The 144,179-nt window shown below is 36.5% G+C and overlaps 1 protein-coding gene across 2 annotated transcripts; it reads right to left on the bottom strand.

The window, feature by feature from the left end:
• Nucleotides 1-25,324: 25,324 nt before the first annotated feature.
• Nucleotides 25,325-138,051, bottom strand: CNOT6L (CCR4-NOT transcription complex subunit 6 like). Of its 2 annotated transcripts, none has more exons than XM_082653169.1 (12): nt 137,988-138,051; nt 90,025-90,146; nt 87,412-87,598; nt 85,990-86,075; nt 64,165-64,254; nt 53,362-53,430; nt 50,540-50,697; nt 49,044-49,198; nt 38,582-38,733; nt 35,542-35,769; nt 33,145-33,347; nt 25,325-28,389 (listed from the first exon to the last, which is right to left on the bottom strand). In XM_082653169.1, the coding sequence occupies exons 1-12, from the start codon at nt 137,990-137,992 to the stop codon at nt 28,177-28,179; spliced, it is 1,668 nt and encodes a 555-aa protein (XP_082509295.1). In that variant the 5' UTR covers nt 137,993-138,051; the 3' UTR covers nt 25,325-28,176. The 2 variants fall into 2 exon arrangements, with proteins under 2 accessions (XP_082509295.1, XP_082509294.1); XM_082653168.1 differs by having other exon boundaries at nt 137,917-138,042.
• Nucleotides 138,052-144,179: the final 6,128 nt, after the last annotated feature.

Here is a 144,179-nt window from a genome sequence, read left to right as displayed (position 1 = left end):
AATATACAGAATCTGTTGCTTTTCTATACAGTAATAATGAACCATCAGAAAGAGAATTCAAGAAAACAATGCCATGTATAATTGCATCAAAGAAAATAATATACCTAGGAATAAACTTAACCAAGGAGGTGAAAGACTTATACTCTGAAAACTATGAGACTGATAAATGGAACTGAAAATGGCAGAAATAAATGTAAAGATATGCCATGTTCATGGATTGGAAGGATTAATATTGTTAAAATGTCCATACTATCCAAATGCAAACCCACATAAAAATACCCATGATATTTTTCACAGAACTAGAATAACCCTAAAATTTATATGGAACCACAAAAGACCCCAAATTGCCAAAGCAATCTTGAGAAAAAAAGGACAAAGCTGAAGGTATCACACTCCCTGACTTCAGACTATACTCCAAAGCTCCAGTTATCAGAGCAATATGGTACTGGCACAAAAAACAGACGTAGAGATCAATGGAACAGGATAGAAAGCCCAGCAATAAACCTACACACCTACGATCAACTAACCTACAACAAAGGAGGCAAGGATATACAATGGAGAAAAGACAGTCTCTTCAATAAGTGGTGCTGGGAAAACTGGACAGCTACATGTAAAAGAATGAAATTAGAACCTTTGCTCACACCATATACAAAAATAAAATCAAAATGGTTTAAAGACCAAGTGTAAGACCAGAAACTGCAAAACTCCTAGAAGAAAATATAGGCAGAACACTCTTTGATGTAAATAATAGCAATATTTTTTGCACCTGTTTCTTAAGGCAAAGGAAACAAAAGCAAAAATAAACAAATGGGACCTAACTTAATGTAAATGCTTTTGCACAGGAAAGGAAACCATCAACAAAACAAAAAGTCAACCTACTCAATGAGAGGAAAAAGTTTGCAAATGATATGATTAATAAGGGTTTAATATCCAAAATATATAAACAGCTCATATAACTCAACATCAAAAACACAAACAATCTGATTTTTTTTAATGGGCAGAAGACCTGAATAGACATTTTTTCCAAAGAAGACACACAGCTGGCCAACAGGCACATGAAAAGATGCTCAACATCACTAATCATCAGAGAAATGCAAATCAAAGCCACAGTGAGATTATCACCTCACACTTGTCAGAATGGCTATCATCAAAAAGTCTACAAATAACAAATGTTGGTGAGGGTGTGGAGAAAAGGGAACACTTGTACACTGCTGGTGGGAATGTGAATTGGTACAGTCACCATGGAAAACAGCATGGGGTTTCCTCAAAATAATGAAAATAGAACTACCATATGACCCAGCAACTCCACCCTTGGGTATATATTCAAAGAAAACAACAACACTAATTCGAAAAGATACATGCACCCCAATGTTCATAGCAGTGTTATTTACAATAGCCAAGGTATGGTAGCAACGTAAGTGCCCATCACCAGGTGAATGAATAAAGAAGACGTGGTATATATATACAATGAAATATTACCCAGTCTTAAAAAATAATGAAATTCTGCCATTTGCAACAATGTGGATGGACCTAGAGGGTATTATGCTTTGTGAAATAAGTCAGAGAAGACAAATACTGTGTGTTATCTTATATGTGGAATCTAAAAAATAACATGAATGAATATAACAAAACAGAAACAGACTCACAGATACAGAGAACAAACTTGTGGTTACCAGTGGGGAGAGGAAAGGGGGAAGGGGCTAGATAGCGGTAAGGGATTTAGAGGTACAAACTACTATGTACAGAATAAATAAGTTACAAGAACATATTGTACATTACAGGGAATATAGTATTTTAATTTTAAATATAATGTATAAAAATTTTGAATCACTATGTTGTACACCTGAAACTAATATAATATTATAAATCAACTATATTTCAATTTAAAAAATAGATTGTTATACTATAAAATGTTTCAGATAATCTCCATGGTAGGAAAATACCTAGGGAATGAGAACAGAATCACAGTCTGCACTGTAAAAAACCAACCAAACACAAAGGAAGACACTGAGAGAGAAATAAGACATAAAGAAAAAATTGACAAAATGGCAATAGTAAGTCCTTCCCTATCAGTACTTTACATATAAATGGATTAAACGCCCCAAATCAAAAGACATCAAATGACTAAAATGGATTTTAAAAAAAGATCCAACTATATGCTGTCTACAAGAGACTCACTTTAGATGTAAGGACACACATACGCTGAAAGTGAAAAAAGAGAAAAAGATAGTCCATGCAAATGGTAACCAGAAGAGAGCCGGGGTGGTAATAATTATGTCAGCAGAGACTTTAAGTCAAAAACTGTCACAAGAGATAAAGAAGGACATTATGTAATTATAAAAGGTCAATTCATGAGGAAGATTTAATAATTATAAATATATATGCACTAACATCAGAGCACTCCAATATGTGAAGCAAACATTGACAGAAACGAAGGAAGAAATAGGCAGTAACACAATAATAATAGTAGATTCCACACCCCACTTTCAATAATGGATAGACCAACCAGACAGAAGATCAGTAAGGGGAAACAGAGGACTTACACAATACTAGAGACCAATTGGACCTAACAGATATACACAAAATTCTGTTCAATAGCAGAACACAAATTCTTCTCAAGGATACATGGAACATTCTACAGGATGGAGCACATGTTAGGCCACAAAAAAGTCTTAACAAATTTAAGAAGATTGAAATCATACTAAGTATCTTTTCCTTTCACGATGGAATAATATTAGAATTCAATAGCAAAATAAAAACTGGAAAATTCGCAAATATTTGGTAATTAAACAACACACTCTTGAACAACAAATGGGTTAAAGAAGAAGTCTCGAGGGAAATTAGAAAATATCATGTGATGAATGGAAATGATAATACAACATATCAAAACTTCCAGGATGCAGCAATAGCAGCACTAAGTTTATCGTTAGTAAATGCCTACATTAAAGAAGAAAGATCTCCACTCAATACCCTTACTTTATATTTCAAGGAAATAGAAAAAGTAGAACAAACTAAGCCCACACTTAGCAAAAGGAAGGAAATAATCAAGATTAGAGCCAAAATAAATGAAATAAAGAATAGAAAAAAATTCAATAAAACTAAGAGCTGGTTTTTGAAAATATAAACAAAATTGACAGATTCTTAGCTAGATTAAGAAAAAAGAGAGACGGCAACACAAATCAGAAATGGGAGAGGAGATGTTTCAACTGATGCCACAAAAATAAAAAGGATTATAAAAGACTACTATGAACAATTATATGTCAGCAAATTGAATAATCTAGGAAAAAATGAATAAATTCCTAGAAATATACAACCTACTGAGACTGAATCAGGAAGAAATAAAAAATATGAACAGACTTATAACTAGTAGGGAGACTGAATCATTAATCAAAAACCTCCCAACAAAGAAAAGCCCTGGACTTGACAGCTTTACTGGAGAAGTCTACCAAACATTTAAAGAAGAATTAAACTAATCCTTCTCAAATTCTTCTAAATATTAAAAAGAAGGGAGCACTTCTAAACACATTTTATGAGGCCAACATACCAAGGCCAGACAAAGATACTATAAGAAAAGACAAATTCAGACCAATACCCCTGATGAATATTGATGTGAAAATCCTCAACAAAATACTAGCAAACTGAACTCAACAGCACATTAAAAGGATTATACACTACAACAGAATGAGATTTATTACGATCCTGGAATGAGATGAGATTTATTACTACAATCCTGGAATGCAAGGATGCTTCAATATACAAAAGTCAATCAATGTAATATACCACATTAATAGAATGAAGAGGGAAAGGCCACATGATCATCTCAATTGAAGCAAAAAAGCACTTACGAAATGTAACACCCTTTCATGATAAAAACACTCAACAAAGTAGAAGGAAACTACCTCAACAGAATAAAAGCCATATATGAAAAACCCACAGCAAACCTCTTATTTTTCTTATTTTGTGAAATAAGCCAGTCATATGAAGACAGATATTACATAATTCCCTACGAGGTATGTAAAATAGTTGAACTTTTAGAAACAAAACAATAGAATTGTGGTTGCCAGGGACTAGGGGGAGGAAGAAAAGGGGAGTTTCTGTTCAGTGAGTACAGAGTTTTTGGTTTTGCATACAGTTTATACTATTGTACCGTACACTTAAAAATGGTTAAGAGAGTAAATTTTGTTATATATTTTTTTACCACAATTTAAAAAAAAAGTGTCCCAGTTAAGTTGTATGTTATACATAGGTTAAGTTATGTTATATGGTCTCCCTACCAATGACATATAGCTGAGTCATTCAAGTAATCTGAAGCAAGCCATCTCCAACACTCCTCCCCAACTTACTCCAGAGAATGAATCACTCAGATCTGTGTTTTATGATAAATCTGCCTGAGGTGGGGGAAATATTCAAACTTCCATGACTTTCCATGCTCTTTGCGTGTGCTCTTCCCCAGTTTGAAAAGGGCATGGCTTATCTGGGGAACTAGTCCATCTGCTGTGGCAGGGAAATAAGGGCTGAAGGGGTAGGAAGAAGGTGAGGTTGGAAAGGTCCAACATTGTGCAAGTCCTTTCAAAATCTGACCCCATCCAAAAAGTGGGAAGTTTATCCTCTAGTCAATGGAAAAATCTCTAAAAAGTTTCCACAGCAGTGAGTGACAAGATCCCATTTGTGTTTTTAGAAAAATAATTCTGACAACTGCAAAGGATGGATTGGCAAGGGCAGAGTTGGTATGACTCAGCTGGTGTCATCTATACTTTTGCAAAAACTTCTTAGAGAAATTGTGGAAGGGATGAATTTAGGAGATGTTTTTGAGGTAGGATTAAGAGGATATGGTGACTGACAGTAATGGAATGAACTGAAAAGCATTTGAAGGAATAAATGTAATTCACCTGGCATAGGGCCTGACACATAGTAGGCAACTAATACATATTAATTTCCCCATTACTTAGAAGTACATATGCTTTACAAGTAGCGTAATTGTTCTGTTACTTGGTTGCTGGAATAACTAGGATTCTTCTTTTAAAAATAAATACATGCATACCACTTTGCTTTATTGTACTTGGCAGATATTGCATTTTTTAGAAATGGAAGGTTTGTGGCAACCTTGTGTTGTCAGATGACGGTTAGCATTTTTTATCAATAAACTATTTTTTAATTAAGGTATGTACATTGTTTCTTTTTTTTAGCTACAATGCTATTGCACACTTAATAGACTATAGTATAGTGTAAATATCACTTTTTATATGCACTGGGAAACCAAAAAACTTGGGTGCCTTGCATTATTGTGATATTTGTGGTATGGAATCAAACCTGAATTACCGCCGAGGTATGCCTGTAATATATTTTCATCTGGGAAAAAAATTTTAATACAATGGAAATAGAAACAACCAGTCAGGAAAACTTTTGTAATCTTTGGCAAAATTGAGTCAAATTGAATATACTCATATCCTAAGACCATGCAACTCCACTTCTGTTTATAATCCCTGTAGAAAGTCTCATGTATGTGAAAACTGAGAACCAAGAACCAACCAAAATGTCCATAAAGAGGAAAATGGATAATGAATTGTAGACTATTCATATAATGGTATGCTATATAGTACTTATGAGCATGGATAAATCCCAAAAGTACATTAGGCAAAACAAAAAAGTTGCAACGGGATATGTATGATACCACTTAAGGTTTAAAACCTGTTAAATAATACTATGTAATAAATAAGAGAAGAGGCTTGTATAAAGGAGGAGTGCATAGAAGGTCTTAATTACAATTATGACATTTAACGTCTTTGAAAGAAGGGCTTGCACAGATAGAGCATAATGTTAAGATTTGATAGAGGTACATACACTGGTGTTCATTACCAGATTCTCTATACTTTTTTTTTAACATCTTTATTGGAGTATAATTGCTTTACAATGTTGTGTTAGTTTCTGCTGTATAACAAAGTGAATCAGCTTCACTGATGTATACATGTATCCCTATATCCCCTCCCTCTTGCATCTCCCTCCCATCCTGCCTATTTCACCCCTCTAGGTGATCAAAAAGCACCGAGCTGATCTGCCCGTGCAATGCAACTGTTTCCCACTAGCTATCTATTTTACATTTGGTAGTGTATACATGTCAATGCTACTCTCTCACTTCGTCCCAGCTTACCCTTCCTCCTCCCCGTGTCCTCAAGTCCATCCTCTACGTCTGCGTCTTTATTCCTGTCCTGCCCTTAGGTTCATCAGAACCATTTCTTTTTTTTTTTTTAATTCTATATATATATGTTAGCATACGGTATTTGTTTTTCTCTGACTTACTTCACTCTGTGTGACAGACTCTAGGTCCATTCACCTCACTACAAATAACTCAATTTCATTTCTTTATATGGCTGAGTAATATTCCATTGTATATATGTGCCACATCTTCTTTATCCATTCATCTGTCAATGGACACTTAGGTTGCTTCCATGTCCTGGCTATTATAAATAGAGCTGCAATGAACATGGTGATACATGACTCTTTTTGAATTATGGTTTTCTCAGGGTATATGCCCAGAAGTGGGATTGCTGGGTCGTATGGTAGTTCTATTTTTAGTTTTTTATGGAACCTCCATACTGTTCTCCATAGTGGCTGTATCAATTTACATTCCCACCAACAGGGCAAGAGGGTTCCCTTTTCTCCACACCCTCTCCAGCATTTATTGTTTGTGGATTTTTTGATGATGGCCATTCTGACCAGTATGAGGTGATACCTCATTGTAGTTCTGATTTGCATTTCTCTAATGATTAGTGATATTGAGCATCCTTTCATGTGTTTGTTGGCAATCTATATATCTTCTTTGGAGAAATGTCTATTTAGGTCTTTTGCCCATTTTTGGATTGGGTTGTTTGTTTTTTTGATGTTGAGCTGCATGAGCTGCTTGTAAATTTTGGAGATTAATCCTTTGTCAGTTGCAAATATTTTCTCCCATTCTGAGGTTTGTCTTTTCGTCTTGTTTATGTTTTCCTTTGCTGTACAAAAGCTTTTAAGTTTTGTTAGGTCCCATTTGTTTATTTTTGTTTTTATTTCTATTTCTCTAAGAGGTGGGTCAAAAAGGATCTTGCTGTGATTTATGTCAAAGAGTTTATGTTTTCCTCTAAGAGTGTTTTATAGTGTCTGGCCTTATATTTAGGTCTTTAATCCATTCTGAGTTTATTTTTGTGTATGGTGTTGGGAAGTGTTCTAATTTAATTCTTTTACATGTAGCTGTCCAGTTTTCCCAGCACCACTTATTGAAGAGGCTGTCTTTTCTCCATTGTATATTCTTGCTTCCTTTATCAAATATAAGGTGACCATATGTGCGTGGGTTTATCTCTGGGCTTTCTATCCTATTCCATTGATCTATCTTTCTGTTTTTGTGCCAGTACCATACTGTCTTGATGACTGTAGCTTTGTAGTATAGTCTGAAGTCAGGGAGCCTGATTCCTCCAGCTCCGTTTTTCTTTCTCAAGATTGCTTTGGCTATTCGGGGTCTTTTGTGTTTCCATACACATTGTGAAATTTTTTGTTCTAGTTCTGTGAAAAATGCCATTGGTAGTTTGATAGGGATTGCACTGAATCTGTAGATTGCTTTGGGTAGTATAGTCATTTTCACAATGTTGATTCTTCCAATCCAAGAACGTGGTATATCTGTGTTTGGATCATCTTTCTTTCATCAGTGTCTTATAGTTTTCTGCATACAGGTCTTTTGTCTCTCTAGGTAGGTTTTTTCCTAGGTAGTTCATTCTTTTTGTTGCAATGGTAAATGGAAGTGTTACCTTAATTTCTCTTTCAGATTTTTCATCATTAGTGTATAGGAATGCAAGAGATTTCTGTGCCTTAATTTTGTATCCTGCTACTTACCAAATTCATTGATTAGCTCTAGTAGTTTTCTGGTAGCATCTTTAGGATTCTCTATGAATAGTATCATATAGTGACAACTTAATGTCTTTTCTGATTTCTATTCATTTTATTTTTTTTTCTTCTCTGATTGCTGTGGCTAAAACTTCCAAAACTATGTTGAATAATAGTGGTGAGAGTGGGCATCCTTGTCTTGTTCCTGATTTTAGAGGAAATGGTTTCAGTTTTTCACCATTGAGAATGATGTTGGCTGTGGGTTTGTCATATATGGCCTTTATTATGTTGAGGTAAGTTCCCTCAATGCCTACTTTCTGGAGAGTTTTTATAGATTCTCTATTCTTATTCATATGTTTGAGACATTTGCAGTAAAAATTTTAAAATGAAGTACAGTAGTCAAATGTCTACTGTCCTCTAAGCTGCAGAAAATATTGTGTCCAGTATTTGCTAAAGCTGCAGGACAGAAACTAGGTCACATTTTTAACCTTGAACGGTCTCTGTAGAAACAGCAACCACCTTGGTGCACCGGACATGGAGTTCTGAGAAACTAGTGCTCATCTGGCTCTGATCTTGGGCAACTCAATAATTCTCTTGTGACCTTGAGCAATTCATTTAACTCTGGTCATCAATTTCCTCCTCTTCTTCAACCAGTACAGCTTAAATCCCCTTGAATTCAGAAGAGAGCCTGAATGTTACAGTGAATCTTAAAAATAATAACAAGGATAGCTTACCATTATTGCTACATGCCAGAGATTCTGGTAAGCACTTTAATTAGGAGGATTAAAAGGTACAATGCATTTGTGTCCTGTTATTATCTCTAATCTATACATCAGAAAACTGAGGCTTAGAAAGGTTAAATAACTTGCCAGTGACACACAGACAAAGCAGGAATTTTAACCCAGATATATCTGTCACTTTCTCACTCTAATGCCCATGCATGGCCTTAACCAGACCCGAGGATCTTTGCTTGGTCAGACCCACACTATTAGTAAGTACCCCCCTAATATTCGGAGTAGGGTGGCCACGTAACTTATTTGCCAAACTGCGACACTGAGAGTAAAAGGGGCACTATTAATAATTATGCCAGGCATAAACCAGGACTGTCCCAAGCAAACTAGAACACATGGTCAACACAGTTCTTACTCTCCAGCAAACAAGTTCCAGCAGGCTTTTTAGAGCTTTCATACAAGCACAGTGGTTTTCTAGTAGCAATCAAACAGGTCATTTAGATGCCCAGTCTAAGCGTCTGCTGCTCTAGTAAGCACCAGAAGTCCTCCCAACCCAGCTGACAGAAATAGATGCTGGAATGGTGCCTTCTGATGATGTCTTCATACACAGGTGTTGCCCACAGAGGGACCCAGCAGCTGTCCTTCCACAGTTTCTCTCTTACTGCCCTATTCATATTCTAGAACACAGTTTCTGCTTCCTCATTTGCTGAGGCATTTAGAAAAATCCTGTCTGCTGAGAAGGCTCTCACTCCTGGAAGCCTTGGATGGGATAATGTCGCCCTCTAGTGCAATCAAGGAGGCAGGGAGCACAGACCTGGTCAGGAGGAGGGTGCCTTACAGAAGTGAAGGCGAGGAAAGCAGTTCTTTTCAAGCAAGTATATTAACAAGTTTTCCTATTTAATTCTTACAACAACTTTGCAAAGTCCATTCTTATGATATCCATTTTTAGAGATAATAGCAGTGCTCAGGGAGACTGAGTAACTTATTCCAGCTCACACTACTAGAAAATGGATAGAAATTTAAACCCCAGTCTCTCTAGTATTAAAGCCCATAGTCTTTCCTTGTAACATTCTGTAGGCCATATAAAAACTGGGTCTTCAAATATTCAAAATATATTTTGGAACACTATTTAATGCCAGAAATTGAAGTTGAGAGTAGATTTATTTATTCCATAAAGAGACCTCAGAGTACTTTAAGATGAAGTATGTGTACCCATCCGTGTGTGTGTGGGGGGGAGGACCGGGGTGGGGGAGGAAGTGGAAACAGTCCCTAGGTGCCTTTCTTTATGTGATTCTTTCACTTATAATGGCCTTCCACATCTTTGTTAACATTTTCCTATATCATTCATAAAAATTCAGCGTTCCTTGCCAATCCTTGTCTCTCACTTCTGAAGCACCTACCACTTTCTCTGTACCAGTTTTCTTAGTGAACTCAGTATTACAATCATCATCACATCGAATTCCTCCATCCACCATCCCTGTATAACTTAGTAGACTACCTGAGAGCCGAGACTGTCTTACTTCTTTTCCACTTCAAACCCTTAAACTTCTATCACAGTGCTCCGCAAAGAACAGACCCTGAAGGCATTTGCAGAATTTGGACTGCAGTAGATGTTAGTCACTGTCCTTGATAAGATCTTAATACCAAGACATTAATAGCTTCTTCCAACTTGATAACATCCCACTGTGTCCTCTTACAGAGCAAATTAGCCAAGTTAAATGTCTAACAGCCTGGCAAGATCAAAGCTCTGCTAACTCACATCCACATACTGGTGAAAATATAGGTCAATGCAACTTGGAGTTGGGAAATGGGCTGGAGCATGGAGGATGTGGGCCAGTGTTCCGCCATGCCTGTCTCGGTCTTCTTTCATTTCCTCGTCCTCCTCCCTCGGTATATGGTGATTCTGTTCTACCCCAGCACCATCTACCCTCTCATTCAATTGCTCCCTTAAATAGAACCCCTCTGCTTTTTCCTTTCCCTAAATTGCTTTCACTGATCCTGACTGGTTTGTCCTCTATGTTTAGGGAAATGTGACTAACCTCCCGACCTCTAATTCTGCCACAGACCAGCTGTCTTCCATGTATTAACCCTGTTTAAGCAAGTATTTAAATTCCTGGGATGCTCAGTCAGCAGCATCAACATCAGCAGCACCATCTGCTGGGAGTTTTAACCCCTGCCTCCCTGGGTTGTAATGGTGGAGGTGGATTAGATACCCAAGTTTCACATGGGGCTAGGTCTGAGCCACATAATATCTTAATGCTCCTCTGCAAGTCCAATCATTCTAAATGTTGGCAAAGTAAGTTTTGATATTGAAAATGTAAAATTTTAGTACATTTATGTTAGTCTCAGCGATATATATTAGCAAAATATTAGAAGCAATTTATATGTTCATTAAATATAAAATTCAACCGTATGAAAGCACAACCAAAACATTTTGAATGGCTTTATAATATTCTGTGGTTTTGAAGTTATATTTATTAACCTGGAGAAATGCTTAAGTTATAATGTTAAGTGGAAAAGAAGTAGGATATAAAAATGAATTAAAATCTAGTAACCATTTTGATGTATTTTCATCCATTTTTTCCTGCACCAATATTCTTAAAAATATAAAAAGAGAACTTCTGTTAGTTTAAAAAGCACTTTTACATATTCATAGTAATAAATCAATGCAATACGATAGCTCTGCTATAGGTATAGCATGTTAACCAGCATAAACCCACAGCTAACAGGTGAGCTAAACCATTTTTATTGTTTCCTCCAGTTCCTAGAACTCTTTTTTCTACTACCAATTTTTCAACACTACCACCATAAAAAAAAAAAAAATCAACCCTTTCAATTCTCTTCTTTCTTCTTTTTCTTCCCAAAGTCATCCCAGGCCCTCTTTTTTGCACCTGAGTCTCAGATAAGGGGAATAGAAAAGCGGATCACAGCAAACATTTCTCCCATTTCATCTTTTCACCAAGACGCTCCTCCTTGCATCCCTGAAAATACACAGGGCACTGTCACTAGAGAAAAACTGGTGGCCCATGAGTTCACAATTCCACTAGAGATGACAGTCCCACCACTGCAGTTTCAGACAAGATCAGAATTTTGTATAGTAATTGTGTAACTGCCTAATTCTGGCAAAAAGACAAATATTATACATGCTTTTAACAACTGTACTATAATAAGGCACTCTCAGACCTTTGGCATGTATGCTGAAAGGATTTCTTATTCCTTTCTCCTGTGTTTGTTTTCAGGATAGGAAGAGACACTGAGAGCTCATATGACATAACACTTGTCCCTCCAGACAGCTGAGTATTTTCCACAGAGAGACAACGACATTTACTTGGAGAAGCTTCTTTAATATGCATTTAGACAGCAGATGTTTAAAACACAGTTCAGCCCTGTCAAACAAAGAGCCATTTCCAGTTGTTTCACTTGTATTCAGAATGTAATCAGGTCAGAGGAATACCCCTAGATAACATTAGAGTAAAAAAGACGTTCCATATAGGCCAGTAACAAAGCCCACCCAATGTGGCTTGGATTTGAGGAGGAAGTATGCAGAGAAGAGGGACAAGGAGGTATAGATTTAATCAATTCTTTGATAAGTTTTCCATTTTTATGAAACCCCACACTTGATTATTTTTTCATTGCTCATAATCTATTATAGCACGCACACATATACACCACCTCCCAACTGTGGAGATTAAGCTCCCAAATATCTACAAAATGGGAGCAGTTGAATTTGAGAAACTTAAAAGCCTAAAGCACTAAGAGTTGCCAGACCAAGTTTAGTATTGAACTTTTAGAAGTCCTTTACAAATAAAACTATAAAACAGCACAGTAAAAAAAGACTATCAATGACTTTTTGTACAATTTAAATTAGTAATAATAGATTTGTACTTAATAAAATAGAGAAGAGAAAGATAGTACTTATCAAGTCCTACTGGTCTTACATCTGTAATGTTTCTGACTGACCTCTTGCTTTCCATGGCTCCCCAAACCTTGGCCTACTCCTGACTGGAATCTTTTACTCACCCTACCTAAGAAACCAAGAGGAGGAACAGGACAAGTGATGGAAAGATTCATTTAATTTGGAATACAGTGAAATTCGTGTGCCCAAGAATTTCACAGAGGCAGTCAGAAATAGAGGACTAAAAAGAAAGAAAGAGGGCTTCCCTGGTGGCGCAGTGGTTGGGAGTCTGCCTGCCGATGCAGGGGACACAGGTTCGTGCCCCGGTCTGGGAGGTTCCCACGTGCCGCGGGGCGGCTGGGCCCGTGAGCCATGGCTGCTGGGTCTGCGCGTCCGGAGCCTGTGCTCCGCAACAGGAGAGGCCACAGCAGTGAGAGGTCCGCGTACCGCAAAAAAAAAAAAAAAAAAAAAAAAAAAAAAAAAAAAAAAAAAGAAAGAAAGAGATTGGGGTAGAGTTAGACGTTAGGGAGTCATCTATGGATGGAATAATGAAAAGGAAAGGAAGCACTAGGGCTGATGCTTGGAATAAGTCGAAGGTAGTGGAGAGAGAAAGAAAAGGAACAAACAGGGAAGAAATAAGTTTTCCTGAGTCTTTTTCAACTCTTCTGAAGGTTCACAAAGGCCAAGAGAATGGGATTTTTAAGAAGAAATGGATGCTTATCATGAGTGAATGTGACACAAAGGTTGAGGGAAATAAGGACCAGGGTCGGTCATTGATTTGATGTCTGGGAGTTGGCCGACCACCTCTGGGTTTCTGGACCCACTACTCCACTAAGCTGCTTCTCTCCAGGTCCAGAGGGTCTAAAGAGTGAGTGAGAGAGGAGGGAAACAACAAGAATTTTCCTTTCCTTCACTGTCAAATTTGTTATTTCCCTTTCTTTTGTCTTCTCTTTCAAGATGAGAAGGTAATGGAATCAAATGAACTTTCTACAGAATGAAAGAGGCTTAATTACGTCCAGTTAAGAGTTGAACTACTTATTCAATTACTCATATACATAAATAAATTGGCCATTACATTTCCTTCAGTCCCAGTTATATTTTAATTCTTTGCATACTTCAAAGACATTTTTATTAATGACTATGAACATAACTATCTGAATGATAATGAAAATTGAAGATTCTATGAGTCTTGCCAGAGTTGGGAGGCCAATTAGTGGTCATCTAGACTTACTGTCTACAGAAACCATATTTTCTTCTATGGTGTTTCCAGAAGTAGTAGCAAGGAAATCTCTATGTGGTCTGTTTTTAAATATTTCTAATAATTTTAAAACTCTCCCATTTATTGTTCTGTGTGTCTTTAAAGGGAGGAAAACTAAGAACAGAGGGTGGCTATTAAAGAGAGGCTCAATAATTCCTCTCCCATATGATAACAGTTTTCAAACATTTGAAGGGCTGTCATATTTCTAAGTCTTCTTGAATGAATTCATTCAATAAACATTTTATTGAGGGCACTGTGCAAAGATGATAAAAGCTGCTCCACCCTTTAAAAATGGGAAGTTGCAAAAGGAACCTAATTTTTTGTATCCTCTCACATCCCTCACTTAGCCTACACATTTCCTAATGGCTCCATGCCTTTTTTTTTTTTCCCCCCCGGAAGTATGCCTACAAGCTGGCCTGCATCAGGACAGGAGAAGAAACATTTGTCTTTTGCCATCTTCACATTGAATCCAGTGTTCAGTGTCATGTAGTTTGTACACGGTGAGTTTGTCAAGTCAGATGTTTGTGGTGATGGCCAAAGATATCCCCTTGATTCTAATGGAAGGCATTACTATATACAACTGAAAACCTGGTCATGTGGAGAGCATCCAAGACTGTTCAGAAACAACTGCTTGGCCAGTTGTGTTGAGGAGAAACCCAATCTGGAGGGTTAAAAGAAGTAGCACATTCTCATGCTGTCAGCCTCTCTAGCAAATCTTTCCTCCCTCCTATGGGGGACAAAAATGGAAGCTGTTACATGGATCATTGGGTCAGTGCCTGAATCTAACTTCCTGATCACAGCGTAGAGAATTCACATAGTCAAAACATAAAGTCTTTCTTTTTTAAACCTGGTATAGAATGTAAACTTTCCAAACTTATCTGATTTTTGGTAGATACAGTTGACAAACCATCAAGGGTATAAGCAAAAATTTGGCAAGAGTATTTTTGGCTTAGAATAAGACTCTTAAAACAAGAGTTCCCTTTTTTCCCCTCATAGAATATTTCATAGATATGGAAATAATAAAGATTAAAGTTTCCACAGAAATAAATATCTCACAGCAGGATTCTCCATACTATTACCTCTCCATATGTTTAGTACCTCATTTTGACACATCATTTGTGGTCTACTAGATTTAGACAAATCACCTTGGCTATGTAGTTGCAAATTACTAAACAAAGCCAAGCTCATGGAAGGGAAGGTGTGTGTTGTTCTTTGAGTTTTCTTAATTTTCTCTATTAACAGGTAAAATATTGAATAAAGTTGTCAAAATAAGGAAAGTACTTAGAATCGTATTTAAAAGCTTGCTACTTCAAGTAATTTCATGCCTCTCATAAGATGCTATTTATGGTGATTTCTTCTATATATAAAAAATATGTAGGTAGCCCTACCAGAAAATTAATGCTAGGACGACATAAGATTCATCTGGCATTCATGCTGTTACTACTAATGACATACAAATATAGCCATATGTTTGCAAGCTTTTCTGAAGCAAAGTCTGTACTGTATCGTCTCTATGACTCCACCTACAGCACCAAGCGTGTACATAATTACAAAAAAGGGATATACTTCTTGTGTTGGTCATTTGCCTGCTTGCTCTCAGATTCATTCCCATTCTTCCTTAGTTCTGCCTGTATCTCAGGATCTACATTTCCCAGAGTCCCTTCACAAGTGGTTTCTCGGTAGGTTTGGCAAATGGGAAGCCTTGCTGGATTACTTAGGGGTAGGAGAGAGAAGTAGTCAGGGTATTTTACCCTCTCCTTCTCTGCTTTGGTGGCATCTCTGGCATTGGCTATGTTCCCTCCATAACACCAGTTCTCATGGGATAATCATTCCAATGTATTTCAGATCTCACAAGATAGCCACTGAGAGGTTCCGGCTCTCAGTAGATGGCTCAGCTTCTGAGCCCTGGTAGCACTCTGTCCTCCCTACATTCCATCCACCCGAGTGGTGGTAGCAGTATCCTGCTTTTCCAAATTTTTTAGGATTGTCTCAATACCTTCTTATTTGGCTTCCCAGTTCTTCCATTTCCTGTAACCAATCCCCTGCACGAAATTTCTTCTGTTTGCAATGCCCAAAGTGGTTTCTGTTTTTCTGAATGGCTCCTTACTGATACAGCTCTTGGTATCAGGAATGGTTGCAGGAAACTGATATTCAACACGGAACCCTGAGATTGGGTTGTTATCTGTTTGACCAGGAATACAGTGAAGACCTCTTTATAGGCAATAAATGAACACCAGTAAGTTGTGGCGTGCAGTAGCATCATGATTACTTAATAAGCTGTGGTTTCTTGAGACTAGTACAGGGTTAAGACAACGCTTTGGCCAAGTAACTGATGCACTTGACCATTATGATAATAATCATGATTAACAAGAATTATTAGATGGTCTGGGTGCTTCTGGTTGCTCTGAAGAGTATACACAAAGAAAAAGATAAACCTAACACCTTAAAGTTTTAACATAAAACCTTAGGCTTCATAGCCACATTCCATTGCTCTGGAGTCACAGGGCAGACATGGCTGATAATATAGATTGAAAAAGTTGCAACAATACTTAAATGTATAGTCCTATTAGTTATTTTATGCTAAGATAAGGGCTCTGGATGCAAAGGAGCATTTCACTGAGACTTTGGATGGTAACATTTGCACAGAGATGAGGCTGCAAACTCTGAACTTTCCAACTTCCTGAATCTTCCTAGCTAGCAGAAATAGTTCTCCCCTTGTCAATTTGTCAACTTAACATCCCACCCAAGGCAACCAACCTTCACTTGCATTAAACCTTTGCATGACTTCACTTGTGGCATTTGCCGGAGAAGAGGTTGCTTATTCCCCACAGAACCCATTCTAATCACCCCTCATTGTCTCTAGCCTCATAACAAAAGTTCTATCCCAACATAGCCCAGATGGAAAAGCTGGTACAGGACCTGCTCCAGTGATAGACAGCAAATACACCAAAGGAGTTGCAGAATTTTGTCAGTTTGTATTGAAAGAAGTCTTGAAAACATGTATAGGAATATGTCTTAATCCATTCAGGCTGGTATAACAAAATACCACAGACTGGCAGCTTATAAACTACAGAAATTTCTGACAGTTCTAGAGACTGGAAATTCAAGATCAAGGCACCAGGAACTTTCCCTGGTCGTCCAGTGGTTGGGCCTCTGTGCTTCCACTGCAGGGAACACGAGTTCGACCCCTAGTCAGGGAACTAACATCCTGCAAGCCACGTGGCGTGGCCTAAAAAGACAAACAAACAAAACCAAGATCAAGGCGCCAGCGTGGTCACCCTCTGGTGAGGGCCCTCTTCCTAGTTCACAGATGGCACCTTCTTGCTGTGTTGTCACATGGTGAAGAGACAAAGGATCTCTCTGGAGCCTCTTTTATAACGCACTAATCCCATTCATGAGGCATCCAACCTCATGGCTTAAGCCCCTTCCAAAGGTGCCACCTCCTAATATCACGAACCTTGTGGGTTAAGATTCAAACGTATGAGTTCTAGGTGACACGATCATTCAGACCACAGCAGAATATATTCTAAGACTACTCAGAAGAATGAAATTCAGAAGACTGAATCAGTGTGAACGTATATGACATGGGTACACCTGCCTGGGATTCAGGATTAAATGTGTCGATTGAAGCACCAGGGGGTGGGACTAACCCTGTTAGGTTAGTAAAATAATGCCAAAAACATGTGAGGCAAAGATGGCAGAACGTGTTTGGCACATTGAAGAACTATCAGACAGAAATATGAGCCACATATGTAATTCCTAGCTTTCTAGGATCCATATTTTAATCTAATATATTTTTTAAACTATCATTTCAAGTGCTCAACAACCACATGAGGCTACCTCAGTGGGTAGCACAGGCATAGGCAAAGGCATCTGGAGAATCCTAGAGATGAGACTCTGGAACGGGTTCAAACTGCTTAGCCGCTCCCAACCATACCCTCACCTTGAAGGGCCCAGAAGACATTCTTTTGCCAAAATATTAAGAAATACATCTGTGACAGGAGCATATTCGTGTAAAGGACACTGGCGTCCTGTTACATAGCAGCATTAGGTTGTGGTTGTATTGACACTAAAAATGGTTAGACACGAAGGAGGGTTCTAGGAAGATGGCAGAGTAGAAAGCACCAGGAATCTGCCTCCCCACCTAGACAACAATTACACTGGCACAATCTATCTGAGAACTCTGGAGTCTACTGAAGACTTGAAACTTCCAGGGGAAGGCTTGGAAGGTAAATCGGGGTTAATTTTGGTCAGTGTCAGCTCTTAGCATAGTAGCAGCTACCCCACCCCCAGCCTCATGGCAGGCAGCTGTGCACCTGTTCCTGGAGCAGGCAGCACACAGCTTGCAGGAGGCAGGGTGAGCAAACAGAACCCAGTTCTCCAAATATTGGGGCTCTGTGCTCTGAATGCCAACTGCTGCCTCTGATCACAAAGGTGCAAACACAGGGAGATCAGCTGGGTGCTTTGTGACCACCTAGAAGGGTGGGATAGGGAGGGTGGGAGGGAGACGCAAGAGGGAGGAGACATGGGGATATATGTACACATATAGCTGATTCACTTTGTTATACAGCAGAAACACAACACTGTAAAGCAATTACACTCCAATAAGGATGTTAAAAAAAAACAAACAAAGGTGCAAACAAAGTAAGAGGCAGCCAGTGCTGTTGCACCTCCCCTCATTGTTGCAAGCCCCTCCCCCTCGGGCTGAAGTGACTTCTAGAAAATGTAAAGGGTTGGTGCCCTTCCCCCTGGAAACATCACAGCACAGCCTGTGCAGAGGAATACACCAGAAGAAAACCACTTTCCCAATGAATTATAAGACCTGGGCTAACATTATGACCAGGAACTGGAGAAACATGTGGAAGTGGATTTTGAAAGCGCTGGGCCAGAGAGACCTCAGTAAGAGTACATAAGAAACAATTTATTGACACAGTGGCACTCTCTAATGATTCAAAATTTAAAGTCTTAGCAGGGAGTCCTGGAGGCAGTCCTAATATGCTTCTGGAATGACTCCTTAAAACTTGGTGTGGCAGGTCCTGTCCCTTGGGAAGCATACTCTGAGACGGAGATTAGTGTTCAGGAAACTTATTACTTTAGGAAGTGCTCTCAGAATCACACCCCGTGAAAGGAATTAGAACTGAACCAAGGGAGAAGTTGGGTTACAGTGAAGTCTCAACAGAGGCACCATGGGGAACTCTGAACATCTGGTGGGTTGGCCCTTCAGGGTTGCTGAGGTGTGGACTGAGACCAGGCCCTCATGCCCACACTGCCCAGGGACTGGATGTAGGTTGCCCCCAGGAAGGGGCCATGTGGGGCTCACCATGCTAGTGTTAAACTGCCATGAGAAAATACGGGTGCTACTACTAGAAAATGGGAGGCAGGAAGCAGCATGTCTGGAATCCACGGGATTCACTGGGCAGCTCTTGGTAATTTCATGCCCAGGTATGGGTTAGCAGACTGTTTACCAATGGCCCAACAAGCAAAATACATCTTGTTGGGATGAAGGTCTGGGTCACCCAACGTTAGGGAAGCAACCTAGACTACTGATGTGGTGGTGCAAAGCTAGATGTGGAATGCATGATGGAAGAGGGAGGATGACATTAATCATATATTAATTGTAGCCTCAGCTCCACCAAATGTTTCTCGCTTTCTGCACCATCTCCCACCCCATTTCTCCACTATTATTGTATGGGATACCTGCAGGAACCTGCTTAGTGGATTTGATAGGTGTACAAACATGGATAGGAAAAGGAATGAACACCCACGGAGCAACCCTTGCCTCATGGGAGATGAGACTCCAAAACAAATCCTCTCCTCTCCTACCCCTCATGAAGACAATTTTGAGGTGCGTTCCATTCAGCTCTTCAGAAGGTCAGTGGCAGGTTTACGCCCCAGGTGCCCAGAGGATTAGCTCAACAGTGCATCCTTGACTTGGCTTTCCCTCCTTCCCTGTTTCATTCTTCCTAGTGCCCTGCTCTGTTTTCTTGGGATCACTTCTTCAAATAGACCCCCTGCCTGCAAGCCCTCGTCTTGGTGTCTGCTTTTTGAGAGAACCATTTCATGGGATTTAGTTTCTTATATTCATTTTACCAATGAGGATGTGTTTTGCCCAAGATCACATGGTGGAATGCAAGGTCACCTGGTGAATGTCTTGATTGCCCTGTATGTCTTCTTAGTAAGGCAGTATCCTGAAACCTGGTCCCTTCAAGATCCACGTCAGAGGTGAGTGATTCTACTTTTGGAGGACTTCCAAAATGCTGGCCAACATCAAGGCCTCTGTAAAGAGATGGTCCTCAGGGTCAGCGACAGGCTCACAATGGGTCCTTAGTAGAAAAAACAAATCAGTAGGCACTGAGCTTTCAGCCTAGAGATTTGATGTTTTTAGCAATCTGTTCCAAAATAATCTGTCAGTATCTTCCCTAAACACTTGTTAAACTGGGCAGTTCAGTTTTTTATTATGTTTCACTCAATAATAATATTGAATTATTCATTTAAAAATAATCTGGTCCCAATCACACCATGTGTTAATATTTTTCTACTGAATATCCTTAAACATAGTTTTCAGAATTCCTAATTATTTCACTGTGTGCCTTTCCCGCTCCTCTTCCAAGATTCTAAGATTTAAGATACCTTTAACAAAAACACTTCATTATTTTCTCCTTAGTCGTAAATAGAAGAGGATTCGGAAAGTGAATTCTTGGAGGATGGGGAACCTGTCCACCTTGTTCACAGCAGATACTTAAATGTCTGTTGAATGAATTTACTCTAAGTCTTGGCAGGTTCACCTGCTGAGATTGGTCAATACTGGTAACTCGGCAGATCTGTCTGATAGTTGTCTATCAGTCAGGACCGGCTAGATTATGCCGTAATAACAAACGTTTATTGAATTAAGACACTGAGATTTGGCGGTTGTTTTTCACTCACACTACATGTCCTATGTAGTTCAGCAGGGGAGCTCTGTTCATCATTACTCAAGGATCTAGGATGAGAGGTTTGATCTCAACATAGGTTTCTATGATCATCAAGGCAAGAAAAGGGAATATGACAAATTGCACACTGGCTCTTAGAGCCCCACTCAGAAGTGACACGTGGCCCTCTGCTCAGATTTCTTCAGCCAAAGCAAGTCTCATAACTACGATTATCTTCCAAATCTATTCTAAACGAAGTGTTACTTAAGTAGTAATGTAGTTTTCACCAGGAAAAAAAAAAATGTAGTATGAATTTGAAATTTTTGCCTGACCTTGACTCCCAACTTCACTTTAGAAGAGATATGCTGACCTTAAAGCAGACCCTTAAACTGCACACATAAAGAGTAAAAAACCAAGACAAAGGTATGCAGTTGCAAAATGGCCATTTATTGCCTACAGGGGAAGGAACGGGAGGGAGAGAAGGGGAAGTACACAGGTGCGAGGAAACAAGCATATATTTAGCCCTATACATCATGTGTGAGCAGTACCCAATCTCCAAAATGGAAAAAAGTATTTTGTCATCTGACATAGTAGTTAAGGTTCTTAAGCACCTCCCTCCTGAGCTGCCACAAGATTTAAAAGGCAGGACTGCTTTGTTTAGTCAATGTTCACATTAATGAAAAAATACTACCACCCAACTGTGTCCTTTTGCACGCATATTTTGTACAGTGTCTATTGTGAAAAACATCTCAGCTGAGCAGTTTGGTCAAGATACAGACCTCATCAACTGTTTAACCGTAATAAATAGAAAAATAAAGCAGCTGGTGATTTTGTCAGAGAGAATGTGTTCCGTAAGAGTAGACTTTCTCCGGGGATGACAGAGTGTTAAATGATTAGGACACCACAGAACCAGGCTATCAAACATTAAACACTAGTAACCCACGATTACATGGCACTTCATTAAATCTTCTGATTAAAAGAGAAGGAAGAAAATCTCAGATTTTAAACTGATTATTAGAACACGTTAACAAATTGATTTAGGGCTTGGCTTTTTCTTAGGACAAAAGCAAAGTAAATACACAACCTAAAACAGTAGAATCTGTCTTGGAATAGCATCAATAGAAACTACCAAGTTTGCAAGGAAACTTACCAAAACTTCTTGCTCAGTTTTAAACTCATGTGCTTTGCTTTCCAACCATGAAATTAGTTACAAAAACACTTTAGAGGCCACAGAATGACTCAAATGTATGCAAAACAATGGAGATTCATTTAATGCCAAGAAATTAAAATAAATGAGCCCTTCCCTATTCAAATGGTAAACTGAGTGGAAGAGTCAGTCATCTCACGGACAATTAGTTGGCACTTGTTTTATGGTTGAAAGAAATCACAATAGAAAAAAATATATAAATTAATCCACGGTGAATTTGACCAACACCCTGGCCCTTTCAGAGAGAAAAGGTACATACACACTCTCCAAAAAAACCCAAACAAAACCCACCTCCCTCCATGCTGCCCCACTCCACTCAGACAACAAAACCCAAAGGTGAAACATTCATCCCTCTCAAAATATACTAAGTACTCCAACGAATCCTACCCTTCAGCTTCTCCTAGATGAAAGAATTGCTTGCATGTGGACAACTGTACGAATGCCCATAGTGCACTTCTCAGTGCTGCTGGTGTTTAAGAAATTTGCCACTCACAACACTGAACAATTCCACACCCAGTGTGCAGCAACACAGCCATCCAAGCCACACCCCCAAAACCTGGCAGAGCACCGCTCAAGAATTTCAAAGGTAAGGAAATATATTTTAAGCAAATTAAGCACAGAGAAAGGACAGTACAGTTTCTGAATAAATACACACCCAGACTACTGCATCACTTACTGTGTCAAGATTTAAACAAGTAGCGGGAAACTAAGCCTGTTCGGTGAGAAGCAAAGCCATTGTTTGACACATCAATGCTGAGCCAATTGTGTGAGTTAACTAATTAAACAAATGTGGTACATATAACCATTGATAACTTGAAAGGAAATAGTCATATATCAGTAATTAGGAACTAACACAAAACTGAAATGAGCAAGAAAGGACCACTTCTGAGAGGGCTACCGTGATTCTTATGCTTTCGAGTTAAAAGTGACAGACATACAAATAGGGAAGTTATCTAAATTTGGGGAGACTGTTGTAACAAAAACAACAACTAGTAGGTACCAAACTATGCCTTCTGAAAGTTTCTGGAAGCTGAATACACCCAATGCTACTGTGCCAAAAGACTCATATCACTTGGCATTTGCAAACACTCTTCATGATGTGATTTATTTCTGATGACACAATTTCTCGTGTCAGTACAATGCTACTAAATTTTATACCACTGCCATAGAAAATTAACATTTAATATGCAGAAATGTCCTTATTTCACATGCTCTGAAAGTGAAAATTATTTTACTTAAAATTCCGTTACTTCGATGTCATAATGTTTGTTGAATAAAACCTCAACATGCTTGTTTTCCTTTGGTTCCAAGAATAACCAAGTCTAACCAAACAAACTTATGCCAAAAGAAATTACTAACTAGGCTAATAAAGCTTGCTTTTCCTGGTATTTCCCTATTTCTTATAGAACTTGTGATTTAACAGAAAACTTACACAAGGCATCTGGTTAAAAACAAGAAACATGCACGTTCTCCCTTACCACCTTCCTGAAAAGAACTACCTTTTTCTTTCTGTGGATCTTGTTCAGAACACCCTGCAGTATAGGTATAAGAACCTTCTTTTTTCTTTTAAGCTTTAAGGTGACACACAATGAAGATGTATCATGTTGTAAAACACAAGATGTTCTTGGCATCCTGTTCTTAAACAGATTACAACTTTGGTAAGTAAACCAGGTTAAGATGAACTAATTTACTTAGGTTTGAATTCAAATTTAGTAATCATGATGCTGTTAAAAAATTACAATCACTCAAAGCAACCATAAGTATAAAAGTTCTCATCTGTCTACAAATTCAAAACTTTAAAGCTCCTAGCTTAGAAAAATATTCTAATTTCCCTAGTTAATTTGTGTACCAATAATTCACAGAGTTCTACAAACAGGATACAGTTCAGAAGGAAAAGGTTAAACAAATCTTCTACACATTAGAAAGGTGTTCTTTTTTTTTAAGGGGGAGGACAGGTAGAAGAGAAAGACTACCTTACCAATGTGAGAACTCACATTTCTGTGAGTGCTATTTTGAAAATGTGCACTAAAGTCTTTGCTTGCTAGGAAACCATTATTCTCAGGGCCTGCCAAATTTATCAGAAACTGATGACGTTTTCCGTGACTGAAGCTACTGATCAGTCAGTGCATTTTACAAAGCTATTAAAATCCCTCAGAAACTTAGAATACAAGACCTTAGAAACAAAGAAGTAAAAGTACTGGGGACACAGTCCATTTTTATTGCTAGAAAATCTAGCCTTGGATTGGGAATGAAGAACCATATGCCTCTGGTTCCATCGAAGAACACATTTAACCTTTTTTTTTTTTTCTTGTGCTTTCTCTATTCTTTGCTATTTGATTTGAAATTATACATGGCACTAGTGATTTTTAGAAACTCTTGGAAATGCAAATACAAACTTAATCTTTCACCCATTTAATGGTAGATACTTAGGAGATACAATTTTAAAATGGAACACCATATGATTGCCCGTGTTCCAGTTTTAATGTGTCACATCCTCAATTCTAATACAACCCACCGTAGAATCAAGTGATATGAGCCTTCAGGATCTTTCAACTTTCTCCCTTGCTTCTCTGTGATTTAATAAGTAACTTTAAAACACCAAATAGGGACAAATAAGAAATGAAGCTTTATATTTCTGCAAACTACAACACTAAAACACAGTGGCTTCTGTAATACATTCACACAGGATGCTTATTAGTAAAATTAAATATTTGCCTATGAATAGCAGAAAAGTAATTTGAAAAGAAAGAGCTTGGAACAAGGCAAATGGGAGGGAGGAAAAGCTGGTCTCAGAACCCATTGTGCCATACCTGACTTTAACATGTGATATTCAAACGAACGTTCACACGCCTTACATCAAAGAAATGAAACAAAAATATTCAGCTACGTTGTACAAAAATTTTTTTACATAAAACATCATAAATCTTGAACAGATTTACTATATTTGAATTCTAAAAAGTTGCCTATAGAATGGTGCTGGGATTCTGTTCTCTGCTTGCTTTTAGGCAGTGCTGTTGCTTAAAAGTTGACACCAGGCACAATATTTTAAAACAAAGTCAACAAGCAAGGAGCAGTACGTGGATTTGAGCCTTTCCCAGATGTCAGTCCTGAGGATGCTGCAAGACTCCCCATCAAAATGTGTAAAGCTATGAGGCGGATACTGATGCCTGAGAGAGTGAGTGACGACATGCACTGTATGACTGCTGTAATGCCAAACAGTGCAGTTTTCCCCTCCTCAAACAGCACGGTTTCAATAAATTTAAAGAACACTCCAGTTCTTAGAAAAATACCAGAAATCATATTTAACAGTTAAAAAAAAACATTATCACAATCTAAAAATGCCCAAATTTTCTCTTATCTTCAGATAAAATATGCAGCAGCCCCATGGCATAAAGCTTATTAACTTATTCTGAGAACCAGAAAGTATATGAGCATAAATATTTTACTTTCACTGAATATATACCATATGTCATTCACCTCTTCCTTTTGGCTTTTCATGCCAAAGGTCCAAATGGCATGTGTTTTTAACAAGACAATACTGAGGAGAGCAGCATTTCTGATCATCTGAATTGGCAGCTCAAAACAGATACCACTCCTTTTACAAAGGGAACAAAGGGTGAAGGGTGTGTGAAATTTGGGCAGTGGGCTGAAGGGAAACCGTGCACATGAAATTTGGGTTACCATGCCCCAAGTGTGTTTGCCACCCAAAACAGAACACAATTACCTACTTTAACAGAGCTACTACCAACATTTACTAAAACCACATTAAAAATACACAGGATAATGAATGGTTTGAAAGAGTGCATTTGGAAGCAGAGAGAACCCAATTACACACCTTCCTGCAACAGAGTGCCTCAATCATACACAAAATAAACTTAAGCTGTTTACAATGTTTCCCAATTTTTTTTATTTTTCCCTCTACATTTAACTATTAAAAAAGTTTTTTTTATTAATAAATGGGCTCCTCTGTGGTTCATATACAATCATAAGTGAACTTTAAATTCCATTTTATACAAACATCTCAAAAAATATTGGGAGTGAAGTATGGTAAGAAATATTGCTCACATTGCTAATTAACATGCGTAGATGAAAGGAGGAAAATGTTTTGTTAGTGCATATACCTCCAGAGCAGAAAACCCACCCAAAACAAAAGATTTAAAATAAAACATACAGTAGCTGATTACAAAAAAAGGTAATGTCCACAAAATTAAGTTTTTCATGCTATTCTACTTTCCAGTACTATGTAATCAATTTGCATGGCTAGATGTTGAATGCTTGAGGTATATAAGAAGGGATACCTGCACATTGAGGAAAATCTGTCATCTTAAGGGTTGTTTCTTTGTTTATTTTGTTTATTCTGATATCTTGACATTTTTAAAAGAATATTTTATTTACATCAAACTTCACTCAACTACAATGACATTCCAATTATAATAGATGACAAACAACGCCTCTATCACTAGGCACTTTTAAAAGGGAGTTTAGGCTTTACAGAACCCTTCTGATGCAATCCCATATATGACATTACATCAACCCACCTCCCTCGTCGCACTAAAATTACCCTTCAGGGGAAATATCATATTATGTAGCCTGATTAATTTACTATGGAAGAAATTAGTATAAAATGACCACAGGAAATGCATCATTTAAGACTAATAAAACAGCCTAAGATGTCAGGTTTGAAAGAGGAGACAAATTGTATATATTTAAAACTAATTAAATAATTTAAATTTGACCTGTACTTTATATATTAGTGAAACACAAATATAGGCTATTTTCTTTTAAAATTTCATTCACATAATGGAAAGTTTCTTGTTTATTAAAAATATCACATTTTGAGACTAGAAACAGTAAAGTGCATGAAAAGTTTAAAATATAAATTTCAGAAAACTCTTATAGCAGCAAAAAAGCAGAATAAAGAAAAACTTAAAAACACAGACACAACCTTTTCCTGTTACTGTGCCATAATTAACATCAAGTAGCCAACCAATTTTTCCCCCATTAAATGGTATTTCAACCACTGCCTCTTGAGTCACAGATTTTCAACTGGCCCCTCCTGGGCGAAAAAAGGATTCTAACATATCTAAAGAGCATCAACAGTTGGGAATAAACCAGTAGCTTCTTAATTCAACCCTGACAGACAACGGAAACAAAGATTAAAAGCATATAATGGCCATTTGGCAACTAGAGTCAGGAAAAATGATCCAAGGTTTTCAACTACTCCCTGTTCTCTCTCCCAAATCCTTTCCACTGTCACCTCAAAAAGCCAAAACCAACAGCCACTTGACCTACTCTGGGAAACACATGGAATATTTGTAGCTTTCTTCTTCTAAAACTTTGATCAGGGCCTTTTCATTCGGTAGTTATTTTTTAAACATTTGACCATAACAGCAAAAATGATACAGATCATATAATATCTGTTTTTTCCAGCACAACCAGGCAGAAAAGGGTGGATGGAAACAATAAAAAATACTGGACACTAATTTTGTGGGCATCCTAAATAGACCAAATTCTATTTTCAAGATGTGTGGCAGTAGAAATTACCCGTTGTTTTCCTATAAAGAAACTGAACAGACAGGCTTAGAATTAACACTTCTAGTAAGGTTATAACTAATAGGGGAACAAAATACAGAACGATTCCTCAAAAAACAAAACAAACAAATAAAAAAAACCAACCAGCACTTCCCCAACAAATTGTTGTGTGCTGTTAAATGCTTGATTTTGAAACCATATTGTGCAATCACCTTTCATTTCTCAGTTTTTCTCATTATGGCTAGTTTATGTACAGATCTAGCAAATTTAAGTGCTTTGTTAATGTGCAAATGACTGGGGAGCCAAAAATCAGTTTGTTATCATGGAAAACAGAAATTCAAGGCAGTTTCCTGCAAGGCATGCCATCATTCAGTTTAAAATCTTTTATTTATAGTTTTTAAAAACTGCCTTTCACAAAAATGAAAAATGGTTGGCTCACTTGAAACCATTCAAAAGCAAGTATTTGTTCTGGAAAAACAAATACCCTGTTGTTGGGCCTTGGATTGGTGATTTATCAATTATGAATGCTGACTCCTAATATAATATGAAGAAGGTCCAACTTAAAAACATGTTAAATTAAAAATTTGGAAAGAGAGTGATAATACTTTGGTTCCAGCCCTAGTGCCAAATGATACCAATATGCACAAAATTGTACAAAATCTTATAGCAAACACATAATGAAAGGAACCTGAAGAAGCAGCTTAAGGATGGCCATACTTCACTCCTACATACTTTGATTTACAACTGTACAGGTCCATAGTAACAGATCCCCGTCTTTGCGGGGCAGTACTCCACTACCTCCGATTAGGCAAGTGAACACCATTGACAAGAGGCAGGAGTGGAGGGTGGAGTTCAAGTTGTGTTAACAGTGAGAAGTGGTCTGAAGGGATGTGAGGGTGTGGACACCCAGTGATGTTGTTCTCAACCAGCCATTGAGGATCTAAAGGCCCCAGGACACCAAGCACGTTCATATGAGTCTTGGAATAGAAAATGTAGTCAATCACGCCCTGAAAAGAGATTGGGAGTTGGGAAAAAAAGAAAAATATATGCTTAGATAAAAGAAAAACTTAAGATATATAAAAGAACAATTCATAATTTGTAAAAGCCAAATACCTGAGTAACCTGTATTTCTGGTACACCTGCTGTCTTCACAATGGGTCAAATAGAGCTCAAATCTTGAATGGGTATTACATGAAATAAAGGTGGCTGGACAGGGAAACACAGTACCCTAGTGGAATCTTAAAGCCTTGCACATGTGCATAAGTGGTAAGCAAATTGAGAAGCTAAATAAGCACACCAAATCATGTCTAGGCATCTTTAGAACTGGCTTGCTTGGGTCAGTGAAATCTAATTTATCAGTATAAACAATATGGAAACTGCACTGACTCTGTTACAATAAACAGAAAATCAGAATATTTATACAAACATATACAAAGTTAATGAAAAGTTATGACAAGAATAATTCTTGTAATAACTGGTATGATATTCAGTTATTTGTACATCAATCAAACACATCTGAATGAAGCCACTGTAAAGCATGTTTTCAGATTTGCTAATCCTAGTTCAGCTTTCCCAAATTTTATACATATATACAAAATACTGCACATATTTAATCATTCTAATCCGTTCTTAAGTTTAGAATATTCATTTTCACAAATCCTGGTGTACTATAAATTCTGGATTCCTTGCTGAACAACAGTACCTCAGGAAAAAACATTCAGTAAAGACCTATCTATGTATTCAGTTGTATCTCTCAGAGCTAGATGATTCGGTTTATCTGATCAGTAAGTTTCAAAACTAGTGTGCTTTTTTTTTGCCCCAGGCTATGTATGCAAGAGCGTGAAGTCAGATTTCTTCCTTCCCACATCAAGAGAGCCTGAGCCCAAGTATGAAGAAAGAGTTCCACACCTGGAAATACCTATTCATAAATACTATACACAGGGAGTTCTAGCTAATATTTTTAAATGGTATCACAGTGAAATGGGCTACTTTATTAAAAGAAAAAAAAAGAATTCAATGAAAAAAATTATACTGTGAAATTTCGGAAACAATTACCTTAGTCTGCTGATTTTGACATGACCAAGACCAAAACAACAAAACAGTTCTTTTGAGGGAGAGGGCCTTATTCAACATTAGATACTATAACCTTACTTTACCACAGATTAAGGAACCTACGTGAATCCAGGGGAGTACTTTCTGCCATTAATGCTCCAAATCCAAATAGTCAAGAAATATTAGCGCAATGTATTTTTATCCCTTCATTTTGGCTAATGCCTAGTTTTGCAGTGACATTTTAGGAAAAGGTTTGACAAGAGTTTCAGTGGTTTTACTTTCTTTTATGAGACCACCCTTTGCTTCAGCAAACACATTTAAAACATTTGTGTTTTAAACAAAACACAAACAAAACATTTTCAGTTAGTTATGTTGAATAAAACCTCTTATATCTTATCACTTTATTATAAAGTAGCATTATGCACATTAGCTACTAGAGTCAGAGAATTCTTTGCAAACATAGGCCCCAATAAAGATGTTAAACATTCCAGAAAGTAAGAACTGGAGATATCACTTGTAACTGTTTTCTTGGTTTGAAACATCCAGAGTAAAAGCTCTTATCCAAATCCTTAGCAAGTTCATGTCTGAACTCGCCCAAGTATTTATACATATATACACCTGGTACACTGTATCATATTCACAAAGAAGGTTATAGACTAACGATTCTTAACCTTTTCTGATTCAAACTGTTTCTTTTTTTAAAAGATCATAAAAAGGTGGGAAAAGTCTTTATATTAGTAAAGTCTATAGGTAAGTCTATAGAAGTGTATATGAGAAAAAAGTAAAAACAATGAAAATAGTTTGAGGTAACGTTATGCTAAGTTTTGTTTTGTAAAAGAATGCGAGAAAATTATACACTATAAATTTCACAATGTGTAACAGAAAGATTTACTACTTGACATAATAGGAAAACTGTCCTTCCTCTTTTCATTAAATGGTTCAGACACACCCTTAGATTGGCGCGGGGCAGGAGGGGGGGCAGGTGATGGTGAAAGCAGCGGCAAGTTTGAATTAGGCTGTTTATTCAACTTATCTGATGTTACGAACTGAATGTTTGTGTGCCCCCCAAATTTCTATGTTGAAATCCTAACCCCTAACCTGATGGTATAAGAGGGTGGGGCTTTTGGCAGGTGATTAGGTCATAAAGATGGAACCCTCATGAATGGGATTAGTGCTCTATAAAAAGAGACCCCAGAGAGCTCTCACTCCGCCATGTGAGGATGCAATGAGAAAACAGCTGTCTGCAACCCAGAAGAGGACCCTCATTAGAACGTGACCATGCTGGCACCTGATCTTACACTTCAAGCCTCCAGAACTGTGAGAAATAAATTTCTGTTGTTTTATAAGCCACACAGTTTATGGTATTCTGTTATGGCAACCTAAACTCACTAAGATACCTTGTGTACAAGTAATTCTCCTAACTGCTTACCCTTCAAGTCATTCCAAATCAGTTCTAGATTAAATGACTCTGAGTTCTAAATACCACGTTTCTACATTTCTAATTTATTTGAGAACCAAGTAAGTAAAAAATGCTAAGCCAAGTAAACAAAGTTTAACAGTACTCCATTGATGCAATGGCAGAATACTATACTTCGATCTGTATTTAATGCTAATCACATGACATTTTTACATTTGATGTTACCTATCCCTTTTTACCAACTGCCTTCAATATTGGCACAGCACTAATTACATAAAATGTTTTGTAAGAAATTGAAAAGTTTATTGTCTGCTACTTGGACCAAAAGCTTAATTCTCTCTAGTCAGGTATGCCCTTAGTTTGTTCTCTGATCATCCTTCTTTTCCATCCTATTCCACCCTCCCATCCATCTACCCAGCCAGCCAGCGTTATTTATCCTCCCCATTCATGCCTCTCTCGCACGGATTTACAGTTCTGCCATTTCTCATCCTATCCTACATATGCTAACATCAAACACTCTCTGAACCATGCACTTTTGGTTCTTTAACTGTACTTCTTTAGACAACATAAATGCTTCAATAAGATTCTTTTATTCACTTATTAATACATGTAAGTTCTTTTGAAGGAACATCAACAAAAGATTTGAAAACAACTCAGACGATGGAGGAAGATGGCTTAGATTAATATTCTAAACATTATTTCCCTAATTTTTACTTTGTGGATAAGGTAAAAGTAACCTTTATAAAAGCCTAGTTAAGGTAGAAATGATTTGGTCTTTTTACCTATACACAAACCAAAAGAACAATAAGAGTTGTAGAATTACTGAACACTTATTTTAAGGAACTTTATTTTAGGTTTTCTGGGTTGTGCTGTGCTGGCAGAGCTGTATTATATACCACTGTATAGGATTTAACCTACAGTAATCTGTGTATCATTAAGTCCCGAGGTTTTCCTTTAAGCTTACACAAGAAGCCGTGGTGTGATAGGGTCAGCTAGAACTTGCTTTCTTAGCACTTCATCCCAACTCTGTGTTCAATGGTATGACGTTGGGAGCTTGAAATCTACTACAATGGGAGTGCATGTACCGCAGAAATCAGCAAACACTACAAATTCGGGCTTCTTTTTTTTCTCAGAAAACTGATTATTAAATATTTACCAGCACATTACTGCATATGAGTGATCTGAACAAAATCAATTATCTCTGAATAGTATTTTCTACTCTAACAGCAAAAATACTAAAATTAGATTCAACTTCTAAACAATTCTTTTCCACTTCTTGATTACAAAAACTGACCAATAACATAAGCACACAAATTTCCTTTCTTCCTACTATCTGTTTCTTGGAAAGGGGCTAACAAGCACTGAAAATGGAAAAAGGTTATCGGAGATGTGTAAGAGCCCAATTCATAAATTTCCTTTGGTATTTTATTAAATTCCCCATCTAGGATTCTTACTCCTAACCACTTTCTAACATCTACATTTTTTCAGGATAGTATAAGACTTTAGGATAGATGCCTGAAATGCCAGAAAGTCAAACAAAGGTACAATAGAAGAGCTACAGGCAGAGTGATTAGAAAACTGGCAAAGGGAAAGGGACTGATAACAGAAAATCACTACCAATCAATGTTTCAAAAGAACAACTGGTTTTGTACAACTGGCCCTCTAATTTTTTTTTTTCTTATTTTGCAAAAAAAAAAAAAAATCTTTCTTGTCCTTTTACTAAGCTGGAATGGTCTACTGCCTGGGCATTGATTAGTATGACAACATGGATATAAAATAGATCCTAAGCACAACTTTCTCTAACCCATCTCACCAAGAAACCTGGAAAATTTAAAGATAAATAAGATATCAATGGAAAGTACTAAGAAAATTTTGAGGGAATACTCCACAAATTCATTCAAGATGAATGTAGCTATATCAGGTTGCTTATTATTTGGATCCTTACTGAAAGTTAGGGATGGTATGGACAAGTGAAGATTGACTATATTCATAAATATAAAGTGCTTTTGAACAGTGCCTGGCATACACAAAGTAAAGTATTTCGGAATTTTTTTCCATTATCATGGTTATTTGAAATTCGAACAAATAAGGGTTCAAAGAGAATTCTCAAGTCAACAATAACCACCACAAAACCTAAGAAACCTTCTTACGTTACGTGCACACGTAGCCAAGACATTTTGAGAATGTAAAAAATCCTGAAGATTACACTGTTAAGCATAAATAACACATATCTTTCTTGTCACGTGTTTGCATTTGACATAATTTCTGTGCCAACCCAGAGGCTGTCACTTACTTTGAAATCAAAGGTGTAATTGGTGTAAGGCATCAAGTTATTTTCATAGGCGCTCTTCAGTTGGAAGCCATGTGTGATTCTCCCTTCTGAGCTTCCATTCTTTCCATTGCAGCTGAAGTTCATAAGACACTCATTGTACCTTAGTTCCTTGAAGTCTTTATGGTTGTCAGCTACTCCTCCATTGCTTAAATATTCCACGACACCTAGTAGAATAAAGAAGGAAGAAACACTACCATTTAGCACTTAGACCTTACAGAAGACTTCATGGCCAAAATCTGTTGCCAGGTGCATGCACCAAGTTCAGAGTGGTTTTATTATACTGAATATTTACTTTTACATATGAAACTGCCTTTTTGTGGTTGATGCTAAAAAAATCAAATACCAGCAATTTCATATGGTTCCATCAAACTGAGGTGTATTTGCCTACTCCAGAGCAAAATATCCTGATCACCCAGAAATATCTTCAGTTCTCTTAATGGTTCTTCAAGCTGAAGATGATTCCCAGGGTCTAGGATGGCATTCACCAGGAGGGTCTTGACCCTAAATATTTTTAGGATGTTATTGCAAAGCACTATCACTTTAGCATTTCAACATTCTATGCAGTCCATCAACAACTTCTGGAATATGTAAAATATAGCATACATAATAAAAATTTTTAAATCACTGACAATAAAAATAGATTTTGCATCTTCAACACTGCAATGTCTAGCTTCAGCTAGGCCACATCATTCTTTGTTTTGAGCTGCAGTGACACTAAACAGTACATTATACGCTGGAGGTATACCACTTGCTCAAAAATATTAGATGTGTCTAAAAAGCTGAAGAGAGCAGAAGCATTCAGAAAAAGCTCACCACTTCCACTGAATAAGTAAACATGAAAAAAGTACCACAACCCTTCTTATGAGGATGATGATTACTAAAGTTTGTCAGTCATCGCTTTCTATTTGTGATCAGGAATGACAGCAACATATATAATGAATAAATGATGAGCACAACATCAGTATTGTGAATAGCTGAAAAGGAGCTATCATTTATCTAGCAGTTACTACATGCCAGGCACTGTTGTAAGAGCCTTACACACTTAAACCTTACAAACAACTCTATGAAGTGGACAAAATGATTATTCCTTTATTTAAAAATGAGGAACTTAGCTATAGATTGCATAGCTCCTAAGTGGCAGAACCAGGATCCAGCCCTGACAGTCTGGCTTGAGTCAACTTGGCATGCTGTGATGCCAAATGATAGCTCATTGGCTTAACCAAATCAAATGAGATGGGGGAAACCTGTGCTTGACAGCAATTTACTCTAAAAAAGAAAAGGATTAAAAAAGGAGGACATAGTTAAGGTGTCAATGAGCCTAGGGGCTGAATACAAACATTTGTGAAAGGATGATTTCGACATTTATTTGCTAAGGAGAAAAAGCAAAGGTGTTTTCTAGATTTGAGACTTTTATTAATATTACAGTTGTAGGCATTTGGGTTATGTTATATTTATTCTTGAGTGGTTATTTTAAACAATTTAAAGTAGCTTATTGAAAATATACAAAATTTAGAATATGCCTCAGTAATAGCAAAACTGGATACTATAATGTTTTACATTTGAATTTTAATATCTAAGTGCAGAACTGATTTTTTACAAAGATCTAAAATAATTTAAGTTAGGACATAAAGTAGTTAAGTGGAGCTCAAGAAGTAATGTGAAATCCTAAGATAATTTTGATTACTCTTCTGCACCTAATATCAGAATTCAAGCATCATTTAATGAATTCACTTAAAGGTTGCCAACATTATTAAACTAGATAGCTACCTGTGCTGAATATTTTCTGGTTGCTTCTTCAGGTCACCCTTCTCCACTGCATTCTGTGGGGCAGGAGGCTGACCTTTACTTGCATCAACTGCAAACCCCTCCCCGCTCTAGCTTCTAGTTGGATTTGGTCAATGGACAGCAGTGGCGAGAGATCAGAGGACAGTAGCGGAGTGAGGCAGGGATATATATTCCCCTGGCTTGTCAGTTTGCAAGGGATTGATCGCATCCCAATTCAAATCCATCACTCCCATTACATGGCCCTCTCCTCGTAACTATTTTTTCCAAGTTTTGATAACAACTCCCACCACTTTTCCCCCTTAGGTGTACAGGTGGTGAAGGGTCCCTATCTCCCCTAGTAACAGGGTACTGCATCACTCATTGTTTTGTGTCCCTAACCCTGCACACATCTTTGGAAATAGCTTAACTAAATAAACTCTCCTCAATTACTCCATGTCCCATTCCTGGGATTCTTACTGATACACTCTCTAATTTAGAAGAGAAAGTCTCTACTCAAAAGTTAAGAGCTAACTGACCTTTCAACTAGAAGTAAAAACAAAACTGAAAGCGAAGAGGAAATGATGTTATAAATACCTGAATCTGGCAATGAGTTAAGATCTGCACATAGCACCAGCGGGATGGAATTAGGATCTGCAGTTGGGCTGCCAGGCCTACTTGAGGCTTTCTCCAGAATGTTTTTAACCTCTGAGACAAACATCATGGTCTGAATGAGTTTCACATCAGAATACTCTGGGTCCCAATGCATGTGGGCATTTGCCACTATAAGCAGCTGTTTGTCTGCAGCATGAATAGGCTTCATACCTAAATTTAAGCATTAGGGAAACAAAGGTTAAGATTATACTTTATGTATCAAAAAAGCAGTATCTTAAGGTTTTCTCCCCCAAACCCATAACCACTTCTTTATTCTTTCCCATTCATTTATATTTTCCCCTTTATCTCATAAAGTAGTTCTTAGAAGCTAAAGTGCTGAGATTCTGGTAATCCCAACATGGGGGTCGACAAACTGCAGCCCATGGGCTAAGTCTGGCCAACCACCTGTTTTTGTACAACCTGCATGAGCTAAGGCTGGTTTTACATTTTTAAAGATTCTACCAAACATTTTTTAGAAGATTGTGATAGAGGCCATATGTGGCCCTCAGAGCCTAAACTATTAACAACCTGGCCCTTTACAGAAAAAGTTTGCCAACTCCTGCTCTCTACCCAAGTTAGGAACTATACTGTGATGTAACCAACAATTAGTTAGAGTACCTTGATTTGCTGAGCTTAGTGTGAACAAGCAGCTTAAATATCTCTGTCATTTAAACATCACAATAACCTAGTGAGGTAGGTTTTCAGTTACTTGAATCACCTAAACCTTAATTTAAGTTCTTCCTACTGCCCAGTACGTATTCACCTTGCATTTCCTGAGCACACCAGTGACAGGGTCAGCAGTAAGAGGCAGTAACATTATATTAACCTATACAAAATAAAGTAAGGCAGTGAATTTGCTATGAATCTGCTACCAAAACAAATTCATACCACACACCCAAAAGAAGTAATTTAAAAATTGAGAATTAGGGAGTAGTGTGCTCTCAAAGTCTGGACATGGGTTTCAGACTTGGCTTTATTACTAATTACTAACCTTTATTTCTAATCACTTAGCCATTCTGGTGTTCAGTTGAATACCTCATTTGGACAATGAGGTATTCAACTATAAAATCTCTAAGGTTATTTTTTCCCCTAAAATACTGTTTTATAATTCTGTCAAAATAAATATTAACATGGTGGATGAGGATAACACATTAAAAAACTTGCCCTTTCAAAGAGGCCATAAGCACCTCTGAAGGGGCAAACTGTGAAAACTGTGTACTGACAGAGAAAAAAAGTGTCCATAAAGTTTTTAAGGCTCAAAACTCAATATGCATGGTACGATGCCATTTAAATAAAACTATACACATACACGTTAGTAATGTGTAAAGAATGACTAAGAGTTACTCCGAGAGGGTATGAATAAGATGAAGGGACTCTCACGTTTTACTCTATATACTTTTGTACTGCTGGAATATTAGATACATACAAAATTATTTTTTCTATAGAATTTCTATAAGTATCTCTTAACATTTTCTATTAAAAATATAAACTCTGAAGAAAGACCTGATTTTCTTAGCCTACTATTTTGGTAAAGTTTCCGTCTTACCAGGCTATAATTATCTTTAATGTTGAGTAAACAAATAACTGAAGTATCTTTCATATGTGACAGAAATGGTCATTTTTAAAGCAATCTGATCGTTCTCTAAGCTCTCTTCTTTCCCTAGGAGTTTTACAGTGTCACTTTTGGCTGTAGATTAAATGTTCACTACACTAAATATTAAAAACTTGCCCCTTCAAAAAGGCCATAAGCACCTTCTATAATATTAAATTACTCTTCCAGGAGTATAAGAGAGAGGTATTTCAGAATGTGAAAGTTTTAACTATATAATTTGTAATTACTCTTCTGCAAATTAAAAGGAGAGTAAAACTAAAAGAAATTCAATGTTCGCATTACCAGAAAAAAAGTACCAAACTTTTGAGAAGAATGAGACTGGAAAGGACATAAAAGTCAGTAAAAATGGAGAGGCTACAAAAGAAGACGGAATTTAAAATCTCACATCAAAGACTGATTGTCTTTGATGATGGATAACCTGAAGAACAGTGAGAAAAGGAGGTTTGACAGATATGCATGGTCTGAATAATTCTATCAGTACTTAAGGCAAAAATCTTTTCTTCTACAGGTAGAAAAAAAATCATGGACATATATACACTACCAAATGTAAGGTAGATAGCTAGTGGGAAGCAGCCGCATAGCACAGGGATATTAGCTCCGTGCTTTGTGACCGCCTGGAGGGGTGGGATAGGGAGGGTGGGAGGGAGGGAGACGCAAGAGGGAAGAGATATGGGAACATATGTATATGTATAACTGATTCACTTTGTTATAAAGCAGAAACTAACACACCATTGTAAAGCAATTATACCCCAATAAAGATGTAAAAAAAAAAAAAGCCCTGATGTGGTCTTGACACCTTCTCCTTGCTCTTACCTAAAATATAGTTAAGTAAACAATGAAATACTGAAAGGCAGGCAGTAGAGAGGGGGAAAAAAAGGTCTGGATATGCAAAGTACATAATGAGTTTCTTACTTTGAAGGAAGCTATAAATATCTAAAGTGGAAAACAAAAGTACCAGGTAGATAAAAGATGCCGCTCTTACCCTGACAATGACTGAGATATAACAAAGAAATTAGAGAAACTGTGCCAAGTACTTAACCTTAAAGACAAAAGATTTCAGTCAAGAAGCTAAAAATATGGCTGAAAGGAGAACCAAATCATCATAATTTCCAAATTCAGCTTAAAACTATTCTTATTTCGAATAACCTTTTGGAATTAATGGCATAGTAAAGACTTTTCTTTTTACAGATTACCTGGCAAGTAATATTCCAAGATATAGATGACGTTTTACACAATTAGTGCTATTTTCCAGCCTGTTTCCCTTAACTTTCCTCAAAAGACAAGAAAATAACTACGCAATAAATATCAACAAGACTCACTGCACTTCAGATGGTGTTTATTTTTTGTAAGAATATTTTAAACTGCACTCACCTGCTCCAAATAGTTCTTTGTGGACCTCTAATACCACAGCGACACCAATATTATCTTTCGTCATCACTCTGTTCAGCATAGCTTCGGATCCATCTGAATTAGCCATTGCCACTTGGTTAAATTCCACTGTATGCTTCTGCACCAATGTAAATCTAAAAGGTACAATGCATTAGTATTATGTTATTAGATAATTGGACTATCATGCTAAAAGCCATTACATGAAGGGAGCACAAGATATAGATGCTACTCATTGTCTCCCTAGTCACTTTCTAGCTGCAAGAGGCCTTGTGATATAGTTCTGGCCAATGAGAGGAAAAAGGTCTGATTACTGTAGAAACTTTCTTGGAAGTGCCACCTAGCAAAGAGATGGTGTGTGTGCATGTATGTGTATGTGTGTATTCCTTTACCCTTTTATATCTCTGCCCCTGTGGTGAGAAACAGGAGGGTAAAGGACAGCCCACTCTGAATGGAGAAGCAGCTGAACCAGTTCTGGACTGCCATTTTTGGATTTCTTGTGTGAGAAAATTACTCTCCTCCTACTTCTTTAAGCTACTGCTGGGATTTTCTGGTATTCAAAGGTGAACACAACCTTAACTAAGTCAGCAGATCAATAAGAAAGAACAGCAAGAGGGAGGGGATATGGGGATATATGTGTACGTGTAGCTGATTCACTTTGTTATACAGAAGAAACTAACACAACAATGTAAAGCAATTATACTTCAATAAAGATGTTAAAAAAAATAAGAATAAAATCTACCTACCCTGTTTGCAGTTTTATTCTCACCACATCAAGAAATCTGTCAAGAAAATGCAGGGACACACCCTTATCTCGGCTAAGTCGAAGCCGATTTTTCCATCTGGCTTTTACTAGAAAGCTGGAATTAGGTGAATGTAAGTGAACAGAAAGAAAGATTCTATAAGATGAGGAATGGCTCTCGCTGTGATTACAGCTTCTGCATCTGCACTAATATTTCCTTTCCTTAGTGCCAAAGTAGGTATTGTAGGATTTAATAGAATTGAGTCTAGCACTGTCATTTAATAGCAGTATGACTTTGGTCAAGCCATTTAACTTCTGTCAGCCTAGTTTTATTAAGTTTGTGGAGTATTTATAAACAACCAAAACCTACTAAATATACTGTCCACGTTTCACTAGGTTTTAAGTGGAGAAAAGACATCTTTGCTCTTATAAAAGGTCCCCACCCCATCTTCCTCCTAGCTTTGAAAGAGAAGCCTGCACACATTCCTTCAAAAATACTAACATCTTACTGTGTTGCAGGGCACTGCTAGACGAAATAATACTCCTCTCCTTGCTCCAATTCTGAATGTCTCAGATGCTTTGAGAAGAATAAAAGGTCGGGTCAGGTGCCTACTCCTACGCCAGAGTGATTAAAGGGAGTGTAGTTTGCACCCTCTACCTTAAAGAGGAGATATTTAAACTGAAACATGAAGGATGAGGAACTACCAAGGTGAAGAATGGAATCAAGAGCATTCCAGACAGAGGAAGAAGTGAGAGGTCCTGGATCAGCAAACAACTTTGTATGTTTATAGGTTAGAAAGGAATGGAAGGGTAGAAATGGTGTTGGAGATTAAGAGGAAGAAGACTGACTGAACAGGTTCGAAGCGGGGAAATGTTATTATTTGATTTATATTTTTTAAGATCACTGCAGCTGCATTGTAGAGAATGAATTACAGGAGCCACAGTTCAGGAATTATGAGAACAATTAGAAAGTTTCTGAGGTTGTTTGGATGACAGATGATGGTGGCTTAGGCTAAGGCAAGAGAAATAAAGAGAAGTAGGCAGATTCAAACTAAGTTCTACAGACAGAATTGATCATCCTCCATATCAGACTTTTAAAAATGTCTTTAAGCAGTGGAATACCTTTTTCAAACAATTTCTGGTAAGATTCTTATACATAAAACAGATAAAGGCAGTATTAGGTTTAAATAAATCAATCACTGAAGATGATGAATCTGTTTTGATGATTATAAAAATTTGAAATCAGAGGGTATAGATGATAATTATAGTCATATCAGTCTCAGTACCCAGTTTATTTCTCTATTCTGTTTTGGTTACACAGCATTAATAATAAAAATCCTGATTCACACAGACACACAGATATAAGTGGTAAATAACTGACTCTGAACTCAGAAAAAGAAAGCAGGCAAAAACTCAATTCAGAGGTCTGCAACAAGTCAACTAAGCAGCATATCAGGAACATGTTATCAATTTCCAAAGTGTTAAAATCTGATATTTGAAACATCTGAGTGAACATGTTATTTTTAAATTACAGTTTAATTATTTGTATTTAATTTTTGAAATATCTTGTAAATATTAACTCTTAAGGCTTATTTATAGGAACCTAGGGTTCTGTAGGAAAGTTTGAAAATCCTATTTAATAGTTATATTTTTAATATTGGAATATTTTTCTTCTACCAAAGTCAGGCTATTATTTGGTAGGGGTTCTAATAATTAGATATTCTCCCCCCCACATCTAATATCTAATTATTAGAACTAATATATCTAATTATTAGAATTGTCTAATTATTAGAACTGCCTTCCCTAACTAAAATGTTTCCCTGTATCTTTCTTCCATCAAAACTAGATCTATATCATTTCTTTACAGGAATATGGAATTTCTTTTCCATTTGACACTACTTTAAATATCATCCCCAAGTCTTCTCAAGAAAAGAAATTATCAATTCTTTATATGATATATGGTGTAAAACAGTTGCTCATTTGAAAAACTCAAGTTCACCCAAAGGTGCAGTACCTAGAGCTGGGCAAAAATGAACTACTGCCTTCCTCATTTTGGACTGTATTTTTGTTAATAAAGACTGAAATTGCACTTGGGGACAGCCATGCTATTTATAAGCCAAATAAGTACTAATATATATCTAAAACTTTCTGGTTCTTTTAGCTCTTAAACCAGGTCTCTTCAGTTCTGCATTTACAGATGCTTAAAAACAAACAAGTGAAAAAATGATTTTAGTAAGTTACCTGTTTACTATGGAGATTTGGGGATGAGTTAAAAATATAAAGAAAATTTCAAGTCACTTGCAATCTAACACCCCCATCAACAAGTCAATATATTTCCCCAGACTTTTCTCCATGCACGTGCACACAAACATTTTTTATACAATTAGAATAATACTCTAGGTCTATATTAATGAACATTCTACCATGGATGTTTCCCTATAAAATACTATATGTTTCAAAAATCAATTTTTATGATTGCATTATAGTCCACTATATTCACCATAACTGAACTATTCTGTGTTGCACATTTACTTCTGATATGAGCTATTATAACTAATGCCGTTAGTTATAGTAATTAACATTTAGTTTAGTAATGAACTTTTTTGCATATAAATATTCTTCTGTGCTCTCAAATAATCTTACCTCTTCCTCTTTCCTTTCCTTTAATAATCTAAGAGTAGCAGACTTTATTTCTGTTGAGTATCATTTCATGAGCTTCTGCCCATTAGTTCACCCATTCAGATATTAAGGGTACTTGGAAACTACATTCTGTTTTTCCAAAAGATTAAATATCCCTGCCAGCTTTTCAGTTTTTATAAATATTATATGTATATATATGTCTTCTCTTAAATAATCAAAATTCTCAATAGGACAGTACAAATAATAATAATAAAAAAAATAAGGGGCCCGTTATTGAGGATCCACTTTGTATCAAGACCTGTGATAGGTACTTCATACATATTAGTCCTAAAATTTGTTAAAACTTTGCAACGGGGTGGACATGAAGAGATGCTGCCCAGATTCCTCATCAATCCTTCAGGAATTGCTCCAGTTGCAGAGAGCTGCCTCACCAAGGTCAAGTACTTCTAGGAGGGGCACGTATCCAATTACAGATCAAAAGCAAAAGATAAAGGTCTGGGGATTTTGGTCCCTCCTGTGTTAACTCTCACAGGCCATTTCAGCCTGTGAAAGGGTGGGGTCAGCTGAGGCTGTCCTGGTCTGCAACACAGCTCTACTCTCTATGCTAATTTCTGCTTTTTCCCCTTCCTTTCCACAGCTGTTGATCCTTAATAAACTCCTAAACACCGAAGTAACTTGGAGTCTTCTTTCTGGAGCACTCAAATTGCAATAGACAGTATTACTATTACCATTACGGAGATGAGGAAAACTGAGGCTCGCCAATTTTTTGAAAAATGAAGTGGTTTACTTGTCCCCAATATATTAGAACTTTTCCTATACACCAATATTTATGCCATCTATTGGGTTGGCCACAAAGTCCGTTCGAGTTTTTCTGTAACATTTTATGGAAAAAACCCCAACGAACTTTGTGGCCAACACAATACTCCTCTAATCATACTTTGGCAAGATATTTTAATACTATGGGGACATGGGATATAATTATATTGATATGGAAACCTAACTAGTTAAGGCACTTTAGTGACTCTCTTGGCTTACCAATCTCTTCTTGGTTTGCCAATCTCCTCCTTACCTGGTCTTAGTCTTTCCACTTTGAAAATAATTCTCCTCAACAGAGACCATGAAAGCAAAATAGAAGTTGCACACCTCTGGTTTTTTCTTGATCGTCAATTAGTGATGGCACAAGCCACATAGGTATACCCCTTTACAGTGCACACGTTATTTAAAATATCCTCCTCGTTGCCTTAACACTTTCACCCAATTTTCCCTTTTTCTTAATTTTCATGGCAAAGAACATAGGTTCATAAACTCTTTTTCTTCAACACATACTTGGTTATTGACTTTTTTAATCAAAAACAACAACAACAAAAAAACCCAAAACAAAAAACACTCCTTTTAAAACGAATCCTGAACAATTACCCTGTTCATTAGATGCCTCCAACTACCCCTCCAACTTTCTTCCTCATTGTTAGTATAATTTATAATTGTATTGCCCTAGTTTTGACTTTTGAAACTTCCCAATCTTCTTGAGGTATCTGCTTTATAATGTCTTTGGTTTTAAAAAGTTCAGAAAAATAAAACCAGTTTTCCTAAATAGAGCACATGTCATTATAACTTACACCTCCCTCCTTGGGGCTTAGAGATTCTAAAAGGGTCAGAGTTATACGCTCAATTTTATTATTTCAGCTTCACCAGTAGTTGAAGAACCAAAGAGATAGTTGAGAACTAAGGAAAAGAAAATTCCTTCTTTCCAGTGAGAATTAAATAAGAGCATAGATATACTCCTTGAACCATAAGAACTTTTCAGGGACTCTGCCTTTAGAAAATGAGATTTCTAGCACCACTATAGGGAGTTATAATCTCCTGTAACTTATCTTGTGTTTATTTTATTCTATATTTATAATACATTTATAAAACAGTAAGAAATAGTTATCCATATTCTATCCACACTACTTTAGAACAATACTACTTCTTACCTTCTCCCCTCCTACCTACAACCAAATAACCTTCACTCTGCTTCTACTTTCTGTTAACTACGACCCTTTCTGATCACGTTAAACTCACTCGTAAACCTAAACCAAATAGAAGTTTTTGTTGTATATTCAGCATAAGATGCTATAAAATGTGTTCTGAGGTCCTTTCATGTAATCATGGGAGTGCCAGAAAACAATCTGCTAGAAAAGGCAAGCTTAGAGAGTGAGATAAACAGGGAAGAAAAGAGGATATTCACCATCCTACCTATATTTGTACAACTCTTTTAACCACTAAAAGCATTTTCACATTCTTGATCATTTTAGCCCCATAAGAAACCTCTGAAGTTAGGCAGAACAGTTATTATTATCCATACTGGAAAGGTAAAGGAAACTGGCATAAAGCAATAATTTTATGTTTCAGATTAAATTAATGGGAAAGCTAACACTGGAAACCAGAAACCACAATCTCAGATTTTAAAATTCTAAACACAACCACCACCTATGACAGAAAAAATTAGTAACTGAGAAACTAGTAAGACAGGATTATCACAATAGGTCATTTTGGGACAACACTATAACCTCTGAATGACCTCTTCTCAACCACAAAACCACCTGTCATAATATAGAAGGAGAAACAAGGACTTGGCCTTACCTGGTACCTCTGAGACAGACAGCAGAGGCAATACAGTAAGGACTAAGCACCATGACAACCTAGTTCCCAGTCCTATTGGAAGAGACTGCCTCTTCACAGTGTAATGGTCACACTGTTCTAAAACTGCTGTTTTCATCTTTCCCTTTCTCACTGATTTGAAACAAAGCATGATCAGATCAGAAATGCTAACCTCAGGAAAAGCAAGTCTAGATCTGGTTTCAGCTCCATTTTTCAACATTTTGGATTTCTTCAAATTGCGTATCGGGCTCCAAGACTCCATTTCTACTAACTGTTTAGTCTATAGGATAAAACATGGGAAAGAGAAACTTTCTGACTCTAAAAAACTTATCTATAATAACAGTCTCTTCTTACACACACACACAAAATACAGACCTATATGTATATGTCTGTTTTATAAAATATTTTGCACTGAAGAAAACACTTATTAAGATAAAGGACAAAGAAAAGGTGATCTCTGGCATCTTATCAACCCAAATTTCCATTTTCTGGTATCTTTATGCACCTAATTACCCAAAAAATGATGTTCATAATGACCAAAAGGTGCTACCAAATCTTGAAGTGCCTTCTGAATCCCCAAAGATTAAACTAGAATGTATATAATATAAAGTATAATGTATACAATATAAAATATAGGGGTTGGGCTTCCCTGGTGGCACAGTGGTTGAGAGTCCGCCTGCCGATTCCGGGGGCACGGGTTCGTGCGCCGGTCCGGGAAGATCCCACATGCGGAGCGGCTGGGCCCGTGAGCCATGGCCGCTGAGCCTGCGCGTCCGGAGCCTGTGCTCCGCAACGGGAGAGCCCACAACAGTGAGAGGCCCGCGTACAGCAAAAACAAAAACAAAAAAACGATATAAAATATAATGTACTCTAATTCTCTGAATAATGGTCTGTGTCCCAGCCATTACTAAGCAATATACTATCCTTCCATCATGATGGATAAGAGATTTTTATTATAATATTTTGCGAAAAATAGTGATTATTATAGTTTCCATTTATTGTTACCCATTCTGTACCACTGTTTTCCATGAAGGGAAAAAAATTTCATCAATGAAGATGAGAAATTATCCGATACTCTGGTTTTAGAAGATTAAGACCTTGAGAATGAGTACAGAGAATTGAAGCACTCTTCTACAGCTATCTTTTAACTGTTAGTCTTGTAAATCATATAAATTCTCTTACAAGGTAATACACAAATATGTACAAATGAGAAAATAAGCCCAGAAAGGGTAAGTGACTCATTCAAGATTATACAGCTACATAAGCAGGAAAACCACCTGGCTTCCAAACAGTCTTTTCTTTGCACTGCATCATTTCTCCAATCTGAAGGGGTAGAAGAAATGCAGCATAGTATACTTTGTGTTAAATTCCAAACAGTTTGGCATTGGACATATAACATGACATCAGCAAGTTATTTGGCACTGTTCAAAACAGGTGGAATTTAACAACATATCACACTCAAGGTCTTCATCTGTTGCTGGATCCATGTTGTTACTATTTAGGCAAAAAGTTGAAGAAGGAAAGAAATGCAAATGATGCAACGAAGTATTTCCTATGTATTTATCTCTTAAATAATTTACAGCATTTTTAATAATTCAAGTATCAGTTTTCAAATACTTGGTTGTTTAAAGTTTCCTAGACAATTGTTAGTTCAAAATCTTAATTACCTCTAGTAAATTATCAAGGCATTTTAGATTTTCCTCTCAAAACTGTAAAGGGAATGAAAAAAATTTTATGTATTATCATCTTTCAGAAAGAAACAATGGCAAATGGAAAAACAGATTGATGTTACATGTCTCAATGTTATCAGTAATTCTTTTTTTAATTGTTTCAAGGAAATTTGTGCGTGGATACTGGTAACAAATATCAAATTCAAGGCAGTATTTCCCAAATGAGGTAACCTTTTAATAGGTACAAGTGATAGCGGAAGCTGAAACAGTAAGTCTAAAGATAAACAACAAGGACATACTATATAGCACAGGGAGCTATACTCAATATTTTGTAATAACCTATATAAGAATCTGGAAAAAAAAATATATATATGTAAAACGGAATCACTTTGCTGCACACCTGAAACTAACACAACATTGTAAATCAGCTATACGTCAATTAAAAAAAGTAATAAATATTAAAAAAAAGAAATCTAAAGATGCAGTTTAGTACAGTGGTTAAAAGCATTGACTGTGAAGCCAGATAATCTCTATGTCTTGGTTTCCTCATCTATAAAAATGAGGAAATAGCTCTATTCCTACCTCTGAGGATTGCTTTAAAAATTAAATAAGATAATCAGTATAAATAAAAGAAACTGGCGGACATGTAAACACTATGAAAGTAATAGCTATTGTTATTCTAAAATTTGTTAAAAAAAAAAATCAGCAACCCACTAGAAGAATTTAGCATATCCTGACCTCAAATACTTCAGGGCCCTGTACTAATTATTAAACAAATGAAAAATCTCTATTAAAAAGTCACAGAAAAGATATGAAAGTAGGTACAAATAAGTGAGAAGAAGGGGTTCAAATATCTTTCAAATTCACTTAATTCATTTACTTAAAATAACATGCCATGCTGGTAATAAATAGGCTTGTATCAATAAAAACATTGAAATGATTTGTTATAATAGGCACCAAACAGGAAAATATAGGAAAATAGTCACAGGCGTTTAGTAGATGATTCCCTATCTAATGTATCAAACCTAAGTTATTAACTACAGGATACAATCTCTATGAGAATCCATATATTTCAGTCTTCTATTGGAGGTTCCTTCAAATTTTCCACTGTAAAACTGGCAGCCTTTATGAGGCAAAAATATACTTCTCTCTTTTCCTCAGGATGATAACCAAAGGAATCTGCCTCTAACCATCTAGTCACTCAGCCAGCGTTCAACAGATAGCCTTCTATGAAATAATGCCATTTGCAGCAACATGGATGGACTTAAAGGTTATCATACTAAGTGAAGTAAGTCAAAAAGAGAAAGACAAATACCATATGATATCACTTATATGTGGAATCTAAAATATGACACAAATGAACCTATCTATGAACAGAAATAGACTTACAGACATAGAGAACAGACTTGTGGTTGCCCAGGGGGAACGGAAAGGGGGAGGGGCAGTGGGGGAGAGATGGATTTGGAGTTTGGGGTTAGTAGATGCAAACTGTTATATATATAGAATGGATAAACAAGGTCCTACTGTACAGCACAGAGAACTATATTCAATATCCTGTGATAAACCATAATGAAAAAGAATATAAAAAAGAATGTATGTATGTATAACTGACTCACTTTATTTTAACTCAACTATACTTCAATAAAAATAAATAGATAAATAAAAGAATGAAATAAACAGTCACAAAATAAACTCTTCACAACTCCAAACCAAAAAAAAAAAAAAAAAAAAAAAGGGAGAGATAGCCTTCTAAGTGTGTTACGGCTCTGCACCCTCAAGTAGGAAATGCAGTTCCTAAATCCAATGCACACAATATCATAAACCCAGTAAGAGAGAAATACTAATATTGCAAAGGATTACAGAAACAGAGAAATATGACAATAATATAAATATTTCCAGGACACTTAATGATTTATGAAGTACCTATCCATTCATTATCTCCTTTAATTCTTGTCGCTAACTCTGAACAGATAATCTTTTCCATTTTAAACTCAAGAATACTAAAAGCACAGAGGTCTCTACAAGATTGTTCATGTATTTTAATAAGCAGTCATCATCTTATCTTTGACTGTATTTTCATCAACTATATTACAGCCCTGAAAAAACAAAGGTCATGTTTTCTGTTTTCCATTTCAGGTCATGACCGCTTTCCATTGTCCTGTCTCAGTCAATCCTTTAACTCCCTACCTCCATAAGCTCTGTGCGTGTCCTCCCTTATCTATCCTTGCATATCTCCACCTCATATATACCATACTAGATTGCGATTTTCCTACTAGAGCTCTGAGTGGGATAGAAACTCTATGTCTTTGAGACTATTGTGACTAGCACAGCATTTGTCACGAAGCAAATGCTCAGTAAACATTTAGTGAATGAATGACTAAATAAACATATAGAATGTTAATTTAAAAAGATGAAAAGTTCATAAAATGAATGATTCTTAAAAAGGTCAACTAGCAAAAAAAATCTACTTTCTTTTTACACAAAAACTAATATTTTACTTCATGAAAATATATAAGTACAGTATCATATTCAAGTATATGCTCTTTAATATTTTTAATGTAATTTGGCAAAAGAAGCATAAAGAATAATACAGTAAACATTCTTATTTTCAATACACAGCCTAAGAAATAAAACATTACCAGTAGTTTTAAACTTTTATATTACCTGTCTATTTCAGGGTCAAACCAAAGACAATTTCAAATGTGTGGGAATTAAAGAAATAAGTACACTATTATGCTTCATTTCCTTAACTCACTTTTCTGTTTTGAAGAATATTGCACAACCATCCACATGCTTTCTCTCCTGCTCAGACATGATTTTGGCACGTGACTTTGGAGAAAAAAATCCATCATATCCACGCTCCTTCAATGCTGGCAGAAAGAGAGTGAAGTATTGCTCTGTTTCCACTTCCTGAGATGACAAAGAAACATTATCATTGACATGACAGAGGAAAACTAAGATATAAAAACGTGCAGCATTGTGAGTAAGGTGTGACCAAGTTAAAATACTTCACTTAAAAAATATTATCTAAGTACCTTATCTTATTGATAGCAGCCACCATTTGACAATGGCAGCTTTTTAAAACCTAAGAGAACCAGAAAATAACGTGATTTTCTCATGCTCACACAGGTAGTTGTTCCCAAGTCTCTTGACTCCCAATTTAGAATTCATTCCACTATACTTCACTTCCTCAACTGGTAAATGAACAATTGAAAGTTGGTCATATTATAGATTAGGTGGTATGGAATAGCAAATTTTATATTATAAAGAGGTAATTTTAAAAATTATTTCAAATTTCTCAACTGTGGTAGAAAGAAATGATACTCAAGAGTGAAAAGCTTAAGATCTACCAACAAAAAATTCTACTTCAGGAATTTTTAGGTACCTGAATACCAATAATCCAATGGTCTGTGTTAAAGTAGTAATTATTAAGTTAGACCCATAACATATTTTTAACAAATCTTTCCAAATGAAATAATCAAGTGTGAAGATAATGATTTATGTATGCTAATGCTCATAACAACATGATTTTGTAACAGTGAAAACATAAACAGCCTGAATGTCCAACAGTAGGGAAAATGCTAAATCAATTAATATATATTCATATAATTGGCTTTGAGGAATTTTAGTAACATAGGAAGTGTGTTAAGTGCAATAAACAAGGTACAAAATACATCAATGGCGTGATCTCTATTTTGAAAACATATCTGTACATATCTGTAAATAAATAGGCAAGTGAATTTTTTTTAAAGTGTACAAGAAATACTTCAGAAGTTTTAACCCAGCAACTATATTTGGGATATGGGATTAGGTGTTTTCCTCCATTATTTTTTTTTTTTTCTTGCAGTACGCAGGCCTCTCACTGTTGTGGCCTCTCCCGTTGTGGACCACAGGCTCCGGACGCGCAGGCTCAGTGGCCATGGCTCATGGACCCAGCCGCTCGGCGGCATGTGGGATCTCCCGGACCGGGGCACGAACCCATGTCCCCTGCATCAGCAGGCGGACTCTCAACCACTGCGCCACCAGGGAAGCCCCCTCCATTATTCTTTATATTTTTTCAAAATTTCTAACTTCTCTAGAAGTTGTACAAATATCTGAGGTGCTTATTAAAATTGTTCTTTTTTTTTAAGAGGAGAGAAAATAATTGCTTTGGGTTTTCCTTCGAACACAGGAACTCTCCCAAAAGTAAGATCTTCTATAATTTTTAGGTTCACCTTTAAGTTAAAGACAATTTAATTTCTATAGTGTTACCTGAAGACTAATGATATCTGCGTCACAGTTAACAATTTCTTCCATAATTCCCTTTTTCCTGTATTCCCAGTTTAATGCCCAGGATGGGCAATAGCCATATAGCTGCCGGGTGGCGTATTTATCACATAACACATTGTAACACATAACCGTGAATGATGCTAAGAAGTGGGAGAAAAAAACAACAGACAAAAGGGAGAAAATTAGGCAATGTTTTCTAAAGCAATATCACATATACACCTACACAAGCACACATGCCACACAAACATACCCCAAATATCATCATCGTGAAATGCCTTGGGCAAGATTCCATTAAACTATACCTATAAAACTTCACTGGAATCCATCACATCAAAGTCCTTTTACCAGAATTAGACTAATACTTCATATTTGTGATTTTTTAGAATATTTTAATAAAAGTTCAACTTTTAAATCAGAATGTCATTTTTTTGCACATAATTTACTGAGCAAAACTTTTCTCTATAAATGGAATAAAAGTAAATTTTAATTTTTCTCGTTAAAAGGCTCTAATTTCATTAACTTGTATTAACAAAATATCCATACTTAATACTTTTTTGGGCCTCTTAATGCTCTCACTGCTCTAAGCCAGAAGAATATGGACTAACAAAGTTCAGTCATAAGAGAATCCTTTTTTACCAAATCAAATGTTCATTTCTAAAACTAAATTCTCATTTTAAAATGCCTATAAAAGGACTACAAGCAAACTAATAGGAAAACGCAGCTTGTATCCCTGCTACTCAAAAATGTGCTCTAAGTACCAGCAGCATCAGTTACCACCTAGGAACTCAGTACTGAAGAATTTCTGCCTTCACAAAGACTTAATGAATTGGAACCTGCAATTTAACAAACTCCCCAGGTGATTCGTATGCACATGCACACCAGTTTGAAAAGCCCTGATTTTTATCATTAATTCTCTATCCCGGCTGTCCATTAGAATCAGTTTGTAGAACTTTTTAAAAAAAATGCTGATACTCAGCGCCCTGCTCCAGACTAATTAAGTTAGTATATTAGGATTTGGGTATTAATATTTTTAAACAGCTTCCCAGGTGATTGTAATGGGCAGACACAGTTGAGAATCAAGTACTTAATAAAAGGTGAGGAATCCAAGAATGAAGTAACACTTGATTGAAGTTGATTCAAAGTCAGATGATGGGAAAGGTATTAAGAGAAACTTAGTTCAACGGTCCCCTGGAAATCTGACTGGTGGCCATTTTGTATACTGGTACCTCTTTTCACTATCTGGGATTAATTCTTACATAGTTTAATTACCATTATAGTTTTGTGGCTATAAATCACCCTTAACCATTGTTAGTTATTATACACATCTCCCTATGCATCAGAAGTAAAAGGCATTTTTAATATCTTTTTTTTTGTTTTTTGTAGCACTGATTCTACTCACGGAAGTCAGACATCCCAAGAAAAATCCATAGTGGTTTTTCAAAAAGGAAAACCCAAGAACACATTACTTGAGAATTCAACAACTAATGAAAACTTGTTTCTGTTGTTCCTCTTCTTAATGGAAATGAAGGTATGTGATATTAGGAAAGATCTTCTTCAAGATTATGTTAACTCGTGCTCAGAAAGGGATTACTTTGAAGAACTAGAAAATGGTGTTTTTAATATCATTTTAATACCAGAAAGGGAACAATTAATTACACATTAAGGAAGGCTAAACACAAAATAAATCTGCCTAACTTAAGGCTTTGTAGAAAAACTGAGGTATTCGTTCTACTCAGACCATCAATGTGAATCCTGATAACAGAAGTGTTATTCTTGATAACACTGATACAGTACCTCTTAGAACAGGCTGATACTATGGCTCCAGAGTGTGGTGGTTTTAAAATTATTACCTCTAGAAGATACAGAAATGTACTAATATGATAATATTTCTCAGTGTTATTAAAATATAAATAGAACCATGAACACATTACACTTCGCACATCTCCCGATACCTAAGCAAATGATTTTTTCTGAATCCTTCCACTTCTTAGCTTAAATTAAAAAAAAAAAAAGACGGGCTTTATATTGTTGTAAAAGTACATAATAAATTCTGTGGTATACTCTTTAAAATTAAGTATCAGTATTCAGTGATTGGTTTGCCTTCATATTAAAACAGTAAAATTTTCATTTTTAAAACAAAATTAGGTATCATGAAAACTATCACTTGTGATTAAGAAGAATATTAATTCATAACAACTTATTTTAAGCAGAATTCCCAATCATAAAATGTCTAATGAGCAGTAAGAAGCCCTATAAATGTCAAATCATCATTGGTCTGCACCAAAAGACAAAGGTTTCTATTTCCTACATTACTGCAGTTCTAGAAATGCTAAATCATATAATTAAACTGCTCAAATCTTCACCCTATATCATTTCTATACCCTTGGCCTGGTATCGTATTTTGTTTCCAATACAGTAAATTGAACTCAGTCTAAATTATCCTTCTACAAAGCATTATCAGCCTACCCACTCAAGAAAGATAAAGTATCTAAGTAGTTTAAAATTTTTCAGAAGAAAATTCATTACTACTCATTTTTCTTAAATCACCAAACCCTATGTGAAGATGCCACTTGGAAAGCTCTATTACAAGAACTAATTTTAAAACCAAGAGCTGCATCATTGTGAAAGGTATGAGATCCCTGTACATAAGCCTTAGGGTAGACTTTTAAGTCTATTGATCAGTATTTTAAAACGCATCTACTCAGGGGAGGTAAAATGAAGGCCTGTCAATTTTATCACAAAGCCCAAATGGCATTTCAAGTATATCTGAAAAAAGTCAAGGAAGAATAAGAAAAACTATTTACCTGATGGCAGAATTTGGTCTCGTTCTTTTAATGTAATCCATGGCCTCGGAGGAAGCTGCTCTGGATGAACTGGAAAAAATATATATCTTTTAAACATATTTTCATGTCTTTCTAAACTCAGTATCATTTGCTTTGTAATGTCAAATCAGCTTCTGTTTTCTCTTCAGCTATAATGCCTCACAAACTGACTTAAAAACATAGTACTGAAATATAACGAAGATTTAGAAGCTGAAGGAAGTTGACGAAGAGTTCTGCATAAAACACGTAACTAATATCCAAAAAGAACATGAGGAAATTCAGTAGTGGCATTTATACTTACACAGTATTTATAAAAAAGTACCTATTTAAAACCTTAAGTAAGGGTGCTTCCATGTCCTGGCTATTGTAAATAGTGCGCAGTGAACATTGTGGTACATGACTCTTTGAATTATGGTTTTCTCAGGGTATATGCCCAGTAGTGGGATTGCTGGGTTATATGGTAGTTCTGTTTTTAGTTTTTTAAGGAACCTCCATGCTGTTCTCCATAGCGGCTGTATCAATTTACATCCACCAACAGTGCAAGAGGGTTCCCTTTTCTCCACACCCTCTCCAGCATTTATTGTTTGTAGATTTTCTGATGACCGCCATTCTGACTGGTGTGAGGTGATACCTCATTGTAGTTTTGATTTGCATTTCTCTAATGACTAGTGATGTTGAGCATCCTTTCATGTGTTCGTTGGCAATCTGTGTATCTTCTTTGGAGAAATGTCTATTTAGGTCTTCTGCCCATTTTTGGATTGGGTTGTTTGTTTTTTTGATATTGAGCTGCATGAGCTGCTTGTATATTTTGGAGATTAATCCTTTGTCAGTTGCTTGTTTGCAAATATTTTCTCCCATTCTGAGGGTTTTCTTTTGGTCTTGTTTATGGCTTCCTTTGCTACGCAAAAGCTTTTAAGTTTCATTAGGTCCCATTTGTTTATTTTTATTTTTATTTCCATTTCCCCAGGAGGTGGGTCAAAAAGGATCTTGCTGTGATTTATGTCACAGAGTGTTCTGCCTATGTTTTCCTCTAAGAGTTTTATAGTGTCTAAAGGCAGGACAGGAATAAAGACGCAGACACAGAGAATGCAGTTGAGGACACGGGGAGGGGGAAGGGTAAGCTGGGATGAAATGAGAGAGTAGCACTGACATGTATACACTACCAAATGTAAAACAGATAGCTAGTGGGAAGCAGCTGCATGGCACAGGGAGATCAGCTGGGTGCCTTGTGACCACCTAGAGGGGTGGGATAAGGAGGGTGGGAGGGAGATGCAAAAGGGAGGGGACATGGGGATATATGTACACATATAACTGATTCACTTTGTTATACAGCAGAAACTAACACAACATTGTAAAGCAATTATACTCCAATAAAGATGTTAAAAAAACAAAAACAAAAACTTAAGTAAGGTGTTATGTCTTAATTACACATATAAATTGTGTTGACCCAGCTTTGTTCCCAGCTGGTAAATCAAAGCTATGTGAAGTTTCAACACACTGACGAACAAAATATTCAAATATTTTTAAAATAAAAAAAACAAATATGCATGCATAATAAAAATTACTGAATTTTCTAACAGGGCTTTCATTTCCTAATTTTACTCTTTCTCTCTTTCATAATGTCAATGCAAAGCAAGAGATTAGAGCTACATTATACAGAAAAAAGGAAGGCACTGGTTAAACATTAACTGCTCAGATATGATTGTCAATACTATGGAACTAAATGTTACCAAACTATCAGATGCAAGAAAATTCCTAAATTAAGATTTAACTTCCTCTTTTTCTTCTCCCTTTTAAACACATTTGCAGTTACAGAACAATTTGATTAGAGTTTACAGATTTACCCAGGGAATCAGTGGATAAGAAATGTATTCCTTTAAAACAAAAACACTCCATCATCATCCAGCCATAGAAATTTTGACCACAGTATCCAAGACCTTTAAAAAAGTTTCACGTTACTAATCATTTTGATGTTCTGAAGTCTACCTAAAAAGGATGCCTGTTTTAGCAGCCATGCTTTTCACAAAGTGAAATGAACGTTATTTTGCACAGTCCATATGAAGGTCATCATAAGATGACAAACAAACCATCCAGCTGGTCCAACACACTGAATCCTGGAAAATAATCATGCCTGCTAGGAGTGCCATGCCAGAATCTTGGCAACTACCTCAAAAAATGGAAAGCTCATTATGTAAATATAATGAAGAGTAAACAAGGAACTTTTTAGCTGCTGGGATCCTTATTAGCAAATAGTTAAACATTCAGACAGCACAAAAGATATCAAAATAAGACAAGTAAGGTGATGTCAACATTCTGACGCTTCCCATATCTTAACTGATACAGCACAATATATCAGCGTAAGTAAAACGTATAATATTCCCCAACAACAACCAAAGAACAAAAACATAGGAAAAAATACTCTATCTCACCAGTAACCAGGAAACATTAAAAAATGAGATAGCATGTCTTTATCCAAATTGACAAAAAAAAATTTTAAGTTTACTAACATCAGGGTTGGTGAAGGGGATAAGAAACAGATACTTGCATGTACAACTGGTGGGAATACAAATTGGTACAGCTCTCTGGGAGGACAAACTGGCATCATCTTTTAAAATTTAAAACATTCATGTCCCTGTGACCCAGCAATTCTATTTCTTGGTATCAACCCTATCTGCTTAAAGCAGCATTCAAATAGATATTCATTATGCCACTGTTTGTGACAGCAAAAGCAATGGTAAATGGTTATTATCCATTTCACAGAAGTCTATGCTACAGTTTAAAAGAAAAAAGATACATGTGTGCTAAAGTGGAAAGGTATATAAGAAATACTGTTGAGTGAGAAAAAAGTAGAAAAATATATATGATACATTTTAATTAAATAATAAGATACATTATAATAATAGGATATATTTTATTAGAAAAAAATTTAAAACACACATGCAAAGTAATACCATAAAACTTCTACTGGTATAATTTTTATATGTAATGTCTATAGACATGCCTACAAGGATACACATCCAACTTACAAGTGTGTTTACTTACACGGAGGGGACTGGAATTAAAGGTAGTGGTCAAAGGAAAATCTAGTCTTAACCGGAATTTAAGTATTTCTTACAAGGAGAATAATATATTCATGTGTGGCACATACTTAAAATTGACTTTTTTCAAAGATAAAATTGCATAGCCGATGATATGACAAAGGAGAGGAATACAGAGTTATATGGGCCAACTATCAAATCAGATAAAGACTGTTTAATAGATAAATCTACATGGTCCTAGACACAGCACAAGGATTTGGATCAAAATTGAAGATACGTCTATTCTCATTATGAAAAGAAGAACAGCAGTTGACATCTTAATACGTCTTTCAGCATCATACCTCTAAGGTGATAAAAACAATTCTCCCATTTTTATCTCCCACACATGCCACACTAAGTGCGAGACAGCCCTGAAGCCACCAGGAATAGACCCAGGGTGGCGAGGCATGCAAGGAAAGTTCTGATTTCCCACACCTCCCAGTGGCTGGCAGCACTGGGCCTGGTCTCCCCACACAGAGGGTGCCAGCTGAGCCTGGGAGGACCAACAGAACCCACATGCTAAACCTAAATTGGCTGCCTGCTATTGAGGTTTTTAAAAGGTCATGAATCTCCTAACAGAATATTCAAACTATCCAGGGCACAACTGAAAATCACTGGTCATACCAAAGACCAGGAAAATCACAACTTAAGTGAGAAAAGACTACCAACAGACAACAACACAGAGATGATTCAGATGTTGAAATTATCTGACAGAAATTTTAGAGCAGCTATCATAGAGCTGCTACGAAAAGTAATTACAAATTCTCTTGAAAACTGAAAAAACAGAAAACCCAAGGAAAGAAGTGGAAGGGCACAATAATAATGATAACCAAAGATAAAATGATTGAATTTGAGAACACATCAAGAGAATTTACTCAATAGGAACAATAAAAAGGAAACTGAAAAAAAAAATGAACAGAGCTTGAGAAACCTGTGGGACTGTAACAGTAGATCTAAGATTCATATCATCAGAGTTCAGAAAGAGAATGCAGACTTAAAAGTATTCTAAGAGATAATGACTAAAAACTCTCAAATTTAATAAAAACATAAATCTACAAGTTTAAGAGGATGTGCAAACTTCAAACAATAAAACCAAAGTAAGCCACACCAAACACATCATAATGAAACTGCTAAAAATTAAAGACAAAAACCTCAGAGAAATGACACATTACCTAAAGGGGAACAATAAGTTTCTTTTCTAAAACCATGGTGCCAGAGGAAGTGATAAAGTGCTAAAAGAAAAGAACTGTCAACCTCAAATTCTGTATCCAGCAGAACTTTCCTTCATAAATCAAGGAAAAATAAAGACGTTATCAAAGGAAAACTACAAGACTTTGTTGCTAGCAGACCAGCCCTTATAGAATGACTAGAGGAAGCTCTCTAAACAGAAAGAACGTAACAGAAGAAATGGAACATCAAAATGGAAGGAACAGAGAATGACTAATATTAAGGATAAATATAACAGATTAATCTTCTCCGCATAAGCTTCTTAAATCGTATCTGACGGCTGAAACAAAAATTGTAACGCCTGTGTGGTACCTAGTACAGGTAGAGGAAATACTAGGGACAATAATATTTTAAAAGTGGGGAGGGTGGGGGGCTTCCCTGGTGGCGCAGTGGTTGAGAATCTGCCTGCCAATGCAGGGGAGACGGGTTCGAGCCCTGGTCTGGGAGGATCCCACATGCTGCGGAGCAACTGGGCCCGTGAGCCACAATTACTGAGCCTGTGTGTCTGGAGCCTGTGCTCCGCAACAACAGAGGCCGCGATAGTGAGAGGCCCGCACACCGCAATGAAGAGTGGCCCCCGCTTGCCACAACTAGAGAAAGCCCACGCACAGAAACGAAGACCCAACACAGCCATAAATAGATAAATAAATAAAAATTAAAAAAATTAAAAAGTGGGGAGGGTGAAGGGACACAAATGGAAGTAGGGCATCAATAATTCACTTAAAGTGATAAGACACCATTATCAATAGACTGTGCTACGTATGTATATTGTGATATCTAAAGTTACGACTAAGAAAACTATACAAGACAATATACTCTAAAACAGCATAAATAAAATATGGAATCCTAAAAAAATGTTTAAGTAACCCACAAGAAACCAAGAAGAGATAAATGAAGGAGAAACAAAGGAAACAAACAGAATACAAGTATCAAAATGGCTGATTCAAGTTCTACATATCAATAATTATTTTAAATGTACATGGTCTAATAAATACACAAATTAAATGAGTGGAATCTTGGCAGAGTAGATAAAAATCATGACATATAAGTCAACTGTACACTAATAAAAGAAATTCACTTCACATACACATAGTGAAGCTGAATCTAAGAGTACGTAAACATTAAACAAACCAAAAAAAAGCAGAGTGGTTATGTTAACATCAGATAAAGTAGACTTAAGAGCAAAAAAGATACTAGGAACAAGGGAGGTTATTACACAATGATAAAAAGATCAACTCATCAAGAAGATGTAGCAATCCTCAATATGTATACATAAACAACACCACTTCAAAATACATGAAGCAAAGACTGACTAAGCTGAAAGGAGAAACAGACAAATCCACAACTATGGTTGGCAATTTTAGCACTATAACATCTGGTAAGACTACTAGACAGAAAGTTACAAAAAATATAGAGGAATTAAATACCACCAGCAACTGGCATGATCTAATTTGCATGTGAAGAATACTCCACCCAACAAACCACAAGATAGACAATAAAACAAACCTCAAGAAATTTAAAAGAATTGAAATAATACAGAAGGTTTCCCAACTGGTCCCAAACTGGAATCAAACAAAAAGTTAGTAACAGACAACAGGAAATTAAGTAACATATTTCTAAATAATCCATGAGTCAAAGAGGAAGACTCAGAGGAAATTTTTTTTAAAATACACTGGACAGAATGAAAATGAAAATACAACATATCAAAATGTATGGAATACAGCTAAAGTAGTTCTGAGAGGGAAATTATAGTGTATAGTGCTACATTCTTACATTGAAAATGAGAAAAGATTTCAAATCGACAATCTAAGTTGTTACTTCAAACAAGAAAAAGAACAAAATAAACCCGAAGTAAGAAGACAGAAGAAACTACTAAGATATAGGGATACAAAAAAGTTTAACATAGAAAAAACAGAAAAAAGATATACAGTGCAAATTCTAACCAAAATAGAACTCACGCAGCTATATTTTTTCATGTAGCTATATTAATATGAAAGTAATAAGAATAGCATAATGATAAAAGCTTCAAATAACCAGAAAGATGAAACACATGAAAATATATTCTCAATATATATAATTAAAAGTTGCAAGAACTACAAGAAGAAATAAACAAATCTGCAATCAAAGTGGGATATTTTAACATAGCTCTATTAGTAATGAATAAAAACAAAGTAATCACTAAGTATATATAACACATTCAAATTAGCAAACTTTAATATACATAGGATGCTGTACCAAACAACTACAGAATTCACATTCTTTTAAAGTACATATTTAACATTTATAAAAAGTAATTAAGCATGAGCTGGCTAATATATAACATATTTTTAGAATTTAAACCAGAGTACGTTCCTTGACCACAATGGAATTAAGCTAGGAATCAATGACAAAGAAAACTAGAAAAACTCCCCTAAAAATAAAAAAATAAACTTCTAAATGACTCATCAGTCAAAGAAGAAATGAGTGCTTGGAGAAATATGCTGAACTGAATGATAATGAAAATTATACAAATTAAAACTTGAAGGATACAGCTAAAAGTCATGTTTAGAGGGAGATTTAATAATGAATACATCAGAGGAAAAAAATGTCTAAAAGTGAAAGATTTAAGTGTTATAAGAAGTTAGAAAGAAAACAGCAAATGAAACCCAAAGAAAGCAGAAAGTAAAGATAAGAAATTACTGATAGTGGGAAAAAAAGTATGATAGAGATGACCAAAAAAGCTAAAAATTGGTTCTTTTCTTCAAAGAAAATATTGATAAATCCCTGGACAAGACTATTCATGAAATAAATAGAGGCAACACAAACAACTAGTATCTGGAATGGAAAAGAGACATCACAATATATTAAATGGACATTAAAACCTCATAAAAAGATATTCTGAACAACTGTATGCCAATAAATTTGAAAAATTAGATAAAATATTCAAATTACCAAAAAAACTTTCAGAAACTGATAAAAAGAGAAATGGAAAATCGGACAAGTATTATAGTTATTAAAGAAATTAAATCAGTAATTGAAACTGCCTACAAAGGAACCCCAGGCTCAGATGTATTCTACCAAATATTTAAGAAAGAAAGAATACCAATCTTAAATAAACTCTTCTAAATAACAGAAAATGATAAAATAATCCCCTAAAACTTTAATGAGGCCAACATAACCTTTATATTAAAACTTGACAAGAAAAATTACTGGCCAGTCTTGCTCAAACACACATGCAAAAAATCCTAAGTAAAAGATCAGCAAATAGAAACAGGGATATATAAAAAGAATAATAATATATTACAAGTTACTTGGGCTTATTCCAGGAATACAAAGGTGGTAATATGAAAAACCATCAATGCAATTACCAAATTATCAGAATAAAGGACAAAAATTTTATACTCATCTTAACAGAAAAAAAGCATCTGATAAAACTCAACATTTATTCATATTAAAAAATAACAGGGCTTCCCTGGTGGCGCAGTGGTTAAGAGTCCGCCTGCCGATGCAGGGGACACGGGTTCGTGCCCCGGTCTGGGAAGATCCCACATGCCGTGGAGCGGCTGGGCCCGTGAGCCGTGGCCGCTGAGCCTGCGCGTCTGGAGCCTGTGCTCCGCAACGGGAGAGGCCACAGCAGTGAGAGGCCCGCGTACCGCAAAAAAATAAAAAAATAACAGACTCTCTTAGCAAACTAGAAATAGAAGAAAACCCGTAATCTGATTAAACTATCAATATAAAAACTACAGTGAATGGGCTTCCTTGGTGGCGCAGTGGTTGAGAGTCCGCCTGCCGTTGCAGGGGACACGGGTTTGTGCGCCATTCCGCAAGAATCCCACATGCCGCGGAGCGGCTGGGCCCATGAGCCATGGCCGCTCAGCCTGCATGTCTGGAGCCTGTGCTCCACAACGGGAGAAGCCACAACAGCGAGAGGCCCGCGTACCGCAAAAAAAAACAAAAACTACAGTGAACGTCCTACTTAAATATAAATTATTAAAAGCTAATAAATTATGAAATTAAATGATAACCATTATGATCACTTTTAGTTAGCAGTTTACTGGTGGTCTTAGCAAGTGCAATAAAGAAAAAGAATAAAGGATATAAGAATTAGAAAAATAATATTAAAAGTAGAATTTACAGATGATATGCTTGCGTAAATTGCCATTAAAATGCATTAGGATTAAAATGAATTGAGCAAAGTGGTTGAATACATATTTAGCAAGTGTTCAGCAAGGTGGGAATACCACGAAGTATACAAAACTCAATTGCACTCCACAAATCAGCAATATCCATTAAGATACTATTTATTTTCAAAAAGACTATAAAAGCATCAAAAAAGTCAATACCTAGAATAAATGTAATAAAAACGCACAAGACCAATACACAGAAACCTAAAACTAAATTAGAGAAGGCACAATAAATTAGAGAAGGCACAATAAATAAAAGAATATTCTACACTGTTAGATTAGAAAACCCAGTGTTGCAAACATGTCAATTCTTTCCAAAGCAATCTACAGTTGACCCTTGAACAATACAGGGGTTAGGGGCCCTGACTCCTGTACAGTCAAAAATTTGCATATAACCTTACAGTCAGCCCTTCATATCCACGGTTCCACATCCACAGATTCAACCAAACGTGGATCCTATAGATCCTATTTTTGAAAAACAAATCTGCATATAAGTGGACCCGTGCAGTTCAAACCTGTGTTGTTCAAGAGTCAACTGTATCCCCAATCAAAATCCCTACACTTGGGTGAGGGGAGAAATTTGAAAAGCTGTTTCTAGCAATTTTAATGAAAATACAAGGCAAAAGAAGCATGGGGCCAAAACTAGCCAAGACTTTATAATCAAATCAAGAGGGAAGACTTACTCTACTGTATCTCAAAACATTTTACAAAACTGCCATAATTAAGAACAATGTTATACTGCCATAAAGACTAGATGAAGAGAACAAAAAATAGAGAATCTAGAAATACCATAAGAACACTGATGATTCATGACAAAGATGGCACAAAAAAACAGTAATGAAAGGACAGTCTTTTCAATAAATGGCTAAGGGTTAATTTAATACACACATGGAAAAACTGACTCCTGTGTTACACAAACTCAATTCTGGGAAGACTATAGCTCTAAGTGTTACAAGTAAAAAATGGAGTTTTTAGATACTAGCATAGGAGAATACATTCATGAGCTTGAGGTAGAGAAAAATTCTTAAAGAGAACACAAAAGCAGTACCACACTAGAAAGATCAATAAAGCAGAGTATGTTAAATTTTTTCTGTTCATCAAGAGACAAATTAAGAGAGTGGAAAATCAACAAGAGCACCAGAAAAGGTATTTGCAACATATGTATCAACAAAGAGCTTATATCTAAAACACATGAAAAACGCCTTAAAAATTACACACACACACACCACACGTGCCATATGGCTGGGTCAACAGGCTATATCCATAGAGACAAGAGATACTTAATTTTTAAACAAGAAGGAAATAACATACACATGCTTTGTATACAACTTAACAGCCACATATTCTTACTTTCTTACTAAAAGGACTTCTCTAATAAGTTTGTTATCTCTCTCTCATCAATCAACCAAAAAACTTTTAAATTACATTAATTTGATTTCACCTTATTGTAAATCTTACGATTTTTTTAAAATTTTGTATGTAGGTGGGTGTCTTCTATAATACAATTAAAAAGAGTACAGCCAAAATATTGTGATGATGGCCTCTATTGGGATCTAGATTTCTCTAACTCTGTTTTAAGATTCTGTATTTCAGAAAGGTATTATTCCAAGAAAAATATCTGAATTTAGTAGCATCTCCATTCTTTTAAATATATTTTGAGTGTTTAAACAAACAAACAAGTTTTAAGTCAAATACTTAATAGCTTTCTTACATTAAAAATTTTTCATTTGGAATACCACTATTTTGATCAGATAAATCTGGTGTTCTTAATTAAAATCTTGCTTTCAAAATTTCCACAGATGTGTAGTGAATCAAACAAGTCATTTCATTCATGAAAAATGTGCACAATATGTAGGTTCCAAACATTCTGCATCAAATTCAAACAATTGATAACTATGTATCTTTGTGATTAAGAGCAAGACAATCTTGAGTTCACAGCTCTGGCATTAATCAGCTGTGTGCTTAGGTAAATTACTTTATTCTCTGAATCTCAGAATTTGCATCTGTATAATGCCAGTAAAAATTCCTACCTCCTAGATTCCTAAAAAGATTCAATAAGATAATGTAACTAATGATCCTAACATAAAGCACTCAGTACGTGAAAAGAAGAATGTCCCACTACCATGGAATATACTAATGCCAGGAACTTCAATCCTACAAGCAGTTATAAAACAATGGTCAGATGCCTCCAATAAAAAAATTTTAAAAATAATAATAACAACAACTAAAATAAAATGGTCAGAAGCTCTTAAGCAACATGTGATCTATTAGCTAACGGTAATATCTGTAGAGTTTACTGCTTTGTCATTAATATTTACCTGCAAGATTGTCAAGCATGAAGTTCAGTAGCTTTCGGGTTCCATCTGGGTCCTGGTATAAATTGAGAATATCCTGTGATAAAGGATTGCCTAAAGACAAAGAGAAAAATAAAATCTGTAAGAGTTACAATTGGAAGACAAAACAAATATACACTATAAAACAAAATACTAATTTTCTAAAGTGAATTTTACTGTACTTAATCTGTTACATAAATTTAAAGAAATCATAGGAACTAAATACTCTTTGTTGAGCAAGTCATAAAGAAAAACTTCAGAAGAATTATTTCTTTCCAGATTTCAGTTTATACTGTACACCTGTAATTTGGGTGTGTCAAATCACATATATACATACATACATACATACACACACACACACATACACATATTAATCTTGGTCAGTTCTGAAGTAATATCAAAACTTGGCACCCTTAAGTAACCCATAGGTTCTACATTTATCTTTGAAGATAATACTCTAACTGAAAGAAAAACAGCCTTGTATGAGAAAGAACGAGTGATATAAACGAGGGTCTTCCTAGTTAGAATATCTATACTACACATGGAGAAAAGGAAGGTATTTCAAGTGAAAAGAAAACCTATCATTACCAAGATGAGTTAATGAAATGTAGAGGGAAATAAGAATTTTTTTTATGACAGTGATCAGGGGTATCTGAATACTGAGAGTACAGATTTATCAAATTTCAAAAAACAAACTACTGTTAACAGTCTATATATTGTCTTAAGAAATAAAGGCGGTATTTATTAAGACAAGCATGCAAAAATAGTCTAGCAAACAGATTTGAAAAAACAAAAATTGAAGACCTTTCTGAAATGAAGTTTATAACTATTAAAAAAAATCTTTGGAGGAAGACGGGAAGATGGCAGAAGAGTAAGACCTGGAGATCACCTTCCTCCCCACAGATACACCAGAAATACATCTACACGTGGAACAACTCCTACAGAACACCTACTGAACGCTGGCAGAAGTCCTCAGACCTCCCAAAAGGCAAGAAACCCCCCCCCACATACCTGGGTAGGGCAAAAGAAAAAAGAATAAACAGAGACAAAAGGATAGGGACGGGACCTGCACCAGTGGGAGGGAGCCATGAAGGAGGAAAGGTTTCCACACAGAAGGCCCTTCGCGGGCGGAGACTGCAGGTGGCGGAGGGGGGAAGCACAAAAACAGAGGTGCAGAGGGCAAAGCAGACAGATTCCTGCACAGAGTATCAGTGCCGACCGGAACTCACCAGCCCAGAGAGGCTTGTCTGCTCACCCGCCGTGGTGGGCGGGGATGCGAGCTGAGGCTAACCAACCTTAGCCACTGGGGACAGACACCAAAAACAACGGGAACTACGAACCTGCAGCCTGCAAAAAGGAGACCCCAAACACAGTAACATAAGCAAAATGAGAAGACAGAAAAACACACGGCAGATGAAGGAGCAAGATAAAAACCCACCAGACCTAACAAATGAAGAGGAAATAGGCAGTCTACCTGAAAAAGAATTCAGAATAATGATAGTAAAGATGATCCAAAAACTTGGAACTAGAATAGACAAAATGCAAGAAACATTTAACAAGGACCTAGAAGAACTAAAGATGAAACAAACAACAATGAAGAACACAATAAATGAAATTAAAAATACTCTAGATGGGATCAATAGCAGAATAACTGAGGCAGAAGAATGGATAAGTGACCTGGAAGATAAAATAGTGGGAATAACTACTGCAGAGCAGAATATAGAAAAACGAATGAAAAGAACTGAGGACAGTCTCGGAGACCTCTGGGACAACATTAAACGCACCAACATTCGAATTATAAGGTTTCCATAAGAAGAAGAGAAAAAGAAAGAGACTGAGAAAATATTTGAAGAGATTATAGTTGAAAACTTCCCTAATATGGGAAAGGAAATAGTTAATCAAGTCCAGGAAGCACAGAGAGTTCCATACAGGATAAATCCAAGGAGAAATACGCCAAGACACATATTAATCAAACTGTAAAAAAGAAATACAAAGAAAACATATTAAAGCAGCAAGGGGAAAACAACAAATAACACATAAGGGAATCCCCATAAGGTTAACAGCTGATCTTTCAGCAGAAACTATGCAAGGCAGAAGGGACTGGAAGGACATATTTAAAGTGATGAAGGAGAAAAACCTGCAACCAAGATTACTCTACCCAGCAAGAATCTCATTCAGATTTGATGGAGACATTAAAACCTTTACAGACAAGCAAAAGGTGAGAGAGTTCAGCACCACCAAACCAGCTTTACAACAAATGCTAAAGGAACTTCTCTAGGCAAGAAACACAAGAGAAGGAAAAGACCTACAATAATGAACCCAAAACAATTAAGAAAATGGGAATAGGAACATACATATCGATAATTACCTTAAATGTAAATGGACTAAATGCTCCCACCAAAAGACACAGATTGGCTGAATGGATACAAAGACAAGACCCATATATATGCTGTCTAAAAGAGACCCACTTCAGACCTAGAGACACATACAGACTGAAAGTAAGGGGATGGAAAAAGATATTCCATGCAAATGGAAACCAAAAGAAAGCTGGAGTAGCAATTCTCATATCAGACAAATAGACTTTAAAATAAAGACTATTAGAAGAGACAAAGAAGGACACTACATAATGATCAAGGGATCGATCCAAGAAGAAGATATAACAATTGTAAATATTTATGCACCCAACATAGGAGCACCTCAATACATAAGGCAAATACTAACAGCCATAAAAGGGGAAATTGACAGTAACACATTCATAGTAGGGGACTGTAAAATCCCACTTTCACCAATGGACAGATCATCCAAATGAAAATAAATAAGGAAACACAAGCTTTACATGATACATTAAACAAGATGGACTTAATTGATATTTATAGGACATTCCATCCAAAAACAACAGAATACACTTTTTTCTCAGGTGCTCATGGAACATTCTCCAGGATACATCATATCTTGGGTCACAAATCAAGCCTTGGTAAATTTAAGAACATTGAAATTGTATCAAGTATCTTTTCTGACCACAACGCTATGAGACTAGATATCAATTACAGGAAAATATCTGTAAAAAATACAAACACATGGAGGCTAAACAATACACTACTTAATAACGAAGTGATCACTGAAGAAATCAAAGAGGAAATCAAAAAATACCTAGAAACAAATGACAATGCAGACACGACAACCCAAAATCTATGGGATGCAGCAAAAGCAGTTCTAAGAGGGAAGTTTATGGCAATACAATCCTACCTTAAGAAACAGGAAACATCTCGAAAAAACAACCTAACCTTGCACCTAAAGCAATTAGAGAAAGAAGAACAAAAAAACCCCAAAGTTAGCAGAAGGAAAGAAATCATAAAAATCAGATCAGAAATAAATGAAAAAGAAATGAAGGAAACGATAGCAAAGATCAAAAAAACTAAAAGCTGGTTCTTTGAGAAGATCAACAAAATTGATAAACCATTAGCCAGACTCATCATGAAAAAAAGGGAGAAGACTCAAATCAATAGAATTAGAAATGAAAAAGGAGAAGTAACAACTGACACTACAGAAATACAAAAGATCATGAGAGATAACTACAAGTAATTCTTTGAAAATAAAATGGACAACCTGGAAGAAATGGACAAATTCTTAGAAATGCACAACCTGCCAAGACTGAATCAGGAAGAAATAGAAAATATGAACAGACCAATCACAAGCACTGAAATTGAAACTATGATTAAAAATCTTCCAACAAACAAAAGCCCAGGACCAGATGGCTTCACAGGCGAATTGTATCAAACATTTAGAGAAGAGCTAACACCTATCCTTCTCAAACTCTTCCAAAATATAGCAGAGGGAGGAACACTCCCAAATTCATTCTACGAGGCCACAATCACCTTGATTCCAAAACCAGGCAAGGATGTCACAAAGAAAGAAAACTACAGGCCAATATCACTAATGAACATAGATGCAAAAATCCTCATCAAAATACTAGCAAACAGAATCCAACATCACATTAAAAGTTTCATACACCATGATCAAGTGGGGTTTATTCCAGGAATGCAAGGATTCTTCAATATACGCAAATCAATCAACATGATACACCATATTAACAAATTGAAGGAGAAAAACCATATGATCATCTCAATAGATGCAGAGAAAGCTTTCAACAAAATTCAACACCCATTTATGATAAAAACCCTCCAGAAAGTAGGCATAGAGGGAACTTTCCTCAACATAATAAAAGCCATATATGACAAACCCACAGCCAACATAGTTTGCAATGGTGAAAAAGTGAAGGCATTTCTTCTAGGATCAGGAACAAGACAAGGTTTCCCACTCTCACCACTCTTATTCAACATAGTTTTGGAAGTTTTAGCCACAGCAATCAGAGAAGGAAAGGAAATAAAAGGAATCCAAATCAGAAAAGAAGAAGTAAAGCTGTCACTGTTTGCAGATGACATGATACTATACATAGAGAATCCTAAAGATGCTATCAGAAAACTACTAGAGCTAATCAATGAATTTGGTAAAGTTGCAGGATACAAAATTAATGCACAGAAATCTCCTGCATTCCTATACACTAATGATGAAAAATCTAACAGTGAAATTAAGGAAACACTCCCATTTACTATTGCAACAAAAAGAATAAAATACCTACGAATAAACCTACCTAGAGAGGCAAAAGACGTGTGTGTATGCAGAAAACTATAAGACAGTGATGAAAGAAATTAAAGGTGATAACGAACAGATGGAGAGATATACCATGTTCTTGGATTGGAACCATCAACATTGTGAAAATGACTATACTACCCAAAGCAATCTACAGATTCAGTGCAATCCCTGTCAAACTACCAATGGCATTTTTCACAGAACTAGAACAAAAAATTTCACAATTTGTATGGAAACACAAAAGATCCTGAATAGCCAAAGCAATCTTGAGAAAGAAAAACGGAGTTGGAGGAATCAGGCTCCTGGCTTCAGACTATACTACAAAGCTACAGTAATCAGGACAGTATGGTACTGGCACAAATATAGAAATATAGATCAATGGAAAAGGATAGAAAGCCCAGAGATAAACCCATGCACATATGGTCACCTTATTTTTGATAAAGGAGGCAAGAATATACAATGGAAAAAAGACAGCCTCTTCCGTATGTGGTGCTGGGAAAACTAGACAGCTACATGTAAAAGAATGAAATTAGAACACTCCCTAATACCATATACAAAAATAAACTCAAAATGGATTAAAGACCTAAATGTAAGGCCAGATACTATAGAACTCTTAGTGGAAAACATAGGCAGAATACTCTATGACATAAGTCACAGCAAGATCCTTTTTGACCCACCTCCTAGAGAGATGGAAATAAAAACAAAAATAAACAAATGGGACCTAATGAAACTTAAAAGCTTTTGCACAGCAAAGGAAACCATAAACAAGACCAAAAGAAAACCGTCAGAATGGGAGAAAATACTTGTAAATGAAGCAACTGAGAAAGGATTAATTTCCAAAATTTACAAGCAGCTCATGCAGCTCAATAACAAAAAAACAAAACAACGCAATCCAAAAATGGGCAGAAGACCTAAATAGACATTTCCCCAAAGAAGATATACAGACTGCCAACAAACACATGAAAGAATGCTCAACATCATTAATCATTAGAGAAATGCAGATCAAAACTACAATGAGATATCATCTCATAGAAACAATAAATGCTGGAGAGGGTGTGGAGAAAAGGGATCACTCTTGCACTGCTGGTGGGAATGTGAATTAGTACAGCCACTATGGAGAACACTATGGAGGTTCCTTAAAAAACTAAAAATAGAACTACCATACGAACCAGCAATCCCACTACTGGGCATACACCCTGAGAAAACCATAATTCAAAAAGAGTCATGTACCAAAATGTTCACTGCAGCTCTATTTACAATAGCCTGGAGATGGAAACAACCTAAGTGTCCATCATCAGATGAATGGATAAAGAAGATGTGGCACATATATACAATGGAATATTACTCAACCATAAAAAGAAACGAAATTGAGCTATTTGTAATGAGGTGGATAGACCTAGAGTCTGTCATACAGAGTGAAGTAAGTCAGAAAGAGAAAGACAAATACCGTATGCTAACACATATATATGGAATTTAAGAAAAAAATGTCATGAAGAACCTAGGGGTAAGACAGGAATAAAGACACAGACCTACTAGAGAATGGACTTGAGGATATAGGGAGGGGGAAGGGTAATCTGTGACAAAGTGAGAGAGAGGCATGGATATATATACACTACCAAACGTAAGGTAGATAGCTAGTGGGAAGCAGCCGCATAGCACAGGGAGATCAGCTCGGTGCTTTGTGACCGCCTGGACGGGTGGGAAAGGGAGGGTGGGAGGGAGGGAGACGCAAGAGGGAAGAGATAATGGGGACATATGTATATGTATAACTGATTCACTTTGTTATAAAGCAGAAACTAACACACCATTGTAAAGCAATTGTACTCCAATAAGATGTGAAAAAAAAGCTTTAATGCAACACACACCAATCAGAATAGCTAAAATTAAAATGCAATGACCAACGAAGTGGTTAGAAAGAATGTGAAGTACCTGGAACTCTCAGAAGTTGCTGATGAAAGTGTAAAATAGTACAACTATGGTGAAAATCTGGTTAGTAGCTTCCAACTGACTTGAAAGTGGGAAAAAGAAACTTCCTGGGTTGATGGAAATGTTCTACATCTTGAGTTAGGCAGTTACTTTTGTCAAAATTAGTCAAGCAGCATACTTAAGTATTTGGGTATTTTACTGTATGTAATTATAATTCAATAAAGTACTAGGGGAAAAAAACATGAGTGAGTTAGGCAGTAGACGACATACAGCTGAAAATAAAATAAGTGAACAGGAAAACTATATTCAAAGAAATTATCCAGAATGCATCACTGAGCATCCAGAAAATGTAAAATATGAGACAATAAAAATATGGGAGTTAGAACAAGAAATCTTAATATACGTTGAATTGGAGCTCTAGAAAGAGAGAACAGTACTTTGGTTTCTGGTCTGACGTGTGAAGAGACTGGAAGTTGTCACTCCCACCTCCGCAACTGAGGCCACAGGGCAAACTGCTGTCCTGAACACAAGCAGGGCCCCACACTTTGGTGCGTTTTACTCCCCAGGGTCCTACTGGGTTCTCACTATAAATACTGGAGAAAAATCCCCCTGTGCTTCTGTTAGGGGAGAGGGAAAGTAATGTTCTCCTTAACCAATTCTGCCCACAAGGGAAACCATTTTACCAGAGTACAACCAAGTGAGGTTTTACCAAAGCCTAACCAACCCAATATTTCTCTTATCCCACTCCAGCCCCCTCTAGTGTGTGGGGAGGGAGGATACCCAACTCAGACTCACCAAAAGACTGAGACCTAATCATAGGACTAGAGGACTCTTCCTCTCCTTCACACTTCATCACATCAGTAGAGCTCCTATATAACAAAGGGTTAGAGGTCAAGAACTGCAAGCCTCAGACCCTAGCTAAAGAGTCTCTGGGAAAACCCAAGGATAACAGAGGCGACAAAAACAAGGATATGAGAGGAAATTTTAGACTCTGACACACAGATGGAATAAACAGTAAACACATTCCGACTCCTAGCCAGAAGGAGATTAGAGAGAGAGGAGAAATGAGAGAGGCAATATTCAAAAAGAAAAAGGCTGCAAACTTTCAAAAGCTAACTTTTTAAAAATTGAATAAACTGATACAAGAAGCACAACATATACAAAGAAGTTTACGAAAACTTTCACTTTACATTGTACTGCAAACTAGAGAATGCCAATGGCAAATACAAGACTTTAAAACCAGATAGGGAAAAAGGATCAATTACTTCTAAAGAAAAAAATATGAGAATGCCAACAAAATTCATTAACAACAGAATACAGTACAGTAACAATACAGTAGAATAATATCTTTAAAGAGTTGCAAGATGGTATTTGAGACTTTAATACTCCTCTACCAGGCACCAATATAAAAAGTAGACAGAAAATCAACAAAGATGAAGAAGACCCTAACAACACTGTTAAACAACTAACTGATATCTACATAATACTCTACTCAAAAACAGGAAGATATACATTCTTTTCAAATACACATGAATATTCACCAAGAGAGACCATACTTTGGGCCAGGAAACAAACTATAACATATTTAAATGAAATGAAATCACACAAAGCATACTATCCGACCATAACAAAACTAGAAATTGACAACAGACAGACATCTGGAAAATCCCCAAGTACTTTGATACAACTAAATCGGTGTTTAGAGGAAAATAGTATCAAACGCTTATATTAGAAAAATCTAAAATCAGTGACCTAACCTCCATATTAAGAATCTAAAAAATAGAAGAGCAAATACACCCCCAAAGAAACCAAAAGGAAGGAACTAATAAAGAGCCAAAATCTATAAAATCTAAAATAGGAAAACAATAGATTACTACTGAACCCAAAAGATGGTACTTTGAAAGAGGCAATAAAATTGACAAACCTCTCTTTGACCAGGACAAAAAGACACAAACTATAAACATAAAAAACGAAAGATGGAACAGCCCTTGATACATTAAAAGGATAGAGAATATTAAAAAATATTTATGTGCATAAATTCAACAACTTAGAAGAAATGAATAAGTTCCTTCTAAGACAGAAACTACCACACCTCAAAAAGAAATGGAGAAGAGCAAAAATGGCAGAGAAGAACTCCAAAATTTTGCCCCTCCACAAAAGCAGTAACAAAACCCAAAAAAGCTAGCAAAAATTGCAGACTCAACTATGTCAGAACTCTGGAAATTAACTAAATGATTACGGCAACCCAGGGGGTATTTATTCAAGAAAAAAAGGACAGTGATTTGTCGAGTTTTAAACCTTCTCCTGGTCCCTCATTGCCAGGGCAGCTTGGCAGCCACTGGAGCAACCAAAACTGAGCTGGAGCACTCTCAAAGCCTCATTCACAAACACTAGTCATTATCTGACCTGTGTGGTGGTTCCTCTACTCTTGCATAGCGTTAAAAGACTTCTTCCTGGAGGGGAAGGAGGAAACTATTACTGGAAAATGTTTTAAAGTTGTAGGTGTCCAAGGTCATGGAAACAGCTGGGGCAAACAACTGACTAACCAAAAAGCTTAAAAGGAAAAACTTGGGAATGAGATGTCACTACGTGGTCCAAAAAGCTCTGACATACTCCTGGGACTCTAGAAGGTCATATGGACATGGAGGCCTATGCACATGCTTAGGAAAGACCTAAAAATAGCCTAAGCTCTCACCTCTGTCTGACCTTGAGGCTTTGCAATGAAGGAAGTGAAGGACAAGGCGGAGTTATAAACTTCTTGACTGAGTAATGAAGGTGAGCCCCAAAACACACACCAAGCCTCTTGGCCAGGAGTGGGAGACTTACTGGTTACAGGCAGTTAAGGAAATCTCTGTCCAACCATTAGCTGACCATAAACTGAATAAAAAGGCTTCAATGGCCACACATGACAAAGCATACAAAATTTACAGAATTAGTTCTGAAAAGTCACTAAAGCAACAAACAACAAATAAAACAAGCAGCAACAACAGACAACCCTGGGAAGGGGATAGAGTCTAATTCCAAAGTTGCTGCATTATTTTAAATGTCCAGTTCTTAACCAAAAAAACCCTATGAAACATACAAAGAAACAAGAGAATATGTCCCATACAAACGGAGAAGAGCCATCAATAAAAACTGTCCCTAAGAACAATAAAAACTGTACCCAAGGACTTAATAGAAAACACTTTGAAAATCCAGTATTTTAATATGCTTAAAGAGCTGAAGAAAACCATGTCTAAAGAATTAAAATGAAGTATGAGAATGATATCTCACCAAACAGAGAATATCAAAAAAGAAACCGAAATTATAAAAAGGAGCCAAATAGAAATTATAAAACAAAACAAAACAAAATCACTAGAAGGGCTCAATATGAGTATTGAACAGGTAGAAGAAAAGATCTGTGACCCTGAAGAGAGGTTAGTTGAAGTTACACAGCCTGAAGAAAAGAAAAAAGAATGAAGAAAAATTAACAGAGCTCAGAGATCTATCAGACAACAAGTGTACCAACATAATGCAAAATGGGAGTCCCAGAAGAGGAGGAGAAAAAAGAACAGGAAAAAAATGTAAAGAAAAAATGGTCAAAAGATCCCAAATTTAATGGAAAGCATTAATAGAAGAAGCTCAATAAACTCCAAGTAAAATAAAATGTAAGTGAGATCTACTCCTGGACAAATTATAATAAAACTGTGCAAAGTCAAAGACAGAAAGAGAATCTTGAAAGCTCTAAGACAGAAGTGACTCATGGTATACAGACCCTCAAAATAAGATTAACAGCTAGTTTCTCATCAGAAACCATGGAGGCCAAAAGGCAGTAGAATAACATATTCAAAGTACTGAAAGGGGAAAAAGAAACAAAAAACAAAAAAAACCAAAAACTATCAACCAAGAATTCTATATCCAGCAAAAATGTCCTTCAAAAATAAAGGGGATACTAAGACATTACCAAATAAACAAACAGAGTTTCTCACTAGCAGACCAACCCTGCAGGAAATACTAAAGAGATTCCTCTAGCTGAAATGAAAGGACACAGAACAGTAACTTGAATCCATATGAAAAATCAAGAGTACCAATAAAGGTACTTTACATAGCACATATAAAAGACAGTATAAATGTGATTTTTGTTTTTATTTTTTTCTCCTGATATGAGATAACTGCATATAGCAATAATTATAAATCTATGTTGATGGGCACACAATGTAAAAAGATGATATTTGTAAAGATAACAGCATAAAAGAGAAGTGAATGGAGTTACAGGTGCAAAGTTCTTTTATATTATTGAAACTAAATTGCCATTGATCCAAATTAGATTGCTGTAAACTAAGATGTTAATTATAATCCTCAGGGTAACCACTAAGAAAATAACTCAAAATAACATAGTAAAAGAAACAAGGGAATTAAACTGTACACTGGAAAATATCCATTCAGCACAAGAGAAGGCATTAATTGAGGAACAGTGGAACAAAAAGGACACAACACATACAGAAAACAAATAGCAAAATGACTGACGTGAATCCTACTTTATCAGCAAATACATTAAATGTAAGTGGATTAAACTCTGATTAAAAAGCAGAGATTAGCAGAATGAATAATTAAACATGATTCATTATATGCTATCCAGAAGAGAGACACTATAGATCAAAGACATAAATAGATAGAAAGTAAAAGCACAGAAAAAGGTATGACATGCAAACAGTAACCAAGAGAGTTGAAGTAGCTACACTAAGACAGGGATAACCTCAATGTCTTATATCAATGAAAGAAACTGAATTAGTAGTTAAAAACTTTTCAACAAAGAAAATTTCAGGCCCATATAGTTTTACTGGAAAATACTACCAATAATATAAGAAAGAAATAATACAAATGGAAATGCTTCAAGAAAATAGAAGTGTTAGTAACACTTTCCAACTCATTTTACGAAGTCAGTAGTATCCTTATCAAGCTAGATAAAAACATTGTAAAAAAAAATACTACAGAATGCCTTACAATCATAAATGTATAAATCCTCAACAAAATACTAGCAAATTCAGTAATATATTAAAAACAAAATACATTATGGCTAAGTGGTATTTAAAATGGGAATAAAAGGTGAGTTCTACCTCTTGATAGAAGTCTGATTATTAATGAAAAACCACCAATGTAAATCAGCATATAAACAAGTAAAGAAGAAAAGTTATGATCATTTCAACAGTTGCACACAAAGTATCTGACCAAATTCAACTTGCATCAATGACAAAAATCCTCAGCAAAAGTGAAGAAATAGAAGGAAAATTTATTTAACCTGAAAAAGCACCAAAAAACTTGCAGTTGATATAATTCATGGTGAAAGACTGAACACTTTCTCCCTAAAGTTAAGAACAGGGCAAGGACATGCACTGTCATCACTTCTATTTAATATTGTCCTTGCCAGTGTGATAAGGCAAAAAATAAGGAAAGGAAGAAATGAAAAGGTCTCTATTCACAGATTAAAAGGTTGTAAAAGTTCCTAGAAGTAATAAGTTTACAAATGTTGCAAGGGATAAGGTCAATATACTTTTAAATGAATTGTGTTTTAGTTCTATAAAATATCAATGAATAACTGGAAATTTTAAAAGTAGTATCATTTACAATAGCATCAAATATCAAATAAGTAGCAAATCCAGCAACAATATATAAATCTAGCAAAATATTTGCAAGATCTGCATGCTGAAAACTACAAAACATCAAAAAAAAATAAAGAAGACCTGCGTAAATAGAGAGGTACACTGTATTCACAGATTGGAAGACTCAGTATTAAGTCTCAAGATTAACAAAATGATTCTTCCTCCAAACTGATCTACATATTCAATACAATTCAAATAAAAAATCTAGCAGGATATTTTGCAAAAATCACAATATGATTCTAAAACTTATATGGAAATGCAAAGCATTTAGAGGTGTCAACACAATTTTGAAAAATAACTACAGAGTTGGAGAACACATACTATATAATCTCAGGGCTTACCACAAAGCTGCAACAATCAAACATTTTGGTATTGGCATAGATCAGTGGACAGTTTATGTATCTAGCAGTAGATCCACCCACATAAATTTGGGTCTAATGAATTTTGACAAAGTTGCAAGAAAATCCACGTGGAAAGCATAATCTTGTCAACAAATAGTGCTTGGAATGACTGGATGTACATATGCAAAAGAACTAACTTTGTACCATATTTACAAAAACTAACTTAAAACAGACCACAGACCTATATGAAAAACCTAATTATAAAATTTCTAGAAGAAAACCTTCATGTACTTGGGTGAGGTAGATATATCTTAGATGTACTTGGGTGAGGTAAATACATCTTCGGTGTATTTGGTAAATACACCAAAGACATAATCCATAGATGAAAACGAGTGATAAATGGGACCGCATCAAAACGGAAAATTGCTCTTTAAAAGGCCCTGTAAAGAAAATAAACATACAAGCCACAGACTGGGAGAAAATATCTGCAAAACATACTTTAAAAAGGACTTGAATCCAAAACATATAATAAACGCTCAAAATCTCAGTAATTAGAAAAAAAGCAACTCAATAATAAAACTAGGCAAAAGATGTGAATAAATACTTCCTTCACCAACGAAGACATACAGATGGCAAATAAACACATGAAAAGTATAATTACTCATTAGAGAAATGACAAGCTAAACCACAATGATATTACATCCTACTAGAATGAAAAATTTAAAAAAAAAATTGATAATACCAAGAAGTACTGACAAGGACGCAGAGCCAACTAAAACTCTCTCATATTTTTGGCAGGAATACAAAATGATAAATCCACTATGTTGGATTATTAGACAAACAGTCTGGCAGTTTCTTATGAAGTCCAACATACACTTACCATACCACCTGGCAGTTCCAGTCCTAGGTATTTACCCAAGTAAAATATAACTTAGTTCACACAGAAATCTATACAAATGTTTACAGTGCCTTTATTCTTAATCACTCATAACTGGAAACAACCCAAATGTCCTTCAACTTGTGAACAGATAAAAATCGGTGGTATATCCACACAATCGGATACTACTTGGCAACAGAAATGAGCTACTGAAATACACAAGATGGATGAACTTCAAATACATTATGTTAAATGAAAGAATCCAGACTCAAAAGGCTACATACTATGTTTCTATATATGACATTCTGGAAAAGTAGTTGCCAAGGCCTAAGAGTGGGACAAGGTGTTGACTTCAATGAACACAAATGAATTCTGGAGGGTGACAGAACAGTTCTATTTCTCAATTGTAGTGGTGGTTATGCAACTGCATACATCTGTCAACATTCACCAAATGTGAATGTCTGTCAACAAAGAGGTCAATTTTACTACATACATATAGTTCAGTAAAAAAAAGTTGCTAAAAATTTAATTTTTCAAAAATATATTCAAGGTATAATTTCAAGAGTGACCACTGAGAGTCCAGAAATAGAATGTACAAATCCCACACCAACAGAAGTATATAGATCAAGAAACAAACAAGGGGGGAAAAAATCTGTTTTTAGAAAGGCAAAAAGAAAACAAAAAAATCACACAAAGAATGGAATCAAAAAGTAGGATGGCAACCAGACAAAAATATCAATGATTGCAATAGAGGTAACGCAATTGGTCTGAACCCACATATTAAAATAAAGTCAGACTGGATTAAAAACAAAGACCAGTTATATACTTTTTGTAAGAGACACACCTAAGCATAAGTACACAGAAAGGTTGAAAGTAAACAAAGGAGAAAAGATGTATTATACAAACATTAACCAAAAGAAAACTTGCATAGCTATATGAGACAAAAAAGATCGTAAGATGAAAACCCTAACAGGAGGCTCATGACCTAATATCAGGTTCAATTTACCAGAAGGTATAGCAATATATAGGCATAGTTGGTATACCTAATAAAATAAACTCAAAGGCTATAAGCAAAAGCTGACTGGACTACATGGGGAAATGAACAAATTCAGCATTTAAATGGAAATTTTAGCATATATACCTTAATTATTAAAAGAGCAAACAGTCAAAAATTTATAAAGATACAGAAAATATGAGAAACACAGCTAACAAATTTGATCTAATGGAGAAACATATAGATCTGTACCTAACAATTAGAAAAACAATACTCTTTTCAGATGCAGTAAAACATTTATAAAAATTGATCACATACCAGCCCATAAAGCAGGAATCAACAAATGTAAAAGAACTTGTTCATACAGGTTACCCTAACAGCCTATAATGCAATTAAGTTTAAATTTAACAATAAAGAAAGGTAAATTTAAAATCACACGTGCATGGAAATTTTAAATAACTAATGAGTCAAAGAAGATATGATAACCTATATTAATAATACTTAGGCAAAAATGATGAGAATATTTCATATCAAAATCATGGGTTGCCAAATAAATTTATAGTCTTGCCAAAAAAATTTATGGCCTTAACTGCTTATATTTATTTGAAAATAAGGAAATCTAAATATGAATAAGCCATATATCCAACTTAAAAAGAGAAAAAAGGAAAAAAACTATAATAAATCCAAACAAAACAGAATAAAGAAAAACAAACAAACCAGTTTTTTAAAAATAAAAGCCAATACTGACTCACTGAAAAGAACATAACTGACAAATCTCTGGGGAGACTAAATCAGAAAAAAGATAGAAAGCACAAATAATCTTACTAATGAAGAAGGGGGTAATATAAACAAGAGTCTGAAAATATATCAAGAGAATATTATGAACGTTTTTATGCAAATTTGAAAACTTTAAAAAGCTGAAAAATTCCAATATTACAGATACAGTCCAAAAAAACTGACTCATCAGCAATTAGAAAGATTCAATGATTCTTATAACTACAAATACATTGAGGTGATAGTTCCACCAGGCAATGGTAGTTTTATAGTCTTGTTCCACCAAAATTTCAAGGAACAGATTCATTCAATATTATACAAACTCTTTGAGAAAACTGAGTAAGAACAGTAAGAACACATGTCTATCTTATTCATGAACATACATGAAAAATTCCTTTAAAAAGTTATTGTGAAAGGCAGTCCATCAGGGTCCCTGTGCTTCCCCCCTTCATTCTTTGTGAGTGCAACAGATTCTGAGACTTATCTGTCTCTTGATACTGAGCAGTTTCCATAGCTAGTTAAATAGGGAACTAAACAGGTCAAGGCAATCAGAGCAATACTTCCATATAACTCTTTGTACCCCTGGAGAATCAGGATTAGTTGTTTTGTTTTGGTTTTTTTGCAGCTAGCTACAATATTTGCTGCTTGCTTGAAAAGTGCTGCACCTTTGGACTTAGATTACTCAATTGCAATGCAAACTCTTTGTGTATACAGCATGTGTCTGGGTCCACCTTGTTGCTTCAGTGATAACGTTCTTTGTCTCTGACCCAAGAGTCTCATGTCTTCTACCATTATCCATGAAGCAATAATTGGCTAACTTATTAGCTTGTAATAGGGTAAAATCTCAGAGCCTTAACAGTTCTTGACAAACACTATCAAAATAAATCCAGCAGTGTATAAAAGCACCAAGTTGGGTTTACCTCAGGAATCCAAGTGTGGTTTAAAGGGGCAGGTTGGGGGGACGCTTACATATAATTTACCACTTCAATATATGAAACGAGAAAATAATGTAATCATCTCAATAGATGAAGAAAAGCATTTAATAAACTTCAGCACCCAAATAAGGATTAGCAAAGTAGAAATATAAGGAAACTTCTAGAACCTAAAAACTTTTTACCAAAAATATAGAGCAAATATTCTTAATGGAAAAATATTGGAAACATTTCCTTTAAAATTGTGATTAGAAGCATGCCCAGTATTAATGCTTCTATTAGATATTGTATTAAACACGCCAGTACATTACAATAAGGAAAAGAAATTATAAGAATTTGAAAGGAACAAAGTCTTTATCAGCAGATGAAATCATTATCTGCATACAATACCTAAAGAATTTGTAAACAAACTTTTAGGAAGAATTTAGCCAAGAAGGCTTACTATAAGATCTTTTTTCTTTTTAATGGTAATTCGTATACCCCAACAGCAAACAGGCAGAAAAAGCAACTTAAAAAAGACATGGTTTATAAGAGGAACAAAGAAACTTATAAAGTATCTAGAAACAAATCTACAAAAGATATGCCTGAACAGTGTGCAGAAAGTTATAAAATTTTATTCAAAGACATTAAATAAGATCTAAATAAATGGGGAGAATGCACAAATTCATGGATAGGAAGACTCAATGTAATTAACATGTCAATTTTTCTTAAATTGATCCAGACATGCAATGCAGTTCCAAAGTCCCAACAGCATTTTTTGTGAAACTTAACAAGCTGTTTCTTATGTATGAGGAAGATTCAAGGCACCCAAACTGCCAAGACATTGCAAAAGTAAAATGTAAAGAGACTTCCCAAAAGAGATATCAAATCTTAATATAAAGCCATAGTAACAATTATGACAATGTAGTAATCAGTGCAAGGTGAGACAAACTGACTGCTGGGTACAGAGAATGGAGATCCCAAAACAAGCCTACGACACATTGCTGATATATGAGAGAGGTGACTTTGCTGATCAGTGGGAAAAGGGAAAACTAGTCACTAAATGATGTTGAGACAACTGGTTATTCACAAGGAAAAGACAAAATGAGATCCCTCCCAAAATTAGACCTCTCATACCATATTAAAAAATCAACTCCAAATGAATGAAAGAATTAACTATGAAAAGCAAAACTTTACAACAACTTTTAAGAGATAATATAGAAAAACTATTTATGACTGGGGTAGGGCAGGATTTCTTTAATAAAACATAAGATGCACTAGTCACAAAAGAAAAGAATTTTAAATTCAACTACAATAAAAAAAAATCAAAGGCTTCCCTGGTGGCGCAGTTGTTGAGAGTCCACCTGCCGTTGCAGGGGACACGGGTTCGTGCCCCGGTCCGGGAAGATCCCACATGCCGTGGAGCAGCTGGGCCCGTAAGCCATGGCTGCTGAGCCTGCGCGTCCGGAGCCTGTGCTCCGCAACGGGAGAGGCCACAACAGTGAGAGGCCCGCGCACCGCAAAAAAAAAAAAAAATCAAATCTATTCATTAAACAATACCAACAAAGAAAACAGAAAGAAAAGCCAGAGTGGAAGAAGACATTTACAATACAAAATAGACAAAAGTTAAAAATTCCAAGTGAAAATAAGCAAAAGATATCAATAGCAATTTCAGAGAAGAAACGTGGCCAATACATATATGAAAAGATTCTCAGTTTTATTATCAATTAGGAAAATGTAAATTAAGAGTAGGACTAGAAACTGTTTCACACTTAATAACTGGCAAAACTTTAAAAATCTGACAATACTAAGTAAGTGTTGGGAAGAAGACAGAAAAATGGCAACTGTTACTTTCGGGAGTATATTTTAGTATAGCTACTTTGTAAAATATTATGGCATTACCTAATAAACCTAAGAATGTATAAGCTTCTTTCTATAACCCAACAATTCCATTCCTAGGAACTCTATCAGGAGACATGTACAAGAATGTTCATGGCTACATTGCTTATAGTAGTCAAAAAAAGGTGGAAACAATCTAAATATCTATAGTAGAATGAATTACAGCATATTCATATAACAGAATACAACACAGCAATGAAACAGATTAACTACAATTACACGAATGCATAAATGTATGAATCGTAAATACATAAAGTCAAATAAAACCAAGTCACAGAAAATTACATTCAGTAGGATTCCATTTATATAAAGGTTAAAACACCCTTAACAGATACATATATAAGCTCAGTATCTGGCACATAGTATGTGCTCATCAATACCTGTTGGATGACCGAAAGAAAACTAACAGAATTTAGGACAGTAATAACCTCTGGGAGAAGTGATGAAGATGTAATCAAGAAAAGGCACACAGGAAACTTAAAAGATACAGGGGATCTACACCAACAAGGTTTGATTGTGCCTATTTCCCAATAATCTCACCTACAGTTAGTTTATCAAATTTTTGGAATTCATCCAATCTGATAGGTAAAAATTGAGTATAGTCTCAATTTGCATTGTTATTATTATATAATGTTGATCAACTTTCTAATTTTACAGCCATTTGTAAATCCTCTTATATGAATTATTAATATGCTCTCTAATAGACTGTCTTTTATTTACTGATTTCCAGAAGCTCATTATACAATACAGAAGAAAGTACTTTGCCTCCTATATGAGTGGCAATCGGATTTTTAAATGCATTTTTTAAAAAGGTACTGAGAACGTTAGATAATGGGTGTGTAGTTACTTATTTTATTTTCTTTAAAATGTTACTCTTTGTATATTATGATATATTTCATGAATTAAAAAGTTTACATAGTAAAAGAATCTTCAACTGCCATGGTCCATTTTATTTTAAGGGAGATAAGTAATTCTTAGAAGGAAGCTAGAAATCTTCACAATTATTGAAGTTCTAAAGTTTTTATTATTTGGGGACATCAATGTTTAATGCCTGAGGACAACTGTTTGGCCCATATGTCAGAGAAAGTATTGCTTTATACCTTAGGACATGAATTCTAAATTATTTAAAAATAACTATATGAGAATTGTTTTCACTTATACCTTTTCTTCCATAAAACTAATACAGTTTGGATTTTTCTTTTAAGTGACTTAAAAGAACATTTCCAACTTCCTGGACTGGCCATGTTTGTAGTTTTTAAATTGGCCTTCTTATTCTAACTCTTCAAATACCCTACCCACCACACATACTCCTCAAGTCTCAAAATAGCATTTCTAAAAATTAACTTGTTGAGCCAGGATGATCAAATTCATTATCAAAATTTCAGTATCTATGTTTCAGAGGAAGACAGGAAATGGAAGAAAGGCACTCCTTTTTCTGGTTTCAAGACAAAATGGAATCTTAGAGGCCATCCATTTTCATTGTTTCTTTTAAATATATCACAGTGCTATTTTAAGTAATCCACTCTACTCCCTCCCCCCTTTTTTGGGCACAAAGTACCACTATGTGGTTATTAAAACTGATTAAGAAATTATTTCAAGTTTTACCTTCCTAAGAATATAAAGCTACCATTCATTAGGAACATTTTATTCCTTCAATTCCTTCATAAAATCAATCCTGTTTTTACCACCTTAAAGTTTTGAAAGATGGCAGGGAGGGCTCTGGCTTTCTTTCATTTCTAAAAGGTCTCTGCTCTTCTGTACTGATTACCTGAACACAAAATAGCACTGCCAGAAAAACAGATTCTCACAGAAGAGGAAAGCCTGCAGATAGGTATTTATATTGAATTTAAATTGAAGTTTAATGAAAAGGAATTTATCCATAGGCACGGACAAAGCTAAGTTACAGCTGGTAAAGCAGAGCTGGTGCCTGATTTGAAAGTCTAAAGTGAGATTTTAACAAATGTGAATCATCAGTAGACAAGGGACACTAGAATCAAAGTCCAACCAAAGACAGTAGTTTGGAAGACTAACATTTTAACTAGTAAATGAAGAACCCAGGAGATAAAGGATATTCAGAAAGATTCATTCAGTTGATACTAAGCTAAATTTTCTGAGAACATGTCTCTTTTTTCTTTTTTTTTTTTTTGCGGTATGCAGGCCTCTCACTGTTGTGGCCTCTCCCGTTGCGGAGCACAGGCTCCGGACGTGCAGGCTCAGCGGCCATGGCTCATGGGCCCAGCCGCTCCGTGGCATGTGGGATCTTCCCGGACCAGGGCACGAACCTGTGTCCCCTGCATCGGCAGGCGGACTCTCAACCACTGCGCCACCAGGGAAGCCCAGAGAACATGTCTCTATATGAGATAACATGGAATAGAGTTATGAAACAGTAAGATATATAATATTTGCTTTTCCAGGAATGTTATGTGGTATGAAGGGTAAGTCCAACTGGGTTCAATAGCAAGGTATTCATTTGTCATTGACATGCTCTCCATCAAGATTAGGAGGAAAACAGCTGTTCTGATTGATGTTGAAAGTAAGAAACAATGGTTATCCTTGGAGACAAAAAATATACCATTTATTATAATCAGTATGAAAAGTGTGAATTCTGAAATCTAAGATTATAAAAATGACAACCATTCCATACTTTTTAATAGGCATGAACAGACCTGCCCCCATTCCAACTCTAGCTGGATGGCTGTTTCAGCTACATTTACAAGAATAAGATTTAGCACACAGAGAATAAGGCGAAATGTCCCAACAGTTAAATTTCAAATGCCTTGGGTTAATCCTCAAGAAAATACTTTAGATAAAAAGTATTCCCCATATGTCTAATTCATACATGATAAAAAGCATCAGTAAATTCCTACAAAGAACCTAAAATCACAAGAGTTAGACCATTCATATAATTATCCAACTTACGAAGGGTTAACTGTATAAGGAAGCCTAACACCACTTTTGTCATTTCAACAAATAATGTCAGCAATCTTACCACTCTTATTCAAGCTTCTTTCTTAATGCTCCACTATATGATTTAAGCAAACGCAAACAACACGTTCATGAGACTCAGTAGTCTTTGAAGAAGGAAAATAAAACATATGAAAGTGTATACTTCATAAGGCTTTAACGTTCCCTCCTCATTAGCACGGAAAATGTTTAACCAATAGAGTAAATCTGTATTTAGTCCTCTGCATTCAAAATAAACCCTTCTTCTTATGCTATGCTATAAGAGAAAAATATACAAATCTCAGTATTTATGTGATTTGAGTATGACTTTCATTCCAAACTGAGATGATATCATCAGAGGAACATGCATTTTGGATTAATACACTATTTACAATAACTACACTTATTAGACATAGCTCATTTTTACTGTAATGTTTTCCCTCTTATAAACCTAATATGCCAATGCTATCTACTCTATCAAAACCAGACATTCTGGCTGAGGTTAAAATTCATTATGTTACATCACTGTTTTCAATTTTTTTAAAAAATGGGAAAAAAAAAACTACAGTGCTAAATGTTAATTTAAACTATCTCCTCTAAGAAATTTCAGTAAAATATAAAAACAAAACAAAACAAAAAAACCTGAAATTTCCCCCATACAAGTTTGTTAAAATGATGGCAGCTTGTTGAAATCGTGAAGTTCAATTTGATAGAGAAGAAACACTTTTCTTTCAAGAGTAATACATTCTCGAAATTATACTAAAACCTGGCCTAATTGTAACCAAAATGGTCTTTAAAAGGCTAAGAAAACCTCAATGCTGAGTGCTAATGCTGTCATTTTTAAAAAATCACTCACCTTTCAAACCTAGAGTTTGTAGCTGGAAGAGCCGACCAAGTTCATAAGGCAAAACCCGTAACAGATTGTTATTTAAAAGCAATTCCCTGTTTTTTTAAAAAAAAAACACAAAAACTGTTTTAGTTTAATATATCAAACTTTATTAATACCTACAGTCGTTGTTCTTAACCTGCCTTCTAACATAACATGAATGATGTCTACATTCAGGGTATATTTCTTTACATTCATCCAAAAATGTTGTAACTGCCACAATTATTAACAGTGTTTCTATGATTTACTCATTCTCTAGCACAGATTAAAGTTAAAGGTATAGGAACTGTATGTCATTCTCAGGCTAAATATGCTCCCTTTTCTCTCTCACCCAAAATGCCTCTCAGATGCAAATCAGAGTGACACATATTTTATGTACCCAAAGACAGCAGATACCCTTGAACCTAGTCTCATTCATAGAAAAAAGTAATCTTTTTAAAATAAACTTCAGGATTTAACTATAGTAGCCAATTCCCTGTATCAATTTTTATAACAATACAACTATTATCACTTCAAGATACAACAATCATTGACACAGAATATAAACATTAAAAATAAAGCATAGGATAGTATAAATAGGATAGCACAGGTGAGATCTGATTTATGATTGTGAAATTTTGGGCAGACTACAGAAAAAATAAACAGCCCTTGTAATTAATTAATGACCAAAAGGTATAAAATAAATGACTAAAAAATATAAAAAACAACAAAAACACACGGTAAGGGGATGGCAAAGAACAAGATTTTTAAATGATATTAAATATTTAATTTTAAACATGTGATGGCAATTTTTTAACATTACTATTCAGCAGATAAGGTAGAAAAGCAATCCTTGTTTTCATTGGGAACATTTATACAAGGTCTCAAGATTCCTATACAATTTTCTCCTATGAAGAAATTTCTTAAAGAATCCTGAAAGACTAGAAATAAATCCATTTATTATCAGGTTTTAAGATTTCCTTAAGGAGTTGTAATATATAAGCATAACTTGCCTTATAAAATAGATGTTTCTAAAACCTTTACTTATAAACAAATCATTTTCCCAATTATTTCTCATTAGTCTAGACTAGTCTAGCCCCAAATAATTCTGATGAGATTTGTCACTTGAGTGTAAAGCGAGACTTAGGTATTTTATAGCCCTATCCCACCTCAAGTCTGTCAAAAGAAATTGGTCATACAAGCACATTTCTAGCCAGAAACCTCCAAATTTAAAGGAAGAAAGGAAAAGAAGCGTTCAATGGAGCCCAACTCAAGCACTCTGCTTAGACAATTTATATCATTTAACCTTCACATACATATGGAACTCCTACTGTAAGATGAGTAACCTTCCATAATATTCTTATTTGGTAAATTTAGAATTTTATACAGTGAGTCACATTTATATTTCCTCACCTGAGAGACACCATGTTTCCTAGTTCTGCTGGTAAACTTCTGAGTTTATTGGATGACAGATCCAGGTAAACCAGATTATGAAGCTTGGCAATATCAGGTGGAATGCGACTAAGGTAATTGTCATTTAGGTGCAGTGCTGTCAAGTGTGTCAATGACCAAAGTGATGTACTTAAGCTCCGCACTCTACCTAAAAGGCAAAATATTGATGCATTAAACTTTTGGCCCAAGACAAAGACTGAATTACAAGGACTAAAAAGTGGGAGAAGAGCCCACAAATACATACAGATATTGTGACTCTGGCATTTTAATTTTGTATTTAATGCTACTTGATTGCTTCCAAACACACCTGGTCCTTCTTTAATTTCATGCCACTTTTTTCCGACAACCATTCTTTCTCATGAATCTTCCATGTATTAAATAAGATGTGGCATAATGAGGAGACCCTTGGAGTCAGGGTGATCACATGGTCTCAAGGAGAAAGCATGGGGCTGAATTGAGCTTTTGTAGTAGAACAGTCCTGAATTTTTTTTCTCTAAGTTATGATCCTCACAAAAGCACTTCTCACATACTTCGTGAAAATTAATAGTGCAAGGTTTATCTATATCTAGGGCCTGAATTAGTCCACAAACTTTAAATAGACAGGAGTAATTGCTATGATTTAGAACCAACCTTAGATTAGCCGCCGGGAAAACCATTTTACTCCCAAAGGAGACATCTTCCCCAGCCTTCTCATATTTCAATTATACATTAATAACTCTGGTTTAAGATTTTGCATTTAAGTGCAACATACTCAAGGAAATAGTCACTCATTAAGCTTTACCTATCAGTCAGCATCTGACAGCTATGGTAGAACATGTACTGGAAAAAGAAGACTTGGTTCACAGTCCTGATTTTTACCATTTGTTAGCCATATAAGCCTAAACAAATCACATAGCTTCAGCTTCTGTAAAATGTGATGTTATCTTAACAATCAACTTATATGAAGAGACTCTGAAAACTTTACCAAAGTAAAATGCTAACAGATATTGATTAAAAGAGCAGTGGAAGGTAGAGACGGCAAAAAGTCTCAATAGGGAAATGTTATTTTTCATATGGCTATCAAGCAGTAGACTCGAACTTAGATCTTCTGTTCAGGGTTCACAGGTTCCTTCATGCTGTCTATAATCAGGCTTAAAGTGCCAATTAGGATTTTGCATTTTAATAGGAAACAAAGGTTTCAAGTGAAAAGAGGCTCTAGTAAAAAAGAAACTTATTTCAGTTTTACCCAGGGTTTAACCGAATGGTTCTCGACCAGGGGCAATACTGCTCCCCAAGGGACTTTAGCAATCTGGAGACATTTTTGGTTGTCAAAACTAGAGGGGTGCTACTGGCATCTAGTGGGTAGTGGCCAGGAATGCTGCTAAACATCCGACACGCACACAACCACTCCCAACCACAAAGAACTGTCCAGCCCTAAGTGTCAATAGTGCCAAGTTGAGAATCCCTGGGTTAACCTAATAGGATTTGCTCATATTCATTTTTTTTTAATTATCAATCACCTAACCACCACCTTTTAGCTAAAGATACAGGTATTTCTTGCTATTGACACCATAATATGCGTTTAACTCTTCCAAATGAAAGCTTACTGGGGAAAAAATTACCTTCTAAATATAATCTGTATTGTATCAATTCATAAAAGAAAAACTGTACTTATATTTTATTTTTAATAAACTTTTAAGTTTGTGATAATTTTAGATCTACAGAAAAGCTACCAAGATAATACAGTTCCTATATCCCCCTCATCCAGTTGCCCCTAGTACCAGCATCTTATATTACCACGGTACATTTGTCAAAACTAGGAAACCAAGATTGGTACGTAGTGTCAATATTAACTAATTTATAGACTTTATTTGATTTCACCAGTTTTTACACCCTTTTGTTCGAAGATAACTACTTTATAGACTTTATTTGAATTTCACCAGTTTTTACACCTTTTTGTTCGAGGATCTGGAAGATCATATTTTTTGCATTTAGTCATCATGTCTCCTTAGTCTTCTCTCATCTGTGACAGTTTCACAGTCTTTCCTTGTTTTTCATGACCTTGACAATTTTGAGGATTACTAGCTAGGAATTTTGTGGAATGTCCTTCGGTTTGTCTGATGTTTTGCTCACTATTAGACTGGTTATGAGTGTTTAGGAATCAGATTCTACTTTAACAACTCCTAAACATGTAATTTATAGAATAAACAGATAGCTCCTAGGTTTCCCATTCTACCAACAATGGGATGACAGGAGGACGGCAAAGATATCAATTTGCAAAAATGATTACTCTGCAATAGCCAAAACAAAATCTATTATATCAAAGAACCTAGTTTTACTTAGAAACTGAACTCCCAATGCCTTCAATTTTAGATGCCAACTGTGGCCCACAGTATTAATCTCAAAAGAAAGAATGGGAACAAAGATATTTAGTCACAGATAAATCAATAAGTTAAACACTAGTGCCTCAGCATCTTGTATTTTCTCAATTAATTCATCTAATTAAAAATGTACAGCAAAGAAATAAGTATAACACTCAACTCTTGTTCATCATTGCTATTATAGCCCAGATTAAATATTTCAGATTCCACTCACCCGAGATTTCTAATTCTGCCCAGTGAGATTTTTTCCCATTGGCTACCTCCTCTGCTGACATGATGGTATAAATTCTGCGAGGATCTGGAGGGTCATATTTTTCCTTTGGCATCCCTATTAGTCTGTAAGGGGAAAAAAAAATCAACAATTATAATCTAATAGAAAAAAAAGAGAGAAAGAAAAATGAGATGGTAAATTTTCTTCTTCTCCCCCCTTGCCAAGCTACTACTAAATTCTCACTAGAAGGAAAACACATCTAAAGTATGCTAGGCTATTGCAGGTACTCAGTAAGAGATGTCTCAGGAAAAATGCAAAGAAGCAGGGACACTGGACTTCACAGAAAACATGGTGGTTGCTTCCCAAACATCCATTGCACCCCTTCCCCTTCATTTAGCTGCCTTGCTTCCCAAGACAGACTGACCCTATGCAAGTTTCCTGAATGGACTCTGACTGGCCTAAGAGAATCAGAGTAATCCTATCCTCCTCGTCTCAGTGATATTCAGATATTCCATATCTAAGACAATTAGCACATGACATTCCCCTTGTCACAGAGATTAGTTCAGAAATATTTAATAATCACTAGGCTTAAGACTCATTTTATGTTTATGGGAGGAGCAGGCTTCTCTCTCCTGCTGGTCATAAATGAAAAAGAATACAGCCCCAGCTATTGTTGGCAAGCATCCAACTATAAGGAACGCCAGCCGTAGCAGTCAAAGATGAGAAAATAGAGAAACAAAGCCAGAGTCCTCACCAAACCACGCCTGTAGCACTCTCAAATACTGGGCTTTTTGGATACACAAGTCAATCTATTTTACTTATTGTTTAAACTACTAGTTTATGTTTTGTTACTTGCAATCAAAAGCATCTAATTAAGATTATCATGTATATTGGTTTGCAAGGACCAGTCTTGGTTTATATCTGTTATTCTTAGGTAATTATTGATAACACTTCTTCACTCCCAAAAGTGTCCAATTTGGATAATGAGTTACATGGCCACCCTAATTGAAACTAGTATTAAACAGTTTTCTTCAGTTAACTGCCAAAATAATCACTGAACAATCATCAGTGATGACCAGCTAGACATAAACTCAAGAACGCAATGTATGAATCAGACGACAAATGGCCATAAAAGTAATCATTCAAGAGGTCTAATACAAGAGTTACTGCTCGGTAATTGGCAGAAAATGAAATCCCGTTCAGATCTAACAAGAATAGCAAATTACAAAATCCTGAACCTAATTAAACTCCTGCATGCTATCAGTAAATACCCTCATAGTATTTATAGTTGGTTCTTTGCTCCTATTTTAACACAGAGACATACAGACACACACGAAAACCAACTGCCTAAAACTGGGAGTGTTTCTAAGTAGTTTAGAAGTTCTATTTCAATGTAAGAGTTACTTTCAGATGGTCTGAAATTTGTTACATAAAGTGAACAAAGAAAAATAGGAAGTATTCTATCATGTATCAAGGAATCAAAGCTAGAAAAGAATACAATCAAAATTTCCCATACCATAATTTGTCCTCATATTGCGGAAGGAAAAACAGTCATTCCTTCCTATTTACTAAAAGGGGCAAAGAGAAAGTTTTCCAGATTTTTTCATCTGTTAACAGTAATTAGCTTCCAAATTTCCAGGTTAAGCTCTTCTGCTCTAACCTTATCACACAACTGGGTGATACTGAAACATATTTTATTTTCCATAAATGTCCCGAATCTTCACACAGCACAAAGAGTATGATCATTTTCCTCGGGAAAAGCTCGATTTTTACCACTTTTGGCCTATGTAAATTATTTCTGAATATAAAATTTTTAGGTAACAAGGTTTTCAGAATTTCTACTATGCACCATAAGGTACACGTGTCTCTGTGGGTACTCCTGCACACTAATATAAGATTCTACAAAAATACAAGTTAAAGCAAAACCAAATCAAACAGATTCAGATCCAAAGACATGCTACAAATCCATCATCTACAATGAGAATGGATAAAAAACTTAAGACTGTGACATTTGCAAAAACTATGTTTCATTAATTTTAAATCACTTTTATAAAATATAGTGCACAGGTCAACTTAATTTGGCAGTTTAAATCATGGCTCCCACTAGATGGTGTGTTATTTAAGGGGACAATAAGTTGTTTCTGTGTGGAGGCATATCCTTTTTATAACTCTATACAGTTCCTACCACATAGTAGGCACTGAATATGTATTTGTGGAATGATCATATATGCTTTATAATCCTAAAAACTACCATCTTCCTCTCATCTTTCCCAATTAACAGTCAATGCTCTTCTAAAAATTAATCTCATGAAATGGTCATTAATCCACATGTTCAATTTCCCTAAATATTTACAAAATCTAGATAGGAGATTAATCATCATCATCTCTTCTGGCCCACTAATGCTAATCTCTAAAACAGCTACTATATAAGAACTATATTTCTTTTTCTTTAATTTTTCATAAGTCTCCATCTTTGTAGGTCCAATAAAATTTATAAAATCTGTTCCTGCAAAACACATCCATAAAATGTTTACCAGTGTCTATAGTATGTAAAAACCAAAGTAATATTAATACTGCTATATTAGGGGTCAAAGGTCTCCTTTGGATTTGATTAGGAAGTCAATAAAAATACAAGTCACTTAATCCTTCAAAATGAAACTAAATTTGGATAGTCTAACTGAAGTTAAAACATTTTTCATTTGCATTAACTAAGTAATTTAGTAGAGTCTATAGATCTGGTGATCACTACTGTCCCAAACATCAGGTTTTCAAGCATGCTACTAAAAACTTAGCTCAAATTTAGGAAACTGGTATTATTGAATACTCCTATTCAGCTTTATCTTCCCTCTCAGTTCCTCAGCATCAACCTTCCATCCTGGAGACATACCATAAAAACCTAATTCAAAATAAATATATAAAATAATAATTCAAACGTAATTTACACTGTTAATGTGCTTTCTCAACAGTCTAAGATATAGGTCAGTCCAAGGCTTAAATACTGGATTGACACTTTTCATCCAAGAAAGAGAAATGTTTTATTTTGTAAAGCCTAGCAGCTAATTTCCTTTTCCTATCTTCTTTATCAAATTGATGAAGAGGCAGGTTTTTTAATTGTTTTTTCCAAGAGTTTCTAATTTCTGCAATATCTTACATCAGTTCCTGCTATACACCAAAGATGCTCCCATTATATCAACCTAATGTATATTGGGGATCCTGATCACAACAAAGTAAACTAAAAGCCCCTTCACAACACAGCCTTTTTAACTTCCAGTCTTCAAACCCCATTTTGACACTATGAAAAATACTCCACATAGCTCCCCAAATACTGACTACATAAGCTTCTTTGAACCTACCATCCTCTCCACTCCATTCATTGAATCTCATTTTATCACCAACGCAGCCCCCTCAGATTCTAGGGCAAAATTTCTGAGAGCAACCGTCAGTCCTGGAAAAACAACCTGATTATCTCCTACTTCTTAGTTTCTATGAACTATCCTGAAAGTAAACAAGTCTTAATCTCTGTAACTGAAGGATGATTAATTACTACATATAGTGAAGATTTTCGTTAATTTAGTTCTCAGTCTTCTGTATAATAAGCAAAAACTTCACGTAAACCTGTAAAATACTGACTTCATGGAAAATGTATTCCAATCTTTTTTTAGCTGCAAAGCAACACTGTATGTAACACTAGGGCTACTTTGCCTTAAAAAATTTACCTTGGAGTTTCCAAAACTGTAAATAAAATACAAGATACCTACATAGCATCGTGTTCAGTGAATAGCATGTTACAACATATATGTATGAGTTACGCCCAAATACACTATTGCCAAGGATTCCCAAATCTCAGGTTTTATATCTGGGGCTAGGAAAATAATGTAAAATAACTCCTCCCTGCCCCATCCCCGAATAATAATAATCTGAGCCAAATCAGAGCAAACTGTTAAAGGCCAGAACTAAACTTCTGCTAATTTTGGTCATCTGAAGCATCTTATTAAAAAAACAGCGGGCTCTATAGTACATATAAAGATGTTAAGTCCTTATGGTGTTAAACCACAGCTTTCCTCCCACCACCTTCTCTAAATTTAAGATCATTTTCTCTCAGTCTATAGTTCAACACAATTAATACTATTTCATTTAGAACTCAGAATAAGAAAGAGAATGCTACAACCACCGAATAGTGCTTCATAACGAACCAGACTTCTAACTCAATGAATCCAAACCTAAAGTACAAGCCAGTAGACATGCACTTATATCCACAGAAATATTAAGTGATCGTCTCAACAGTAGTTTGCAAAGCAATCTTAGGCAGAGATGCAGAGTTCCCAAAGTTGAAAGAAGACAAAATTAAGCCTACATTAGATATTTCTGCTTCCATTTTGGAGCAAGATGTAGTGACTTATTACACTTTACATATTCTCAGATAAATCTGTCTTTTATCAGAATTTATTTCCAAAGGTTATGAACACATTGTTTGTTATTTATTGAATACCCACCTTGACTAACATCCTTCCCTCCCAACTGCTCTTAAACATTAAGACCATTTTCCCTTCTGAGAAAATATGTCTAAGTTTACCTTTTTTAATAAAGCAAACTAACACTTGCACTACAGCATTTCTGAAGTTTCTATTTCCTCATCAACATCTATTTTTAGCTATACACAAGTATTAATCATTACAACTGTCATACAAAATCTATACCTTCCCTAAATGAGCTCAAGAGCTGATACTAAAAAACAGCACCTAGCAAATCACACTGCATATAGTAGAATCATACTGATAAAGATTGATGGCAATCACAAGAGCTGAGAAGACACCCTGAGATAAATAACAATTTCATCCACATTTCCACTCCTCTTCTATACCAAGGGCCTCTGGATGGCATTTGTCTTCAATGACATATTCAACTCAAGTCCGTAGATGATGACAATGCAAACGTTCAGAAAGAATCCATTCAAAGTTTTCATGATATCTCCCAATCTGTCACCATTCTAAACAAAAACAAAGCAAAATAAAATCCGTGTTTTACAATGGTAAAGCCACCCATCATTATGGAAAAAATAACCTTCAGACTTCTGGAATTTCATGTTTCTGATCAGTTTAACATTTATTCAAACATTTACTGGAGGAGTACTGATTGTAATGTATTATACCACGCACTAAGACTCCGACAGTGAACAAGCTGAACAGCATCATTGCCCTCAGGTAGCTTACATCACTTTAATGGCACTACTTGAAAAATAAAGTAATAAAATATTCTACTTTCAAATACTTCTACGAAGAATTTGGCATTTCTTCTTGTTACTACTCTTTTTCCCTTTATCAGGTAATTGCCACTGCATAGGCATATATAACAAAAAATCCCCTGAATGAAAATGAGATAACTGTAATGATTGTTATACTCCTTTATAAAGGTAATCTGAAGAAAACTTTAGAGTAATCCAGAAAGATAACTTCTGACTCTGTAAAAGGGGAAGTGTCAGGGTTAGTCTAACTTGTCAGTTAAAGTACTATCATGAGGGAGAAAAAAGGCAGAAAGAATAAGAATGTAACTCCTTTTCTGCATATCTAGAAATTTTTTCCCCATATGTGGGATACCAGAAAACAAGAGCAGCAGCAACATAAAACATAAATAAATACTAAAAGGAAAAATGAAGACCTGGAATTACAAATCTACCAAGCACTTCAAAGCTCCAAAATAATGCTATTATTGGACAAGTTTCATTTTATTTCACTAGCAATCAATTTAGACAACCAAAGCTTATGATTCTATCATAATGTCCTATCATTCCAAATTAGGTCTTAGTCTCTAACAACGACAATGCTTTAATGTTTCTTGTATTTAATGCCTCCCACTTACCTAAAAACAGTGAATACAATCTATCTGTCTTACAGAAAACAGGAGGTAATTAGACTAGATTAAAAATTTCAACATCAATTTTCTCAGGACTATGACTTCTTCCCCAAATCTCTATCTTTCCATTTTTTTCGTGTAGCCTGTGTTTTCTACTTCCTCTGGTATACACATTCTCATCTGTTTCAATGATGTCAAATTCCTATCCATCCTTCATGGTTTAAGTCATCTTCCATCTCTTTTTTAGAATATTTCCCAACCTAAAAATCAACAAGCTGATTCTAAAATTTATGTGGAAGGACCTAGAAGAGCCAAAACACTTTTGAGAAAGAAATATAAACTTGGATGTGCCCACTATCTGATGTCAAGCCTTACTAGAAAGCAATGATAATCCAGACAGTTTGGTACTAATGAAAAGACAGACACATATAGTTGAAAAAAATATAACTGAGAAACTAGAAATAGACCCACGCATATACAGTCAATAGACTTTCCACGAAGGTACAAAGGTAATTCAATAGAGAAAGGATAGATTTTTCAACAAATGGTGCTGGAACAACTGGACATCCATATGCAAAAATAAAAAAATAAGCATCAATCCACACCTTGCACCATACACAAAATTAACTTGCAAGGATCATAAGCTTATATGCAAAAGCAAAACCTATAAAACTTATAAAAGAAAACGTAAGAGAAAAATCTTTGTGACTGTGGATTAGGCAAATATTTCTTCAATAAAACACAAAAGCATGATCCATAAAAGAAAAATACTGATAAACTAGATTCCTTGAAAATTTAAAACATCTACTCTTGAAAGGTGAATGAAAAGACATGCCCAGAGATTGAGAATAAATACATGCAAAACACTTATATGAAAAAGCACTCTGGAATATACAAAGAATTCTCAAAACAAAATCATAACAAAGTCTAATTTTTAAAAAGTGGCAAAAGATTTTAACAGATACTTCACCAAAGATACACAGATAGAAAATAAGCACATGAAAAGATGGTCAACATTAGGCATTAGGGAAATGCAACTTAAAATCACAATGAGATATCACTACACAGCTATTAGAATGATTACATTGAAAACTTACGATAGGACTGACAAGGAAAACACACACGCGCACGCGCACACACACACCTCATATCCTTGTGTGTATGCTTACAAATATATACATATTTGTACATAAATACACACACACTCACAACCTCAAATTTTACCAATGGGAAAGTACAATGGTACTGTCACTTCAGAAAACAGTTTTGTAATTCCTCATAAAATTAAACATACACTTATAGAACCCAGCAATCCCATTCCTAGGTATTTACCTAAGCAAAATTAAAACTTATGTTCATACAAAAGCCCATACATAAATGTTTTCAGCAAGTTTATTTATAGTCACCCCAAACTGGAAACAATACAAATATCCTTCAACTGATGAATAAACTGTGGAATAGCCATACACTGAAATACTACTCAGCAATAAAAATGATTGAATTACTGACACACACAACATGGATGAATGTCAAATGCATTATGCTAAATTAAAGACGCCATACTTAAAATGCTATATACAGTAAACTTCAACATAATAAAGGCCACGTATGACAAGCTCACAACAGACACCCATACTCAAAGGTGAAAACCTGAAAGCTTTTCCTCTGAGATCAGGAACAAGGCAAGGATGCCCACTCTTGCCACTTTCATTCAACATGGTACTGGAAGTCCTAGCCAGAGCAATTAGGTAAGAAAATGAAATAAAAAGGGATCCAAATCAGAAAGGAAGTAAAACTGTTTGCAGATGACATATTATATGTAGAAAACCCAAAAGACATTAGAATAAATGAATTCAGTAAAGTTACCGGATACGAAATCAGTACATAAAAATCTGTTGTGTTTCTATACACTAATAACAAGCTATCAGGGAAATCAGGGAAACAATCCCATTAACATTTGCATCAAAAACAATAAAATACTTAGAAAGAAATTTAACCATGATAAAAGACCTGTACCCTGCAAACTGTAAGACACTGATGAAAGAAAATAAAGACACAAAAAGACAGAAAGACATCCCATCCTCATGGACTAGAAGAATTCAATGCAATCCCTATCAAAATTCCAATGCCATTTTTCACAGAAATAGAACAAATAATCCTAAAATGTACATGGAACCACAAAAGATCAGAAGAGCCAAAGAAATCTGGAGAAAGAACAAAGCTGGAGGCATCACTGTGAAATCACTTCCTGATTTCACAGTATATTACAAAGCTACAGTAGTCAACATAGCAGGTTTTGGGCATAAAAACACAGACACATAGATTAACGGAACCAAGTAGAAGGCCCCAACATAAACCCAAAAATGTATGATCAGTTAATTTATAACAAAGGAGCCAAGAATATACAATGAGAAAGGACAGTCTCTTCAATAAACAGTGTTGAGAAAACTGAACAGCCACATGCAAAAAAAGCAAATGGACCCCTATCTTACACAATTAACAAAAACCAACTCAAAATTAATTAAAGATTTGAATGTAGACCTGAAACCATAAAACTAGAAGAAAACATAGGGGGTCAGCTCCTTGACATTGGTCTCAGTAATGATTTTTTGGATTTGACACAAAAGTAAAGACTACAAAAGCAAAAATAAACATATTGGACTATATCAAACTAAAACACTTCTGCTCGGTAAAGGAAACCATCAACAAAATGAAAAGGCAACCTACAGAATGGGAGAAAATATCTGCAAATCATGTATCTAATTAGGGGTTAATATCCAAAATAAATAAAGAACTCACACAACTCAATAGCAAAAAAAAAAAAAAAAAAATCCATAAATGGGCAAAGCATCTGAACAGACATTTTCCCAAAGAGATATATAGATCGCCAACAGATACATTAAAAGGGGCTCAACATCACTAACCATCAGGGAAGTGCAAATCAAACCCACAATGGGATATCAACTCACACCTGTTAAAACAGCCATTATCAAAAGGACAAGAGATAAATGGTGAGGATGTGGAGAAAAGGCAACCCTTGTGTACTGTCAGTAGGAGTGTAAATTGGTGCAGCCACTATGGAAAACAGTAAGGAGGTTCCTCAAAAAATTAAAAACGTAACTACCATACGATCTAGCAACTCCACTTCTGGGTATTTATCCAAAAAAAACAAAATCACTATCTAGAAAAGATATCTGAACCCATGTTCACTGCAGCATTATTTACAATAGCCAAGACACAGCAACAACTTACGTACCCATCAATAGATAAATGAATAAAGAATATGTGATACACACACACACACACACAACACACAATGAAATATTATTCAGCCATAAAAAAATAAGGAAATCCTATCATTTGCAAACGGACCTTGAAGACATTATGCTAAGTAAGTCAAACAGAGAAAGACAAATACTGTATGCTCTCACCTGTATGTGGAATCCAAAATAAAGAAAAATAGTCATAGATACGGAGAACAGATTGGTGGCTGCCAGAAGTGGGGGTGGGGGCGTAGGCAAAATGGGTGGAGTCAAAAGGTAGAAACTCCCAGTTACAAAACAAGTAAGTCCTGAGGATGTAATGTATAACATAGTAACTACAGTTAACAATACTGTATATTTGAAAGTTGCTAAGAGAAATCTTAAAAGTTCTCATCACACACACAAAAAAATGTAACTGCATGGTGATGGATGTTAACTACACCTTTCTCAGTGCAATCATGTCACAATATACACATATAGCAAATCGTTAACGTTGTACACCTAAAACTAATACAATGCTATGTGTCAATTATATCTCAATTTTTTATAAAAAGCTACGTAGTATACAAATCCATTTATATGACATTCCACAATAATCAAAACTATGGGAACAGAAAACTGGTTAAGTGGTTGCCAGGGGTTAGGGGTGGAGGGAGGGATAGACTATAATAAGCATAAGGGAATTTTTTTTTGTGATGATGTGAACTACATATACTGGTTAATCTATAATTACTCACAATATCATCATCAGAAAGACTCTTAGGAAATGAAATAATTTAATCATTCACGTCTCTTGGTAAAGCAAAACAACTTGGGGAAAATTGCTTTCCCATCCAAAACACCACTTAAGTGAATAAAAAAGGAAAATAAACAGAATATGATTCCATATCTCTAGCTTTACCACAAGGCATTTATAAATGTTAGCCTAAAAAGAGCATAAATTGACTTTAGCAAATCAAATCACAAAAGTTAAATCCATAGCATTTTGCAAACTCTTAGTAACAATGCCAAAGAGCTGTAATAAGTCAACTTTATCATTGAGTAATAAATGCTAACAGAGTTTATATGACCCAGGCCATCTGAAGAGAAGATCCCTCCCCCGCTACTCCCCCACCCAATCCTCACACACACACACACACACACACACACGTGCATGTGCTTGCAGGACAAGGGGATTACAAGCAGTTCAGGGTTGCTAAAAATATCACTGGAGGCATGGAGAGATGGTGCTGTATAGGTGGACAGAGAAAAGATCATGGAAAGTTCAAAAATCTGTTTATGCTTTCCTACAGAACATTTTCCTAACATGAAAAACTGTCAGCCATAGAGACTCTAATAATAAACATGATACTATAATCCTGGTTGCCTCCTTCATTCATTTCCTTTTACTTTCTTGCTCAACAGCATTTCTTCTAGTCACACTTCCAAGAGGTCCTATATCCTCTACTGATTCAGCTGTCACATTCTTAAATTACAAATTTATTAAAAAATAAAAATGAATAATAAAAATGCATAAATCATCTGAAAAAATTATAAATGCATTTAAAACCCTGTACTTATATGAAATATAAAATATTCTTATCACTTCCCATCATAAAAGCAAGACTATATAGCACGGTATTTGACTGTTATCACATTTAACCCAAGTTTTTCAGCATGCACAATTATAATGACTAGTGTAGTAAATAGATCCAGTTAGCCTAAGACCCAATTCTAAAATATGTACTCATACTCTTCTTTGAAATTGAGAGAATACACTTAGAGCAGACTAGCTCTAAATTCAGGATTCTTTAGAGTCAGCAACTAGCCTATATTCTAGTTCTAAAATACTGTAAATCCTTTCTTTCAGGTTTTGAAAACAAATGTAAGGTAGAAATCCAGATTTAGATTATTCCATCTAAAATCATGATTTTACGCCACAGAAGAAATGAAACAAAACCTCAAGCTTATGTCCCCAAGGTTTAATTTAAAATTCCCACTTAGTGATGGTTGGCTATAATTTTAGAAAGTTTCATTTATTAGGCTATCCCAGCAAATTTCTCTTCAGAAATTTCCGAATTAACACATATTTAATGAAAAACACTATTATTTAATGGCTACATTAAAAATATCATAAAATTTCTAAACTAATATTTAATGAAAGACACCGTAATTTAATTTTTATACGTAGATACATCAAATACAGGACTAAAAAGAGCTACAGCAATCCAAGTCCATAAAACTGAACTAGACAAATAAATTGTTTCAGGGGGAAAGTTTCTTCTACAGTTCAGTTTCCTCATGATTCTCTTTGAACAGGGAAAGTTATAATATACCAAATAATAAACTTCCTTGTTCTCAGGAATCAATTCCAAAGTGAATAAATGAAAAGGGACTCTCCCTTTGATGGTTAGGAAGTGATGCTAGTCATTCCAAAATGGTGACCAAAAATATGTATAATAGTAACTAAAAGATCATATATTCTATACAGTCTTAGTAAAATTAACTTTAACCAACATACATTGTTGTTTGTTATCTTTGCTTTTAAGAACTAGCCTCCAATAAAACTAGTAGCTCTTTTACACTGATAACAGCCTAATATAAGTTTCCTTTAATAACTACCTTAAAATCCCATGATTTACTTTAAAAAACACATGGTATTCAAATAATGACAGTTTTTCAAAGATACACAAAATATAAATACTACAGAAATTGGTTTAGCCAGAATTCTATTATTTGACCCTCTCTAATACCCAACATTTGTGCCAATCTACAATTCTACAATAAATAATCCTCAAGAATAACATTTATAATCAGTATAGAGTGGATGTTTATTTTTTTGTAGCCCAACCTGAAAGGTGGTAATCTATATTTAGCAAAAAGCACCTTTAAAAATCAGAACAGTCCATTCTCCAATTGTGAAAGGGCACGAACTCATACTTTTTTACTTTTTTGAAGATTTAAATCTGTGGGAAAGTATTCAAGATGTACTGCTAACTAAAAACAAAAACTGATTTAATATATAATAATCCCATCTTTGTAACAAAACAATGTGTATATGAAATCTGTACCAATGTGCAGGAAAAAGTCTAAAAGAATAATAGGATTATGAGTAATTTTTATTTTCCTTATTTAGTTATATTCTCTAACTTCAATATTGACAATATATTGTTCTTGTAATATGACAAGAGAACTTTTTTATTATTAATAAACTTTAATTTTAGGGCAATTTTAGGTTCACAGTAAAACTGAGCAGAAAGCACTGAGCTCCCGTTTACTTCCTGTTTCCACACAGCACAACCACCCCCAACAGTTATTTATTATAATCAAAGAACCTACACTGACACGTTATCAACCGAAGTTCATAGCTTACAACAGGGTTCACTCTTGCTGTTTTACATTGTTACATTCTGGTTATTTGACATGTGTATGATGACAATTAACTACCCATGTAGCACGGTAGAGAATACTTTCACTGCCATAAAAATCCTCTGTGCCCTGCTTATTCATCCCTCCCTCTCCTCTAACCCCTGGCAACCAATGATCTTTTTACTGTCTCCACGGTTTTGCCTTTTCCAGAATGTCTATAGTTGGAACCATATAGTATGCAGCCTTTTCAGACTTGCTTCTTTCACTCATTAATATGCACCTAAGGTTCCTTCATGTCTTTCCATGGCTTGATAGCTCATCACTTTTTAGCACTGAATAATATTTCCATTGTCTGGATGTGCTACAGTTTATTTATCCACGCACCTACTGAAGGACATCTTGGTTGCGTTCGAGTTCTGGCAATCATGAATAAAGGCTACTATAAACATCCATGTACGAGTTTTTAGGTAGACATAAGTTTTCAATTCATTTGGGTAAATACCAAAGAGCATGACTGCTGACTGGATCATATGATAAGAATATATTTAGTTTTATAAGAAACTACCAAATAGCCTTCCTTCCAAAATGGCTGTACCAATTTGCATTCCCAACAGCAATGAAGAGTTCCTGTTGCTCCAAATCCTCGCCAACATTTGGTGTTGTCAATGTTTTGGATTTTTGGCCACTCTTACAGGTGTGTAGCATTCACCGTTATTTTACAAAGAGTTTTTTAATTAAAATTTTCAAAGACACCTGACATATATTTGAAGATATATGCAAAACTTTCACATTTTAAAAAATAATTTCTTTCATAATTCAGATAATAACCTAGCACATTATCAATGCTGATAAAGTTATATCCTACAGACATCTGCAAAAATATTAAGATAAATAACAAGCTCATACTGTAAAATACAAAGACTAATAAAACAAAAAACAAAATTCTGCCAAATAAGAAAGATAATTTAAGAATACCTAGATTCACATAATTAATGAGTCTTGTAAAGAGATCATTGCCCATTTAAACATCCATATTTTCTTTGATGAACAGCAGTAAATTCAAGCATTTTTATGCTTAATTGTTTAGTTATTATAAGCCTAACACTATAGAAGTATACTATGTCATATAATTTATCTAAGGTTTATTCATCTGTTGCACCAATACTTTTCTAAATTTTTTTCCATATTCTGGTTAAGGAAATTAACCTGTTTTGCTTAGTATTATTTAAACTATAAATATAGGATATTTTAAAAATCATTTGGTATTATGAAAAATATTCTGATAAGGCAAACCACAACTAAAAGAAACACTAGCTGGGGACTTCCCTGGTGGCGCAGTGGTTAAGACTCCACCTGCCAATGCAGGGGACACAGGTTTGAGCCCTGGTCCAGAAAGATCCCACATGCGCGGAGCAACTAAGCCCACTGCCACAACTACTGAGCCTGTGAGACACAACTACTGAGCCCACGTGCCACAGCTACTGAAGCCTGCGTGCCTAGAGCCCGTGCTCTGCAACAAGAGAAGCCACCACAATGAGAAGCCCACGGCCCACAACAAAGAGTAGCCTCCTTTCGCCGCAACTAGAGGAAGCCCACGCACAGCAACAGACCCAATGCAGCCAAAAATAAAATTAAAATAAATTAAAAAAAAACATTTTTTAATTTATAGATTCAAAACCACATTCTTCCCAGAAAATGTACATAAACACACACATATCTGAAGCATAAAGATCATATTCAAAAGCATGTTTAAAAACTTACTGCCAATAACACTTTTCACTGTATTTACTCTTAAGTTGTTCAGTAATTTTAATTCAAATAGAATAACTTGCATTGTTATTTCTTTTCTTTTTCTTTTTAAGATCCTGTTTAAAGGTCACTTATGAATACCTAAGGACAACAGACTACCTCCAAGCAAAAAATTTCCTTTTTGGGGGTAGGATATACTTGTTTTCCCAGCCACCTCTGAACACAGCATAAGAAGTGGAATCATAAGACAGGTGACTTCCTATCTCTTTTTTTGAAAACAAAATGCAATAACATACAAAAAAGTTTAGACCTGGGTGCTGTTATCCATTGAAAAATTCCCTAGATGCCTAAATCCATTGCACCTTCATGGGCAAGAAAAGATTTTTTCAAGCCATCAGTTTGAGCAGTCACCAAAAAAAGAGAGATACCCTACCGACCAATCCCAGTAGCAGCAACTAATCAAGCAGCTATGCTAAAGTGAAAATATGAGAAAGATCTATTGAATAAAATTAGTGGCAATCTTGAAAAATAAGTACTGATTAATAAAACCGTCATGGCTCTCTCCAAGAAATACTAAAACAAATCACAGTCTCATATCACAGCACACACCTGAAGTCCCCTCTAAAAAAGTAGTTCTCAACCAGGTGTGATTTTGCCCCTCGGGAGACATTTGGCGATGTACAGACTTATCTTTGGTTGTCACGACTTGGGGGGTATGCTGCTAATGAGTAGAGGTCATGGATACTGCTAAACATCCTACTCAGGACAGGCCCTCACACAAGAAATATCTGACTCAAAAGGTCAATAGTGCCAAGGTTGAGAATTCTGCACAAAAACTGAGTCCAGAGTATAGTGTATGTTAAACAAGTGTTTAGAGAAATCAAGTACTACTGCAAAAAAATCTCTTATGATAGAAAGGAAAAAGTCAAAGGTTATGAGTTAAATTATGAGTTACATTTATTCCTAAATTCTTGGCTAAGGACATCCTAGCCAATTAAAGTTGTCTCCAGGTGCTAAGACAAGCAGATAGTTATTCCACCAAAGGCTGAGCATCTCAGCAATTTCCACGTAGAGACAAATATCAGGCTATAGCTACTACTCAATGAGCACCAACCATCTGAAAACATTATCCACAGTGTTTTACATATATTAATTCACTTAGTAATCACAAATACTCTAAGTTGTAGGTGCTTTAATTATTTCTATTTTGGAGAGGCAAGAAAACTTGCCTCTGGTTACATGGCTAGTGGGCAGCAGAGCTGGGATTTAACCCAAGCAGTCTGGTCCTACAGTCTCAGTCTTATCCAACACACCATTACTGCTTCATATGCTGGACCTGGGAAAGTCTGAGAACAGAGTAAGAGGGCAAAGAGAAACTTCACAATAACTAGAGCCTTCTCTTGAGTATTAAAGAGTAGCCATCAATTGCTAAGTATTGGACAGGGAAGCTGAGAAAGACACAGCCAATATAACTAACTACAGGAATTGCTCCACTTCAGATGACAGATAAGCTCTTTTGGTGGGGAAGAGTGTGTGGTGTGAGGATGTGTATGTGGGGGTGTGTGTGCAATTTGTTATGAATTTCACTAAATTAAAATGTGCCACAAAATTAACAAATAATCAAAAAATATACAATACTCATTATTGTAAATTTCATGTAACCAACTGACTCACACAATGTTTCAGTTCATTTGTTACTGAATTCTTGTTTCTGTAACTAACATATGGTAGCAAATGACAAATGAATGCAGTTCCAACATGAATTATGGTTAACAATTTCATTTACATTAAAAAGATAAACAATAAATATCAGAACTTTACTTATTTTTGTCAATAACATGAGAAATTTCTTTGCTGATAATGGTTGTCTAATACTACAAAAATATTCCCTTAATTTTTTTGTGCTACTCACAACAAACTCAGAACATTAAAGTTTAATCTGGATTAATAATATTTGCTCCATCATTTCCTAACAGTACACAATTAACAAACTGAGCTCTATTCGTAGCATTTGCTTATCTGTAAATCTCCCATATGAATAGCAAATTTCAAGTTATCAATAGGATACCCAGTAAACACAGCTTTAGGTTGTATTTCAGAAGTAAATAATCTCAAGAGTATAGACACAATAGCAAAATAATTAGTAACTGATGAGTTTTGAGTATTATCTTTGTTTCTAATATGATTTAATTATTACATAATTTAATTTTCAATAGGTTGTATTTAATAACTGGCTTGCAAAATACCTTAAAAATGAACAACTGGCCATCTCAAACAAGCACAAGCCAACTCCAGCACACCACTGTAGCACACCACTGCCTTCCCCTCTCTTACAGATCCTCCGTTCCTTGGAGTCAATTCTGCTTCACTGAAAAATCCAAATCAAATCCAAATCCAAATCCAAATTAGTTTTCCTGTACCTAGCAAAACTAATTTACTTCTCCCACTCCACCTCCAAAGAACTTCATTCATTAAATAATAAAACACAGGAACTGCTCTTTATTTATAAGAATGTATGCATCCTATTATATGAAAAGAACAAAAGTAAATTTTAGAAATAGAAGGAAACAGAGATCATATGTGGTCCAGTACTTCTCAACCACAGTTAGTCTTTAAGGAAGAAACAATACAAATTCTACCCAAACTCTTCCACAAAGTTGAGATGAATATTACCCTAATACCAAAACCAGACAGTACATGAAATGTTTTTAAAATTTTTAGCAAATTGAATCCAGTAATATATCAAAAGGATGATATATCATAGCAAGTGCTGATTATCCCAGAAATGCAAGGTTGTTTAACAGTAAAAAAAAAAAAAAAACTATATAATCCACCTATATCCAGACTAGTATATACAATAAACACACACACACACACACACACACAAAATCCTCAACAAAGGCACAAAATACATTTTAAAAAATCTAACAGCCATTCCTATTTGAAAAGAAAAAAACTCTCATTTCAAAAATAAAAAGAAACATACTCAGCCTGATAAATGGCATCTATGAAAAACATACTTATAGTGAAACTCTGAATGCTTTCCTGCTAAGATCAGGAACAAGGCAATGTTTCACTTCTTTTCAACTTTGTATGGATGGTCCTAGCCCATGCAATCAGGCAAGAAAAAGACATAAAAGTCATTGTGACTAGAAGGAGGAGTAAAAACCGATCTTTATTCTCAGATAACACAATTGTTTATATGTAGAAAATCCCACAGATTCTACAAAAAAAGCTACTAGACCTAATAAGTTTAGCAAGGTGGCAGGATATGATACAAATATATCCCCCCTCCAAAACTACATTTTTAAAATACCATTTATAGTAGCACCAAAAATTATACAATACTTAGAGATTAATATGAAAAAAGAGATGTGCAAAACCTGTAAACTGAAAACAACAACACTGCTGAGAAAACTTAGAGCTAAAGTAAATGAAGATATACAGCATGTTCATAGAACATAAGACTCAACACTGTTACGATGTTAATTCTCCTCATATTCACCTACAGATTCACTATAATCCCAATCAAATCCCAGCAGGTAGTTTTTATAAAAATTGACAAGCTTATGCTAAAATTTATATAGAAATCTTAAGGACCTGGAACAGCCAAAATAACTTAGAAAAGGAAAAATAAAATAGAAGACTTATACTATCTGATTTCAAGAGTTATTATAAAGGTACAGTAATCATGGTGACATGGTATTAGCATAAAGATAAACAAATAGATGAAGAGAACTGAATAGAGAGTCCAGAAGTAAATTCACATATATATGGTCAATTAATTTAAAACACAGACGCCAAGGCAATTCAATAGGGAAAGGATAATATTTAACAAGTAGTGCTGGAGCAATTAGATTGCCATACTCAAACTAATGAATCTCAAACTTTACTTCATACCATATACAAGAATTAACTCAAATTCGCTAACAAGTATTAATTTACATGTATTATTAATTCACTTAGTAATCACAACTACTCTAAGTTGTAGGTGTTTTCATTATCTCTATTTTAGAGAGGCACAGAGAACTATAAACATAAAAGCTATGGGCTTCCCTGGTGGCGCAGTGGTTGAGAGTCTGCCTGCCGATGCAGGGGACGTGGGTTCGTGCCCTGGTCTGGGAAGATCCCACATGCTGCAGAGTGGCTAGGCCTGTGAGCCATGGCCACTGACCCTGCGTGTCCAGAGCCTGTGCTCCGCAACGGGAGACGCCACAACAGTGAGAGGCCTGCGTATCACACACACACAAAAAAAAACAAAAGCTAAAATTACAAAATATCTAGAAGAAAACACAGGAGAAAATTCATAATCATGAGTTTAGCAAAGATTTCTTAAGCAAAAGAATAAGAACATGATCCATCAAGCAAAAAACTGGTAAGTTGACCTTGATAAAAATCAAGAACTTTCATTCTTTGAAAATCATTAGTAGGAAACTGAGAAATCAATCCACAGACTGGGGAAAATATTTGCAAATCATATGTGTAATAAAAAAATGTACTATCCAGCATAAACAAAGCATTCTCAAAAATCAATAATAAGAAAATTTTCTTAACGGACAAATCATCTTAATATATACTTCACCGAAGAAGATATGCGGATAGCAAACAAGCACATGATAAATACTCAATGTCATTAGAGAAATTAAAATTAAACCACAATGAGATACCATCTACTAGAACGGCTAAAATTTAAAGACTGACCAGGTGAGAATGTGGAGCAACGAGAACTGTCAAACAATGCAGGTAAAATGAAAAATAGTACCACATTGGAAAACAGTTTCACAGTTTCTTAAAAAGTTACATGTTAAATACATACCTATCAAATGACACAGACATTTCACTGCTGGATATTTACTCAAGAAAAATTAAAACACATGTACACTCGAAGACTTAACTGAAACCAAATGTTCTTGACAGTTTTATCTGTAATAGCCAAAAACTGGAAATAACCTAAATGTCTATCAACAGCCTAATAAATAGAATGTGGTAAACACAAAAAATGAAGTACTACTCAGCAATAAAAAAGGAATGACCTATACTATTAATACATAATGATCAAAGGATCAATCCAAGAAGAACATATAACAATTGTAAATATATATGCACCCAACAGAGGAGCACCTCAATATATAAGGCAAATGTAAACAGACATAAAAGGAGAAATTGACAATAACACAATACTAGTGGATGACTCTAACAACCCACTCACATCAATGGATAGATTAGCCAGACAGAAAATCAACAAGGAAACACAGGCCTTAAATGGCACATAAGACCAGATAGACTTAACTGATACTTACAGAGCATTCCATCCAAAACCAACAGAATACATTTAGTGCACATGGAACATTCTCGGGATAGATCACAGGCTCGGCAACAAAGCAAGCCTTGGTAAATTTAAGAAAACTGAAATCATATCAAGCATCTTTTCCAACCACAATGCTATGAGGCTAGAAATCAACTACACACACACATAAACACAACCTGCAAAAAACACAAACACGTGGAGGCTAAACAATATGCTACTAAACAACCACGAATCACTGAAAACATCAAAGACAAAATAAGAAAATACCTAAAGACAAATGAAAACAAAAACATGATGATCCAAAACCTATGGGACACAGCAAAAGCAGTTTTAACAGGGAAGTTTACAGTTATACAAGCTTACCACAGGAAACAAGAAAAACCTCAAAAAAACAACCTAACCTTATATCTAAAGCAACTAGAGAAAGAAGAAAGGAAACCCAAAGTTAGTAGAAGGAAAGATATCATAAAAATTAGTGCAGAAATAAATGAAATTGAGACTAAAACAACAATAGGAAAACACCAATGAAACTAAAAGCTGGTTCTTTGAAAAGATAAACAAAACTGATAAACCTTTAGCCAGACTCATCTAGAAAAAAGGGAGAGGGGCCAAATCAGTAAAATCAGAAATGAAAAAGGAGAAGTTACAACCGACACCACAGAAATACAAAGAATCATAAGAGACTACTATGAGCAACTACTATGCTAATAAAATGGACAACCTAGAAGAAATGAACAAATTCTTAGAAAGGTACAGTCTCCCAAGAATGAACCAAGAAGAAATAGAAAATACAAACAGAACAATTGCCAGTACTGAGATTGAATCAGTAATTTTAAAACTCTTAACAAACAGAAGTTCAGGACCATATGGCTTCAGGAGAATTCTATAAAACATGTATAGAAGATTTAACACCTATTCTTCTGAAACTATCTCAAAAAAAAATTCCAGAAGAAGGTTCTATGAGGCCACTATCACCCTGATACCAAAACCAGAAAGCTATCACACACACACACACACACACACACATCACAGGCCAATATCACTGATGAACATAAATGCAAAAATCCTCACCTAGCGGTCTTCCCTGGTGGCGCAGTGGTTGGGAGTCCGCCTGCCGATGCAGGGGACACGGGTTCGTGCCCCGGTCCGGGAGGATCCCATATGCCACTGAGTGGCTGGGCCAGTGAGCCATGGTCGCTGGGCCTGTGCGTCCGGAGCCTGTGCTCCGCAACAGGAGAGGCCACAACAGTGAGAGGCCCGCGTACCGCAAAAAAAAAAAAAAAAAAAGAAAAAAAAAATCCTCACCTAGCAAGCTAAATCCAACAATACATTAAAAGGATCATACACCATAATCAAGTGGGATTTATTCCAGGGATGCAAGGATTTTCAATATGTGCAAACCAATCAGCGTGATACACTAAACTGAAGAACAAAAAAAATATAAACAATATATGCAGAAAAAGTTTTTGATGAAATTCAACATCAATTTATGATAAACACTCTCAGAAAGTGGGCATAGAGGGAACATACCTCAACATAATAAAGGCCATATATGACAAACCCACAGCTAACATCATACTCAAGAGTGAAAAGCTTAAAACATTTCCTCTAAGATTAGGAAGAAGACAACGATGGACACTCTCACCACTTTTATTCAACATAGATTTGGAAGTCCTAGCCACAGCAATCAGACAAGACAAAGAAATAAAAGGAACCCAAGCTGGAAAAGAAAAAGTAAAACTGTCACTGTTTGCAGATGACACAATGCTATACATAGAAAATCCTAAAGATGCTACCAGAAAACTACTACAGCTCATCAATGACTTTGGTAACGCTGCTGGATACAAAAATAATACACAGAAATCTGCTGCACTTCTATACACAAACAACAAAATACCAGAGAGAAACTAACGAAACAATCCCATTTACCACTGCATCAAAAATAATAAAATACCTAGGAATAAACCTACCTAAGGAGGCAAAAGACCTGTGCTCCAAAACCTATAAGACACTGATGAAAGAAATTAGAGGACACAATAGATGGAAAGACACACCATGTTCTTGGATTGGAAGAATCAATATTGTTAAAATGACCATACTACCCAAGGCGATCTACAGGTTCAATGCAATCCTTATCAAATTACCAAGTGCATTTTTTATGGAACTAGAAAAAAATTAAATTTGTATGGAAACATAAAAGACTCCGAATAGCCAAAACAATAGTGAGAAAGAAGAACGGAGCTGAAGGAATCACACTTTCTGACTTCAAACTATATTACAAAGCTACAGTAATGGCATGGTCCTGGCACAAAAACAGAAATATAGATCAATGGAACAGGACAGAAAGCACAGAAGTAAAGCAAAGCATCTATGGTCAACTAATCTACGATAAAGAATGCAAGAATATACAATGGAGAAAAGACAATCTCTTCAAATGGATTAAAGACCTAAATGTAAGACCAATACTACAAAACTCCTAGAGGAAAACATAGGTAGAACACTCTGACATAAATCACAGCAATATTTTTTTGGATCCACCTCTTAGAATAATGAAAATAAAAACAAAAATAAAGAAATGAAACCTAATTAAACTTAAAAAGATTTTGCAAAGCAATGGAAACCATAAACAAAATAAAAGGACAACCTATGGACTGCGAGAAAATATGTACAAACACTGCAACCGACAAGGGCTTAGTTTCCAAAATATGCAAACAGCTCATACAGCTTAATATTAAAAAAACAACCCAAGCAAAAAATTGGCAGAAGACCTAGACATTTTGGCAAAGAAGACATATAGATGGCAAGCAGGCACGTGAAAAGATGCTCAACATTGCTAATTATTAGAGAAAGGAAAATCAAAATTACAATTAGGTTATCACCTCACAGCAGTCAGAATGGCCATCACCAAAAAGTCTATGAATAATAAATGCTGGAGAGGGTATGGAGAAAAAGGAACCCTCCTATGCTGGTGGTAGGAATGTAAATTGGTACAACCACTATGTAGAACACTATGGATGTTCCTTAAAAAACTAAACATAGACTACCATATGACCCAGCAATCCCACTCCTGGACATATATCCAGAGACAACTCTAATGTGAAACTCTAGTGTGCACATCAGGACCCAGAGGAAGGAGCAGTGACCCCATAGGAGACTGAACCAGACCTACCTGATAGTGCTGGAGGGTCTCCTGCAGAGGCGGGGGGTGGCTGTAGTGAGGCTCACTGTGAGGACAAGGACACTGGAAGCAGAAATTCTGGGAAGTACTCTTTGGCGTGAGCCCTCCCAGAGTCTGCCATTTGCCCCACCAAAGCGCAGGGTAGGCTCCAGTGTTCGGTCACCTCAGGCCAAACAATCAACAGGGAGAGAACCCAGCCCCACCCATCAGCAGACAAGTGGATTAAAGTTTTATTGAGCTCTATCCACCACAGCAACACCAAGCTCTACCCACCACCAGTCCCTCCCATCAGGAAGCTTGCATAAGCCTCCTAGATAGCCTCATCCACCAGAGGGCAGACAGCAGAAGCAAGAAGAACAAGAATCCTGCCTGTGGAACAAAAACCACTTTCACAGAAAGACAAACAAGATGAAAAGGCAGAGGGCTATGTACCACATGAAGGAACAAGATAAAACCCCAGAAAAAAAATTAAGTGAAGTAGAAATAGGCAACCTTCCAGAAAAAGAATTCAGAATAATAAGAGTGACGATGATACAGGATCTCGGAAAAAAAAATGGAGGCAAAGATCAAGAAGATGCAAGAAATGTTTAACAAAGACCTAAAATTTTTAAAAAACAGAGATGAACAATACAATAACTGAAAAGAAAACTACACTAGAAGGAATCAATAGCAGAATAACTGAGGCAGAAGAACAGATAAGTGACCTGGAAGACAGAATGGTGGAATTCACTACCACAGAACAGAATAAAAAAAAGAGAATGAAAAGAAATGAAGACAGCCTACAACAACTCTGGGACAACATTAAATGCAACGTTCGCATTATAGGGGTCCCAGAAAGAGAAGACAGAGAGAAAGGACCTGAGAAAATATTTGAAGAGATTATAATCGAAAAGTTCCCTAACATGGGAAAGGAAAGAGCCACCCAAGTCCAGGAAGCACAGAGAGTCCCAGGCAGGACAAATCCAAGGAGAAACAGGTCGAGACACATAATAACCAAACTGAAAAAAATTAAAGAGAAACAAAAATTATTGAAAGCAACAAGGGAAAAATGACAAATAACATACAAGGGAACTTCCATAAGATTAACAGCTGATTTCTCAGCAGAAACTCTACAAGCCAGAAAGGAGTGGCATGATATATTTAAAGTGATGAAAGGGAAGAACCTACAACCAAGATTACTCTACCCAGCAAGGATCTCATTCAGATTCAATGGAGAAATCAAAAGCTTTATAGACAAGAAAAACTAAGAGAATTCAGCACCACCAAACCAGCTCTACAGCAAATGCTAAAGGAACTTCTCTAAGTGGAAAACACAAGAGAAGAAAAGGACCTGCAAAAACAAACCCAATAGGGCTTCCCTGGTGGCGCAGTGGTTGAGAGTCCGCCTGCCGGTGCAGGGGACATGGGTTCGTGCCCCGGTCCGGGAAGATCCCACATGCCGCGGAGCGGCTGGGCCCGTGAGCCATGGCCGCTGAGCCTGCGCGTCCAGAGCCTGTGCTCCACAACAGGAGAGGCCACAACAGTGAGAGGCCCGCGTACCACAAAAAAAAACAAACAAAAAAAACCAAACCCAATACAATTAAGAAAATGGTAACAGTAACATACATATCAATAATTACCTTAGGGCTTCCCTGGTGCAGCAGTGGTTGAGAGTGCGCCTGCCAATGCAGGGGACACGGGTTCATGCCCCGGTCCGGGAAAATCCCACATGCTGCAGAGTGGCTGGGCCTGTGAGCCATGGCCGCTGAGCCTATGCATCTGGAGCCTGTGCTCCACAACGGGAGAGGCCACAACAGTGAGAGGCCCGAGTACCACAAAAAAAAATAAAAATAAAAAAATAATTACCTTAAACATGAATGGATTAAATGCTCCAACTAAAAGACACAGGCTCGCTAAATGCGTTCAAAAACAAGACCCGTATATATGCTGTCTACAACAGACCCACTTCAGACCTAGGGACACATACACACTGAAAGTGAGGGGATGGAAAAAGATATTCCATGCAAATGGAAATCCAAAGAAAGCTGGAATAGCAGTACTCATATCAGATAAAACAGTATTTAAAATGAAGAACGTTACAACAGACAAGGAAGGACACTACATAATGATCAAGGGATCAATCCAAGAAGATATAACAAATATAGATATATATGCACCCAACACAGGAGCATCTCAATACATAAGGCAACTGCTAACAGCTATAAGAGAGGAAATCAACAGTAACACAGTAATACTGGGGGACTTTAACACCTCACTTACACCAATGGACAGATCACCCAAACAGAAAATTAATAAGAAAGACAAGCTTTAAATGACACAATAGACCAGATAGATTTAATTGATATTTATAAGATGTTCCATCCAAAAACAGCGGATTACCCTTTCTTCTCAAGTGCGCACAGAACATTCTCCAGGATAGATCACATCTTGGGTCACAAATCAAGCCTCAGTAAATTTAAGACAACTGAAATTATATCAAGCATCTTATCTGACCACAACGCTATGAGATTAGAAAACAATTACAGGGAAAAAAACATAAAAAACACAAACACTGGAGGCTAAACAATACATTACTAAATAACCAAGAGATCACTGAAGAAATCAAAGAGGAAAGCAAAAAATACCTAGAGACAAATGACAATGAAAACACGACGATCCAAAACCTATAGGATGCAGCAAATGCAGTTCTAAGAGGAAAGTTTATAGCAATACAAGCCTACCTCAAGAAACAAGAAACATCTCAAATAACAATCTAACCTGACACCACAAGGACCTAGAGAAAGAAGAACAAACAAAACCCAAAGTTAGTAGAAGGAGAGAAATCATAAAGATCAGAGTGGAAATAAATGAAATAAAAACAAAGAAAACCATAGCAAAGATCAATAAAACAAAAAGCAGGTTCTTTGAGAAGATAAACAAAATTGTTATACCATCAGCCAGACTCATCAAGAAAAAGAGGGAGAGGACTCAAATCAATAAAATAAGAAATGAAAAAGGAGAAGTTACAACAGACACTGCAGAAATACAAAGCATCTTAAGAGACTACTAAAAGAAATTCTATGCCAATAAAATGGACAACCTAGAAGAAATAGACAAATTCTTAGAAAGGTATAAACTTCCGAGACTGAACCAAGAAGAAATAGAAAATATGAACAAACCAATCACAAGTAATGAAATTGAAGCTGCGATTAAAAATCTTCCAACAAACAAAAGTCGAAGACCAGATGGCTTCACGGGTGAATTCTACCAAACATTTAGAGAAGAGCTAACACCTATCCATCTCAAGCCCTTCCAAAACTTGCAGAGGAAGGAACACTCCCAAACTCATTCTATGAGGCCACCATCACCCTGATACCAAAACCAGACAAAGATACTACAAAAAAAGAAAATTACAGACCAATATCACTGATGAACACTGATGCAAAAATCCTCAACAAAATACTAGCAAATAGAATCCAACAACACATTAAAAGGATCATACACCATGATCAAGTGGGATTTATCCCAGGGATGCAAGGATTCTTCAATATAGGGAAATCAATGCGATACACCATTTTAACTAACTGAATAAAAACCATATGAGCATCCCAATAGATGCAGGAAAAGCTTTTGACAAAATTCAACACCCATTTACGATAAAAACTCCAGACAGTGGGCATAGAGGGAAACTACCTCAACATAATAAAATCCATATATGACAAACCCACAGCAAACATCTTCTCAATGGTGAAAACCTGAAAGCATTTCCTCTAAGTTCAGGAACAAGATAAGGATGTCCACTCTCGCCACTATTACTCAACATAGTTTTCGAAGTCCTAGCCACAGCAATCAGAGAAGTAAAGAAATAAAAGGAATACAAACTGGAAAAGAAGAAGTAAAACTGTCCCTGTTTGCAGATGACAAGATACTATAAAAAGAGAATCCTAAACATGCCACCAGAGAACTACTAGAGTGAATCAACGAATTTGGTAAAGTTACAGGATACAAAATTAATGCACAGAAATGTCTTGCATTTCTATATATTAATGATGAAAAATCTGAACAGAAATTAAGGAAACACTCCCATTTACCATTGCAACAAAAAGAATAAAATACCTAGGAATAAACCTACCTAGAGAGACAAGACCTGTATGCAGAAAACTGTAAGACACTGATGAAAGAAATTTAAGATGATACAAACAGATGGAGAGAGATACCATATTCTTGGATTGGAAGAATCAATATTGTGAAAATGACTATACTACCCAAACAATCTACAGATTCAATGCAATCCCTATCAAATTACCAATGGCATTTTTTTACAGAACTAGAACAAAAAATCTTAAAATTTCTATGGAGATACAAAAGACCCCGAAGAGCCAAAGCAGTCTTGAGAAAAAAAACGGAGCTGGAGGAAACAGGCTCCCTGACTTCAGACTATACTACAAAGCTACAGTAATCAAGACAGTATGGTACTGGCACCAAAACAGAAATATAGATCAATGGAACAGGATAGAAAGCCCAGAGATAAACCCACACACATATGGTCACCTTATCTTTTATAAAAAAGGCAAGAATACACAATGGAGAAAAGACAACCTCTTCAATAAGTGGTGCTGGGAAAACTGGATAGCTACATGTAAAAGAATGAAATTAGAACACTCCCTAACACCATACACAAAAATAAACTCAAAATGGATTAAAGACCTAAATGTAAGGGCAGACACTATAAAACTCTTACAGGAAAACACAGGAAGAACATTCCATGACATAAATCACAGCAAGATCCTTTTTGACCCACCTCCTAGAGAAATGGAAATAAAAACAAAACTAAACAAATGGGACCTAATGAAACTTAAAAGCTTTTGCACAGCAAAGGAAACCATAAACAAGACCAAAAGACAACCCTCAGAATGGGAGAAAATATTTGCAACTGACAAAGGATTAATCTCTAAAATTTACAAGCACCTCATGTAGCTCAATATCAAAAAAACTAACAACCCAATCCAAAAATGGAGAGAGGACCTAAATAGACATTTCTCCAAAGAAGATATACAGATGTCCAAGAGGCACATGAACAGCTGCTCAACATCACTAATTATTAGAGAAATGTAAATCAAAACTACAATGACGTATCACCTCACACCACTCAGAATGGGCACCATCAGAAAATCTACAAACAACAAATGCTGGAGAGGGTGTGGAGAAAAGGGAACCCTCTTGCACTGTTGGTGATACAGCCATTATGGAGAACAGCATGGAGGTTCCGTAAAAAACTAAAAATAAAACTACCATATGACCCAGCAAACCCACTACTGGGCATATACCCAGAGAAAACCATAATTCAAAAAGACACATGCACCCCAATGTTCACTGCAGCACTATTTATAATAGTCAGGTCATGGAAGCAACCTAAATGCCCATCGAAAGATGAATGGATAAAGAAAATGTGAGACAGATATACAATGGAATATTACTCAGCTATAAAAAGGAATGAAATTGGGTCATTTGTAGAGACGTGGATGGATCTAGAGACTGTCATCCAGAGTGAAGTAAGTCAGAAAGAGAAAAACAAATATTGTATATTAACGCATATATGTGGAACCTAGAAAAATTGTACAGATGAAACGGTTTGCAAGGCAGAAATAGAGACAAAGACGTAGAGAACAAACGTATGGACACCAAGGGGGGAAGTGTCGGGGGTGGTGGTGTGATGAATTGGGAGACTGGGATTGACATGTATACACTAATATGTATAAAATGGATAACTAATAAGAACCTGCTGTATAAAAAAAAAATTAAATTAAAAAATTAAAAAAAAAGAAGATATGGTACATATATACAATGGAATATTACCCAGCCATAAGAAAACATGAAATAAATGGGAAGGAAATCTGAAAAAGAGTGGATATATGTTTACGTATAACTGATTCACTTTGCTGTAGAGAAGAAACTAACACAACACTGTAAAGCAACTATAGTCCAATAAAAAAAATAAAGAATGAAATAATGTCATTTGCAGCAACATGGATGGACCTAGAAATTATCATATTAAGTGAAGTTAAGTCAGACAGAGAAAGACAAGTATCATATGATATCACTTATATGGGGAATCTAAAAAAATGATACAAATGAACTTATTTACAAAACAGAAATATACTCACAAACATAGAAAACAAAGGGGATAGAAAGGGGAGCAGGGAGATAAATTAGGAGTTTGGGATCAACATATACACACCACTATATATAAAACAAATAACAACAAAGACCCCCTATATATGTAGCACAGGGAACTATATTCAGTATCGTGTAATAACCTATAATGAAAAAGAATTTATATATATAAATCACTTTGCTGTATATAAATCACTTTGCTGTACACCTGAAACATATACAACACTGGAAATTAACTATACTTCAAATTTTTTTTGAAAAAAAAAGATTAAAAGAATAAAAACTAAAATAAAAGAACTTTATGGAATATGAAAAAAAGACAGACCTATTGATACACATGGCAACATAAATTTCAAAATAATTTTGCTGAGTGAAAGAAATTAATTTTTCTAATCTCAGCAAACTCATTCTTAGGCAAATTGATTTTCAAAAAGTTGATCTAGAAACAGAAGAGATGAGGAGTAGGAGGTCCATACAGGCCTTAATTTTAAACCAGCCCAGCACAAGGCCTATATATTAATGAATTGCTAATTCAATTCCCATTTTTCTTCATATATACAGTCCCCTCAGAAACCCCAAGGACAGAGGAATGGATAAAGCAGATGTCCCCAAGGACAGAACAATGGATAACGATTTATGGTTGGAATATTACTCAGCCATAAAAAAGAATGAAATAATGCCATTTGCAGCAACATGGATGGACCTAGAGATTATCATACTAACTGAAGTAAGTCATATCTGGAATCTAATTTAAAAATAAAGGTACAAATGAACTTATTTACAAAACAGAAACAGACTTACAGATATATAGAGAACTTATGGTTACCAAAGGGGAAACGTGGGGGGGTTGGTAGAAATCAGGAGCTTGGGTTGAATACACACACACTACTATGTATAAGATAACCAAGAAGGACCTACTGTATAGCACAGGGAGCTCTACTCAATATTCTGTGATAACCTATATGAGAAAAGAATCTAAAAAAGAATGAATATATGTATACGTATACCTAAATCACTTTGCAGTACACCTGAAACTAACACAACATTGTAAAATCAACGATACCCAGGAATACCCAAATCCTATTACAATCGTAACCCTAACATGCTGAATCCAAGTAACCTGAATGGAGTACATACTGACTCAGAAACAGTTCAATTTTCTGATACAGGCACAACAAATGTAACATCCATTACAGTGCGGCTTACTATTCAATAAACTTTGAGATAACACAGGGAAACAATGTTCCCATTTGTCTAATGAATTCTCACACTAGCAGTTCCTCTCTTTCATTTCCTACTTTAATCACAAATACAGACACTGACAAAATAAATAAGAAAAATGATTTGTGATTTTTAAAATTTGTACGCTTGTCCTCTAAATTCTCTATCAGCCTAACTCCAATATACCTCACATCCCTCTTTGAAGGGCAGTTGTAAGATATCCAGGATAAGCAGGAAAATTGCCACAGGATGACAACGAGGTTTCCACCCTGTTGTGTACTCAAGATGCTATTATGAAGTCAAGAGGGAACTATCCAATACATCTGGCAAGTGTTCAAGGATAAACACGCAAAGTCTATTCTCCAGCATTCTCCTTAACATACTAATCATCAAAGGTCACTCTATCTGAATGCTGGAAATTCTCCGAAATCCTCTTCTCCACCATGGTTAACCTACTAAAGTTAAGTGGGAAGGGAAAAAACAGAAGCAAGAGTACTCTATTCACAAAGATGTCTACAATTTAAGATCAGAAAGTTTACTGCAAGCAGTCTCCTAAATCTCCTAATCAAAAAGTAGTACCCAAAGAAAAGTATTCTCCTAAATCAGTTGTCTGTGCAATCTAAACGAAGAGTAAACAAGAATCCACAGCAACGTCTGTTGCTTCAAACCTACCAGAAATGAAAAGATCTTTGCTGCTGTAAAGAAAGAGTAAATATGTTCAGACCCAAACTAAGACAGGCTGCAAGGGCAGTTTTAAGAGGATCACAGATCATCTAGATAAGCCACACTTTTAAAAGTAAGCGTATCAAGGGAATTCCCGTGGTCCAGTGGTTAGGACTCCCTGCTTCCACTGCAGGGGCCATGGGTTCAATCGCTGGTCAGGGAACTAAGATCCTGCAAGCCGTGTGGTACAGCCAAAAAAAAAAGTAAGCATGTCAAGAGTATGGGAGTTCCTATGACTCAAAATAACAAATCCACTAGAAAAACTGGACTCAGCACAACGTGTTAAATGTGAAAAAAACTGAAGTAACATGCTAACACTTCATAACAAAATAAAACACTTCATCTTTTCTTTCTCCTACCTTCTAATTTCAGGCTCTGCCTCTCTAGCAGTATGTAAAATCAAATAATTCACTAATATTTCACAAATATAATGCCTTAAGTCTGTTTACATAAGCAAAAAAAATCATCTGTGTATAAATTATGAATGTTGTATTGCATCAAGAAAATTTAAACACTAATTCAAAAACTCATTTGGGGGGCTTCCCTGGTGGCACAGTAGTTAAGTATCCGCCTGCCAATGCAGGGGACACGGATTCGATCCCTGGTCCGGGAAGATCTCACATGCCACAGAGCAACTAAGCCCGTGCACCACAACTACTGATCCCGTGTGCCACAACTAGTGAAGCCCATGCCCATAGAGCCCATGCTCCCAATCAAGAGAAGCCACCACAATGAGAAGCCCGCGTACCGCAACGAAGAGTAGCCCCCCGTCGCCGCAACTAGAGAAAGCCCCCGCGCAGCAATGAAGACCCAATGCAGTCACAAATAAATAATTTATTTTTAAAAAATCATTTGGTTTTCATTACTAGAAAACTGAACATGATAGTAGTATCAAAAACTAAGGATTTGGGCTTCCCTGGTGGTGCAGTGGTTGAGAGTCCGCCTGCCGGTGCAGGGGACACAGGTTCATGCCCTGGTCTGGGAAGATCCCACATGCCGCGGAGCGGCTGGGCCCGTGAGCCATGGCCACTGAGCCTGCGCATCTGGAGCCTGTACTCCGCAACGGGAGAGGCCACAACAGTGAGAGGCCCACGTACCGCAAAAAAAAACAAAAAACAAAAAAACAAAAAACTAAGGATTTAACTAAAGAACACTTTTCATAATGAACAGCTTTTCTAATTGTTTTAGCTTTTCTATTTCTTTGGGAAAACAATTTAATTAAATCTTGAATACAACGTTTTATTGACTAACATTAAAGTCTGACAGTAATCATAATAGTTGTCCCATACTTTTTGACCTGAACCAAATTGCACAATGTTCCAACGTTAGATATACATAGCAAAATATACATAAAGAGGTGTTAAACCTAGTTTTACTTATCTGAGAACCAGGGTTTAAAATTTAGAAAAACCATATCTAAATCTACAAATCTCCATTAAAAAGAGAAATAAAACAGAAAAGCCTTAGTAACTAAACTCTGTCTGGGATAAAACTCGATAAGGCACAAAGAAAAGCTCCATCCAGGAAAGGGTTCCTAGGTGCCAGCATCTTAATTATGAAAGAATTTAAAAGGAAAGGCCAATGCAGACTCAGGCTGATCCAAAACAGATAGCATTAAACAACAGAGCTAATCCTTAACTTTTTGACATGAATAAATGCCTAAGGAGAGTACCCACTCTACTCATACAAATGACTGCCAATAAGGTGGTGCTTTGTGCTGAGTGGAAAAGGTTTGAAGGGAAGGGGTGTCAGCTTTAAAACAGCTCCTAAAATAGTTGCTTAAAAGGATAAAGAAAAAGAGAACTTACAAAGGCTTTGAGTCACGCTTGGTTCCAGGAAAAGGATACTTTGGCTCTATGTGAAAGCAAAAACCAGTCATTGTAAAATACAGATACCCAGATTTTGTCAGCAAAAGGAAGAGTATTGTCCATTATTTCCCACAAAGGCAGCAGAGCCTTTAACTTGGATTCCTATTTTTTCTTGGCAGGTAGATATTCTGCAAAAGCAACAAAGCAAACTAAATATAAAACTCTTCTGAAATTCAACCCCGCAGTCAAAATGCCAAATTCACAAACTCATCAAAGGTCACAGAAGAACAAATTTCCTGTTTTTTTACTTAAACTCATTACCTTCCTCCTGAGCTAACCAATACAGAATTTCCTTCTTCTTGTTCTGAGGCTGATAAAATGAGGACAGCATACTTACAACATACTAGGAACAATAGGCAGTTACCCAGAATCACAGAATCAAGGAATAAAATTTGCTATTTTCTAAAACCCAGTTGCACATAATGCATGTCTATTATTTCTCCATTTGAGAAGAGTGAATTGTTTTATTAACGATTTTTAAAAATTTTATTTCGAAGTTGTTTTACAAAAAGACTAAAAGAAAATGTAATGCTTTATAAACATTTATCAAAAATCCATTACTTTTAATTATTAGAACTATGTTCCTTGCCCTAAACACCTTATAGTCTAGGAAAGATGAGCAAAAGGTAACCAATGATTATTGTATTGTAAACATTTATGTATTTCCCATCTCTTTCTAAAATGTATTTAAAGTTGCTTTCCACAAAGAATATTTAACAGTGTTTACAAATAACTGTAGTTCAATGAAGAAATGTGTGTAAATTCAATAAAAGAGCTGCTAAGAATAAAATTTGAATGGAGCAATAGTTCTTGACCAAGTTGATTAATCGTGAAATGTGCTACAAGTACTGTAACTTGTAAACTAATAAAAGTAAAAATGACCTAAGTTTGTGTACAATTTATACACACAATATATACTATATGTGTATTAGTACTGCTAATCCTATCCTTTTTTTTTTTTTTTTTTTTTTTTTTTTTTGCGGTACGCGGGCCTCTCACTGCTGTGGCCTCTCCCGTTGCGGAGCACAGGCTCCAGACGCGCAGGCTCAGCGGCCATGGCTCACGGGCCCAGCTGTTACGCGGCATGTGGGATCTTCCCGGACCGGGGCACGAACCTGTGTCGCCTGCAGCGGCAGACGGACTCTCAACCACTGCACCACCAGGGAAGCCCAACACATTCCTTTTTAATCTTATTTATTTCATTCACTAAAAATCATTATTCCAAAAACGCTCCACAGACTTCGGCAGACTGCCAAAGAGTCCATACAACCAAACATCCACCCATATCCAAACATAACACCCATGCATTAGAGGGAGGAAGGGGAAAACCAATCCTGAGGGTATTCAGGCATAAAGTAAGTAGGGCCTAAATTCAGGCAAAAATAGAAATAATTCCAATTTTAATCAATTTGTCTAATATAAAATTCATAATTATCTTCCCCAAATTGTATCCTCCTTCTGATTTTTCAGTTATCTTTGACTTCTTCCTTCATATTCAACCATTGATGTCACTTAAAAGCTTTCTTTTCTATCCCAATTGACACATCTCTCTCCTGACTTACTTCATATTTTAATTTTAATTCTTTAAAAAAGAGCCTCCCTCCTCCCACACTGATCTCCGCAACTGATTCTGCATACCTCAACCAGATTAAACTTCTTAAATAATTATTTCCAAACTGCCACCAGCCTCTCAAAATCACTCAATGCTCCCAAAGTCTTTAATAGTAGTATTGATAATTACTTGATTCTAGAGCCATATCTGCAATAACTATTAATAACTATTAATCAAAACAATTATACAGCCATGTCCTATAAAATATCATCTAAACGATATTATGACATAAAGTTCAGGTATTACTAAGAGAACCCCAATTTACAGATGTAAAAAACACACTTGGTGCTCTAGAATTAAACCTAGAATAAGACTTAAATTCCTCATTCAAACCCCTCCATAATAATCATGCTCCAATTTGCCTTATCACCTCCTTGTTCCCACTGAAGCTCTGGAAGTTAACCAGATATTAACTCAATGTCCCATTCCTCCTTGAATCTGGACTCATACCTTTTATTTTTCTTTTTAAAACATCTTTATTGAGGTATAATTGCTTTACAATGGTGTGTTAGTTTCTGCTTTATAACAAAGTGAATCAGCTATACATATACATATGTTCCCATATCTCTTCCCTCTTGCGTCTCCCTCCCTCCCACCCTCCCTATCCCACCCCTCTAGGTGGTCACAAAGCACCGAGCTGATCTCCCTGTGCTATGTGGCTGCTTCCCACTAGCTATCTATTTTACATTTGGCAGTGTATATATGTCCATGCCACTCTCTCACGTCATCCCAGCTTACCCTTCCCCATCCCCGTGTCCTCAAGTCCATTCTCTACATCGGTGTCTTTATTCCTGTCCTGCCCTTAGGTTCACCAGAAGCTTTTTTTTTTTTTTTTAGATTGCACATATATGTGTTAGCATACGGTATTTTTCTCTTTCTGACTTACTTCACTCAGTATGGCTCTAGGTCCATCCACCTCACTACAAATAACTCAATTTCATTTCTTTTTATGGCTGAGTAATATTCCACTGTATATATTGTGCCACATCTTCTTTATCCATTCATCTGTCAATGGACACCTAGGTTGCTTCCATGTCCTGGCTATTGTAAATACAGCTGCAATGAACACTGTGGTACATGACTCTTTTTGAATTATGGTTTTCTTAGGGTATATGCCCAGTAGTAGGATTGCTGTGCCATATGGTAGTTCTATTTTTAGTTTTTTAAGGAAACTCCATACTGTTCCCTATAGTGGCTGTATCAATTCACATTCCCACCAAAGGTGCAAGAAGGTTCCCTTTTCTCCACACCCTCTCCAGCATTTGTTTGTAGATTTTTTTTTTTTTTTTTTTTTGCAGTACGCGGGCCTGTCACTCTTGTGGCCTCCCCCGTTGCAGAGTACAGGCTCCGGATGCACAGGCTCAGCGGCCATGGCTCACGGGCCCAGCCGCTCCGCGGCATGTGGGATCTTCCCGGACCGGGGCACAAATCCGTGTCCCGTGCATCAGCAGGCAGACTCTCAACCACTGCGCCACCAGGGAAGCCCTGTTTGTAGATTTTTGATGATGGCCATTATCACTGGTATGAGATGATACCTCACTGTAGTTTTGATTTGCATTTCTCTAATGATTAGTAATGTTGAGCATCCTTTCATGTGTCTGGTGGCAATCGGTATATCTTCTTTGGGGAAATGTCTATTTAAGTCTTCTGCCCATTTTCTTTTTTTTTAAGCATCTTTACTGGAGTACAACTGCTTCACAATGGTGTGTTAGTTTCTGCTTTATAACAAAGTGAATCAGCTATACATATACATACATCCCCGTATCTCCTCCCTCTTGCATCTCCCTCCCACCCTCCCTATCCCACCCCTCTAGGTGGTCACAAAACACTGAGATGATCTCCCTGTGCTATGCGGCTGCTTCCCACTAGCTATCTATCTTACATTTGGTAGTATATATAAGTCCACCCACTCTCTCAATTCGTCCCAGCTTACCCTTCCCCCTCCCCCTCCCCGAGTCCTCAAGTCCATTCTCTACATCTGCGTCTTTATTCCTGTCCCTTCTGCCTATTTTTGGATCGGGTTGCTGGTTTCTTTGATATTGAGCTGCATGAGCTGCTTGTAAATTTTAGAGATTAATCCTTTGTCAGTTGCAAATATTTTCTCCCATTCTGAGAGTTGTCTTTTCATCTTGTTTACGGTTTCCTTTGCTGTGAAAAAGATTTTGTTTCATTAGGTCCCATTTGTTTAGTTTTGTTTTTATTTCTATTTCTCTAGGAGGTGGGTCAAAAAGGATCTTGCTGTGACTTATGTCATAGAGTATTCTGCCTATGTTTTCTTCTAAGAGTTCTATAGTATCTGGCCTTACATGTAGGTCTTTAATCCATTTTGAGTTTATTTTTGTATATGGTGTTAGGGAGTGTTCTAATTTCATTCTTTTACACGTAGCTGTCCAGTTTTCCCAGAACCACTTACTGAACAGTCTGTCTTTTTTCCATTGTATATTCTTTATCAAAAATAAGGTGACCATATGTGCATGGGTTTATCTCTGGGCTTTCTATCCTTTTCCATTGATCTATATTTCTATTTTTGTGCCAGTACCATACTGGCTTGATTACTGTAGTTTTGTAGTACAGTCTGAAGCCCAGGAGCCTGATTCCTCCAGCTCCGTTTTTCTTTCTCAAGACTGCTTTGGCTATTCGGGATCTTTTGTGTTTCCATACAAATTGTGAAATTTTTTGTTCTAGTTCTGTGAAAAATGCCATTGGTAGTTTGATAGGGATTGCAATGAATCTGTAGATTGCTTTGGGTAGTAGAGTCATTTTCACAATGTTGATTCTTCCAATCCAAGAACATGGTATATCTCTCCAACTGTTCGTTATCACCTTTAATTTCTTTCATCACTGTCTTATAGTTTTCTGCATACACACACGTCTTTTGCCTCTCTAGGTAGGTTTATTCGTAGGTATTTTATTCTTTTTGTTGCAATAGTAAATGGGAGTGTTTCCTTAATTTCACTGTCAGATATTTCATCATTAGTGTATAGGAATGCAAGAGATTTCTGTGCATTAATTTTGTATCCTGCAACCTTACCAAATTCATTGATTAGCTCTAGTAGTTTTCTGATAGCATCTTTAGGATTCTCTATGTATAGTATCATGTCATCTGCAAACAGTGACAGCTTTACTTCTTCTTTTCCGATTTGGATTCCTTTTATTTCTTTTTCTTCTCTGATTGTTGTGGCTAAAACTTCCAAAACTATGTTGAATAATAGTGGTGAGAGTGGAGAACCTTATCTTGTTCTTGATCTTAGAGGAAATGGTTTCAGTTTTTCACCACCGAGAACCATGGCGGCTGTGGGTTTGTCATATATGGCCTTCATTATGTTGAGGAAAGTTCCCTTTATGCCTACTTTCTGGAGGATTTTTATCATAAATGGATGTTGAAGTTTGTCAAAAGATTTTTCTGTATCTATTGAGATGATCATATGGTTTTTCTCCTTCAATTTGTTAATATGGTGTATCACGTTGATTGATTTGCGTATATTGAAGAATCCTTGCATTCCTGGAATAAATCCCACTTGATCATGGTGTATGATCCTTTTAATGTGCTGTTGGATTCTGTTTGCTAGTATTTTGTTGAGGATTTTTGCATCTATGTTCATTAGTGATATTGGGCTGTAGTTTTCTTTCTTTGTGACATCTTTGTCTGGTTTTGGTATCAGGGTGATGGTGGCCTCGTAGAATGAGTTGAGGAGTGTTCCTCCGTCTACTATATTTTGGAAGAGTTTGAGAAGGATAGGTGTTAGCTCTTCTCTAAAAGTTTGATAGAATTTGCCTGTGAAGCCATCTGGTCCTGAGCTTTTGTTTGTTGGAAGATTTTTAATCACAGTCTCAATTTCAGTGCTTGTGATTGGTTTATATTTTCTATTTCTTCCTGGTTCAGTCTCGGAAGGTTGTGCTTTTCTAAGAATTTGTCCATTTCTTCCAGGTTGTCCATTTTATTGGCATATAGTTGTCTGTAGTAATCTCTCATGATCCTTTGTATTTCTGCAGTGTCAGTTTTTATTTCTCCTTTTTCATTTCTAATTCTATTGATTTGGACTCATACCTTTCTGCTACTACGTATCTGCTGATGTAATTTCTACCATCTGCAATGCCATTTGATTCATTCATTCATTTAATAAACAGTTACTAAGCCCCTAAAATATACTAAACATTTAGTATATCTCTGCCCTTAAAAATCTCAGTCTAACGAGAAAGCAGAGACATAAACCAGGTAAACAAAATACAGTCTGGTAAATGTCATAAAAGGGGAATGCACAGGATGCTAGGGGAGCGCAGAGAAAAAGCATAAAGCAAAGACTGGAAGTGTGAGGCAAGGTTTCCTGGAGTAGGGAGCATCTAAGGTGAGTTATTAAGAAAGTCAGTGAGGTCGTAGAGTATAAGGTATTGTAGGCATGTATAAAGCACAAACTAGGCTATATCTAAGTCACTCAGTTGGCTAGGCTAGAGAATATGTTTGAAGGAGGAGGAGTAATAAATGATAAAACTGGAAAGGTACAAGAGGCCAGTAACATGATGGACCTTACATACAACGCCATGAAAGCGCCATTTTATTCTAAAAGCAATAAGCAGCAGCAGGATACACTGGGAAGTATACAAGTTGAGGAATTCCCATGACCTAAATCTGAATTCAATCTCTTGTGTCATTTACTTGCTATGTGACTTTCATCAAATTTGCCTCTCTAACCTTCAGTTTCCTCAACTATAAAATAGGAATTAATAATATCAACTTTGCCAGGATTCTAACAAGAAGTTAATTCATGTAAATCTCCTAGCACAAGGGTCAGCAAACTATAGCTTGGTTTGCCAGCAATGAATGGTTTTACATTTTTAAAGGATTGTTTATTTAACAAACAACAACAACAACAATATAGAACAGAAATCTTCCATGACCCACAAGGCCAAAACATTTACTATACGGCCCTTTACATAAAAATCTTACCAACTCCTACCCTTAAGCTCATAATAGGCAACCAAAAAACAGTAACATTATTAAGGATTTTAAGTAGGGAATTTCAGCAATATTGAAAGAATTTTAAAAGGATTTCTCTGGTGACAATGCCTACAAAGAAACAGAAGTTAAAGCAGCAATAATGGATGTTGGGAAACAAGCAAGGAGAATGCTGCAGTAATCCATTAACTTTTCCTTTCCTCCTAACTATAAAGGTGAGATCAACTTCCACCTCCTCTCTTTATCGCTGTAGGCTACAACCCCATATGTACTCTGCTATACGGTACAGCACTTAATGTTCTTTGTCACTTAGCATATTCTGCCTTCACTTGCTTGCTAATTTATCCAGGCTTAAATCCCCTATAAGTGTAAGTTGTATAAGAGTAAATATTTTGGAGTCAAACAGATCGTTTTAAATATTAGTTTTATCAATATTTAAGATTTGTTATTTAACTCATATGGCTCCTAACAATAAGAAACAGTACAGCTAACATATATTGCGTTTTTTAGTTTTGTTTTGCTTTTTTACTTCAGACGTGCCGCATACTGTTTTAAGCACTTTACAGGCATTACTTCATTTAACCCTCCCAACAACCCTGTAGGATAAGGATTATTAATTACTATCTCCTTATTACAGATGAGGAAACTGAAGCATGGAGAAGTTAAATGAGTTTCCCAAGAGCTAGAAAGTGAAGGATCAAAGACTCACATTCTTAACCAGCTAGAGAATGAGAATCATACTGTCTAATTCACAGGACTTTTCTGAACACTAATTTTGATTACATATTTAAAAGGGAAGGTGATGACTTTCACAGTCCTTAGTACTCAGTAGTCTGATAAATATTAGTTCCACTTCCTGGTATAAAAGACTATATTCTGAACTTTTTATTCCCCAGAACCCTGAATTTAACACTTTATAGCCAGTAGAAGCTTAATAAATATTCATTAATAGGTTAGATATACTTTTGGTGATTCAAATTCTTATTATTTCAAGGTTATCATCCTGTACATAATTCACAATATATTATTTCATGAATTTATATGTAGATTTTGCAGCAGATTGCACTACATATGAACCTATAGCAGAACATACCTTGTCAGTTTTTTGGTTTTGTTTAAATATAAACATTATGATCAAAGAGCTATGGATATACATGTAAAGATCCCAGCAAAGTCTGTGTATAGAAAGACATTAAGGTTGGTATATCCTAAATCTAGTTCTATTCTCTTATCAGTATTTGTAACTGGTATTATATAACTGAACTATTTTACTCATTTAGGGAATCTAAGTAATTTGGGGAGAGAAAAATAAAAAGATTCTAAACTATGAGATTACAGAGAGAGGTTCTCTCTGCAAAAGATGACTATTAAGAAAGATAAAGTGTCGTAACTTCTATTTTGTGTCACCAATTTCTACTGTTAATAAAGGAAAACAATATAAAAGACCACAATTACCAGGCGTCTGTCCATTCAGCATGAATGATGAGTCTCTCACACAGCAAAGTGAACTACTTATTTCCTCAAAAAATTAGAAAATTTTTACCTATAATGAGATTCTAAAGTAGACTGAAAAAAATTAATGAAAAGTAATAATCCTGCTACAAAAGAGGATACAAAACAAAAATTCTGTTACTACTTATCAATTTTTGCCTTGTGAACAGAAAGATTCTTGGCTAAACCCAAAGTTATTTGATTTCTGAGACATAACATGAAACACAGAAATTTTTTTTTTTTTTTTTTTTTTTTGCGGTACGCGGGCCTCTCACTGTTGTGGCCTCTCCCGTTGCGGAGCACAGGCTCCAGACGCGCAGGCTCAGCGGCCATGGCTCACAGGCCCAGCTGCTCCGTGGCATGTGGGATCTTCCGGGACCGGGGCTCGAACCCGTGTCCCCTGCATCGGCAGGCGGGCTGTCAACCACTGCGCCACCAAGGAAGCCCAGAAATATATTTTTTTTAACATTACCTAATCATGGGGCTTCCCTGGTGGCGCAGTGGTTAAGAATCCGCCTGCCGATGCAGGGGACACGGGTTCGAGCCCCGGTCCCGGAATTTCCCACATGCCACGGAGCAACTAAGCCTGTGCGCCACAACTACTGAGCCTGCACTCTAGAGCCCGTGAGCCACAACTACTGAAGCCCGCACACCTAGAGCCCATGCTCCCCAACAAGAGAAGCCATCGCAATGATAAGCCCGTGCACTGCAACGAAGAGTAGCCCCTACTCGCCGCAACTAGAGAAAGCCCACACACAGCAACAAAGACCCAACTCTACCAAAAATAAATGATTAATTTTTTTTAAATTACCTAATCAGAACGCAGCTGCATGCAATTGTGTAATTAAAATTTCAAAAAGTAAATGAAGGATAATCACCACATCAAGTGCATCATAACCTTACCTTGCAGAGCAAAATTTCCTAAGAAATCTATTAAACTTTTTAGAAAACTATGCAGAAAAGTTACAAAAGTGAAACCATTGATGCTGAAATGTTTTGGGAAAAAGGTCAGGTGACAGCCAGGTTCAAAGTAAACATGGAATTCTTCATTAACCATACATTTTTTATCACAAAGGTTTGTTCCCTTCTTTTTAACTCTATGTTTAGTACTTCATTTATGATTTAGTTTCTCTCTGCTTCCTGTGTCCTGCTCCAACCTAGCTATCAAACTAAAAAAAAAAAAAAATTCTCCACACTGTTTTTAATTAATGTTTTTCAAAAGAAACAATATTCTCCACTGATCAAAAAACCCAAATTATTCAGAAAATCTTCAGTAAAGGATTAAGGGCCCTCCAAATGTGTATAGGGATTAATGGGAAGACAATGAGAGATCATGAAAGGGGTAGGGAAGAGAGAAAAGAAGGGAGAGGGAAAAAGAGGGGGGGAAAGCTAGCCCCTCTTTCCCAAACAAGTTAAGCATCATTATCTGCCATGTATCACTGGACTTAGCATCTTCACTTTTCTAACTCATATTTCATATTTCCCTCAAAACTCAACCTTAACACCCCTTCATGATAAAAACACTCAACAAACTAGGAACAGAAGGAAACTTCCTCAACCTGATAAACAGCATCTATGAAAACCCCATTAGCTAATATCAAATAGTGGAAGACTGAATGCTTTCCCCCCCAAGATCAGGAATAAGACAAGAATATCTGCTCTTGACACTGCTTTTCAACAATGTTTAGCCAGGGCAATTAGGCAAGAAAATGAAATAAAATGCATCCAGATTGGAAAAGAAGAAAAACTATACTTATTTACAGGTGACATGATCCTTGTTATACAGAAAAGCAGATGGAATTCATTTAAAAAACTATTAGAACTAATAAACAAGTTCAGCAAGGTTGCAGAATACAACATCAATACATGAAAGTCAGTTGTATTTTTTCATACTTGCAATGAGCAGCCCAAAAATGAAATTAAGAAAACAGTTCTATTTACAACAGCATCTAAAAGAATAAAATATTTAAGAGAAAATGCAACAAAAAAAGTGTAAAACTTTGAAGACTACAAAACACTGTCAAAAGAAATTAAAAATCTAAATATATGGGAAGATCCCACGTTCATAAATAGGAAGACTCATTTAATACTGTCAAGATGGTGACGCTCCCCAAATTATCTACAGACTTAACACAATTCCTATCAAAATTCTCGCTGGCTTCTTTGCAGAAATTGATAAGCTAACCCTAAAATTCATATGGAAATACAAGTACATCAGTGATTGCCTAGAATTAGGGGTATGGGAGAATGAGTGATAACTCAAAAGAATACAGGATTTATATTTCAGGTGACTAAAATGTTCTATAAATTTTGGTGAAGGCTGCACAAATGTGAATATACTAAACACTACTGAGATATTTTTTAAATGGGCTACTTCTATAAGTGAATTATATCTCAAAAAAGCTGTTACCAAAACAAATCTCTCAACTTTGAGTAGTCTCTGGCCCACTCACCATTCCATTTTACGTTACTCCCTCACAGAATGTCTGCAAACAGTTTATATTGTAGTGACTCTCACTTGTTCATTTATTGTTTTGAAACAACTAAATTATATGCTTTATTTACCTTATTCATAAGCTATAAGCTTCACAAGGGTCTCTTCTACTTTCTTTTTAGAACGAAGTATAATAATGGGTACAGAAGAGGCTCAAAATGCAAAACATTAGAAATACTTAACATGGAGAAGTTAGCCAGACTACTCAAAAATCTTTCTTTTGGAGAATACAGACACATATAAAACTCCCCAGATTCCTAACCAAACTGTTTAGAATAAAGACAAATAAAAGTATACCCAGAACTGAGGTTTCACTTTACAATAATCCTAGGCAGTAAAAGAGTAAGCTGCAATTCAATTAAAATTAAAGTCCAGAAATAAAATTAATGTATTATGGTTCAGTATTAGTGCAGGTGGTCAAAGAAAGTTGTAGTATTTTCATTATGAAACATGAACACAAGTTAATAATTGAGCCTTTGTTGTTTACTTGATGATTTTATTGTTCTTTCTGGGTTAAGCCTCACAAATATTAATTATAATGACTTTAGAATTACAAAAAACAGCAACAGAAAACACTAGAACACAGTAAGGTCCATCTAAATGATATTTTAAAACAATAATAATAGTAATGCTCTATCCCAACAGAAAAAAGAAAATTTAAAAATATGTTTCCCATGAAACTATACCTCAGAAACTGAAATTCAAAGTCAACTGATTTCAAAGTACAAAGAGAAATAACTCAAACAGCCAGAACCCAGTAGACCACAACGGCAAGCAATAACTGGATGGCAAAGGAGAGACCCACTAAAGGTTATAAAATCCAATTGTAATGGTCTTTGTGAAATCTGTATCTTTAAATAGCTGCTGACGTTTACTTGTCATTCAAACCTACCTTGGAAGAAATGTCCTTCTTCTCCTCCTGTGGCTCTTATTCCTTCCCTTCTCTTCCCACTACTCCCCACCCCTTCACACAATTTTACGCTTTGAAGATGGAAAGCAATTTTTAGTATTATAATTTACCTTTCAGAGATAATTTCACAAATATATGCTACCATCTAAAATAACATCATGAAATGCCCCAAGTTGTCCACCACCCAGGGACTACATTCCCATCCCCCTTGCATTCAAATAAGGCTCTGTGACAAATTATCACCAATGAAATGTGGGCAGATGTTTGTCTTTGGGGGTTCTTAAGAAATGTCCTGTGGGTAACAGGCAGGGCTCCAAGGCTCCAGGGAATGGTGGAGACATAAGATGTAAGGCGTCTGGGTTCCTCAATTACCACATGGAGGTAAGCCACAAGCCTGCTAACAAGGAGCACCTGCACTGGACTGTTATGTGAGCAAAATACAAACTTACATGTGTTAAGCCACTGAAATTCTGGGGTATATTTATTACCCTAATTAGCATTACCCAAAGTAAAACATGCATAAACCTTAAGTATTTCAATTCCCCCTAATTAAAGACATTTATAAGGGATATTTTGGAAAGACTGTTTAAAAGGCCACTTAAGTAACATTAAATTTTAAAACCTAAACAATTTTCCACCTTGATTTTACTGTAATTACTTTAAAATGATAGCAAGAAGAGTCCACTGTTAGTAATAAATTTCACTCTTCACATATCTTAACATATTATTTCAGTACCACCTGTTTTCATGATTATTACAGAAAAATGTCCTCCTCAATTCTCCCAATTTAAAAAAAATTACAAAGTGTTTTAAAATACCATAATTCATAATGTCTAATGAAAATTATCAAATACCTAGTTAAGGGCAAAATTCACTTCCATTTTATTGTTTTTAAAGTATTAAAAATTATCACATAGTTTTTAAATTAAGAATTCTTCCTTTCAATATAACCATATGGCAGATAATTCTGTTCACTGTAAATGCACATACACCCATAACAGATACACTTTAACAAAACCATGACATTTTGCATTCTAATAAAGTTCTCCCGCCTATCCTTCACAAAAATACTTCAAAAATGTGTTGAAATTTTAGTGCTTTACTAGGTTTTTTTTTTTAAGCTTAACATTGCTGATATAAATAATAATGATATAAGGCCTAAGGAAACCTGGTGTTAGTAAACAGAGACATTACAAACTTAAACCAATGAAACTCCTCCCACATCATCTTCACCCTGCCGTCACCAAAAAAAAAAAAAAAGAGAAAAAGAAAAAATGCTTTATTTAACCTTTCTGTTGTCTTTACCTTAAACTCCATACCATTATTTTTTCCAGCACAATACAATTAAAATTAAATGAACAGCCCACTTACCACTCCACACAGAATAATAAAAATGGAAAATTACTGAAAGTTGATAGATTTTTGCTTCCACTCAGGAAAATATTCCAAAAGTTTTTGTTTTGTTTTCTCCAGAATCAGTCAACATGAACTAAAACAATTACATAGCAATTCTGTGGCACTTATAGTTTGTGGATCTATATAAATAAACTCTAGGTCCTTGATCCTTTTTGATGTTTGATTATATTGGAACATATATGTGCTATATATAGCTTAAACAATTTTTTCCAGGGCTACATAGCAAGAACTCACAAAAACAGTAATGAAACTGAAAGATGGCCTATTCGAAAATATGAAAACAAATCAAGTATGACTAGATAGTCTCCATAAACTGGTACACTAGGCTATTTTAATGACAGTCAGTTCAAGGAAAAAGGACTTCTAAAATACATTTAACATTGTTTATATATACTTTATGCATATCAAAGGACTCAAATGTTCTGTTGTCTTGATTTTTAACTTAAGGTGACATAATATTTCTCTCAGTAATCCAGTAAGTATTTGTACTTATACATGTTTTTCAATGCCTACAGTCAGGGCTGCAAGAGGAAGAACTAGTATTTAACTAAGCAGCTATTATGTGCCAAACATATGTTTTTTCAATTTATCCTCAGGACAACCTTACTATAAACGTCTTATCCCCTTGTTACCTATGAGAAAACAGACTTACAGACATTAGGTACCTTGCCTAAGGTAAAACAGCCAAGAAAAGTGGCATAGCCAGAGTTTTGAGGTCCCTAAAACAAGTCCTTTTTCCACTGAACAACATGTGTTGTTTTTCCAGTAGTGTTCATAGAAAACAGCTCTCCACCCCTCCTGCTCTTCTGCTCACTTCCCAGTGAACAGCAGGAAACATTTCTTTGTGAGACCAGGTTCAGAAAGGAGCAATCTCTGACCGTTACACAGAGCATGGCCTGCAAGGATGGAATCTGTATGACGACTTCATCCATAGGGTTTTAGCTAGATGAGCTAACTAGACGCAAATAGAGGGTGGAGTAGATAAAGTAAAGAGCAAATAATCATTCAAATACCATTTATATTTGGTTCTGAAATGCACTGTATGCCTACTGACAGCAGATTTACCTCTACAGTTGCGTTCTGCTTAAACTACTCTCAAAATAGCCTTCGAAGAGCACACACTTGGAGTAGACCATACGGGCTGCCTGATCTAGGTTTCAGATACTGTGAGGGAAAACTTGTTTATACGTGACTATCTTGACTGACAACTAAGATAACTAGAGGCAATAAGGCAGTATCTCCTAAAATATAGTACTGTGCTTCCCATGTGTACAAAAGGCTCAGCTAAACTCCCTGAACACAATGCATCTAAACAGCCTAAGCTGAAGAGTCGGCTGTGCTAAGGAGGATGACAGCTCCAGTAACTTCCTCTTCCTCACCGACCTCCTCAGCTCGGCGTGTACACCCCTTTCCCCCTAGGAGGCAGGATAAAACAATTTCAAATGCACGAAATCCATCCAATCCTACCAACACCATAGGGCAGGGAAGCCAGCTTCCATTTCTTCCCCCGCCCCTCCGAGAAAAATTTTATCTTAAAAAAAAATGCTTAAGTATTATCAACGAAAAAGTACTTGCAACGAAAAAAGAGCTGAAAATATGTACTCAGTCCCTCCACACAGCCTTAAGGAAAGGATGAAAAGAAGGGATCTCGACACCGCGTCTTCTCGAGATTTACTGCTTTGATTCACTTTCCCTCGGGTCCCACCGCCGGCCAGAGGGTAGAGCTTGCGGTCGGAACGCCGAAATATGCCTTCGCCTCTCCTCAGGAGACGTGGGGGAGGCCAAGGCGACGGCGATCGGTGCGTCCCGCCTCCGACCCTCACCTGCCCAGGCCCTAGGCAGCGCCCTGGGCCCGCGCGGGCCCGGCGCCCCGGGAGGCGTCCGGGGAGGCTGGTGAGAGGCAGGCAGGCGGGCGGGCGGACGCCGAGGCGGTTAGGCCGCGCTGCAGGCCGGCGCGCTTCCTGCCGCGGCCCCGGGAACGGCGGCGCGGCCCCGACCCACAGCTCCCGGGCCCCGCTGCTGTGTGTGTGCGGAACACACACTCACCCTCTCCGGACCCCGCGGAGCAGCTCTCACCTGCGAGGCTCCTGAGCCTCGGCCACAAAGGGGGAGGGACACGCCACTCGGGGGTCCCAAACACACGGAACCCGCCCCCAGAGTCCCGGGCCCTGGGCGCGGACCACCCCCCCCCCAAACACACACACGCACGCACACCCCGGAACCTTCGCCGCTTCAGACAGAGACGCGGGTCATCCCCGCACCCGACACACACCCACTCGCTGTGGGTCCTCAGGCCGCCTCCCCGGCCGCCGAAGTCCCAACTCGCACACCCCCAGGCACATCTGTCCTTCTCCCACCTCATTTCCCCGGGGACGCGCTCCTCTTCCCAACACTCTCGATCCTACTCGGAGGCACAAAAACACTCTACCTCATTCTCTTCCTCTGGCCCAGAAGGAGCAACAGCAGCCATTTCCCCGCGGCAGGGGAAACACACACACACAAACACGCGCGCGCCCGCGCGCGCCAGGCCCCCACAGATGCTTCCCCTCCGGAGCCGCGGCCGCAGACGCAAACACAAACACCCACTGGAGGGCCTCGCTACCGCCCGCCCCGAAGGGAATCCGCGGCGGCGGCGGCGGCGGCGGGCAGGGCCCGGATCCCGACTCGCGGGCGGGCGCGCAGGGCGCCCGGGCCTGGGGTCGCCGAGGGCCTGCGCCCCCTCCTCACCTGCATTCAGCGCGCCGGGGTCCGGGCGGCGACGGCGGCGGCGGCGGCGGGGCGGCTGCTGCTGGTGCTGGTGCTGCGGCGGCGGGGGAGGCGGCGGCGGCGGTGGCGGCGGGGCTGAGGGCAGCAAAGACATGCAGGCAGCCCGCCGGGGGAAGAGGCACCGGCCGGAGGGGACGCGGGGCGGGCAGGCCGGGCCGGGCCGCCGAGAAACGGCAGAGGCGGCGGCGAGGAGGACGGCTGAGGGGAGCGAGGAGACGGATGGGGGGCTGGGAGGGGGCCGCGCCGCCGGGCTTCGGGGACGGTGACCCTGGGCGCGCAGGAGAGGCCCCGCGGCCGCGGCCGCCGACGCGAAGGGCCCTGCTGGAGGAAGCTGCGCCCCCGCAGCCGCCGGAGCCGCGGCTATTACTCGGAGAGCCGCACAGAGCCTGGCCTTGGCCTTGGCCTCCTGGCGCCGGGGCTGCCGCCGCTGCGGGGGTTGCTGCTGCGCCTGCTGCTGCTGGAGCCGAGGCTGCTGCACAGAGACGCCAGCTTTTGGTGCCTCCGCTCTCGCTCACACACGTTCACACCCCCGAGGGCCGGGGGAGAGGCGTCCGCGCGCTATCGGTATTGAGATTAATAAGAAGGTGCAGAGAGTGCGAGAAGGAGGAGGGTTGATTGACGTGGAGGGGCTGGCGAGAGTCAGTCACTCCCAGGCGCGGAGGGGTGGGGTGAGGGGGAGAAGGCGGAGCTCCAGCGCCGCGCCTTGGCCCCACCTCCGGGGCGCCGCGTTGGGTCGTGGTGCGCGTGCGCGCGCGGCTGCCAGCTCTCTTACCCATTTTCTCCTTTACCCTTGCTGTTTCCTTACTCGCTTTTCTTGGCTTGAGTGACGAGCAGAGCCGGAGAGGCTGGTAGGTTATCAAAAAGCCACAGCCGCAAAGCTATGGGGGTGGCGGGAAGACACTGGTGATCCCGCCTCCCCCGGTGTTCGTGCCCGGACTTGGCGCTGTTTACTGCCCGCTCGCCGGAGGCGGCCTGACCGCGAAGCCCAGCGCTGGTCTGAGTGGCGAATGGGACGCCAGGTGAGGTGAACGAAGTGACCTGAAGGAAGAAAATGTTTCCTGACACCTTCAGTGGTTTAATTTTTTTTTTTTTAGCGTATAACACCTGTAAGTTACATAGCGAGGGGTACATAAAAGAACCTGTGACGCTCTACGATAATCCCGTCCTGTTTATTTTCTGAGACTCCCCTCTCACGGTAGAAGTACATTTGTTTGGCCGTGCCAGTTACAGAATGAAAACGGCAAAATGTAAACTAGGAATAGTAATGTTTACTTGGCGAACGTGGCCTTGACATCTGAAGTTTATGGGGTTTAATTTTGTTTTCGTGGGTCAGCTTCGGCTTTTACCACGAGCAGTCCAAAAACAAATTATACCAGCTCTAGAGGCAGAATACTGCTGTTGCAGTTTTGCATAATCTCTTTCCCAACGCATGCCCCGGGCTTGCGTACTTACCAGTGTTGGTCAAGGGTATATTAGCAGTGTTCAGGATTTCCCCCCCCTCCCCACAGGGGTGTTGTTTAGCACACCAAGCACGTGGTGTTGGTTGCAGTTAATCTTAGGCCCTATTATTGAACGTGAAAGGCCTTCATCTCTTGGGGGGGAAAGTTGCGGTAAAAATGCAAATCATCATTTAGCCAGAACGGATAAGTTATTGAAAGAGTCCACCAGAAGAACAGTTGCATCATTTTCATCTTTGTCACCCGGAAGTGTGAGTGAGTAATTGGAGAAGCCCCTCAAGACATGGAAGACCGCAGGCTACTTTGTTTCCCCGCCCCCCCCCTCCGTTAAGTTTCCATTTCCCTCCCTAGCAATATCACCCCCTTACCAGCTTCTGCAATGGACCTGAAAATGGCCATAATCCTAGAAGAAGTCCCACTTATTCCTAACTATCTTGATTCTAGGCTCACATATAATGAATAATCACCTTTGGCTTTGTAAGCAACAAAGCCAAACAAGTCACTGCAGGAGCCCAGAATAGGAAACCTGCCCCAGTGGCATCTTGCCACGGCATTTCTCCTTGGCGCAGAAACACTTGCCCCACGGAGAAATACTACCAAATGTTGAAGAAAAGAGGAAAATAAACACCTGAAATATATAAATCAGATGATGGGATATCCTCACACATTTAAGCTTCTTCAAATACCTGTAAGTATATAGATTCCTAGCTATTCATCCATATACCATAAACAAACATCTCTGGAGGGTGTATTATATTCCAGACATTGTATTTAGCATCAGAGACACAAAAATAAGCATATGTAGTCCCTATTCTTAAGTAGCTCACAGCCGTTGTAGGGGAAACAGACCCATAAACAGGAAATTCTCAGAGAACAAACCAGAAACGAAAGTATGAAAGGTAACAAAATTAATAGTCACAATGATGCCCAGGAGGATAAAGCTGATGGCACTAGCAATTTCACTTGAGCCACGTGATACCTGCCAATCTCACAGGCCGAGTAGCTGTAGTGACTGGGGTGAGGAAGGAGGAGAGAGCCTCTGTGGATGTTAAAGAAGCACAAATGAACGGTGCGGTTTGCTGGTCCTGAAGCTCATGTTTATATAGGCCATGTTCATTGTTGGCCTTTAAATTTTAAGTACTAAATGCGTCACAATCCATTGAATAATTATAATTGTGACATTCAGAGTTAAGAATAGTGGATTTTATTATAAAAAGGTCAGTTGAATGCAGGTTAAGTTTAAATAATCTCTACTCTCTGGGTTGTTCTCTTTACACCATAGAAAATAGATTGACTCACTAAAAACAGGAAAGGAATATTTTCATATATTAATGAGTATAACCGTATCATCAAAAAATAGCTTGTTATTTTTCTCATTTGCAAGGAGATTGACGTTAAAGAAATAATAATTTTTAAATAGTTGGCCCTGTACAAATGCTGAGAAATTAAGTCTTTGCTGATATTTTTTAAACTCCCTCATAAGACTCCAATTCAAAGACATTCCAACAACAAAAGAGTAGCACTTAAGTAGTTTTTAAAAAGTAGTTTTATAGTAGATCAAAGTTTGCAACAGAATAGTAACTTGATTTTGGTAGCTTATTTCATGGGACTTTTTCATGTTTGACAGATATTGCAATGTTTAAATTAAGAGTAAAAAAGAAAACAATTCTATGAAAGAGAAAGTATAGAAAAAAAGTAAAGAGCTGATTTTGAACATTGCATTTTTAGGGAACTGAAAGAGAAAGAGGCATATACTGAAAAAAATTTTTTAAATAAAATAACTCAATAAGAAAATATCTCTTTAAAGAAGCGATTTATCCAAGTAAAAACTTCTGGGTTACGTAAGGTCTTTTTGAACAAAATGGTTTAATAGCAGCACTGTGTAGGTACAACTTGTTCTGAAAACACTTATGTTTATTTGCATCATTACAGAATTGTTTCATTACTTCTCAAAAAAAAAAAAGTACTTGATGTTCTAGTGACCACCTGCGTCTTTTTCAAATTAGCAATTAATATTTTATCTGAGTAAATCTGATCTCTCCATGTTTTTTCTGTTGGTAGCACAGGTAGCTAGACTTATAAGATCCCTTGTAACTATGTTCCTTTGTCTGTTTTCTGAAATTCTGTTGAGCAGCTTGCTCAAAAGGCAAAGATTTAAATTTCGTAATTTAAGAACTTTATTACTATTTTATAGAGAAACAAATTTGATTTTACTGATTTTAGTACACACTTTTATACTAATAGCTACAAAGCTTTTCAAAAAAAGTGTTACATTTAAATTATTTAGTAATGTATAATTAATAAAATAATTAAGGGCTTCTCTGGTGGCGCAGTGGTTGAGAGTCCACCTGCCAATGCAGGGGACACGAGTTCGTGCCCCGGTCCGGGAGGATCCCACATACCGCAGAGCGGCTGGGCCCGTGAGCCATGGCCGCTGAGCCTGCGCGTCCGGAGCCTGTGCTCCACAACGGGAGAGGCCGCAACAGTGAGAGGCCCACATACCGCAAAAAGTAATAATAATAATAATTAAGTGTAATTTACCTGATATTCATTAGTACAACTTTTAAATAGGTATTAATCAATATGATCTTGAATTTTTACTTCCCAGACCTCCTGACAGGGTCTCCAAACTATATTCCAATGACATATTCTACCTTTTACTGAACTACATTCCTCTCCAACTTCCCATCTTTACTCATCTTATTCCTCTTCCTCTCTGCCCCTCTATCCCCATTTCTAATATTTTTTGAGGTACCAATATACCATGGGTATATTCATCCTAGAAAGGTGCCTTTACTCATTGCCTCCACCCCTCTTCCGGTCCATCAACTCTCTGTTTCCATCAACGTCCCATTTGTTCCTTTCTCTAGAATGACTGTGGATGACACCAAGGACAATTCCACTCTCTTGGCCAAAGATAAACATTTTCCACCATTTTTAATAGTGTGCCATATGATATGCTTATCCTAGATAAAATGACAAAGTAGGCAAAGTTCATTTTGGTGTCCTCCTCTCTGTTCTTTCTACACTCCCAGTCTCCAGTCCCTTGAGAACATTCAGAATCTCCACTCCAACCCCATCTACATCAGCACCATTCTTTCCAGTACTTCCCTACATTCCAAAAATGTTATAGAAGGTAAGTACCACCACCACAAATAAATATCTAGCGCTACAATTTTTCAAGGATTTGGAGGCACCTGGCATACTAGCCAATAATAAAATCAATTATTTTAATGTTGTACTCCAGTGATCTTCATGGGGCCTTCAGAGTTATGCTTCAGAAGCCATCTAGGGTACACAGAGAGGACCAGATAGGTGGATCTCAACTAGAAATCCTCTGTTTTACATATTGACCATCTAAATTGACTGCATTAGAATCTTCCTTTTTTCATTTTCATGGTTCCATGAACCATACTCCTTTTCTTTGGGGAAACTATTCCTTTCTGTACTATAAACAGGTGAGTCTAGTGGCAGTTGCAGCTCAAGAGAGTCCCCCAACTTCTTGACTACAGGGTGGACATATGACTCAAGCAAAAGCAAGCAGACTTCTTCCCCAGAATGTTTTCAGATAGAACTAAGGGAAGAAGGGCTAGTTCACCATAGTGGTAGTCTGAGGCAAGAAAGAAGGAAAGAAAAAGGAAGCCTTGAGAGTAGCCAGCAGCTACATTCTGCCTTGTGTAGAGTGAATCCATCACACAGAGATGAGAAGTGTAGAGAGTGAGTCCTGGTGGTGCACCAGTGTCCGGTTCCAGTCGTCCTTGGGGTCCAACTGCACATAGTGTAGTTAAATTAACTAGTAAATTCTCTTCAGATAAGTAACTTGAGTTAGACCTCTGCAACCAAACATCCTGACTAATACGTTGTGTTTCTGCATGAAAGGTCTTTCAAAGAAGGCTAACTGCTGCTAAATAAGTCTGAAAATTACTGAACTACAACAGGACAGTATTATTGTTTGAATTGTAGTCTTCAAGCGTTGAAGGTCACCTGGTCTTACTTCCTCATCTTCCACATGAGGAACCTAAAGCAAAGTGACTTGCTGAATATCACCCAGGCAGTCAATGGCAAGTCATTGGGTGATATTTCTAGATATCTAGTTCAGTTGTTCTCTTCATTATACTACCCTGTCATCTTAGTCTAATTCTCCCCAGTGGTATTTTTAAGAGGCAGTTACTCAGAGATACAACTGTAACTTAAAAGTATAAATCACAACAATGGCAATTTCAGACACTGCTTAGTGAGAAGATAGTTGGTGGCATAAGATGAGGCCATAATAGACCCGTTTTCCTCTTTGAGACTTCCATATATTTTTCTTATTGGAGCCAAGCACACTCTTGAAGTCTTAGATAGTCATATTTCCAGGTTTTAACTACCATCTTTATGCTTGTAACTCCCAGATC

Source organism: Grampus griseus, assembly GCF_964374135.1.
Source record: "Grampus griseus genome assembly, chromosome: 4".
Classification (NCBI taxonomy): Eukaryota; Metazoa; Chordata; class Mammalia; order Artiodactyla; family Delphinidae; genus Grampus; species Grampus griseus.
Note: the sequence above shows the minus strand (reverse complement) of the source record. Positions and strands in the feature narration are given on the sequence as shown.

Bases quoted from the DNA above. Each gene is read 5' to 3' on its own strand.
- CNOT6L (XM_082653169.1), bottom strand. The intron at 64,255-85,989 runs GTGAGTGATTTT...CTTTGTCTTTAG, and splicing joins ACAAACTCTAGGTTTGAAAG to GCAATCCTTTATCACAGGAT. The intron at 50,698-53,361 runs GTAAATAGTTTT...CCCACTTCTTAG, and splicing joins AGACCAAATTCTGCCATCAG to CATCATTCACGGTTATGTGT.